A 112,760-nucleotide genomic window follows, 5' to 3' on the forward strand; every position below is an offset into this window, starting at 1 on the left:
ACTGCTCTAAAATGTTAAAATTCAAAAAGCTGCTCAAAGTAACTATTTCAATCAGCTTTTTGAGAAAGTCATTTGTATGTAATCAGCTAACAACTAATTTATCAAAAACTTTTCTACAATCAGTTAATGCTATCAACTCGTCAAACCTACTAGCCCAATCAACTAACAGTCATTTACCAAACACCCCTTAATAATTTTGCTAATATTATGTAATATTACTCTATTTAATTTAATTAAACAATTTTATGAATATGCATCATGATTCATGATGGTCATTATTTCTTCAATCCCTTCCTCTTCCATATTAATGTTATATGTTGTAGGTTATCACTTTGTATGTATATATAAAGACTTGATTAATAGAATGAATGGGGTTAACGAGTTCTTGAACTTTCTAGTTTTCCTTTATATTTACTTTTTCTCTCTTCTCTCTACTATGTTTTTGGCATACGATTACTATTGAATCATTCCGATAAATTGAGCTAATGAAGGCCAAAATTACAACAAACACAAATAAAATAAACAAGAAGAAGACAAGGATTTGAGTTTGAAATTAAAAATAATACTCCTACATTTGTTCTTATAAATTACAAAAATAATTTGTACAAAGAATATACTTGATTGATGGGGGAATGATGCATAAGTCCAGGGCAAACTTGGCCAGGAAGTGGATATCCGGGAGTTAATTGAGTTTAGATGATAATTGAAACGCATGGCATGAACAAGATTTTCGAGAGTTAAATATATTTATAAAAAATAAAAAAATAAAAAAAAAAAAGTTAGAGGTGTAAATTAGGTTGGGAAGTAGAGTTAAGGTGGCTGAGGTACAAATGTTGAAGGGATGGGGTCCAAAATGGAATAAGGACAAAAAGATTAGGGGTTAGGATGCAATATTAAAAAGATGGGGTTATAATGTAAGACATGGGCAGAAATCCAATGGGTTGGGATGCAAGTATTTTGGGTCCACATAGAGTCGTTATGTTGTGCATCTGTGTGCACTATGCATGGTGCATACGGATGCAAAAACGATGTTGTTTTGACGTCGATTTATAAAAAAAATCAGAATTGCATAACTATACATCCAGAATTGCATAACTATACATCTAGAATTGCATAACTACACATCCATAACTTCATTACTATATATCCAGAATTGCATAACTACACATCTATAACTTCATAACTATATATCCAGAATTGCATAACTTCATAACTATACATTCAGAATTGTATTACTACACATCCATAATTTCATAAGTATAAATTCAAAATTGCATAACTATACATTCAGAAATTATGCACAACATAATGTTGTTGACGAGAATCGAAACTAAATTTTTTTTTTAAAAGTTGGACTCACGTTTTTTTAGTCAAAACGACGTCGTTTTTGCATCTGTGTGCACCATGCACAGCATAATTTGTCGTCCACGTAGGACTAGGCTGGACCGCTGGAATAACGAGCTAAGAGTGAAAAAATAGGTGGGGTGGGGGTGCATTAGAGCCACGTCCAGAGATGTTATGTGCCCTGCAACATACCGTTAGAAACACTGAAAGCTAAACTTGGCCAAGAGTGGCGGCATCGTGGTTGTGCATTGTCAAAATATACAATAAAGTAGTGAGGGGGATTAGCTCGTTAGATACATGTTGAGACTCATCATGCGCCCCGGCCCGTGGATGCAGAGTAGTTAGACTTAGTCGTGCATGGCCCAGTTTGGATAAGAGTGGGGACAATGTGCCCATGCATGGCCAATGAAGGCAACAACGCGGTGGATGAGGTAATAATGAGGAGAGTTGCTACCTTATTAGGGTCGTTGGGTGCCTCACTGGCCACAACTTGAACGGACATAGCCAAGTGTGGCCGGGTAGGGTTGACAATGTCCTGGGTGTGGTTGAAAAGAAGAAGTAGCGGCAATGCTAGCCACGTGTATAATGAGGATGGCAAGGCGAAGGGAGGGGATATAGGCAATGCTTGGCTAACAAGTGTGTCGTGATGCATCTAAAAAATGCATCTCAAACTAGTATTTTTTATTGAATTATTTTTTTTTAAAGGAAAAGTTATAGCTTTAATATCATTCACCACAAATTGAAAAGGTACTAACGACCTAGCTAGCATCCAATTTATTTAATTATTGTACATGAATACTTGACAACTTAATTTCACGATGAGTTTGATCCAATAAATTATTCGAATATAATTTTAATAATATATCCTCTATCCCTTAATTTTAGGAGCAATTGTAGAGATTACAAATACCATCATATCTCTCCAATCTCTAATTTGGTAAGCCATCATTTCCTAAACTAAATACAAACTTTGTCTAATGATGCCCATTAAGAAATAACAATACAGAGTTCAAGTACTGAATATTATATCTTTAATAATATCTACCAAACATTTTTTCGAAATAATCAATAAAACATCATCCATCATTAATTAAATAATTTTGGCTTGGAATTATCAACCATATAATTCCTGTTCCCAATGGTAGGCTCATTTTGTAAGGTTATAAATTTATAATACCTTCCTGCCATGTTTTGTGTGTCTTGAATTGACTAGATAAGGTTGAAAAGAGCAAATACCAGTTTTAGTTTTATGAGTATTAGTAAAAATAATAGTTTTGATCTATATGTTTAATTCTTATCAATTTTCATCTATAAATATTGTTTTGGTATCAAATTTTATCCACGATTATTATTTTAGTGTTAAAATTCATCACGTCGGTTACCATCCGTTTAAGATATGCCGAAATCTAAAATTATAAACGATATTTTCATCTTTCTCAACTTAAGATCCCAATTTGAGCATGAATAAAGGAATTTAAGCCTTACGATCGTTCCCAATGCGCAGTTCTTCCCTCATCCTACCTTAATTTGAGGTGGAGAACTGTGAATTGAGATCGATCTTAGAGCTTAAATCTCTTTGTTCATACTCAATTGGGATACTAATTTGAAAATGATAAAAATACCCTGAATAATTTCATATTTCGGCATGTCTTAAACGAAGAGGTGACCGGCGTGATAAATTTTGACACTAAAACAACAGATGTGGATAAAAATTGATACTAAAACAATAGTCATGAATGAAAATTGATTGAAATTAAACATGTGAAGCAAAACTGTCATTTCGTTAATAATTGTGGGACCAAATTTGGTATTTACTCGGTTGAACAATATGGCTTTTACCAACAAATACTTTATATTTACATTTTAAAAAAGAAAACAATAAATGAAAGAAAAATACCAAAATACGGAAGTACTAAACTAAAACTGGTGACTGCCTGACTGGTGAGACAACATTGGGACTTACCAAATTTTGTAAAACCAGCAAAAAATACTTTAAAAAGAAAAACATCCTATTTTTAGCAATTCACGGTTCCGTAATATATGCATTTTCTTAACTACGGACTACGAGGTTGGCGATTAGTTAGTACGTAATCGCCATCAATAGGCGGCGCGTGATCACACGGTCCGGTAGCACCAGGAAGTCCCACCCACGACTCCTATAGAGCGCGTGGAAAAAGAGCCAACAAGGATCTATTTAATTCAATCATACTACGTTGCCTCTAACTCTTAGGTACCGAACCAATTACGACAGCGCACGTCATCAACTTTGACACGTCACCTTCAAGGGGTCCAACAATAGACACGTATCAGGTCCACTCTAAGAAATTAGTTAAACTTTAATGGGTGTAGAACTAAGTTAATAGATTCGACCGACTACCTTAAAATATTATTCTAACATAAGTGTGGGTTTTAATCTCATTGAAGACGTGGGAGGTTAACCGATCAAATGTAATGAAGATTCGTTTTGCGGAGTGTATAAACAGAGGTGAAAACTAGAGATTAATAGACAATTCGTGATTTATTTGAGTTTTTTGCACTTTTGGTCCCACGACTATAGTGACACTATCAGAATTGATCCACGACTTTCAGACCTTGCAATTTTAGTCCACGACTATTGTTTTTTTTTTGGCAAAAATGATCCTTCCGACCATTTTTCCGTCAAAATTCCACCGGAGTAAAATTTCTTCATTTTTAAGAGGGCTAAATTTGACATTTCCCTTAACAATTCTTCCTAGATAAAAAACAATTCTTTATTGCAAAATATGGCAGCAAACAATCAATAATACAATCCTCTTAAACATGTCAACTTTAGCCTTCTTAAAAATGAAGAAATTTTACTTCGGTGAAATTTTGACGGAAAAGTGGTCGGAAGGACCATTTTTGCCCAAAAAAAAACAATAGTTGTGGACTAAAATTGCAAGGTCTGAAAGTCGTGGATCAATTCTGATAGTGTCACTATAGTCGTGGGACCCAAAGTGCAACAAGTGACTCTTAGGCAGGAATTTTGGGGGTTCAGATTTAGAATTAGTTTAACGTAAACTGAAATGCTGCTGGAGTAAGACTTCCAAAGTGACCCTTGAACCATTGAACTAAGTTTCGCGAGGTTATCTGGAGACTCAAAACTCAACAAATTGATCAAATGTGACGATAACTCTTTATGTGCGAACTGTACAGACAAACCTTCTCAATAAACAAGAGTTTTGTGTCTTAAAATTAATCTAGCGTAAGTTATGATACCTAATGTGTGTGTGTGTATATATATATATATATATATATATATATATATATATATATATATATATATATATATATATATATATATATATATATATATGTATATATAAAAGCCCAGAGCGTAATTGGGGCATTGGCAGTGGTGTGTGGACATGCCCACGTGGCTAGTCATGTCATCATGGGACCACCATCATGGTTCGTTCATTGGCTCTCTGCCCAATTTGAGTTGCCAGCCACTCCTACTTATCCAAAATCTCCTCCGTCTCCCTCCCTCCCTCCCTCCCTCCTATTTATTCCGCCACATTCCCGCCGTCGCTCTCCGCCCATCTTTTCTGCACTTATATCAACCCCACATTTCCACTCTCTACACCCCCAAATGCTACACAGTAGTCTTAACAGAACCGCCATGGAAACCGGCAGTGGAGCCGCAGAGATGACCGTTCTTGAGCGCCACCAAGAAGAACACCAGCAGCAGCAGCAAATATTACGTTACTTGGGCGGAGGCAATGATCAACTCGTGACCGCCATGTTTTCTCCGCCACCGGAGCTTCAAGAATTTCAGAGCCTCGGCGACCTTGTGACGCGGGCTATGAAGCCGGAGAATGTATGGACTGATTTTAGCGGTTTAGGACTTGGGCAGGAAACGGCCATTGGAAGCAATTACAGAATTTCCAGAACTGCCAGCAGCCCGCCGGCGGTAGCCGACGGGAAAAGGAAAGAAGCCTCTCCGCCGGAAAACTTAAAGAGGAGGAAGGCTGAGAAGAAACAGAGCACAACGGAACAGAAGAAAGAATCATCGTCTGCTACCTCAGACGACAAAAAGCCTGACTACATTCATGTCAGAGCTCGCCGTGGCCAAGCCACTGACAGCCATAGCTTAGCTGAAAGGGTGAGTGATTTATATTCATATTCTGCTAATTTAGTTCTTTTGATTTAGTTTTGTGCTTAATTTAGTTCTGGACTTCAACCTAATTCAGTTCTCGACTGTTAAAATATAGAAAAATCACTAGTCGATGACTAAATGCGGTAAAATTACTCAGTTATCTTTAACAGATGACTCAATTAAGCATAAAAAGTTGTTTAGGACTAAATTGAGAAAAATCATTATAGTTCAGAAAACTAATGTTGCAAATATAATTTGAACAGGTAAGGAGGGAAAAGATCAGTGAAAGAATGAAATACCTGCAAGATCTTGTACCAGGGTGCAATAAGATCACAGGGAAAGCTGGAATGCTTGATGAAATAATCAACTATGTCCAATCTCTTCAACGACAAGTAGAGGTTAAAAGTTAAAACCTTTTTAATCTTGAGTTTCAACTGTATATAGTATATATGTTTTGAATACTAAAACTTTTGTTTTCGTCCCGACAGTTCTTATCCATGAAACTGGCTACTGTTAATCCAACAATTGATTTCAACATTGACAGTTTCTACACAAAAGAGGTATCGAATCAAATCCAAATCACATTCATTAGATTAAAGTTCAAAAGACCATAAATATATGTTTTGGTTAACTGTGATCTCTTGCTTTTTTGTCTCCAGGTTTATGAAGTGAGTGGATCTAATTATCCTGCAGAAATGTTGAATTCATTGCAGCAATGTTCTGGAATGGAGAATGGTGTGAACCCTTCGGCTATGGCGCTTCGGAGAACCATTAGTGCTCCCATATCACTGCTAGACACCACTGCAAATGTATTTAATTATTTCCCCCATTATACTCTTTACTATATATATAACCTGTATGTATGTTTACCACATTTTCTTACAAGCTTGTAATTATATTCATGAAACAGCAACTCCAGGCATCTTCAACTTGGGATGCAGAGATACAGAACTTGTATGCAATGGAGTTCCAACAAGGAAGATCAACAACATCCTTTCTTTCACAGCCATTTATGGGTAAGCCTGTTTTCCCAGAATTCTGTTTTATGTTCTCTGTATAAAAGAAGAATATGATTAATCTATTCAAAATGCTAAAATTCAAAAAGCTACTCCAAGCAACTGTTTCAAAAAAAGAAATTATACCAAATAGCTATCAGCTAATAGCTAATTTACCAAACATTTTTCTACAATCAGCTAAATGTTATCAACTAGTTATACCTTCTAATTAACAAAATCAGCTAAAATCAGCTAACAGCTATCAGCTATCAACTAACAGTCATTTACCAAACAGGGCCAAAGTGACTTTCCAAGACCAAATAACCATCAAGTAATGTGCATGCATTATTGAGATTTAAGTGAAAGAAAGATGACCCTACAAAGAACTTTGAAAACTAGTTATTATACTCCAAAAGTAAAATGTCAATGAAATTCTCCCAGAAGCTCTTAAACTAAGTAGCTTTTGGCTATATATTTTGCAGGTTTCATAGAAGGTGGCAACACAAGGATGGCAATCTGAACTGAAATTATAGATCAGATCATACAATTTCTTGAATAATGCTCTTCAAAAGTTACCAATCCCCCCCATTGTTTTTCTTCCCAAGTACATACCATATGTATTTGTATGTATACAGGCAGTGTAGAAATGCCATAGTGGTAATATTGCTATCAATTTGTCCCTTTCTGCTATGTCTCATCAATCAACTGAGTTCCTGTAACGTACTGAAATTTAGTACGTGAATGCCAATTATTCTATTAATTACATATTCACTATTCTTGCTGCAAGAATATCGTCAATCAATGACGTATCATATATCCCAAACGATGTTAATCTACAGAATCATCAAATTATTGGTGGGAGAAAGGGTAGAGAGAGCACAAACTCATGAATATAGATGGCTGCATTGGTTTAAAACTGAAGCATTAAGAAATGGTCCTCTTGTGTACTATGTAGATAGGGTATGAATGATAATTGAAGGGTCAAATTGGCAGAAATTGCTATTCAAATGACAAGATTGAGAAGGACAGGTTTAGGCATTTCAAAGAATTGAAGGACAGAGGACAGCAACCAACCAGTGAGCAGAAATGGCTGCTTTTTAGGACAGATTGGGACGTGTGGATCAAGACCCTAATAACAGACAATGTAAAAGTGTTTCAGAACAAAAAGTGATGTTGATAGCCACATTAGTAGCTCGGTTAGTTTCTGGGTAGCAGATTGTGAGCAAAGACAATGGATCGTGGCCTGACAGTCGCAATGTGAGAGTTTTGTTTTATTCTCTTGTGGGGTGGTTCATTGTGGGCTCCAAACACTGGTCCTTCCAGACATTGTGGGGTCCACAATCTTCTCGCGCTGGGGTGTGGGACTCAGCCCCGGGGGCGATAGATATCCCTTGTGACTATAATACCAGAAAGTGAAGCCTATCATCCATCAACAAAGAACAGCCAACACTACTTGCCTATGCTTTTCACCATTATTTCCATGTTTGGGACCTCAACAAGGTTTTGTAAACTTCAATTTCAAGCCAGAGGGGAAAAGAGGGCCCACCATATCCATAGAACAAGTGATTCTCCTACCCAGAAATGGATGGTGAAAGATACTACTTCTGCCTTGAAATCAATTGTAAATTGAATTCAGATCATTATCAACTCCACAGAGTAAAAGATTATACATAAGCACAACAAGAAGAACATCACACACTATCATTATACTATTTTCCCCTGTGCATTACAGAGACACTGAACTGTATATAGGTATACAAGAATGATATGAATCAAAGCATGATTACTCAATGAAAAAGTGGTAAGAAACTTCAAAACAGGATGGCAAGAAGGAAAACAAGGAAGATGGCAAGGATAATAACCCCAACCCAACAGAGGAGAGTCCTCCTCTTCTTCTTCATCTGCTTAGCTCGATTCAATTCCTCCACCCCATCCTTCACATAAGCCCCGGCATTCACCACATTCTGCTCTATATTGTTCATTTGCTCACCTTGGGTCTCCACCATTACAGCCATGTCAAGAAACACCTGGTGAAGCTCTGCAAGGCTTTTCTGAATCTCCTTCACTCCCTTGTTCCTTTCTTCATTCTCCTTCGCCATTTCCCCCGCCTTTCCTTCAAAAACCCTCTCCTTCCCCCCTTCCATCATTTTCTCGATGGTTTCCTCGGATGGTTGGGTCCCCGTGGCAGTATAGTAGCTCCGCTTTAAGCCTTCTTTGTGCTCCGCCACGATTTTCCCTCTCAGGCACTGGAAATCGTTCATCAAATCCCTCAGTTTCTGTCTTAGGCCGTTCGTCACCGACATCCTTGTCCGATCGATCGGGGTTCCTTCTTTGTATAAACTTCGATTCGAGAGATTTGATTTGTCGAGGAGTTCCAGTTTTGTCTTGATGATTTTGGCCTTTCGGAGAACAGTGACCATGTCAGAGTTAGTCCTGTCCCTGAGGCCATGGAGAATCTTGGCACTCTGGGCAGACTTGGTTTCTTCGTTGAGGTCGTGAAGATCAAGAAGGAGATTAGAGATCTCTTCCATGTCGGCCTTGATAGCGCCCACATCTTCAAAGAACTTGGACAGGTTCTTTTCATCACTCGGGTCGAGTTGACCCATCTCGATGTCCAGAACGGGCCCGGATTCAAGATCCTTCATCGCCTGCTTCTTCAGCTCCACGTAACTCATAAACGATTTTGTCATCAAATCGTTCATCTTCGCTCCGATTCTGCAAAACCCAGAAACCAACACGCATAAAAATTCACTCAAAGTATGGGCATCTTCATCTTGAGAATGAATAAGCAAGAAAATGACCGATAAAAGGAATTTAATAAAGAAAATGAAGAGATGATTAGTAAAGAAACGGAAAGGGAAGAGAGAGAACCTGGAAGATTAAAGATCTGTTCTTCTGAGTGGAGAATACAGAGAGAGAGAGAGAGAGAGAGAGAGAGAGAGCAGAGGAGAGTTAAAAGAGAGAGTAGTGAGGGGACGGCAATGGAGGGAGGAGTAGTCCTACTTTTATTGAGTTTGTTTTATTTTCAAATTCAAATGGGAAAAAGTGACGTTATATTCAGAGAGCCGTTACATTTTTCAATCCAATTGTTATCCGACACAAATCGCAACTGCTAGGTTTAATTAATTAATTACCAAACGACTGAACGAGTGGGGTGTGGATTATAGCTTGTAACAAAGATTATAGAGTGTTTGAATAAAGATTAAATAGGGTATGGAAGTCTACAAATTGTTGTGTAAAAGTATTTAATTACTTGCCATTTTTCTCCCTTTTGTACGTAATAGTAATAATAGAGTAAGTTAAGTGTTACGAAGTAATATGTTGTATGTAAGTAACAAAATGTCCACGTGTATCCAAAAAAAAAAAAAAAAACATAATGTAGAGGCTATAAATTGGGAATATTAATATTATTAATTATTGTAGTATTATAAGTACAATTTCAAGTAATAATCGAGTTTGGAAGTCTTTGACAAGGTTGGAACATGTACAAGGTTTTTAAATATCATATCCTCCCACAAGCTGGTGGAAGGTAGTATTTATAGACTTGGAAAAAGGGACGTGTGTTGGAGACAGACTCACAAGGTTGGCATGGCAAACATGCATCGGCAAATCAAGTTAGTCGTGACACATGTTAGACAGTGATGTGACCCCCAAGACGACAGTGACATATGTGACATTCATGCGGTCGAAAACAAACCCTAGAGGTCAGCTTCTCGATGTAGTAGGTACAAGACAACAGTGTCATGCGGTCAAACACAAACCCTAGAGGTCGGCTTCTCGATGTAGTAGGTTAGACAAGTTCTAGAAGAAGAAGTCATTCAGCTCGTTTATATTATATACGGTATGTACATATGCTCCGCATGGCATTAACAATTGTTTATATATTTACAAGTCATACATGTACAAAGAAACTGATTTTATAAATGGGTAATTTAAAACATTCATTGTTACTTCATTGCTTTCCTAAGTACATAGGTTTTCAAAACATAATCTCCTGATTGAAATTCCTTAACTTGCTGTAACCCATAAAATAAAATCATAAAATAAAATTAGATTCGAAATAAAACCCGGGCATCATATTAATTGAATTTTGAAAATGTGCATATGATTGAATAGAATGGAAAGTTTTTAGTATTATGAATTACTATAACAAGTTGAATTACATAACCTCAATCTTGAACAAAGTATAAACTTGTTCTTTTGGGGAAAACAAAAATATTTTGGCCTAGCACTGTCCTGCCCAGTCCAGTCCCTTGCAGGTCATGCCTGAAGAATCCATAGAACCAGGCGACTAGTCAATTTGCTGTGGCAGTGAGTCATAGGGGATCATCATTTCCGACTATTTGACTTGCTTCCCTTGTTGTTACCCTTTGCCTTCATAGATCCTTTTCCTTTCTGTTTTCCATTCTTCCCTTTACCCTTCTTCTTGCTCATTCCATTGTTTCTAGCATCCTTTTTCATTCGTCGATCAACAAGTACTTTACCTTTGCCAGCCCTGACTTGAACCCCCTTCTTTGCCACTACGTATTCCTTTTCTGGTTTTTTGGGACCAACCTTGTTGTAGAGTTTGTCGATCATTTTCGTCTTTGAACGATCAGAAATATCGGCCAGGTCTGATATTGAGTTGGCTTTCTTGCGTATCTTCTCTAGTTGTCTATGGGCAGCCCTCTTCTTTCGGGCTTTGGCTTCCGCCACCTTCTTTGCAGGCCGGGCATCTATTTCTTTAAATTGAGCCCTCATTGCAGCAACTTCCTCTTTAGTTATAGGCTTAATAGGCTGGCGATGCTTCTTTTCTTCATCAGCGAACCACTTTGGCAGCCCTACATCGTGAAACATATATTTGTTGTAAGCATCATCAAGCATCTCCTCTCGCTGCTTTTTTGTTAGCATCTTCTTTGCATAAGCAAGTATTTCAGCCTTATTCTCAATGTCATCTTCATCTGAATCATCTGATGAAGATGAGTCACTTGAATCTGTAGGTGGAGCTGGGACTATTTCAAAGTCTTCAGCCGCCTCACTGGAAGGGGGGACTTGAAGAACTGAACTTTTAGCCTTTCTGGTCACACCAATGGTTTGTTTCTCGGATGTATCTTTTCCCATCTGCCGCGACTTTTTGACACTTTCCCCTGGTTCATCTATTTGCATTTCATCTTCACTATCATACTTGTCCAAAATATCCTGCTCATCTGGTTCAGCAAAAACATCTTGATTGAACCACTGTGCTGCAATCTCCTCCTGAGTAGGTGCATCCTCAAGCGGTACCACTAGAGGATTCAATTCATGTTCTCTCTGATCGTTGTCCGTGTCTTGATCAGAATGAACCATAGGATCATCATTATCACCCTGATAAACAACAAAGAAACAGCTCCATCATGGCAAATAAACTATGAAAGCAGCTTTAGTGCAGAATGATTCATATTTATACATAAAGAAACTTATCCAATTCCAGGACCATGGACAAGAATATATATTTCAGGTATTATTTTCCATGGAGACTTAAAACTCGTAGTACCTCCAAGAGTTCATCATCCTTCTCATAAGCTCGTTTGGTTCGCTTTCTTTGTTTAGTTTTCCCTTCCACTCTAGCCACATAGCTCTCATATGCATCATCAAGCAGCTCTTCCACTCGCTCGTCATATCTAAGAATAGAGCAAATGATTCAGTAATGTTAGCATACAAACAGAATAATCATACTTAGAACTGGACACCTAGTAAAGAAGCAGAAATACCGTTTACGCTCTTCTTCCGAGTCCACATCACTAGATGTATCCTCTTTGGCCTCCTCATCACTTTCACTATCTTCACTATTTCCTTCACTAGGTTCAAGATATTCATCATCATTATCAACGGCTACTAGATCTTTCTTGCCCTGCATATCATCCATAGCATATTATACCAAATATAAAGCTCAACACAACATGATCTCATGGCATATAGAAATAAAGTCTCACTGATAAGTTCTCACATCTTTATTACGGAGTAGATATTTGATGAATAATCAAGATCTCACTAGTTAGCGAAGAGACCACACATTTCAGAAACAGATGCATCATTTTCATGGGAAACTAAGAAATGACTGCATTTCCACACAATAAGCAAAAATGATTCAGAAAGAAACCTTGATAGAAGATAGAGAAAACAAGTCTTGATCACCATATTCATCCCCTGTAACATCTACTTGCACACCCAGTGCCTTCCGAGCTTTTTCCTGAAATTCCAATGAAGTATGAAAATACATATCATTAGAAAATTATACCAATATTTAAAGCAATAGAATAAAGCATGAAGTGAGTTCCCGTTCATTTTCAAGCCAACTCAAGGTTATATTTTACTAGCAAACACTAGCAAAGCAATCCCTTTCTACATCCTATAACACAATGATCAAATAAGTAGAAACATGCACTCAGCCAAATTCTAGAAACCAAGCCTCCACATAGAAGAAAGACAGTATCCATGCATTTTCTAATAGGCTTCTGCCTCTGTCCAGGTTAGTCCATGGTAAATAGGTTTTAATCAATAAGAACTGTCACTGCAACTACAACTCTACAAGGGTGTCAAACAGCCATTATCCTATATAATAACTAACACAGCATACTAATCATTTCTCACCAAAATCTCAGATTTCACTATTTCCAGCCAAAAGATCGGTCAAATGAATACTACAAAGACACACGTGAATCATTGATTTGGAATCAACTAAAAGATGATTAAAATATAGCAGTTTGATGACTTGCTCACTGACAGCAGTTGTCAGCATTTGCCTTATATGACATATTACTAGACATCTAATTAATCACCTATAAAAATAATTGCATCTATTTATTGGGACAAAAGTATAAATTCTAAGCATGAGCAGCAAACCTTAGCTTGCCGTTTTGCTTGAAGCCTTTTCTCCTTTTTCTTCTTCCTCTCAATTGCAAATGTCAGTTCCTCCATTTCATTAAGAATTTTTTCATCTTCATCTTCCTTGCTCTCAGGTTCAACGGGTATGGATGGGGTAATACTTTTCTCTGAAGGAGACAATGCTTTTCTTATATGCATACGCCATCTACAAGGCAACACAATAACTTATCTTATAATATTCTGGACAGAAAAATGCACTAGGTCTAAAGATAAATTGGCACCAAGCAGTATGTTTTCAAGCATATCAAAATTAGATACATCAACATATTTTTGCACCTATACAAATGTCATACTAAGAATGCTTGCATGTTCCTTACTTTAAGATATGCTTGAAGTCTTGCTTCCCCAAAATTCGCAGATCATCACATAGGGCCTTAACCTGTTGATCATTATCCAAAAACAATGTCAGTTGGGCTAGTCAGAAGACAACTAGGGGTACTGAATGCAATTAAGGGTGATTTAACTTAACAGCATATAGGATCAGTGTATAAAAAAGTGTATACCTCCTCAGTTGTCAGAGTATGCTCTCTTATAGGCAAACAAGCAGAATCATCAAAGGATATGGAAGTAACTGAACCAAGGATGTCAAGAGGAGCTTCAGACCAAATGAAATCGACAGCAGAGCACACCTTCCTCAAAATTGAAACACCATCTTCGTACCTGCAATACTATACCTAGTTAGCAAGAATACACCTTATGTGTGTGCGTGTGTGTTGCATGGAGATAGCTGCAACATGTCACCACTAGTAAGAGAGAATAACATGCATGCCTTAACTAAGGAAAACTGAAGTAGATGGAAACATCTAAAAAGACACTATATTTCTACTTGAGCACTAGAAATCATGTTGACAGGTGTTAAGTCACCCAATATATGAAATTGAGTTTTTTTTCATGGGGTGCAATAATTAAAAATAAATAAATAAGCCTCTACAGGGACAGCAAATGGGATCTACCCATCTCGGTGTCTCTTTTGCTTTGTCACTCCGAGTACATCAATCACCTACGTACAAAGAAATACCTCAAATTAGGCATTTGCAAGCATATATCTACTTACAACATTTATGCATAGATAAAAAAGAGAAAGGAAGATGTTTTTATTTACCTTTGGGGGTTCTTTGCCTCCCTGGAAGAGGTGCTTCACATCAAGAAGGCGAGGATCAATCTTTGCAGGAGCCTTGTATTTTAAGCCAACAATATAAATTTCTGCGGATGCTGAACGACTAGCCAAAGGTTTATCCACCTCAACCTTCTCAAAAAGCTACAAAGGAATGTTAAAAGTAAGGAACCATCTCACACATTATATGTCTTAAAAGGCATTCAAGCACAGCAGAAAGAAACTAACCTGTCTCAAACAGTACAAAACAGCACTGTAGTCTTGGGACCTGAAAACCTACAGAATATAAAACAAAAAATATTTCAGCTTTATATGTTCCAAATTTATATTCTCCAATTAGACTTGCCAGTATACAAGTATATGATACTATACACAAAAATATGTTTTCAAATATTAAAACTTGACTATATAACCTGAGCAAATGATGCCTCCAAATACATTAGAAAAATAAACATGTCCTCAAAAATTCTAAATTGCCACATTATGCTTGCAAATCATTGTATAGATAAAAGAGCTTGGAAAGCCAATAGAAATCCGAGAAGTCAAAGAGAAAGACATTCCAAGCTAGATGTATGCTCAATAGAAGAAATTTTCTCTACTAACTCTAACTCGGTCTTAATTCAAAACCAAAACAAATTAAAACGCTACTTTTAAAAGTTTAGAAAAAAATTAATTAATTCCAGCACCTTGGTAACAAAAGTCCCTTTAGGGGACAGCAATTCTGCAGCGAGCTTAACGGAATCAATGACCAAAGCATTTTGACTGGTGGCTTCCTTAGCCCAGGCACCACCGACGTTGGGGGAACCATCGTGGAGGACCAAATCGAAGGTTCTGCAGCCATTCTCGGCCATAAGTTTCTTGAGTATGGCTCTGCACTTAGGTGTAGTGATATCTTCCTGGACTGCGATAGCGCCGCGGATGGGTCGAATAGGGTCCAGGTCGACGCCAACGACGAGGCTGCCGACCGGAACTCGCTCCACCGCCACCTGCATCCATCCACCAGGGGCAGCGCAGAGGTCCAGCACTGATTGAGACGAGCGGAGGAAGCTGAACTTGGAATCGAGCTGGACGAGCTTCCATGCGGCTCGAGATCGGTAGCCGTGTTCTTTAGCTAAGTGGTAATACTTATCCAAACGATGCTTACCTTTCACCTTCCCCATCTCTCTGGTTTGGAGATGAAGATGGAGCGAGAAGAGAACCGCGAAACTACGTAGTTTCCTGAGTAGGGTTTTAGAGCTCTGAAATCTGAATAACGATTTTAGGGTTTTTATTATGAATCAGTTTAATCTTACTCAAACCACACAAGTTTATACTAATTTCATTCAGACCCCGGGATGTTTTATAAATTCAATTTCTTATATGGAATTATTAATACGGAGTAATAAATTTAGGGTCCGTTTGGAAAATAGGAAAATGATTTCTGAAAAATGAGTCATTTTTTGGAAAATATTTTTCTTTTAAGTGTTTGTTGCATTTTGGAAAACTGTTTTTGTGTGTTTGGTTTATTTTCTGGAAAATGAGTAAAATTGTATAATTAAACATTTTAATTATTTTATTTAGAATATTATAAAATGTATAATAATATATAATAATATAATAATAATTTTAAATATAATACAAATAACTAATAATATATCAAAAATATTATGGTGGTGGTGGTGGTGTAGTGGTAGTGGTGTTATTTGTTATATAATAATAATAATAATAACAACTGGTGGTGGTATGACGGTAGTGGCAGTGGTGGTGGTGGTGATGGTGTGGTGACGGTGGTTGCGGTGGTATGGTTGTGGTGGTGGTGGCGGCGGTGGTTGCGGTGGTATGGTCGTGGTGGTGGCGGTGGTTGCGGTGGTATGGTGGTGGTGGCGGCGACGATGGTTGCGGTGGTATGTGGTGGTGGTAGTGATGGTGGCCGGTGTGATGGTGGTGGTGGTGGTGGCAGCGGTATTGGTGGTGGTGTGATGGTGGTGGTGTGGTGGTGGTGGTGGCGGTGACGATGGTTGCGGTGGTACGGTGGTGGTGGTGGTGGTGTGGTGGCGATGGTTACGGTGGTATAGTGGTGGTGGTGGTGGTGGTAGTGGTGGTGGTGTGATGGTGGTGGTGTGGTGGCGATGGTTGCGGTGGTATAGTGGTGGTGGCGGAGACAGTAATGGTGGTGATGGTGGTAGTGAGGTGGTATTGTGTTGATGATGTTGGTGGTGGTGTGATGTTGGTGTAAAAGTTGAAAAATGACTTTCTCCAAAAAAAAGGGGAAGTCATTTTCCTCCAAAACAAACCTATTTTTCAAAGTCAACGGAAAATGATTTTCGTTGACTTGATTTTCCAGGCACATCCAAACAATGGAAACTTGAAAAATGATTTCCAAAACTCATTTTCCAGGTTTCCAAACACACCCTTAGTTGAGTTTGTTGCACAAGATATTTTTAGTGCGATTTATTTGTGCATTCTGGAATAGTGGTTATCTATTTGGTTACATTTTAGATATACTAAGGTATTAGTGGTGCCTTTTATTTGCATTAAGGACTAATGTTGGCTGATAGATTATATTAACTCGGGGGATTATATTAACTTGGGAGTCCGAATTAATTAACTCAAATAAATAAATGAAAGTATGACAAGTATAGGATTAGATTAATGTAAGATGAATCTGAATGTAATAAAAGGACAAAATGTGTACGAACATAAGTCACGGAAACAAATATTGTATTAATTGCGCATAAAATGCTATTACAAAGATAAGAATGATGTAATATAAGACAAAGTATTGAATTAGGACAAGAGATGTCTAAACAAGATACAAATGAGGGGTTTTATCCCCTATGTTGCCCCAACAATCCCGGAGAAATTGGTGGAGGTCCCCTCAACCGCCTTGAACCACAACGCACGCCACGAGACTTGGACAACGCGAAGACCCCGCCCTTTGGCCGAGCACGGAGCTCGGCCAAGTGGCAGACCATGGGATGGTGCTTGGCCAACCCTGGCCTAGGTCCGGGTCCGATGTCCCGAGTTTGGTCTGCTCCATATTAATCCGCTCCGGGTTCATTTGTAATTATTCCATCATTGACAAAAATCAAATACATGATATTTTGATACGAAAATCATGTTTCACTTATTTGGCCACCTATTTCGGGATACTAGAATATTACTCCGTATTTGACTATTGTTTTAGCCCATAAATATATTGAACGTTACATATATTTTTATAATTATAATACTCATATTTATTTATATAATTATGTGGTCTAATGGTATCCGGGTTGGACTTCCATTTGGAAGGTTATGAGTTTGAGCCTCAGTGTGGAGGTGTTATTGGCTCATACTACAATGTAATAGAGCTAGTAGCATTCAAAAAAAAAAAATTTATTTATATAATAGAAATAGATAAAATTATATTTTTCGTCCCTAAGTTATAAAATAATTGTAAAATTCGTCCCTAAATGTTAGTCATACTCACTTTTTGTCTATAATTTTCGTCCCTAAATTATAATGTAATTGTACTCATTTTTTGTCCGTGCCCAAAAAAAACAGAACATTTCATTTTATTTTTTAATTAATAAAATAATAACGATCATACATTATTCAAAATATATTATATATGTTCTTTGGCGTTTCAAAAAAAAAAAAAAAACAAAGTTATTTGGTAAAAACATCGTCAGCAAAAATTGAAAATTATTCCTCGTAAAAGGAATGAACCAACATTATTTGAATTGTATAATTATATATTATACTTGTTTAGATATACACATTAAAATAAGTATAACATTAAGGGACAAGACAAATTTTAGTTAAAACATTTGTCAAGTTGAATATTCGTCCAACCCATACATACAATTTGCACTGCACTGGTGACTGATGGTGTTAGAACAGTAACAATATTTACACCAAATTGATACTCCAGGTGTATATGAATGTCTAAACCATACAAATTCCTGTTCATAAGCTATACACCTCCCAAAATCAAATATAAATGCAAGAATGGAAGTACATATTTGTTATATGGTGTTCAAATCCGTATTATTGCAAGTACAAATCCCACTACATAAATGTCTTTTCCCCTTTCTCCTGCCTGACTTCTTCCTCTTTCCCCCTCAACATCCCCAGTAGAAGTTCAAGCCCCTCTGGGACTGCCGCCACCTGCTGCAGTCTTCTTTCCACCGTATTTCTGTTGCAACCAAAGAAAACATAGAGTACCAAGGAATAAAAAAATAAACACAAAATAATAGCTATAAATGAGTTAGAACTAATAGGCGTGCAAAAGGAAAATGTGTGTGATATAATGATGCAAAACTGTCAAGCTCACCTGCTTTCCAATGTTAAATGGGATGTATTTATATTTGACCATGTGGCCAATTTGGCGCTTCATTGTGAGGATGAAAAGAACGATCCAGTAGAGCATTAATACTGGCCAAAAGACAGGAACATCAAATGCAGAGAAGAAAGTCGTGACAAATGCTATGCAGAAGGCCCTAGTGACCGCATACCTGAAACCACAAAAAGTAATCAACCTATTATACAAACGAGGGCTTTATAAAGCATCAGGCGTTGATCTGCCATTTTATTATTATACTACAATATTAGAACATTTAAAACAGCAAGTTCCGTAAAGTGACAGAACAAATCAGTACCAGAAAAATAAAAGTTCGGAAATGATACCTAAAAACATCAACCTGCTTACTCCCAATTATTACCATGAAAACATATCACAATTACTACACCATTTGCCCTTGTTTTCACCAGAATCCTAAATCTCACTAAATAATCAGTAAAAATTTGCTCAAACAAAGATATCATCAACAGACACAAAATTATATCCATCAAGGTTCAACAACAAAAGCTGCATAACCAACAAATGCATCTTCAGAATACCAAACTAGTGCAACATCGTCATATGGCATATAACAAGGTGATCCAGCACAATGCACCCAGAACCACCACTAAGAGATGTTTGGCATTAGAAACATCAAAAGGAAGAAGGTTTTTTTTTTTTTGTTTTTTTTGGGGATGTGCCAAATGTGACAAGAACTAAGAGCAAATAGCAAGGGAAATTACCAAAACTTGAATTCTGGGAGCCGACGAATGAAAGGTTTGAATTCATCTGAACCTTTTGTAGGCAGCACGGGACCATCTGAAGTTTCTAGGCTAGGATCAACAAGAGGTGTCAGAAAACCAATCAGCAAATTCAGTATGTAGATGCCCAAAAAATAGGTCACCATGTAGAACCCTTGAATGGAATAGACCCGGAGAGCAAAAAGAGATGCAAAGATGGATGTTCCAATCCACCGATAAAGTGCATGAGGTGTAGTTTTATCCAAATAATGCTGGAAAAGCTTTGAAATTTCATGACTCTGTTGGTTCAGTGCTGCAGCAGCTGATCGAACATCACCACCATCAACACCCTCCATAAAATTCAATTTCACAATCCTTCAAGTCTCATATAAGAAAAAACAAAATTAATCCACAACCTTTATTTTCTTAAGCATCCCAACATACAATAACAGGCATAAATTGATACACAACAAACAGATACAGTGTTACACATTTGGAAATATGCTCAACTGATTGCCATCATTCTCAGGAACACCAAATTCATAATTTTACAAAACTTCAGCGGCAATTGTTAGTTTGATGGACATGAGATCTGACACTTCCCAATGTGAAGTGCTAACATGCTTCATCAGTTGAATAAACCTCTCTTTTACATTTGAACTCTCCGTTAAAAACTAAGCTTCAAACTGCAGCTAACGATCAGCTACACATACATCTGCAGCAATCATACTGATCTGAGAGTTTTCCCTCTACATATCACGCATGAATATCCAGCCCCTTTCAATCCCTCCAAAAACAATTCGTAACACTACCAATGTTCCTTTACCTAACTACAATACACCTAACTCTTATCAACAACCACTGAAAACTTATTTTCTGACGAAATAAACTCAAAGCAAACGCAGATCTGAAACTGGCCGATACAATACACAAATTCTACATCCACTGAAATTACGATAAATACTATAATGCTACATATTAGAAATACAGAGCTATGACATCGATTAACATAAGTAAAATTAGGGTTTAGTTAACGCAAATCATGAAGAAGAAGAAGAAGAAGAAGAAGAAGAAGAAGAAGGAGGCATACCTTGGAAGATGAAGGAGTAAGAAATGCGAGGACGAAGGGATCTGTTCGGGTAAGAGTGTCTCTATGGTCGTCTCTATTCCTCGCAGTTCAACAGTTTTTCAGCTGTGCGAGGGAGAGCGGAGAAATCGTTACAGTTATCTCTAGTCTGTTGTCGTCTGCAAGTAGAATACGCTTTTGCCCTCCACCATTTTTATTTTTGGCCTATCTCCTCATCCTCGTGTCTCTTTTCCTTGTTTTGTTGACAATATTATGCTATCATTTTTTGTAGTTTTTTACTTTTTAATTTTTATAAGCTACCCAGCTTCCTTCGTAAGACAATAGGTGGAAAGTTATGTTGTGGATCCTATCGAATCATAAATAAATATTTATTTTTAATGTATTAAAATTTTATTTTTAAGTAATACAACAAATGAATATTTAATTTACTATCAATAACTTTGTGGTATAGTGGTACAAAATGATTCTTTCAAATTGAGAGTTGTAAGTTTGAGTCCATAAAGTCAATAATATTAAAAAATGATGGGCAATAATAAAACCATTTCTTAAGAGTTGAGATTTTCACCGCATGTAAAAAAGAGAGAGGAAAGGAAAAGGGAAAAACAAAAAGACAAAACAAAAATTTATTTGCTTTTTTTTTTTTTTCTTCCTGTAACAACGGACCCCATAAAAAAAAACCAACATTCGCAAAGAATACACTTTTCTTCTCTCATCTCACCTTTCATGCTCTCTCACTTCACTTCATTTATCAATTGATGTACAATCCATATTTTTTGTTAAGTATTGGAGTACAAGAATAGTACGTATATTTCCTGTTGTGCTGTACAAAGTAAAAGTCCTATTTATACATAGGCTGAAAGACTACTAGCCATCAGGGCCCTGTTCTAGTAAATAAATGTGGCCCTATAAAATCACAATTTTGAAAATCAATACATGCAAGTTTTGAACCTTTGACCTCCAAGTTAAAGTAACCAATAAATACACATTCTTTCCATCTCTTCATGAAACCTTTTTAGTTCAATTGAAACTTTTAATTTTTATTTCTAAACTAATTATGTAAAAATTATATATTGGACCTCTAAAATTTGGGGCCCCTCTAAAATTGGGGGCCATGTGCGATAGCCCAGCTTGCACAGCTTAAAATCCGGCCCTGCTAGCCATCTAATATTTTTCATGTATTTGCATTAATCTATAAGGGTGATTTTTTAAAAATCTATCCTATCGTACCGAGATATGATTGTACATTTTAAAATATCATTATTTAGAGCCTTCCCATTTGTGGTTTTGAGGAGATTTTTGCAGTCTTTTTGCCCATGCGAAAGAGAGAGAAGGTTGGGGTTGCCATGCAAGAATCAAGTTTTTTGTGGGTCCCGCAGAAAAGAGAAATGGTATAAGAGAGCTGCAGTCCTGCACGTTTGGCGCACATCCAACGCCCAATCCGAAGTGTGCAGTGCACGCGTTAGCTAGGCGCATGAACTGCTTTGTTTTTCCCTTTTTTTTTTTTTTGCTTTTTGCGTCATATTTTGCTTTTCCCTTTTTTTTTCCCTCTTTTTCTTCTACTCTTTCTCTTATCTTACCTACATAGCCTGTAAAAACCAATGCTAAAATCCAAACTAATGAGGATGCTCGTATTATCACAATCAATCAAATTTTAAAGTATTACTAAATATATAAAATAAAAAAATTTATCCGTATATTGCACGCGCACTGCACATATAATTGGACAATAATTTGCTCGAATTCAAGCAAGAATAACATCAAAAAACATAATCGATACAACTCATTTCATTAATTGCACTATACAATAATCGTTGTTATAATTTATATTTGTATATTGATTAAAATATTCAATTCTTGCAATTCCAAAGAGAGTTCAAACTCTTCCCTTCCCTACTTGCAAGAAACCAAGGTATTATATAAATATGTAATGGATTGAACACATACAAATACTGCAGTAAATTAAATGTTTCTCTGGGTAATGAAAAAGTACTGATAATCAATCCCTAGTTGAAACATGATTTCCAAGCATGCATCTCGTCGATATTATTATATGACTGTTCCATCACTAATAGACACATTTTCCATTATAACGACAATCTCTGACCTAATATAAAATCCTTCCTCTGGCCGGGCCGCTTCTTCAACACCCTGAGTGCCCATTTATCAATTACTTCGATTCAATCATTGACCTAATATCGCACGTACATTGCACGCGCACTGCATGGATAATTGGGCAATTATTTACTTGAATTCAAGCAAGGATAACATCAAAAAAACATAATCGATACAACCCATTTAATTAATTGCACTATATAATATTTGTTGTTATAATTTATATTTGTATATTAATCATAATATTCTTAAAAATTATATCAAATCTATTCCGAGTAAAAATACTAGTTTCCTATAAAACAACAACAAAATGCCAACACGGCAACACATTCAATATCCAAATATAATACAAATAATATTCATTCTTCAAAATATATATAACGGGGAAGCGGGAGGGGCGCAAAGTAGTATATCTCATTTCCTCAACAACAAATGAAATAAATTTCCTATTTCCATTCTATGAATTTTAATGAGTGTTGCTATTTACACTACCCTTTGACTAAAAATGGTATAAAGCATCTTGAAAGTGTAAAAGGGTAAAAACTTTTATTAATTAATAGGTGGTGTAAATAGCCAAATGGGGATACCTTTTTGCTATTTGCACCACCTGGTCAAACTTGCATTTAATAAATTATTAATTCAAAATTTAATTAATTAAAATATTAAAAAAAAAAAAAACTAAACATCATCTTCTCCGTCTCCGGTGAGAAGGCGACCCACTGGGCTGCCTTCTCACCGGAGAAGGCAGCCCCTCGCCCTCTCACCGGAGAAGGTGATGAGATTTTTTTTTTTTTTTTTAACTGGGCTGTCTTCTCCGGTGAGAAGGCAGCCCGTCGCCTTCCCACCGGAAAAGGTGACGGTCTTTTTTTTTTTTTTAATTAATATTTGACCATATTAATGATGGTGGACTTTTCTATTTGCACCACCTATAAAGCTATTATACATATTAAATAGGTGGTGTAAATAGCAAATTGAGTGATGCAAATAGAATTACTCATTTTAATCCATATTCTCATTTCTATCGACATTCCTAATTAAAATGGGTCATCCTTACTCTAAACATTGCTTTTATTTGAACTACTTTTACTTCAATGATAGTTTATATCTAAGTCTCAATCCCAAAAGCATTATATACACACCCAAAAAAAAAAAAAAAAAAACCTCAAAATATACTCTTGACAGTTGGCAACTACTTGGTTGACCTAGATTGACCAAGTAATATGCATATTTACTGTCAAAATATTCACTTCTTACAATTCCAAAGAGAGTTCAACCTCTTCCCTTTCCTACTTGCCCCTCTTACTTGAATGAGTCTAATAATTAATACTCACCTTCAAAATGAATTTACCATTACTATATATATGAATCAATTCACACTATTCACAATGCAATGGAGATGTGTTTCAAATCTGATGGAATTTATAACAACATTAAACATTCATTCCACTTACCATGAAACATCAAAGCAAGAAACTAAGGTATTATATAAATATGAAATGGATTGAACACACACAAATACTGCAATAAATTAAATGCTTCTCTGTGTAATGAAAAAGTACTGATAATCAATCCCTAGTTGAAACATGATTTCCAAGCATGCATCTCGTCGAGATTATATGACTGTTCCATCACTGATAGTTACGTTCTACATTATAACGACAATCCCTGACCTGATATAGAATCCTTCCTCTTGTCGGGCCACTTCTTCAACACCCTAAGTGCCCATTTATCAATTACTTTGATTGAGAAAAGAGAAAAGGATGATTAACTACTTGTGGTGTACCTAAAGATAAAACTCACATCTTTGTTCGTGATAACAACATTTTTCCTGACCCTTACGTTCTTGTCAATAATGCAGTTCCATCTGCTATAAGCCATGTTTTTTTATTATTATGATGGTACTCTTTCCCCATTGTTGAAGACCGATAAAGCTTTAATAAACCTCCCGAGGTTGGTTTAACATTAGAATTATTTATAATTTCATCTTTAATTTTATTATCTAAATATATAATAAAAAAAATGTATCTGTGCATCGCACATGCACGCGCACTGCACAGATAATTTGGCAATTATTTGCTCAACAAGGATAACATAAAAAAAAACATAATCGATACAACCCATTTAATCAATTGTACTATATAATATTCGTTGTTATAATTTATATTTGTATATTAATCAAAATATTCTTAAAGATTATAACAAATTTATTCCATGCACCAAGTGGCTTGTAGTTCATTGGTATTCGGTTGCTCCCCTAAGTGGGAGGTGTAAAGTTTGAACCTCAATTGATCAAGCAAATAATGTGTATATGTAGGGTATTCCCTTATAAAAAAAAATGCCAACACGGCAACACATTCAATATCCCAATATAATACAAATAATATTCATTCTTCAAAAAATATATATCCCAATATAATACAAATAATATTCATTCTTCAAAATATATATAACGGGGAGGGGGGAGAGGTCCAAGCCGCAAGGTAGTATATTATCTCATTTCTTCAACAACAAATGAAATAAATTTCCTATTTCCATTCTATGAATTTTAATCCATGTTCTTATTTCTATCGAGATCAAATGAAATTGTCATTCCTAATTAAAATGGTCATCCTTACTCTAAATATTACTTTTATTTAAACCACTTTTACTTTAATGATAGCTTATATCTCATCATGTAAGTCTCAATCCCAAAAGCATTATATACACACCCAAAAAAAAAAAAAAAAAAAAAAAAAAAAAAAAAAAAAAACCTCAAAATATACTCTTGCTAAAGAGTGACAGTTGGCAACTACTTGATTGACCTAAATTGACCAAGTAATATGCATATTTACTGTCAAAATATTCAATTCTTACAATTCCAAAGAGAGTTCAAACTCTTCCCTTCCCTACTTGCCCCTCTTACTTGAATGAGTCTAATAATACTCACCTTCAAAATGACTTTACCATTACTATATATATATATGAATGAATTCACACTATTCACATGCAATGGAGATATGTTTCAAATCTGATGGAATTTATATTGACAACAACATTAAACATTCCACTGATGAATACTTACCATGAAACATCAAATTAAAGCAAGAAACTAAGGCATCATATAAATATGTAATGGATTGAAGTTTGAACACACACAACTACTACGGCAGTAAATTAATTAAATGTTTCAATTCTCTGGGTAATGAAAAAAGAACTGATAATCAATCCCAAGTTGAAACATGATTTCCCAGCATGCATCTCGTCGAGATTATATGATTCTTCCATCACCGATAGTTGCGTTCTCCATTATAACGATGATCCCTGTCCTGATATAAAATCCTTCCTCTGGCCGGGCCGCTTCTTCAACACCCTGAGTGCCCATTTATCAATTACTTCAATTGGGAATAGAGAACAATAAAGATGATTAACTTGTGGTGTACGTAAAGATAAAACTCACATCTTTGTTCGTGATAAAGACATTTCTTCCAACCCTTACATTCTTGTCAAGAATGCAGTTCCTTTGAAGAAAACAATGCATTAGGTTTGGGAGTTGCAAGCTAAGAAATGGTATTACTAAAGAACACATAAAGTACAGATGAGAGATTTATGTACCTAATTTTTGTGTTTTGTCCTATGCCCATAGGCACTTTTTCACCAGCCAGAAGAAGAGCTATTTCAGATTCAGTTTCATAGTTATCTGCTCCCATCATTAAAGTATCCTGAGGAATTCAAGTAACAGAAACACAATATGAGAGCTACTATACAACAACATTTACAGTACTAGAATACTAGGCTGCAATAATTAATGAAACATAAAAACAAAACCAACCTTTAGTTCAACACCAGAATCTAATCGGGATCGTTCACCAACTATGGAATGTTGCACAATGCATTCTCGCAAAAAACACCCATGCGATATTATTGCATCCTTTATCTGCAAAACGATAATGTCTGAGCCCCGGTATATATATATATATATATATATATATATATATATATATATATATATATATATATATATATATGTATATATGCATCTTGAAGAAATGCAAATTACCAGCTTATATATTTACCTTGCAGCGATCGATTTTGCTGGGTGGTAGGAACCGAGGAGATGTGTAGATAGGTGTTTTTGGATCATAAAATTCGAACTTGGGAAACTGCAACCATTCAGTTATATATATTTAGAAGTAGCACAAATATATGTCACTTAATCTGTAAAGAGTTACTGCAAATAAAAACAAAACCTGTTCTGTAAGGGCTAAGTTTGCATCATAGAAAGATTTGATTGTTCCAATGTCCTCCCAGTAGTCTCTGAAAATGTAAGCCTGTGCAAGTGTCTTTGCCAAGTTAGTTAAGGAAGAACAAAAACAACCTAGTAACATATGTCGTTTTGTTTTCATACTTGAATGTTGTGGTCTGTGAGAGTTGCGGGGATGATTTCTGACCCGAAGTCATTGAATGCGGGATATTTCCATGTAAGAAGATTCAAGAGAAACTCTGTCCTAAATACATAAATCCCCATTGAAGCAATAAAAGGGTTTCTTCTTGCTTCTTCTGAAGACAACCCCAGAAGAGTGGTATCTACTTGCTGTGATACAACAAAAAGATTATTACAATTCGCTTTCTTTGAAACGGGAAACTCAAAAGGTGGATATGAAAAAAACCATGCAATTCAAGATGTTATTGTACCTACCATTTCTTTTAGATCAATGCCTTTAGGTTTCTCGACAAACTGGACAACTCGACCACTATGGTCCATTTTCACCAGCCCAAAGTTGGAAGCTCGACTAGGAAAAGTTTCAAACTTCAAACTATATATCTAGTTGATGATAGACAAATAAGAAGTATCGTTTTAGACAAAGAACAAATGGGAATTCTTACCTTTCATTGGTTGGCACACAAGAAATAGTAATATCAGAATTGCAGTCAATGTGGTTCTGTTTAAACAAACAACCAGAAATGTAATAGCTTAGCAGTGAGATCGATCTTCGAGTTTGAATAAGAAATTCCAAACTTAATTACTCGAAATAATGGACATATATATACCTGCACCAGGTCCATGTAGTCCATCCTGTAAAGCTGATCCCCAGACATAATAACTATATTGTCTATATCCTTGTTCTTCACATCCTGAATTAATTAGTTGTTATTTACCGGTGAAATCTCCAAATTTTAAAGAGGAACAACAGAGACACACCTCAAATACCCACGTAAATTGCCTAACAGCATCCGCAGTTCCTTGAAACCATTTCATTCCCGCTTCCCCTGGTGTCTGGGTAGCTGCCAAAACCTGCATTCAGTCACCAAACACGTTCGGTTTATGGTTGTTAAGAGTTCCACATTGATAAAATAAGAGAGAGCATATGGATTTATAAGACCATGGGTTAGTCTGCCTTGGGACTATGTAGATTTGATCAACATTATAGTACTAAGCTAGCATTTTGTTTGAAACCAATGAACATTATAGTAATGACTACTCTAGTCTATCACTATATATATATGATACCAAACTCCATACTTAACAAGCAAAGCTAAAATCTATATATATTCTTATAGTTTAGCTCGTTCCGGCCTATACTACCTCGAAAAATCCATCACCGAAGCTCACACCATTGCCAAAGTAGGTGCGAGCAATGTGGCGATTAAGAGAAGCGGAATTGAACTGTGTCAGCACAAACACCTTGCTAATTCCACTGTTGATGCAGTTGCTCATTGGGATGTCTATCATCCTATAGCATCCCCCAACCGGGACCTACACAACACATAAACTTTCAGTCACTCAACTGGGCTATAATGCACATGACTAAGCCAAACCACACTAAAAGACTGAATTCAATCAATTAGCCAGTCTAACTCATATGTTCTTACAGCAGGGGTTGCAGCTCTGCGGGTAAGAGGGAAAAGCTGGGAGCCTGCGCCGCCTCCCAGTATGATTGCAGCCACATTTTTCGAGTTTGCCCGGGCTCTAGGTGCTTCCAGATCCACACTCTAAATCACAGAAATACTCCATAACTCTCACTCATATACAACTAACACACTGTCACTACTGGAAATTATGGAATTTTCGACCACCTAAAAGTGATCTTAAATCAAGTTGAAAGCCTTGTTCCGACCACTTTTGGTATCCGGAAAAACCTTTGTTGCATTTCCGACCACTTTTTGGTATCAACTTGATTTAAGATCACTTTCAGGCGGTCGGAAATTCCATAATTTCCAATAGTGTGTAAAAAAGTAAAAAAAAAACTGAAAACTTCAACTTACAAGAGCATCATTGCCATGTTCTGATGTTGTGAGAGCAGAGAAAGCAACCCTGGGGAGTTTAATTTTCCATTCCTTTCTTTCAAGTCTCAAACTGTTTGGACTTCCTCCCATTCTCTTCCCCCAAAACTTGCTCTCTCTAGCCAAATGGGTGGTGGATTTCAAACTTGCCCAACGAGCTTCCATCACTACTGTTCAATCAAGAATCTACTAACCCCCACTTCTTAATGAGGACCTGATCAAATCAAATCAAAGAAAAACAAAAAAAAGCTTCAAGACTCAATTTTTATTATGTATAACAGCAACCGCACTTATCACGCACGTGAAAACTTACAAATTAAAGAACAACAACATACATATCAACTGATAATAACGAATTGAAGAAGATTAAGTTTAAGAATTCTGAACCTGGAATAATGATGGGATGCGATTCTCCTACAAAACCAAAGCTTCAAGACTCGATTTTTTGAAGAGCCCAGACCATGAAAGCTACCATAACTTAACCAAAGTGAAAAGCTCTAAGGAAAATATATATAATGTTGGCCGGGGTGAAAGCTAAGGTGGAGATCGAGTATTACTAGCTAGAATCGCCGCTTTCACGCTAGTTTTGTGAGTACACTCCTACACTATACTACAAGGCCAAGATCACACTTTTCCGTTTATTGTAATAGGCCAATAGTCCACGTTGCAAGAGATCTCCAAACCAGGAATACACTTGTCTATACATTCATGCAAGATACGGGTATATTCTGCCTATACATATACATATACATATCAACTGATATACGCAATGGAATTTGTATTGTTATATACTAAAAACATATACTTTCATGACAGTTCTTCACATGGCCTGCATTTACTGAACGAAAAAGAAGGAAAAAAGGCAAACAAATTGTCTTTGGACAAAATATACTAACTAACACTCTTTTCTAGCCTTTGAACACATTTCATTATGTTTTTCCATTTTCCAAATCGAACAAGTGTTAGTTTTTACAATAATACCCCTAAAACCCAATAATTAGTGCATACCCGGCGAGGCTAGCTCAAGTGGTAAACCATCTAGCATAAAGTCACCTCTTTAGTAACAAGGTAGGGTTTAACTTCCACCGCCAACGACATCTTGGAACTAAGGCTTCCCAACCTAGATTTTGGGCCATTGGTTTTCTAGATGGGAGATTATTAGACTCCCTAAGTTCGTTGGTGGAAGTGTGAAGATAGACCCCTCAGTCAGAGTCAACAATAAGGACTAAATAAGAGGCTGCTTGGGCGATTCACGATTTATCACCTCCATAGTAGGAGTATGACTCCCACCAACAATATCTTGGAGCTGAGGCTCAACTCCTAGACTAAATTTTGGGCCCTTAGGCTTCCTAGATCGGAGATTCCATTTGATATTGGGCTCTCCAAGTTGGTGAAAGTGTGAAGATGGATCCTTGAGTCATAGTCCTCAAGTTGGCAAAAGTGTGAAGATGGATCATTGAGTACTAGATTTTGGGTCATTAGGCTCTTTAAATTAGAGATTAGACTCTTAAGTTGGTGAAAGTGTGAAGATGGATCATTGAGTACTAGATTTTGGGCCATTAGGCTCTTTAAATTGGAGATTAGACCCCTAAGTTGGTGAAAGTGTGAAGAAAGATCATTGAGTACTAGATTTTGGGCCATTAGGCTCCTTAAACTGGAGATTAGACTCTTAAGTTGGTGAACGTGTGAAGATGGATTCTTGAGTCGGAATCCCCAAGTTGGTGGAAGTGTGAAGATGAATCATTGAGTCGAAGTCCTTAAGTTGGTGGAAGTGTGGAGATAAATCCTTGAGCCTGAATCAATGATAGGAATTGACTGAGACACTATTTAAGCAACTCACGATTTACCTCATTCAAATGAGAGTTTGACTACCACCAACAATATCTTGAGCTAAGGGCCTAAGGCTCCCCACTCCCTAGACTAGATTTCCAGCCCTTATTCCTTAGATTGAAGACATCCTCTAAAGATTTTTGAATAGGTTCTGGAGACTTAGGAGTTAGGTTTAGTAGCATAAGCAAACTTAATTAAAAAAAAAAAAAAAAAAAAAAAAAAAAAAAAAAAAAAGTGAAATAGAACTCAGATAATAACGGTACACATGCATGCCGGTACTTTTGTTTATCATGGATGCTAGTACTGTTCCTCGTTACTTCTGTACTCCTAGGAATGAAAAGTAACTGAAAAAATGCTAATGTATGACAGGAGGTTAACTAGGTAGTTTGATCAATGTATTTTATTATTCCTTGTCTCTCATTTTGTATGCTACATATATGATCAAATTAACTTTTCTTATCTATTTATTTATTTTTTAACAATTTCTTATAATTTTTAAATTAAACTTTTTTTAATATTTAGTATAACTTTTAATAATGTTGCTATTAAATATATAAATTTTATTATCATTAAAATTAAATTAAATATTAAAGAATTAAAATGTAAATAATAGAAGTGATGGGGATATTGGATATGGGCTAAGGACTTAGTGGGCTGAAGTTGTTGGGTTGAACAGGTCCAGGGGGTATGGTCGGGGCAGGGTGTTTGGTGGTGGGGTGGTGGCCGGCGCCGGCCGGAAGGGATCGCCGGCTGGGTGCTGGTGTAGCACCCCCGTGCAAGGACACGGGGGCCGCGGCCGGAGGAGAACGCCCCAGCCGGCAATGGCGCGCCCGGTGCGCGGCTGGGCGCCCCATCACGGGGGGGATGCCGGAGAGTGGTCTACCCGGGGTGCGCGGGAGAAGTTGCGGGGGTGTCGGTGCATGGCGAACGTACGGACTGCTGTGCGATAAACGAGGAAGTGGCATCTAAGTAGTGGGACATGTGGACAGCCAAAGGGGGAGGGGGGGCCTGCTATAAATAGGGGCCCTGGATCTTTGGCTAAGGGGCAACACAGAGACACGATAGTCACACTAGTCCAGTGGCATTGGTCTCAGACTCTCAACTATTCCAGTTAGGTTTGATTCTCGGTAGTGGCATTGTTAGCTATAGCCCGTCTTCTGGGCCTTGCTTTGTATTTGGACCGCCATTCTGGGCCTGTACCTCAGGCTTTGTAACCCCGTTCCCGTTCTGTATTTCTATACCCGATTTATGGTGGACTCAGTGGGCCAAATTGAAGTACACAACTATGTGTAACTGATTAATCCATTGACATTAACAACTAGGAAAATGTTTATTTTCTCCACCATGCCAAAAGTTTCCACTCCTACACGTTTGAGGGTAAACTTTGGGAGGAAAAAAAATTTGAGTTCCAATTGGCTGATACTCTTGATAATATAAGTTAATTGGCTAAAGCGCAATCCAGCAATCAAACCAAACAAATTCCTAGTCCGTCCCCTTGTGTCAAAGGTGAAATCGTACACCCCAGACGCCCTCACACCCTAGCCCGACAGTTTGTAGAAGGTAAATCATTGTGACTCAACTGATCAACACATATTAGACTTTTGCTCACTGTACAGAAGAAGCTTCAATTCTCTCATTTGAAAGGTTGCTTCCACATACACTACCGCTGATGAGATCGACTTGATCCTTGGTCTCGATCTTGTGACAAATTCCTAGTCCCCTCCTATAAGAACAATTCCATTCCTTTTTCTAGCAAGTCCTGTACGTGGGTTTATTGAATTGATTTCACCCCATATGCATATTTGTTTAGTATAGTTTGAGCTAGCGCATATGCTAGCTATTCATATATTTTCCCTTAGCCTTGGGGCAAGTTTGGCCGGCCATGCATGCAATGCTATGGACGTGTATATTCCTAAGGCCACCATCATATCCTTTAATTTGTTCTTCTAGTCACCATCTCCTCAGCTCGTTGACAGGCTAATTAAGTCTACATCTGGTGAGTTTTTCACTTACATTATTCTTGGAAAACAATATCTGAATTGAAACTTTTGGAGGTTGATTTTTTGCTCTGAGCTCTTGCCTGAAAATTTTCAGGCAATTAATTTAAGCTAGGACAGTACAGTTCTGGCTTGTTCAATCGAGGCTAGCTTCCGTGAGAATGATTATGTCATCCGCAAAGATGAGATCGAAAATGTGCAGTGAGGTAGACATGCATGGTCATTTTTTTTGAAAGCTAAGGGTAATACATACCTTTCAATTCCATCTAATTCCCCTTGGTTACCTCATGCCATATATATGATGATGCACTTGAACTCCGATTTCAATGAGCACAACTATTAATTTCAATCAAAATCTTCAAATAAAATGAAAGAAATACAAAATTGAAGAATAAAAATTCACAATTAAAAAAAAAAAAAAACAAAGGACCATGATTTAATCAATGACATAAAACAAGCCAGAATACAAGAATAGTTCAAGAACGACACCCGCAACATGAGTGGACAACTATGAGGAACATGATTGGGCAGTAGCAACCAGTATGACATTGGACAACGGATTCATATTGTCAGTGGCTATAAGCATGCATGCATGTATTTATAATAATGTTAAGCCATCTATGAAATTGAAACGTCCATATCGTAATGATAATAAAACTTTATCCATCTATTAAATAGATAGGTCCCCAGCAGTTTAGCAAAATACTGAATGTAAAATTGATCAGAATCAAATGCTCATAGTAGCCACATCAAAGTCTCATCAATTTAGGACAAAATAAAGTTAAACATAAAACACAATACAGTCACATGGCCTGATAACTGAACCAACATTTTTCACTCCCTAAGAAACTAAATTTGCAAAATTTAGGTATTTGTAGCCCTGGTGTATATCTGCTGGCTGGCATGTGCTGACACCATCCTGATCAAACCTCTTGCCATCAATTCACGGATTGCCCTTCTTGCAAGTGATCCGCTGATCTGTTGGACCAGTATGAACAAAATGAGATCAGTACTTAGTGCCAGCCAGTAAACAATTTAGAATCAAAGACATTCCTTGATCCGCTCATCAAGAAAAAGAAAGGTAACAAAAATGATGGGTAAACAAAAGGTAGTTTGAAGGCACAAATCTTTTCTACCACAATCATAACAGAGAATGCATCCAGCTATTGAAGGGAAAATGTCAAATAAGGCCTTAAGAGAATAGTGCAGTTGAGCGAAACTCCATTAAGACCCTATGTATTCAGCAAGTTATTGATAATGTGGCTAACACATGGCATTTTGATACTTGTGTGGATCAAAAGTGTACCCAAAAAAATAATAATAATTGTACACTTATTATTATTGTTATATATATTTTTCAGACAGCCATTAGCTGTTCAAGAGGATAATGTTGTGGCTATCCAAAAAACAATTCATACACTTTTGAAAGACAGCTACGGATATCTTAAACAAGGTCAATTTGGAACTTCAAAAGGTCACAAAGGTGGCCATGGCTCAAGGTCTAGTCTGGATCCCTAGAACTATGACATTTAAAAAAAAAGGTCCAAACTGGGCAGCCATAGCTATCTCTAAATGAAAAAAGTAGCTTTCTATACATTGGACATATGAAAGTACAATGTGTTAACCACATCAACAATAACTTGCTGAATAATAGTGTTTGAAATCAATTTCACTTTTTTGTCAGTTTAAAGGGTCTCAATAGAGTTTTCTTCTCATTTCTTTTTTCTTCAGCTAAGGGCTCGATTGCATTCTTTCTTTACTCAAATATGGGTATATTTGATATGGAGTACTTCTTTCCAATTAGACCAAGAGCAAAGAAAATGTTGCAAAAAAACATTAGTTTTCCAAAAATACTTGTACTTCAAGGCATTAGAGAAGCATATCTTAAATGTTTTCCTTCTCCTTCTTAACTTGTCTTAATCTAACAACAATATAACAGAATGCAATGGATGATATAAACATAGCTAGTATAAAGAGCACTCATCTTGACAAAATTGCATCTCACCAGAATAATATGATCTAAGACTACTTTACACATAGGAAGTTCAGCAATAATGTATTTAGCAATTATATGCTCAACCCCAAGCTTCAATAAATCCAATTTGCCAGATAACAACAGCAAAAACATTAATAACCAACAAAGCAATCTGGCTGATCATAATCTACTTTCTCAATGCTGCCTAATGTATAAACATAAATGATTGAAATTCATCAAATATGATATAATTGGCAACCTAATGGTTAAAAGGGAAAACATCAGTTATAATCACAAACAACAAAGAACCTACAAATTAGATCCATGACTAAATCACATAAAATGCCTTTGTCTATCAATCAACTTAGATGAAAAATAGACAGGGATCAGAAGATATACCCTCAAACGGTCGGAAAGTACGGAAGGGGTGATAAGCTTGTATTTGGGAGCTTCGGTTAGAAGCTTGTCGTAGGTAGCCTTGTCGAAAAGCACCATGTTGTTCACCTTCTCCTTTTGCTTTCCCTTACTCCACTTCTGCACATTCGTCAAACAAACACGCATTAATTCCTTGTCACTCGCCCACAATTCACTAAAATACGCAAAAACATGTTTCGAATTCGCACACAAAGAATCGCTTATATTAAATCAGATATAACAGGAAAGGACCTTCTTCTTCTGCTTGCCACCACCGGACTTGGCGGGCTTAGAGGATGGAGGAGGAGCCTTATCCTTCTTCGGTGCCTACGACCACAATAAACCACCATTATCGAGCTGCGTATGTAAACACAGAAAGAAATAAAATAATACAAAACTACAGATCAAGATCAGTGTCGAAGAAGCACACCATCGCAGACTGGAGAAGAAGCTGTAGAGGCTAGGGAATGAGGCAGATTACTGAGTTGCTGAGAGAGATGAGAAGAAATTAGGGTTTTAATTTGCTAGGTTCTTTTGAAGGAGGAAGTGTTGAATTCTGGGCCGAGCTTTGCTAACATCTTATATATCGGGCTACCAAAGTAGACTTTATTGGGCTTAACCCTTTAATGTGGCAAATTATGCCATGGAATCGTGTTCACCGACAATGGTGAACACAAGGCAAAACGACGTCGTTTTTAGGCAAAAAAAAAAAAATTACGGATGTGGAATTAACGGTGCGCGTTTGATCAAATTATGAATTTTATGTTATTAGATTATGAATTTTATGAAAATTCATAATCTCATAATAGAAAATTCATAATTGCATAACAGAAAATTCATAATCTCACAACTGAAAATTCATAATCTCATAACAGAAAATTCATAATCTTATAACAGAAAATTCATAATCTCATGGTTCCAAAGTGAATGTGTAGGCATGGTTCCAAAGTGAATGTGCAGGCATGGATTCATAATTTATGAATGTCCGTGATTTTCGGACGGGAATATGTAGGCATGGTTCCAAAGTGAATGTGCAGGCATGAATTCATAATTTATGAATGTCCGAAATTATGAATGTAATGAAAATTCATAATCTCATAACAGAAAATTCATAATCGCATAACAGAAAATTCATAATCTCATAAATGAAAATTCATAATCTCATAACAAAAAATTCATAATCTTATAACAGAAAATTCATAATCTTATAACAGAAAATTCATAATCTCATAGTTCCAAAGTGAATGTGTAGGCATGGTTCCAAAGTGAATGTGTAGGCATGGTTCCAAAGTGAATGTGCAGGCATGGATTCATAATTTATGAATGTCCGTGATTTCGAACGGGAATGGCTAGGCATGGTTCCAAAATGAATGTGCAGGCATGAATTCATAATTTATGAATGTCCGAAATCTTTGTTCACCTCAAATTGAAGTGAAAAAGCAAAATGTGAAAATAAAGAAGAAAAATCACGCAATTAATTAAGAAAAAAAAAAAGATAACGGTGTACTAACACGGTTCCATGGCATAACGTCCGCTTTAATGTAGCCTCGGTGTTTATCACTCCAATTCTTATGCCATGGACCCGGGTTCAAAATGACCCAACTTTGCGCGTCTCAAATAACGGTGTTGTTAGTGGCATCATTTCTTCAGTCAATAATATTTTTTGTATGAATATAGAGTTAAAAAATTGTGTTATATTGTTGATATAATTGTGAATATAGAGTTCTGTAATTGTAAATATAAAATTATGTACGTGAATATAGAGTTCAAAAATGTGTTATACTGTTGATTTACGTGTGAATATTGAGTTCTATATTTGTGAATATAAAGTTATGCAATTGTGAATATAGAGTTATGCAATTATGAATATAAAGTTCAAAAATTGTGAATATAAAATGTACTTTTTTTATATTATAAATTCAGACGACGTCACTTTGGACCTGGGTCCACAACATAATTTGCCTTTGTCACTCCTCACTCCTACGTAATATAAACCTTTTCAAATAATCCATTGTTAATTAGTATATTTAAAAATTAAAAATGTCAATTGCACTTTAGGGTATGGAAATTCAAAAAATGATTTTCGAAAATTTTTATTTTCTATTTTTCAATGTTGAGATATCAAAGCAAAATGATCACATAAAATTCTCGAGCAAATACCAATTTTAGGAGTAAATTTCAATTTTGGTCCAATGACTATTGGGGTATTGTTAATTTCAATCCACGATTTTAAAAATTAACAATTGAGTACCCTGACTATCCAATTTTTATCAATTTTGGTTCATCCGGCCAAATTACCAGCCAATCGTCGCCAGAATTTGTAATGGATAAAATTTTGGGGGCAATTTAGTCATTTGCTCTCCTCTTTTCTTCTTCTCCTGTCTCTTCTACGCCGCCTATTGCATAGCTCTGTCTTGAGCATCCCCTGGTTGTACACCTCGAACTCCAGTGCTTCCTCTTCCCTCTTTATGCCAGGAACATATACTTGTTGCTGCTTCTCAAACATATTAACAAAAACGCAGAAATTAGGGATAATTATGATAAAGAGTATACAAATTCAACAAAAATTTGAGATAATTGAGGACCGTTTTAATTTGAACATGACTGACTATGGAGATGCAGATAGAAAATCAGATAGAAAATTGATTGATTTGGACTTACCGATCCGCCAAGAGGTTGAGTATTGTGCGGTTAAATCGGAGAAAACACCCAAGATTCAACAGTTTCATGGTCAGAGATTCCTGCGGCCGCGAAGGTGGCATAAAACCATTTGAGTTTGAGCTGATTTGAGGAGAAATTTTATTTTCAGATTGTGTAGGATGAGTTTGTATTGAAAGTATCTGCTCTTTTGTTGTTTAGTTAATCTTCACTTTTATGCAGAGTATTGCTGGATTTTACTGCAACTTTTCCTTTTGTTCTGTGGGAAATTCATCTTCTTTTGGCTCACAATTGCGCCGTTCTCTGGATTCACTACTCTTTGGGAGATGAGATTTCTATCGTGTCCTTGTTCATCTCATGTTGCCGGAAAATAGGGCACCCCACCCAAACTCTGACGCTCGGTGGCATCGGCTCTAGCTCGCCTGAAGTCCAGAAGAACGGAGAAGAAAAAAAAAAGAGAGCAAATGACTAAATTACCCTCAAAATTTTATCCATTACAAGATTCCGGCGACAATTGGCCGGACAGACCAAAATTGATAAAAATTAGATAGTCAGGGTACTCAATTGTTACTTTTTAAAGTCATTGATTGAAATTAACAAGACCTCAATAGTCATTGGACCAAAATTTAAATTTTTACTATAAAATATTAGCCTGGCCCACAATTCAGGTTTTTTTAACAATTAAACTTTATTCCTTCTCAACTTGTTCATCCCGAATTCCTATCCATGTTCACCTGTATAAATAATTTTACACAAAAACAGAATGTAGACAAAAATTAGCATAAGCTAAGTAAGTTTCACTTCACCCCGTAAAATAATGGTTTGGATTTTTTATATTTTCAAAACTCATATAATTTCATACTTTTCCAAAATACCTGTGGAGTTATACATTTTTCTTGTATGGAGAATAAATAGTTATTTATGGAGAAGTAACCAAACTTTTTGAAATCCACTTTGAAACTGGACTAAAACCTATGTGCACACCCCAGAAGATTCCAAGCCAGTGGATAATATATGATCCAAGTAGTTAGGTTTTCCTACCTACTACCACTCAAACAATTTGGAAACTGAATCAGAACTTATGTGATACACTCTCATGTGATTCCAAGCCCAATGAGTAGCAAATAGTCCAAGTAAACCGTACTCACTCTTACTTGGACACCACACAATATATTATTTTCTCAAAATTTCATTATTTCTCCACAAATAAATACTTTCTCCACAAAAATACAATTTTCTCCAGAATATATAATTTTCTCCAAATATATTTTTCAAAAAAAAAAAAAAGAAATACAATTTTCTCCGCATGATTTGTCCAAAATATAATTAAAGTTCATAATCCAGTATTAATACAATTTCACAATACTACTATGTATACAACACCAAAAATTTCAAGCCAAGTATTTACATAATGCACGAGTTCTACAAATCGAAACTCATTCTCGATATTTCGAGAATCACCACTCACAATATTACCATTTATCGATAAATGTACTTGTATTCACATGAATAACATATATCATATAATATCAATACATACAGTACTCGGGAAAAATAATAATTTTGGTGAATATAAAATCTTACCCTCGAAGGCAAACTTTCTATCAACCTTAAGCATCCTAACCACCTTGATAAGAAACCTGCATGTGAATCAAATAAATCCAATAATAATAATAAGCGAAGCATATTATTCATTGATCATCATCATCAATCTCAACAAACTTAGATTTAAACAAAAGAATTTGGAGAGTAGAAACAATTACCTGAAGTAGAGATTAAGTGAATGAGTTTTGCTAGGATTGAAGAAAACGTAGGAATATATTGAAAATCATGAAGAATCAGTAGTGTGAGGGAAGATGAATGAATGCCAAAGTCTAAAAATTTATATTTATAGGTGAAAATAGTAACTCGAAAGGAAAGTATAATAATTTATTTAAAAAATATAGAAAGTAAAGTAAGTAATAAGGTAATAAAATTATTATTATTATTAGTATATATAGATATATAGATTAAATTAAATATTAATTGTATATAATGTCTATATATATATCACACAGAATATTTACTATATTTAATTATTTAATTATTCTTTTACTACCTAATTTATATATTATTACTATCAATATATACATCTAATATATATATAATATCACACGTTTATATAAATGACTATATATATAAATTTACTATCAATATATACATCTAATATATATATATAATATCACACGTTATATAAATGACTATATATATAAATTTTTATATCTATAATTATTATTTCCATAAACATAATATATATGAATTTACATAAATGGCCCTAAGTTTTGGGGGAAAAATTGGTTTGGAGGATTTTACTTTTATATATATATAGATATAGATATAGATATAGATATAGATTGTTTCTTTTTATTTTTCTTAATTTAGAGTTATTACATTTATCATTGTAAGATTAACGAGTTGAGCCAAACAATGAATTTTGACTTGACTTGACCCCGACCCAAAAATTTTAAAAGTTACAATTTATATTTATTTGTATATAAAGTTATTATATCTATCTATTTATATACATATTTTTTATTATAAAAAGTTACAAGTTAAAAATTATTTATTTAAATCTTTTCATTATAATTATTGTTAACCATTATAAAATTTATTTTATAACTTTATTTTAATATAAGTAATAATTATTATCATCATTAAAATAATAAACATTTTATAACAAATAACTTTGTAATAGATTTCTTCATTTATAAAAATAACCAAACACACACACACAGATATATATATATATATATATATATATATATATATATATATAATTTTCTGACTTTAATTAACCAAAAAAAAAAGATTTATTTTCTGATTTTCCCTAATTTTCTGGCTTTAATTAACCGAACAAAAAAAATTATTTTATGATTTTCAGTAAAATACTCGAGAGTGAAAATATTTTGTAAATAATAAGTCATTTTAAAAAAATTATTTGTCATAAAATATTTTCTGAATTTTCAAATGGATTCTTAAATTCTATAGGGCGGCATACAAAAATTGATAAAGATGGAGGAGATTTATTCCTCACCAATGACGAGGTTGAGACATGGCCCTCAAATATATATATATATATATATATATATATATATATATATATATATATATATATATATATAGTAAATACCAAATGGGTTGAGACTATTTTTTGTCTTTTTTTAAACAGACTAATTTATAAAAAGAAACAATTACTTTATTAATAAGATGAGGATGGATAAATGTTTCTTCTAAGCTCGTGGATTAGGGTGATGGTGTAGAATTATTGGAATGAAAAGCAACGAGACAAGGTTCCCCACCCGTTACAAATTAATTTAATTTGCATTTCATTGTAATTTGTAGCAAGCAACATACACCGAGAATAGAGAAAAATTGTAAAACAACTACAGTGATCTCATAGTGAATTTTTTCTTTTACTTTTTAGTCATTATTGTTTGATGGTGTAAATAGATCTCGGGGTATATGGGTTCCAATTAATACATGCCACTTAGTTATACACTTATACTAAGGCATAGTGTGAATGTAAGAGGTAGTAATTAATGGGGTCGAGTAGCTAAGGGTCCGATCATCATATGAGGTCAGGAAGCTCTGGTTGGTACAATCTAAGTTGTGACAAATCAATATATCCCCCCTCGCATTAGGTAAAATGTCCTATTTATACCAAGTAACAAGGCGACATAATGATGGCAAGTTGCTGACATAGCTAATATGGCACCCATTGATTGGGCACTCAGGTCGGTCACAACATGCATAAGTTAATGATGTGACAATTGGTGAAGTTATTACGGATCGGAGTTGACTTGTCTAGTACTTAACGTGCCTCTAATATATAATAACATCATTAAGGATCTACTTTGTAAGTGGACTATGAGTCCGCGTAATAATTTTCCATTAGACTAAATAATACAAAATATATAATCTATACTATATATAATAACAAAATCCTGAAATTTTAACTTCCCGTCCAATTCCTAAAAAAATTCTCTTCCTAATAAAATATATTGATTTCTACTTTCCCATTCGTACAATAATTCTGCGTTAAAATTATATTCTAGTATTATAAAATAGTGTAATACAATTCCTATTGTAATCAATCAATCTATACTATATATAATAATAAAATCCTGAAATTTTAACTTCCCGCCCAATTCCTAAAAAATCTCTCTTCCTAATAAAATATATTGATTTCTACTTTCTCATTCGTACAATAATTCTGCAAACTATTCCTATTCTAATCTATATCTATACTATATATCAGTGTTTCAAAAATCGCATTGCTGGCCGCGGCGATGAAGGCCGGAATTGGCCTCTTTCGTGGCCACCCCTCCGGGTGAATAGGCGATTAATTTTTTTTTTTTTTTTTTTTTTAAGTTGTAATGTGTCAAAACTTCGGCACGGCATAACTTTTGACTCGGTTGTTCGTTTTGGACAAATATTTTTTTAAAATCACGTATTTTTTCGAGATCTATCCACCGCAAACTGCCGTAGGCGGTTTGGCCCACCAATTTCTAAAAATTAAAACTGCTTTATTAAATAGTTTCTAAGAAAAAACTACGAGAACATTATATTTTATTAATGAATTTTTAAAATTTTTTATTAAAAAATTGTCTCATGCATTATTTAATAATCTTTCTTAATAATTGGTCAAATTATTTAATTATGGTAAATTAGGAAATAATTAATGATAGAAATCCTAGAAGAATATGTAATTATTGTGACTCACGAAATACAATACAAGAATATTTAATTATGGTTATATTATTATTGTGCCTCACGGCCATTATATACTAACAGAACTTGAAAAGAACTAATAATAATAATATAAGTGGTAATAATAATATCTCAAAGTAATTAAGTGTTAATAATAATAGTAAGAATATTAACTTAAGAATTATAACATAGAATAAATCGTAATAATTAATAACTATAGTCTAGGATTAAATTTAGAATTGTCAGGAAAGATAAGCGACTTCTGGTGAAATTAACTTTTAAATAATTATATATCGATTTAAATATTCTTAATATATTACAATAATTCCATTCCGTGCATTGCACGGGTGAAAATACTAGTTATCATAACACACAAATAATATGAAATAATTGCATTCAAAAAAATAATATGAAATAATTAATTGATCATTAACTTAGCATAATAACTTACTCCGTATTATATTGCGTAACATTACATAATACATTATTATATTTACTCTATAGTACTCATAATGAACATTGTTGATGAGGTACACGTACAATAATAATTAGTAACTTGTTCAAATAAATAACTTTTTAAATAAAATTACAAAAAAAAAAAAATTTACAATTTCTAGTTTTTCAGAATGCAACCAAACACTGAAAAGGAAAATATTTTTTTTGAAAAAACGAATCATTTACTCATTTTCCTGCTTTCCAAACAGATCCTAAATTATACTATATGTTGGTTCCACCCATTGGACCACAAGGTCTTTAGCCACTATGGTATATAATCATTAAAAAAATACATAGGTAAATATCAAATTATCAACTGATGGAATATAATAATAAATTATTAAGTATTTTAAAGGGAATATCTTCCCTTCAATTCCTTTTTGTGTTTCATTGTTTTATGGCGAAACCCTGAATAAAATCTAGCTAGAAAAACATTAATTATACCGGTACCTTAATAATTGTAAATTAAATATAATCTTGGCTGCAGTGTATATATACACTCTGGACATTCCCCACTATTGCTTGTTAAGGCTGAACTATCCAATTGTTTCCATCGTCTATGTCATCTAAGTGGTACATTTTGCTTTCCTCAACGGATAACACATTAGGATTATCTGCAAAATATTAATTTAATTTACTTCTCCATTTATGCCCTAATTAATTTTAAGGTACAAAAATAATAATTTAATTTGTAGTAACTCATTATGATTGAATTAGATAAATATCCTTTGACACGATGCATTTTGTTAGACATTTAACCCAATTACCTCGTATCACATTAAAAATATTTTTATCATGCGTCAAAAGAGGTGGCCAAGTGGGCGTAACGTGATTCTTGTATCGAAAGATCACAAATTTAATTTTTGCCAACACTATTTCAGTTGATATTGTCGTATAATTAAGATAATTGTAATTAGAATTGTTTTTTATTTGTATGATTTTTAATTTGAACTATATTAAACAAAAGAAGTAAAATGGTGTATAATTTATATGGACTTACGGGAGAGTAAGTCGGCTTGGGTAGGAGTGAGAGCAGCTGAAAATCCTGGTCCAACGTTCTTATAAACGTATCCTAACGCTTTTCTGGCTTTCTCCTTACTTCAACGCCATCATCAAACATAAATCACCAAATTCAAAACAAATATTAATAATTAAATGCAATCATATTTATAACAATTGAATATTTTAAAGGAAAATTATACAATGTTGAATAGTAGATGATGAATGGGGTACTAGGGCGTAGTCCACCGGTCACACCCTGACCGATCAGATTCTCCTCTTAACATGCACAACTGGTTGGAACGATAGACTTTAGCTTGGAGTACGTTGTTGGCAATCCTAGCAGGCTATTGAACTATATAGGCGAGACGGGGTTCACGGCCCATGGCCCAACACATGCAAGAGCGGGTTATCATGTACTAATTCGTGGTGTACTAGGGCTAGGGCGTCTACTCTTGATGTAACAAGATTTCCTAACGTGGAACATCTTAAGATTTAGCTTCCTTAGCTTCTAGGACTCTAAGCTCCTCTATATAAATATCCCCCTCTAGAGGGTAAAACAAATCCTATTTTCCTTTAATAAAATTCCTATTCTTTCTATTTTCTTTCTATACACGTTTTTATTAAACGGTGGTGTTGACCCGCCAACGATTACCAATTAGTCATCATAAAACCAATCATAGAAATGTTGATTACAATAAAACCAATAACATTTTTTATAAATAGTAAAAGTAAATTATTAGACTATATTTATCATTGTAATTCGCTCTAACTTTTAAAAGTGGATCATAGTACCATATCAACATATTTACAAATCATTATTATTTTCTATATGTCCTTACAATTTCAATTCACTCTTAAAATATAATATAATAATAATAATAATATTTAAATTTATTATTACAAAGATAAAGTATAAATTTTAAAACACAAACTCAACAAAACTACAAAAGACAAATGTTAGTTGCAAAATGTCATAAATACAATTATATGTCAGAATTGTGAAAGTTGCAATTCAAAAGCTGATTTAGTTTTTTTTTTTTTTAAATGAATTAAAATGTCACATTGGATTGTAATTCACTTGAATTGCATTGATATATTTGGCCTTATTTTATTATTATTATAGTAGTCCATATTAAGATAATCGGACTCAGTTAACCAGGCTTAAATCAATTTATTTACATTTCAATTTTTTGTACTATTTAATTTACTGTTAGTTTTTTTAGAAAATTATATATATTTTACAACTAAATTAAGAAAATTATTAAATACAACAATTTAAGTTTAAAAATTATAGATTTAAAAAAAATAACAAAAGTATAGTTAATTTGACAAATAAATAATAAATATGATAGATAAATGATATCAATTGGGTATTATTTGACATAGTAGAATTTGGATATATTATAAATTATATGCTATATCTTATGATCTTAAAAAAATAAATTAAAAAATCTGAAATTAAGATCAAACATCACATGCAAAATGTTTCTAACTAATAAATGTCAACAAATTAATTTTTGGGCATAAACAATTATACATACCTGCCCAAAACCGAAGTTAACATTTCAACATAGTAAGTCACAGGATTTTTATCAGGTTTGTTAGTGTAAATAATATACTCTTTTGTTTTGTCCAATGATGGTGTTGACGACGGGACTGCTACTTTTGCATTTGTACTTATGATGATAAGAGAAAATAGCAAAATTGTTAAGGTAACGTAGGACATGACTTGGGGTTTAGGCATTGTGATTGTGGCTAGCAAGGAAGAAATGAGTTAGTTGTTATGGTATTTAAGGATTAATAATTAAAGTGCGTTATTATATGGAGAAGAAATAAATGAATAATTAATTCAGAAAGCAGCGTTTCATGAAATAAATATCCTATGGGATTGATTAGTTGAAGTCTTCTTTTTGTAAAACTGTTTAAAATATTTATGAGTTCAAATGTTTTTAAGACTATCTTCCATACTTCTTGATGAGCAAAATTTCTCAAAAGGTTTTTATAAATTTGTAAAAATGAGTTTTGAGTCAAGTATTTTAAAATGTTTTTTTTTTTTTTTGTTGGTAAAATAATTTTAAAAATCCTCTTCAAAACTTTTTAAAATTTAACTTGTCTGAAAAGATCAAAATATTTCTTTATGGTATACGGTCTCACACGTTGTTAACAATATCTTGAGAACCCCATCAAAGTGAGGTAGAATACTAGACAAAATGATAGGTTGTTAATAGGATCTCAAGAACTCACTAATTCAAGTCAAAGGGAGGATATGACTAACAGGTTCTGCAACGAGCAATGCACCACTCGTCAACACTTTTGAAAAAACTAGTTGTTGAACTCATATATATATATATATATTCCTCTTTTCCAATAGTTGAATATGCTGGGAATCCATTTCCTCCAACTCTCAAACCTTCAAATCTTCATTTTTAACGTACACATTCATTCTTTGAAGGTTTGAATCAACAAGAAAAGCATATTCTTTGTTTGCATATATCTAACGAAGGTTTTCATCCATTATACTTGAAGTTTTGCTTTTAATTGAACACCAAATGTAATATCCATATTCTTAATTCTATAGAGTTTCAAATGTATACATTATTAGTATAGTCGAGCTAAAGACAAATTGCAGAAGTATATACTTTGTCATCTTTGTTATGGTGTAAACACTTAGGTCGGGTTTCAATTCCCTTACACTAAGTGTAGCTATGGTTCATAGCAGAAACCTTGGCAACAAAAGGGTTAATTATATTATTTGTTGTACCATTTTCTACGGAGAGGTGAAAGTCGTAAAAGTGTCATTAGGGTTGATGGTGTGCAAGGGACTCATGAGACATGGGTTGATATCTCGTCTCACCATAATCAATTACTCATTGACTTGCACATATGATTAAATTAAATTAGATTAATCATTATAGAAGCCACCTAGTAACAAGAAGAACACTATCCACTAGTACAGAATCAGTCCATTTGCGTCCGATGTAATGTAAAACCTGTGTCCTTGTTTGTGAAATGGTTAAATATATTTTTAGTTCATTATTGCTCATATATGATTAATTAGTTGCGTGCTAGTTGAATTTTGTTACTCAATAGTCATAATGACTCATGTTATGTTACTTGACTTAATTGTTTATAAATTTGATTAAGTGTTGATCAGTTACTCATACATGAATTTATTATTATAACTGAATTTATTTAATCACCTAAAATTGGCATCTAATATGATTAAGGAATACAATCACTTAAAAATAAATTGACACAAAATTATATTTTTTATAACCTAATAATTCACCTCATCCCATCCTCTTTACCCATTAGTATAAAGAGAAGGTTCCGTATATACTTTGAAGAGAGCTATGCTTCCAACGCTGTTGATACTGTAACTTTGCTATTTTTTGCCCAACAAAACACATATATAGCAAATCTGTAACCAAGTTTCATACCTACAATTAAGAAAGATTTTTCTTTTCTAACATATTATTATTCATTTCGTCGATATAAGAAATGATTTGGACTCAATGCTTGATTAAAAGTTACAAAAAATTTGCGTCATCTCATCCATATTTATTTTTGAAATGATATTTTTACAAATCATTATTAATACAAAAATATTGATCAATAATATATATATTTCTTTCTGTAATACGATGATACATATAAATGCCATGTTTGATCTTGGGGTCATCTCCGCCGTTGAATATAATATTTGAATGGCAATGGGGTCCAAGATTCCAATTAAGCTCCATAATCCAGTGGAGAGTGGATGAGTGAAAACGCAAAATGTGGGCCGGGGAGTTTCCCTTTAGGAAAAGAGAAAAACGGTTGCCAGTCTACACCAACGTAAAGCAATCGTTATGCCGTGGACCAGGGTTGACAGGTGTGGACCCGGTTCTAAATGATGTAATTTTGAATTTTAATTTTGACGGTGATTGTTTGTTGTTCTATTCACATTACATGTTTTTTATATTGTAAAACATGTGTATGTGTCTTGTATTATACGTTTCTGTGTCTCATGTTATGCAATTTTGTACCTTAGCGTATGGATTATGTACTTAAAATAAAGTAAATATAACATGATCTTTTGTGTCTTGTGCTATGCGTTTTTGTGTCTGATCTTGTGTTATATATTTATGGGTCTTATGTTATGCAATTCTGTAGTTTAAGAATATTGATTCTATACCTGAACTAAAGTAAATATAAAACATGTGTATGTGTCTTGTGTTATGTATTTATGTGTCTCGTGTTATGCAATTATGTATCTTAAGCATATTGATTTTGTACATGAAATAGATTAGTAGTTGTGTAACACACAACATATTGTATGTCTTATTTTATGAATTTATGTATTGTATTATGAAATTATGTGCCTATAAGACATATATTATCTACATAAATCATATTTGAAAATAAGTAAATATATAACATGTGTATGTGTCTTGTGTTGTGAGTTTTGTGTCTCATGTTATGAAATTCTGTACCTATAAGAAATTAAAATTTATGTTGAAACATGAAAAACGAAAAAACTACATCTGTCAAAGTTTAAATATTAAAATAACATTATTTCGACTCAAAGTTCACAATGCTGACCATGGTCCAGATATAAATTGCCAATGAGTAAAGTTAGAGGGCCGCCGTTGCCGTATATAAAACAAATAACTTTAATTGATGGCCACGTTGCCCTCATTATTCTCCAAATATGGAAATATTAGAAGGATCTTTTTTTTTTTTTTTTTTCTTTTGGTGAATTGGAAAGTCTAAATGTTGATACAGTCGTCAATTTCTTAGTTTCTAAGGATGCATTTGACGATCCAATGAAATTAAAGTACGTACATTTGCATGGAATTTGCATTTGGTGCAGGATGCATGCAATCATTCATCTCAGCAGAAAAAGAGGTTCACGCTTTAATTTCAACAAAAAAATAACATTATATTCTCGTAAGTATTTTAATCCAACATGACAAATCCCGTAATATGCAAACAAACATTTGTACCTTGTAAATATTGGATATAACAAAAAGTTAATACAAAATACTTTAAAGTTTGTAGAAACGGTAATTCACAAGGCAATTTCTTATATGTGTGTGTTGTGTGCACGCTCGTGTCACAAAGTATTATAATTTTATTGATTAATTAAGGTAAGACAAGTCAAGTTAAAATAGTCAAAGTTCAATTCAAAAAATTTAATCTTGAAATTGATTGAGCTTTAAACTTTGCTCAAACTCAAATTATTTGAGTTTGACTAGATCTATTGAGCTCTAATTTTATATTTTTTTTACACAAAAAATAATAATAATAAGTATATATTATAGACAAATATCATAACAAATTAACATTCAATAATATTACATCTTAATATGATCAATTTATAATAATATATAAATATATTGGCTAACTTTTTAAGATTATACTTTATATTATATATATATATATATATATATATATATATATATATATATATATATATATATATAAACGTGCAATTGGGCTAGCAAGTGGCTCAAACTGAGTATTAAAACACTTAAATTCAACTTGACACTAATTGAATTGAATTCAAATATTTGCTGAATTAAACTCATTTAGATCATGAGTAACTTGACTCAAGTACACCCCTAACCTCAGCATAATATAAATCTTACAACTAACAAAAGAACTTTAGAAACTTCAAGGACTTAAAAGCAATTAAGAGTTCAAAGTCTCTGTTCATAAGTTAACAATCTACCTTATAAACCAGGGACTTTGTGGTCCACTGATACCAAGTTGTTCTCCTATATGGGAGGTGGTGGGTTAAAATTTTGGTAAAGGTAATTATAGTGACATTTGATATAGTAATTTAACTTGTATATGTGGACTAACCATCTAACTAATTATGTTACAATATAATCAAAATATAGATCCCTAACAAGCCATAGTACCTATACTACTAGTGCATGGTGTTGGATGCTCTTAGAGTTTACATTTAGACTCCGTTTGGAAAGTAAGAAAATGATTTCCGAAAAATGAGTCATTTTCTAAAAAATATTTTAATTTTTGATATTTAACTACACAACAGAAAATTGTCTTTATGTGTTTGGTTCATTTTCCAGAAAATGAGTAAGAAAATGATAAAAATTATATACTTTAACATTTTAATTATTTGATATTTTTGATAAAAAAAAAATTCTGTGAATAACACTCATTAAGCCTTGTGGATAATTTTGAATGTCTATATATATATATGTGTGTGTGTAGCATCTAAATATATATATATATATATATATATATATATATATATATAGTATACACAGTGTATACATATAGTATACACAGTATATTTATACACCATATACAGGGACGGAGCCAGAAATTTGGTTGAGGTGGGGGGCAAACAGTACAGACGGATTCAGAAAATTTTTCCAGTAAAGGCGAAACATTAAAACAAAAGAGATAATTTAAAAATAAATAAATAAATTACTTAAGAAATATACTTGTAAATATTGTTGGATATGGACAAAAAATAAAACACATCAAAACTTTATAAAAATATTCATAACAAAATATGAAACTTAATGAATTGTAAAATTATGTTAATGCCAAGATTTGAACCCCCTACACTCACTATTGCCAAATATATGCTCTACCACCTCATCTAACTCACTCTTGTTAACATTTTATAGTTTTTTTATACTAATACTAAAATATGTAATATATATATATATATATATATATATATATATATATATATATATACATACAAAGACTATATATGGGGCATGGGTGGGGTGAGGGAGGGGGGGGGGGGGAGGGGAGGAGTGGGCAGCTACCCCCCTTTGGCTCCGTCCCAGACCATATACCCTGTATATATATACAATATACACAATATGTGTGTGTGTGTGTGTGTGTGTGTATATATATATATATATATATATATATATATATATATAGTGTATCTATATCACAACACACAAAAATTATATACTATACATACCAAGCATGAAGATTGGAAAATGACTTCCTCCAAAAAAAAAAAAGAGAAAGTTATTTTCCTCCAAAACATGCTTATTTTCCATTGACTATGACATCATTTTTCGTTGACCTCATTTTCCTCCCTCTTGCCAAACACTGAAAATCCGGAAAACATTTTTCAGAAGTCATTTTTCCGGGTTTCCAAACGCTCCCTTAATGACTATTTAAGTAGAATATGTTGAATTCATCTTGAGGGAGCTGTTCATGCATATCATGCAATGCTAAATGGAGCGTTATGCTGTGCATCGGTGCATACGGATGCAAAAACGACGTCGTTTTGGCATCTAACTTAAAAAAAATCAGAATTGCATAACTACACATCCATAATTTCATAACTATACATCCAGAATTGCATAACTACACTTCCAGAATTGCATAACTACACTTCCAGAATTGCATAACTACGCATCCAGAATTGCATAACTACACTTCCAGAATTGCATAACTATAATTCCAGAATTGCATAACACACATTCAGAATTGTATAACTACACTTCCAGAATTGCATAAATACACTTTCAAAATTTCATAACTAAAAAATTGAAAATGAATGAACTAAAAATGAATAACATAATGTTGTTACTGAGAATCGAAATTGATTTTTAAAAAAAAAAAAAGACGCGTGTTTTATGCAAAATGACGTCATTTTTGCATCCGTATGCACCATAATTTGCCATGCTAAATGCTCACCGCCTTTGGAATATATTTCGCGGATAATTTCTTATCCAGGTAATAGATCGAGCTTTTAGGACTAAGGACAATTCCTTATCCAATCCAAATCCCAAGTTCCTTAATGGCTACAAGGTTGCGCCCGACAAGGACAAAGGCGGTAGGGTCCGATACTGCTGCACTTTTTAGGAATGGTTAACAAACCACTAATCAACTAAAGTGGTCTACAGTTCTCAAAAAAAAAAAAAAAAAAAAAAACTAAAGTGGTCTACAAAAAAGAAAAAAAAAATTCTTTAATTTTTTTGACAAAAAAAAAAAAATCTTTAATTTGTATATTTAAATATTCACTAGAAAAAGTACATATTTAAAATAATATTAAAAACTATTTTTAGGTTACTGAAAGCCATCATACTATATATAAAGCTTACTATAAATACATAGCACTAGCTGCCTCCGATCCGATCCTCACTCCCTGCCATTCCAAACCCAAAACCAGAAGAACAAGAGAGCTTAGCTCGCTAATGAAATGAAGTCCTGAATTGAAGTTAGTTCTCTTTAAAGTCAGAGAGAGAGAGAGAGAGAGAGAGAGAGAGCGATTGTGAGGCATCAAAGGATAGGATGCAGAAGATGAGGGCCATGTTAGCTTTCATTCAGTTTTGCGTCTTCTTCTTCATAATAGGCTCAAGATTGCCTCTGGGTTTCTCCAAACTCGTCTCTGCAGATTACTTATTCAGGGAACTCTCTTTCTCTGTGATCATAACTCCCCGCTTCGTGTTCGTGTTAGGAAACGCCATCGTCATCATCTTAGTCCTCAAGTCCGGGAATTCATTGGATAAGGATAAGGATAATAATGGATCCGCCAGCAGCGATAACGTCGGTTTCTCCGACCACCACATGATGATGAAAGAACATGGGAGGAGGAATCAGTATGTTTCCGGTCCGGAGAATAAAATCCGTAGGAGCCAGTCGGAGAAGAATATGGCGAGGGTGCATCGCCTGAAAGAGGCGGCTGCAGGCAAGGAGCTGAGGCGGCAGGCCACGTTTACTTGCCGGAAAATAGACGTAGTGGCGGCGACCAACGAGATGAGCAACGAAGAGTTTCGTCGGAGGGTGGAGGCTTTCATTGCTCGCCAACAAAGATCTTTGAGGGAAGAAGAGTTTTCATCACTACTTGCTGTTTCATGTGAATCATAGTACAATATCAATCATATTGTGGTGTTTTTTTCTTTTTTTTCATTTTTGGCTTTCTTCTCTCTCTTCATGGAAAATTCCATGAAGATGCGGAGCAAGGTGTTATCCTCAAAAATAGCAAAATTGTTTAAATTATTAATGAGGAAATAACGCTTTTAATCCTTTAGTCATAGAGTAGATTGAGTTTTTGAATCAATGTTGCAAAGGCATGAAGGCTAGTTGAGTGTCCGGGGCGCCTAGGCGGCCTAGTAATCTAAGTATATCACCTCCACTTTTTGACTCAAGACTAGAATTGTTAGATTATTATAATCTCTAAAACTAATCAATTGCATATGTTAGAGATTAGTTGAGTACATGGCTGGAGAAATATAGAAGAAGAGTACGTAGCCGAGTAGGCAAAAAAAAAAAAATCACTCAGTCAAGTTGAGCGCCAACTTGGCCGAATTAAGCATCGAAGCAGTTGAGTTGATTAGGCGCCCAACTTGGCCGAGTTAGGCGTTCAACTCGCTTGAGTCGGCGCCTAAGGTGCCTAGTTGGCCTGTACTATTAGTCGATCAGCCAACTAAAAGTCGTCTAGAGCTGAAATCACCTCAGCTCGGCCTAAGGGATCCTAGCACCTTGGCCAGTTTTTATAATACTATTTTGAATTATTTAAGGTGTAAATTTAATCTTTAAATTCTCAGTAAAGTAACATATTTAAAGAAATCTTAATTTCAAGGACCGGATTTGTTATCCCAGAGAAATTTAAAATTATTAATGTATTTTGATTTTTTTTGGTTTATTTATTTATTTATTTATTTATTTTTGATAAAATTGTTTATAAAGATGTAGGCCGGGTAAGATATATATTCTGGTTACAAATAGTAAAAATGTTGAAAAAATTTATATTGTAGGGTGTTTCAGAGTACAATTTTCGTGTATATGTATACATGCAGAACATAAGTATAAACTATTGATCCAGCTACAGATCTTAAGATGCTATATGGTACTAAATTCTATGTTCAAACTTTAAAAGACAAGTCACAGCCAAATTAAAGTATCTTTAAACGGTCTTCAAATGAGTATACGCTCAGCTCTTAGATCCATCTTCTTCATTCTAGAAACAAAATGTTGGTTATCACTTACTTTCATAGGAAAAACAAAAAAGTTATTGTTCACTCTTGGTATTGAAATAATATGTATTTTATTTCTTAGCCTGGACTCTTGAATAAGACTGGCATAACATTCTTCTAAAATTAGACTGTCAGTTAGTATGCAAGTTTCTAAATAATAGCTCACCTGATCATTCTCATGCAGGTTTCAGTGGCAGAGCCACATTCAACTTGCAGGGGGCCTTGCCCCCCCCCCCCCTCCCCCCCTCCAACCATTTTTTTTTTATAATTAGTATTGTAGTTTTTTTTTTTTTTTTGGCCCCCCTCACTAAATATTTGTTATTTTGCCCCCCTCCAAGCAAGCTTCTAGGATAACTTTGTGGATTGCTAATTTGCTATCTAGTTTTTTTTTTTTTTTTTTTTTTTTTTTTTTTTTTTTTAATTTGTAAATGAAATACATTGCAGTTGTGTTTATTATAATAATAAATTATCATTTTGCTACCAAAATCTTTAAATTTCTGCTACTTTAATCTTTGTCTTTTTAATTTGCAAATGAAATACATTGCAATCGTGTTTATTATAATAATAAATTGTCATTTTATTACCAAAATCTTTAAATTTCTACTACTTTAACCTTTGTCTTTTTTTAATTTGCAAATGAAATACATTGCAGTTGTGTTTATTATAATAATAAATTGTCATTTTGCTAGCAAAATTTTAAAATTTCTACTACTTTAATCTTTGTCTATTTATTCTTTTTTTTTTTTTCAGTTTTAGTTAATTCAATTGATTTGTAAAAATAAATAAATAAATAAAATTACACAGTGAACATCGAAAGTTTGAGTTGAAATGAAAAAGACACAAATAATTGATCAATTGTGTTTATTATAATAATAAATTGTCATTTTACTACCAAAATCTTTAAATTTCTACTACTTTAATTTTTGTTTTTTGTTTTTAATTTACAAATGAAATACATTGTAATTGTGTTTATTATAATAATAAATTGTCATTTTGCTACCAAAATCTTTAAATTTCTACTACTTTAATCTTTGTCTATTTATTCTTTTTTTTTTTCTCAGTTTTAGTTAATTCAATTGATTTGTCAAAAAAACAAAATAACACTGTGAACATCGGAGGTTCGAGTTGAAATGAAAAAGACACAAAGAATTGATCTTTTAAAAGAAAGAATTCTGAAATTCAACATCTCAAGTAAATTCATTTACAAGTATTGAGCCATTAAATTCTGGAAGACATCTCAAATTTTAGTAGATTTGTAATATAATGATGTATTTTGAAAGATGTTAAATAAATATTAATATGTTTTATTATTCTCTCTTCAAATTGTGATTGGACCCCCGCACCCCAAAATCCTGGCTCCGCCCCTGGCAGGTTGCGTTCTCAAGTATTGCATGCCGATCTCTTAAACGACACTTTGAATCAGTGTCCATTCAATATGTCAATCGATCAGTGAATAAGCTTGCTCACGTATTGGCTAAAACTCATAGTTCTCATACTGATCATCTTAATTGGTTTTCTAATATCCCTTCTTCTATTGAAGATTTAATTGCTTGATTTTAATGAAGTATTTTCCTTTAAAAAAAAAAGTTTAAAGTAGTAATAAAAATGTATATTTATTATTTTAAACTTCACCAATTGGAAAAAAAAAAGATTAAGTGAATGTAATCTCAATTTTGTATCATCATTATACTTAACACATGAAACAGTCTCACACAAGACTTATTACTCTTATGATATTCTGATATAAAAATCATGCTCCATTTACTTGGTCACCCCTTTCAGGGCATGTTCATATATTTTATGGTAATATTTGATTGGCTTCTTTTATATTTGATTTTAAAATAATTAATTTCATTTTTGGTCATTAATTTATAGGTGAAGACAGTTCACTTTTAATCTTTATTTTTAAAAATATCTCCTTTGGTCTTACTATTATTGTGGCATGACAAATTTTTATCATCGATTTAAATAATAGCGTTAAATACAAGGGCATTTTAGTCTATTTAATTTTAAGTGTTAATTTTTATTTTTTTTTGTCCTAGATTTATTGTGTCATTTCATTCTTTGTCATTTTTTTTAGAAAATACTCGTTGGTCCTAACATTATTGTGACATGACAATTTTTCGTCATACGTCAATAAATATATTTAAATAACATTAAAAATGACGTTATTAATCATTCAAAATTTCCCTTTTTCTTCTTGGTAATAGAAGAATACAAAGGTTCAACATTTTCAAAAAACATATACACTAATCATATATTCATTGATAGCATAAATAATCAATAATTCATTCATATCATAATGATGCAAAAACTGTTATATATTCATAAGTCTACTACAAAATTTAAAAAGGTGTAATTGAGAAAACATAAGTCTACTTCATGACAAACCTACAAGTCTACTTCAAAAACATTTTAAATGAGTATTGTTAGGGTGGCTTCTGAAGTAGTGTTGTTGAATTTTTATGAAATAAACTTTTGCACTATACTTGAGGTTTGTCATGAGTAGCTAGACTTGTAATTTTTTCAATTGCATTTTTTTGGAGTTGTAGTAGACTTATGTATTAGTAACTGTTTTTGCTCCATTATGCTATGAATGAATTATGAATTATGAATTATGAATTATTTATGTTATCAATGAATGTATGATCAATGTATATGGTTTTTTGAAGATGTAGAACCTTTGTATTGTTTTATTACCAAGAAGAAAAAAAAGAGAGTTTTGAGTGGTTAATAACGTCATTTTTAATGTTATTTAAACATATTTGTTAATTTAGCTTGGACAAAAAGGTCACGCTACAATAATGCTAGGACCAACGATACATGGATGTTCGAAAAAAAAAAAGTTAAAAGTGGAATGTCACATAGTCTAGGATTAAAAAAGGAAAAGGAATTACAACTTAGAACTGAATAGATGAAATGTCTTTGTATTTAATGTCATTTAAACGGTTTTGTTAACGAATGACAAAAAATGGTTATGCGACAATAATACTAGGACCAAGGGGATAGTTTGAAAGAAAATGACTAAAAGTAGACTGACACCTATAAATCTAATACAAAAAATGGAATTAACTAATTTAGGTTGTTGGTCATCTCACAGGGCGTTTGGTTGAAGGAAATGAATTTAAATTTCCTTCCCACTTAATTCCCACATAATTCCAAAGGCCACAAAATTCCCTTGTTTGGAATTAAAATCCCATGTCTCCCCTGGGATTTTAGGAAGAAAAAAAATATAGTGATGAGTCAAAATTACCCATTCATTTTTTAACCTAAAATTAATGCCTAACAACAACAATGAACAATTTTGACTTTATACTACTTATTCCCTTTCAATTCCCATGTATACCCAACATTGGAATTGAAATTTCCAATAATTCTATTCCTGTAAACGAAACACTGAAATTTAAATTCTCACTTTATTCCTAGTAATTCATCTCCCATGGAATTACAATTCCTTTCCCAAGTAATTTCCCATCTCCAACCAAACGCCCTGTCAGCTGCTGAGCATTAATGGAGGACACACTTTTTTTTTTTAATATTCATTAATTTAAATCATTGATCTAAATTTGATCAATACCTGACATCTAATCCCAGTTTTTAGATCTGCCCCTGAGCCTAGGGGTTGATGTCTTCACGTCATGCACCTTTATATGCATGTATGTATGTATATGTATATGTATATACAAAACAATGTATTTTTTAAGTATAAACTAACTAAACTAGTCATTATTATATATCAAAAATATGTGTAACTTCACAAAGATATTTAGATATTAATAAGAACATTGTCATTATTGCCAGTTGGTTACAAGGTTGCGTTGCAGTAGTACTAGCTGCACTTATATTAGTGGAGCACCACAAAGCAATTGACATTTATTCCTCAACTGTAAAGGATAGGTTTGTTGGAATGTCTTCATCATCATATCATTCCAACGAACACATTGAGATCCAAGTAAAGATGTGCAAATTTTGCCACTTATAAAATCTTTATAAATAAATAGCATTGTTAACGTGACAAAGATTATTTATTTTAGGTTAGTCATTCATTGTAATTCCATCTCAATCAAGCATATCATAACTGATTGTCCAATCCAAGGTAAATTAAAGTTAATCCTATGCTTCATTGACCCGACCTTCATATCCTGTTTGAATACTATCATAAATGGTGTTGAAAAAAACGCTAGGCGCCCGATTTTTTATTATTTTATTATTATTTTTTTTTAAGCTGGGGTTCGGCTGCCTAGACTGCCTAGGCGGCCGGCTGTAGAGGAGGCCAATTTCGGCATTCCTCAACCCTTAATATTGTTAAGACATGAGTAGCATGTGAGATTGTAAATGTACATATATATCAAAGCTTTATACTATTTGCTCTGACAAAGATGGCAAATTAAGACAAAAGAGAACAGGAATATTTTGAACCAAACACTTTCCTTGTACTCATGTGACTTGTGACTTTGCTTCTGCTCCCTTCTACTGTACTACTGTTACAGTTATGGAGAAATGCAGTTATGGTTTGAATAGTTGCATGAAATAAGAAGATAATGGAGGCCCTGAAATGTATCCATCTGGCAATGAAAGAAATAGAATAATAATATGTAAAAACAGGAAATAATATATAAAAGCATTATATTGAGACCGCAGCGCAATTTGGTGAGGGGAATGAATAATGGTAATGGGGATTTAAAGGAGAAATATTCCCCATTTCTCAGAGTCCTTCACGTTCATGTCACCGGTAATAACTTCCCTATTTCCAGCTCTCTCTTTTGTCTTCTTTCATCAAACCTTCATTCCCATGATTCAATTCACGTAATTTTCAATCTATCTTGTTTAATTTATTTCGTTTTCCCATTTTTTGTTTTTGTTTTCTGCGTATGATTTCTTGGATAGATGTTTTTTTGTTGTTTCCCACATGGAGTTTAATTTTTGTGCATTTTAAGGAACTTCCTTCATGTGATTGGCGGCCACCATTGTCGGAAGAATAATTATTAAAAAAAAACAAAAAAAGGAGCTTGTGATTGAAGACATGATTGCAGAAATCATTCAAAAATGTTTTCTCTGTCTGATTATTGATTGTTTTGAAAAGTGCAGGCAATTTCCGAGAGAATTTAAGAATTGAGGGCCACAATATTGATCCAGTGGCATGTCAGGACCTCCATCCAAGCCAAGTAACAATTCTCCTTTCTATTTGGTTTAGATTGTTGATAATATTTACGAGCTCAGAGTTTTAGTTGAGATGGAACACATGTTTCAATTTGGTATCAGAACCAGATATAGTATTGATAGATGGGAGAATTGAATAAGAAGAGATTGATTTGTGTGGTTGCAGATATGGAGAAGATGGAGTTAGAAACTTCGGAGGAGAAACAGACGAGGCTGAGGTCGATCAAGAAGAAGGCCATTAATGCTTCCAACAAGTTCAGGCATTCATTTGTGAAAAAGGGGAGGAGAAACAGCAGAGTGATATCAGTTGTGTTGGAGGACGTACACGATGCCCAGGAAGTCAAGGCAGTTGATGCCTTTCGTCAAGCCCTTATTCTCGAAGAATTGCTCCCTGCAAAACACGACGATTATCATATGATGCTAAGGTTATTATATCCATCCATGTTCTGATCTTTCACATTAGCCTCGATGAATGTTCTTCGTTTTAATGATATCATATGTCCAGGTTTTTGAGGGCTAGGAAATTCGACATTGAGAAAACCAAGCAAATGTGGACTGATATGCTCAAGTGGAGGAAGGATTTTGGTTCTGACACAATAGAAGAGGTATTTCTACTGAAAGTCTAAGCTGATAGTTGGATTGCACATTTATGTTTATATATTACATATATGCTCAACCAAATTGCACACTTTTTTTTTTGGGTATTAGGATTTTGATTTCAAGGAGAAGGACGAAGTGCTTCAATACTATCCTCAAGGGCATCATGGGGTTGACAAGGATGGAAGGCCCGTGTACATCGAGAGGCTCGGCCAAGTCGATGCTGCAAAGATCCTGCAAGTCACAACGATGGAGCGCTATCTCAAATACCATGTCCAGGAGTTCGAGAGGGCCAGCAATGACAAAATGCCAGCTTGTTCTATCGCGGCCAAAAGGCATATTGATCAGAGCACAACTATTCTGGATGTGCAAGGAGTGGTATGTTTAACGTAATTGCAACTTGCCAATTTTCATTCCCAAGTGAAAATCGTCGTTCTAGTTTCATGCCTGCCTATAATGCTTCATTCAGGGATTGAAGAACCTCACCAAGTCAGCAAGGGAACTAATCCAGGCCATTCAGAAGATCGATGGTGACAATTACCCTGAGGTATACATATACATACTTGGCTTTCTTAATGTTTAAGGTTTCTGGATCTCCTATGTTTACTATAATGTTCTGTTTTGGTGTGTAGACGTTGTGCCGTATGTTCATCATCAATGCTGGATCTGGATTTAGGCTTCTGTGGAATACTATCAAGTCATTCCTTGACCCCAAGACCACTGCTAAGATTAATGTAAGCTGATATAATCTGCATTTCCCAGACAAAGTTTGTTTTTTGAGCTCATTTTGTCAGGCGGAGGCCTAAAGGGTCAAGTCCAACACCAGGTGACTAGGGGATTGTTGGGCAGAGACCCTACCCTTACCCTTAAAGGGTCAAGTCCAACACAAGGTGTCAGGTGACTAGGAGATTGTGGGCAGAGACCCTACCCTTAAAGGGTCAAGTCCAACACCAGGTGTCAGGTGACTAGGGGTTTGTTGGGCGGAGACCCTACCCTTAAAGGGTCAAGTCCAACACCAGGTGTCAGGTGTCAGGTGACTAGGGGATTGTTGGGCAGAGACCCTACCCTTAAAGGGCCAAGTCTAGCACTCTGCTTTTTGAAAATAAAGTTGCGAGCTTTTGGCATAGTGATAAGCGCTTGATCCTAACAAGTGGTATCAATGCACAAGTGTTGGGCGGAGGCCTGAAGGGCCAAGTCTAGCACCAGGTCGCTAGGGAATTGTTGGGTAGAAGCCCTTAAAAGGGCCAAGTCCAACACCTTACCTTTCGAAAATGTACCAGAGCACAAGTGATGTTACAAGCTATCGCTTTTGACGTAGTGGTTAGTGGTTGATCTTAACACATTTAATTGAATCTTTCGTTCTTTCTTAAGGTTCTTGGCAACAAGTACCAGAGCAAACTGCTAGAAATCATTGATGCGAGGCAAGTAAAACTACTTGTACCATTCTGTTCCTTTGTGTAACAGTTTAAATTCGAGCAGGTTCCGTAAAACTGTTTGTACGAATTTATTTTGTGTATAATCAGTGAATTGCCAGACTTCTTGGGGGGCACCTGTACTTGTGCAGATATGGGAGGATGTATGAGATCTGATAAGGGCCCATGGAATGACCCGGAAATCATGAAGGTACCATATACATATAGAGTCTCGTTTCGTAACGAAATGGAATTGGTTTGAACTGAAGGATGCGTTGGGTCTCGACTGAAAAAAGTTAAGCTGATAGTGAGACTACACATTTACGTTTTTTTATATATTATACGCTCAACAGTTTGGACTTTCAGATGGTTCGCAATGGCGAGCACATGTGCTCACACAAGGTGCTCGTTCAAGCTGACGAGAAAACAATCTCGGAGGAAGAGGGAAGTGCGAATTCGAAGAAAACTGTTTCGTTCCAGTTGGAGAATTCCAACAAGCTTTCCACGGTTCGGGAGGAAGTAAGTTAGTTGCTTCTATATTGCTGTGTTGAAGCCACAGGAACTGGAAATGATCGTATTTCGATCTTTTTTTGTGGAGTATATAGTTTACTTGTTTAACTGGTTTGTGTGAAATTGGGAAGCAGATGAGCCAGCCTAATAAGGCACAGGGCAAGGCTCTTGATGCAGATTGGCCTAAGGCAAAAGATTGCAACTTTGATGGTGCAGAAGGTATATAAAAAGTATTAATTTTGCTTAAAGTGGTGTCAAGAATTGTTGGAATGAATTACTTTTTTGTTTTTTGGGCACCATTAGGGTGTTACCCTGCCCATTATCCTAGCAGGGTGGAAGAAAGAACAAGCACGAATTTTTTCTCGGGAATGATGGCCTTGGTGATGAGCATCGTCACCATGGTTCGAATGACGCGAAACCTGCCAAGGCAGCTGATGACAGACGCCGCCATGTCCATGTACTCCCCGGGCCCGGGTGCTTATCAGCTGCCGGAGCCTGGCATCTCTGCGTCGGAGTATATGAGCATGATGAAGCGGCTGAGTGAGCTGGAGGAGAAGGTGGTTGTTCTCAGCAAGAAGATGCCCTCCCTCCCACCCGAGAAGGAGGAAATGCTGAACAATGCAATGAGCCGCGTTGATTGCTTGGAGCAAGAGCTTTCTGCTACCCGAAAGGTACGGTCTACGTTCTTGTTCATTGGTGGCGCGACGATTATTAGTGATTAACCTGTCGTTTTTTTTCACGTTTGAAGGCTCTGGAGGATGCTCTTGACCATCAAAAAGAGCTTTTGGCGTACGTCGAGAAGAAGAAGAAGAAGAAAAGGAAGTTCTTTGGTTGCAGGCTCTAGAGGGATATATATGATGCTCTTAACCAGAAGAAAAGGAAGTTCTTTGCATTCTGAAATATATGAATCCTCCAGGGAAACTGAAACACATCTAGTAGACATTATAAGTATATAGGAAGCAGATGACTCCATGCTCTCTCTCTCTCTCTCTCTCTCTCTCTCTCAGCCCCAGCAAGGCAGCAACAATTGATCAACTTTGTCGATTTTGTAACCAACAACCTTAATAACGCTGGGCTGTTCCTCGAACACTGTTGTTGTATCATGTATGTAGCTTTGGTTTGAACCAGTTTTGGTTTCACATGGACCAAATATGCTGTTTATATATATATATGATATGAGATTCGTCTTCTGTGTGCAAATGACATTTTGTATAAATAACATACATATATATACAGTAATTAGTTTTATTTTGATTTTCCATGTTGAAACAAAACTCCCCTAAACGACAAGAACATGAAACTCAGAATCCAATCAGTTGAGACTTGCGATTTAATTGCATTCATTTTAAGAACCCAACAAAAATGTCTTCAGTACAATTTCCTTTTCCCTTGTTTTGTTTTGCACTAGTATTTTGATTCTTACATAAACGAAAGGTACACACTATTGACAGAAAAATCCTCGGCATCCAGGATTGGTTCACGGAACATTTACGTGTGATAAAACGATGAATCTCAATCGAGCTGAGCTAGCGTGATGGAATCTCAGCACCCGAGCAGGATCTTACATGCAGAACTTCTTTTTCTGCACAAGGAAAACAAATATGTCAACACACAAAAATTTAAGCAATATGTATAGACAATTCAAGAACAATCTCGTGTCCATGATATGCATATCTACATCTGTGCACCCTCGACGAGGAAATAAATTAATAAAGAAAGTTATAGGGGAATGATCAAACATACGCGAAACCTGGCTTCTTCTTGTCGGTCAATGTATGCAAGAAGTTCCTCTTGCCTCATCAAAGCTTCATGTAGAGCCTGCTCAAAACAAAACAAAACAAAAAAAGATAGGATCTTATTACTTCAAATATAAGATTGATTGGTTGACAGCAAATATTTCAATTATCACAATTGAATTGAGATGAGATGCCATGCTCACTAACTGTTTACCTTCTTGGTTGCAATTAACTCAGCTTCCAGGGCATCCACTCGGCAAACAGCAGCATTTAACAATTCCTCTTTTTCGTAAGGCATCTCCGATGGCTTTTCTTGAAGTGTGTTGACTCTCTCTTCAAGTTCACCCAACCTCTTCAGTACAGTGGAGAGTAGTTCAGGTTCTGTAAAGGTTGGTGTTGGTGAAGGGGGGCGAAACTCTTCATTTGGAATCGTGTCAGAAGCATCAGCTCGGTGTGGCACAGAGCGAAGTTTTTTGGTTGTGCGAAAGGCAAATGAATGCAAAAGCATGAAGACAGTTGTGAAGAACGCCAATAGAGCACCTAATATCCGAGCAGAAAGCCCTTCTGGACTCTTTGGAGAACCCGGTGGTGGAAGCATCCCTGAGCCTGAGTTAGGGAAAATTACCAAAAACCATTACAAAAATATAAAATAACAGTATAACATAAACCAAGAACCACGCCAAGCACCTTGTGCTCATATGGCACATCTGTGGCTCCCCTTGAGGGAAGGTCACAGGATCGAACCCCGGTGTAGGGTATTGACTCTTTGAGCTGCAGTAGTTAGAGAAAGTATAGAACAGATACTACCCTCTAATAGAGTCAATAGTATTCAAAAAAATAAACCAAAACCACAAAATGCTCAACACAGGAAGGATGTATTTAGAATACACGTTTGAAGATGAAATAACTAGATTATATGTGAAAATTTCACTCGTTTTATTGAGCTTGTTGAGTTGCCAAGAAAGATAAGTAAGCAGTATGTTGTATATTCAAACCTTTAGGAGTGCCGGGCTTTTGAAAAGGTTCTTGCTTCTTCCATCCAGAATCAACAGCCTTGTCAACCATGGGAACATATTCATCATATGCGGAAAAATTGTTAGGATAGCTTGTTGCCCCAATGATCTTTGCCTGTTTCTTAACATAAGTACAATAACAAGACATAGAGGAATCATCAGATGAGGCAAAGTAAGAAACATACATTCTACTCGGTCAAAGGACAAAATAGAATAATACCTCTTCACGAACAGGAGTTAGGCGAAGATGTGAATAACTCCTTGTAGCTTTTGGTGAAGCAATGTCTTCAGCCTCGGACCCCGATTCAGCAGTAGATGTGTCACTGAATTTTACCTGGTCGGAAATGGGAAACACATGGTAAATCTGACTGAAATCTGATATATGACGCACCATAAATACAGTAAGAGAATAGGTGCCATACCATTGGGTAGCGAGGTTTGGCATAAACTACCTTTCCTTCACTGTTTAAAACTTTAACAACCTGTTTGCAACGACGTGCTTCACCAACCATCTGATCATATAAGAAGCAATGTTATGTTCTCATGACCATAAAAATATAAATGGGGAATGAAGAAAGCTTTCAACACAATTGTGAAACCTTCAGTATCTGTGGATTCTTCCATGGCCCTTTATCAGATCGAAGGCACCCTCCCTGATCTGCACACGTGCAGTTTCCACCCAGAAAATCTGGCAGCTCACTGTGAAACAGTTTGGCATATTAACACTATCTTTAAGGAGAATCCAAGAACTGCCTCATGAAAGCAAGAAGCAAAAACAATTAAAGCTACATTTGAAGTAGAAAAGAACTGATCAGATTTACCTAGCATCTATTAATTCAAGCAGCTTGTTCTGGTACTTGTTACCAAGAACCTGAAAAGGGAGAAAAGATAACATGCATTATATATTGTAAATATAAAACCAAATTAATATAGAACTTTTCCAGTGTCGAACAGCGACACTGAAGAATATTGATCAACATACATGAATCTTTGAAGTAGTCTTGGGATCCAGAAAGCTCTTTACAGTATTCCATAGCATCCTAAATCCAGGACCAGCATTGATAATAAACATTTGATGGAGTGTCTGCCAAGGACAAAAACAAAATCATTATGATACCCAAAATTATCAGAGCCTGATATTACTAGCCAATTAAGGAATAGGGACATACTTCAGGATAATTGTCCCCATCAATCTTCTGAAGACGCATGATGAGCTCTCTTGCGCTCTTAGTAAAGTTTTTCAACCCCTGTAAAATTAACAAGAAAGAATGTAAAAATTTATAACAAAAGGGGAGGGGAGCAAAAAATAGAAATATAATGCAACCTACCACTCCTTGAACATCCAAAATTGTTGTGCTTGAATCAATGTGCCTCTTTGCAGCAATTGTGCAAGCAGGAAACTTTATGGCAAAGCACTTCTCAAACTCTCTTACATGATATCTTACATAGCGGTCCATCGTTGTGACTTGCATGAGCTTGTTAGGATCAACTTTCCCTAATCTTTCAATGTATATCGGCCTTCCCTCCTTATCAAGACCATGGTATCCATGAGGGTAATAGTTCAAAACTTCATTCAGCTCTTGGAAGTCAAACTCCTGATGAATATCAGTAAAATAATATTCAGACTGAAACTAAGAGTTGATGGAAAAGCTACTAGTGCGGACTCAAAAAACACACAGGGATAACTACCTGTATGATTCTATCAGCACCGAAGTCCTTCCTCCACTGAATCATATCAGCCCACATGCTTTTTGCTTTCTCAATGTCAAATTTCCTTGCTTTCAAAAACCTGCAGAAACAAATCAAAATTAGAGAATCACCTCACTGTAGACTGATTGTTGATTCCAAAAAAACGTATGTGTACATCTCTGCTCTCCCTTTGCATTGTGTCCTACATTTATAGCCCAGGTCCCAAGTAGCATATCTGCTACTTCAGAATTAATACCACTTTGGTCCTTCAAATATATTGACATTTCCCAAGGTCATCCACTTTTGGTCTCTTGACTTTTCCAAATCAACAAAAATCAATCCAACAAGTCTGAAATCCCCTCACTTTCACTAAAATTTATCCTTCTTCAAATTGATAGTTGAGGACTAAAAGTGGAATTAATTCTACTACTCCGTATTCATACAAGTTTTGTTACTTTTGGCAAACTGTAATAGATAAACAAGAGCTATTATATGAAGCTGGAATTTATATATATATATATATATATATATATATATATATATATATATATATATATATATATATATATATCAAAGAACAAAACTGTATGCATTTACATAAGTTAGTTAAAGGGTAATGGCATATCACCTCAACATCATGTAATAATCATCATGTTGCTCTGGCAGCAATTCATCCAAAATTAGTGTTTGCCTAAATGAATCAACTGCCTGTAGTTCCTCAGCATCTCGAATGTCTTCAATTGAGACAGAGCTGACTCGCCCATCACTCTTTCTTCTGCTGCTTTTTTTCTTGAGAGAGTGCTTGAATTTTGTTGATGCATTCAGTGCTTTCTTTTTCAAAGAACCAATTCTTGTCTTCCTCTCATCCTCTGAGTTCTCAAAATCAGATTTTCTTTCTCTTCTCTCATCACTGCCAGAAGAGCCCTCAAAACCTATCACAAGTAGTAAATGTTATATTTTACCTCTCCAATATTTATTTACAAAAACATTTTTGAAGTCCAGTATATTTTCACATCAGCACAGAACCCTAGAGGTAAAAATAAGCATTAATCTTCCATATAGGCACAGCTTATGCATAAATGTCCATGAACTGAAGTAGAAATCAAAGAATATGAGCCATTTCTTTAAACACATGGAATTAATTCTTACTCTGACTCTGTTCATTTTGTAAATACAATGCTTTCTACTAGTAACCCATTAACCTTCACCCCACCCCCATTCTTATGGGGTAAGCTATAGTAATAAATGAGCTCGGCATTTACAAATCATAATCGGTCATGGTCAGCAAAAGTGAAAAAAATAAGAAAAATAAATAGCTAGGTCCTATGATTCCCCAGCAGCTATGGAGCATGATTCCCGAGAAAAACAATGATTTATCACTGATAGATCCACAATTCCAGAAGAAATCCATCCACATTCAAGAAAGAACGCCTCAAAATCGAAACTTTCAACACCCCACACCCCGACGCGCTGAAACTACTCGTTCCGAGCTCAAACAACCCTAATTTCAGCACAGCAAAATTTTCTCCGGCAAATACACCGTACTACCAAGAATGCAACACAAAATTGGCAACAAAAAAAGGAAAAAAAAATTGAAGCAAAGTGAACTCACAAGGCCTTGCAAACCGATCTAGAGGTCCAGACATGGCAGCCGCGGATCACGAAAAACGGAGAAGAAAAAATCTGAATTTAAGGAGTCCAGTCCAAAGAGCATCACAATTCCACAAAGCCAAAACGTAAAACTGGAAGAGAGAAGAAAACAAAACTTGAGGAGAGATTAAAAAAGGGGCTTAAAGATTCAGGGAAGGTGGAAAGGCAAGAGGCCAGGGAGGGTTGATCTAAGAGCGCTACCGTTGGGAGTATCGATGTTGATCCAACGGCAATAAATGAATCGATGAAAACGCAAACAAAAAAGGAGTAGAAATTGATGCGTGAAAAAAAGGGTACGCGTGGTGTTAGACTAGAGCGGTAGTAGAGGGTAAAATACGGTGCAAAAAGCGTAGGTCTCGCCGGACGGAGTGTCGGCGCATCATAGGGGAGGAGACAACATCATCTTTAGCTGTCCACCGTAGGGCCTAGATAGGGGGTGTGGGTCCGCCATGTGTCTCATTTTTTTTTTTTTTGGGTATATCCAAAATTTTTACGGTCAAACATAGTGACTAATCTTATCGCTGAATTGTATGCACATCTTTTAGATGGGATAACTAATTTAAAGATTTAAAGTTGTTCCATTTTCAAACGTCATGTGTCTCATTAAACAAGGGAAAACACTTCATGACTTTAGGTCGAAAAAAAATTTGATGTACCCTCAAAATCTTACTCTTAATTTTTACTCTCAATTTGAATTTAAATTTAATTGGAGGACGAAAAAAATTAATAGATAAATATCATGGCCCCTTATTAAATTGAGCAATCAAAACATACTAAATCATAAAGAGTACAAATTGAGAGTACATATATAATTACTCATTTAGGTCAGATAGTCTACCACTTAAATTAGTCATGCGGAACAAGAGAAAACACTTTTGTCCAACAGGATAATTGAGTAGACAAAACATTATTTTTGTATCAGAATATCACAAATTTTACTATTTGCACAATAGTAAACTTTAGTCGATGTATCATCGAGTATATTTTTGTCAGTATAGGTACTTGTTAGTTGTTATATACGGAGTATATATTTTTAAACTAATTTAAACAAATTAGTTTTTGACGTTGTATATAAAAATATAAAAACTCTAACCTGTTTGGTTTGCGGAAAATATTTGAGGAGAAATGAAATTGAAATTCCATGGAAAAGAAATTACTGGGAAGATTAATTACATTGTTTGGTTGGTGAAAAATAAATTACTGAGAGTATTGATTCCATTGTTTAGTTTGGTTTGGAATTGTAAGAAATAATTAGTATAAAAACAATTATTTTTGTATCAGAATATCACAAATTTTACTATTTGCACAATAGTAAACTTTAGTCGATGTATCATCGAGTATATTTTTGTTAGTATAGGTACTTGTTAGTTGTTATATATATATTTTTAAAACTAATTTAAACAAATTAGTTTTTGACGTTGTATATAAAAATATAAAAACTCTAACCCCGTTTGGTTTGCGGAAAATATTTGAGGAGAAATGAAATTGAAATTCCATGGAAAAGAAATTACCGGGAAGATTAATTACATTGTTTGGTTGGTGAAAAATAAATTACTGGGAGTATTAATTCCATTGTTTAGTTTGGTTTGGAATTGTAAGAAATAGTTAGTATAAAAACAATTATATTCCTACACAATAATAACAACAACAATAATAATGGTAATTAAGAAAAGTTGGTGAGAACATAATTGTCCTATTTATTTTTCATGGAAAACAAAATACCAAGCGGGGCCATGAAAAATGTTTTTCTCATTCTTGAAAAAAATATTTTCCATGAACCAAACAAAGGAAAATCCAATTTTCATCAAATTCAAAAAAAAAAAAAAAAAAATCCAGCAAACCAAACACCTTTTAATGGGAATGAATTATTTAATGACATTTATGTGTTTTGTATTTAATAAAATATAATACAATGGGACAATCTCTTATCGAGCTGGTCGGATAGCTATTTTTGTAACCACAAGATTTTAAGTTTGATTTCTCGTAAGAATTATATGATTTACCTCCTTATAATTTTTTGTGTTATTTAAGGTTACAATACATACTTCAAGCTATAATTTTGATAGGAAATCATTTGAGAAATTTGGGGGAAAAATCGGAGTTAAATTATAAGCATAAAAAATAAAATTCCTAAGATATAAATACGTAAAACTTTTCAAACCAAGTGAAATTTTCTGCCGAAAATAGCTTTAAGAAAAATCAAATAGGAGTACTTTTTTTCAAAACTGACCGAATTTTCCTTAGAAAAAGTTAAAATAAATATATAAAAGCCACACAAAAAAAAAAAAAAAAACCAATTTTTAAAGCAAAGCGTGGGATCCGCAGGGGGGAAAGGAATATGCACGCCGTACTTTCGCTTAAAATACCAAACTCTATTCTTTAATTTAATCCAGTCAATACCTTGCACAGGAATATGCGTTTTCATAATTAAGAAAAACCGGTCAAATATTGTGTACTCCGTATTAGAATATCCTTAACAATTGTGATTTTTGAAGAGTTTTTTAGATGTGACTAGAAAAGAGAAGATGGGGAAAAGACAAGGGAGAGAGAAAACAAAAAGAAAAAACAAATCTGACAACAACAACAAAAAGTATAATGTCTTTACACGCCCGCTGGACGCGCAAATTGCGTTGAACGTGTGTAATTTGTGCAGCTTTTTCTCCACACGGCTCCACATTTTTAGACCAAAAATCCCTCCTCCTGCAAACATCTCATTTATTCTCTCTCATCACCCGCTCTCTTCCATATCATCTTTGTTTTCTAAAAAATCCACGAAAAACTACATGCTCTTACATACTTACACGATTAAATGAATATGAAAAAGTTAAATTAAAATTAATTTATAAATATAGAAAACTTAAATAATTGTAAAAATTATTATTGCTACGGTTTACACAAACATAATTTCTGTTCTTATTTAGATCTGAGCATCAAAAAATTATTTTGATCCTAATTTTCATGTGATGGAGGCCGTTAGGGAGTTGGTGCATCGTGATTGGGAATGAAATATTTAACACATTCATCGACAAACCATATTGCCTCACCTGGTTTGACAATCAGCGATTAGCATTTTGTATTAGCAGATAAAAGATAGCGGATTGTGTTAGCGAGTTTGACCAACGTATTATATTAGCGGTTTATAAAAAAATGTTTAGTAAAATTAACTTTTTAATGTTAAAAGACACAAAAAGACATTCTTAATAATAATAATAATAATAATAATAATAATAATAATATTTTTTTTTTTTAAAGTGATGTGGAATCAAATTTCTGATCCCACATCAAAAACAAACTAAGGAGAGGGCGTTGAGCTCCTCATTAAAAGGGGAACTCAACGCCCCCTTATGCATCCCAGCCCATTGATTCCCACATCGGATGTGATAAAGCCTAAGGCTTCTCTTTGAAACAACGGTTAAAAAAAAAAAAAATAGAAGTATTAAGGCGTTTTGGGCAAATGCTTAAAACGCTAGATTTTTTTATCCTCCGTCTCAACGGTCAACACACTAAGTGGTAGGGGATTAGCCCGAACTCTCAACCTCATGCTTAAGTGACGAGATGCTAAATCACCATGCCAACCATGTTGGTTACTCAAAACGCTAGATAGAAACGCTGCTACATGCAGCGTTTCCAAAATTAGCGGGTTTGGAGCAATCCGTTGCTCCAAACTGCTGTACTAAACAGTGACTTTGGTGTTTTGATCACGGTCAAAACGCCAAAGTCATCAAATCCGTCAAAATTTTGACGGATTCGCTAATAACCAAACATGGCCTATAATGAAATTCACAATCTTCTCTTTCTATATGAAATTGAAGCGACTTGGTGATAAATCAACAAACGATATTTTAATATACACATAATTTATTTTTTTACTTTTAAAATTAAAACCAATTTAATTTATAAGTATCCATGCACAATATGCTGACCGAATTGAATGTACATATTATGTATATTTTTTTTTAATGTTACTGACTCTATTACAATATAGTATCTTTTATATATTTGTTATGTATACATATTCTATTACTTTATGCATGATAATAACAACACCGAAAGCTACGTTTGGCATGCCATTAATTTTGGTTAACAATAAGTATGACTCTTTAGCTCTTTATCCCTCTAGATCTGAACAAAAGACAAACAACCATCATTCCGATAGAAGCTTTTGCTTTATTAATAATGTTTTTTTTTATAGAGGGAATAATAATGACGTAATTATCACTTTATTGCAGGTAGATGGTCAATTTAGGTAGAAGGCGAGACTCGAGAGCCTCTTTTGACTTTGGCTTTTTCTTTGAGCAATCATTTGAGAATGGACAAAAGAAAAGAAAAAAAAAAAAAAAAAAAGAAACACTAACAAAATTAAATATGAAATTTCAGATTATATTTTACTACTCCGTACTTAACACCACATGTTGTATTGTTGTATCACTCCAAACAAAACTACAAAATGATGCAAAACATTATGAGTATGTATTATCATGAAAACCAAAAGGTTAACCCATTTTTATTAATAAAACAATTATTTTCACTTTTAATTTTTGATGCACAACTTTTAATTTAATTTAATTTTTTGTTACCACATTTGATTGTTTTGACCAAATCCCAAAGTTCATCATATCTCCAATTTGAGACCACACTTTTTATCTACAAAAGTTTTGAGATATTTATAACGGATGCAAAAACGACGTCGTTTTATTAAAAAACGTGCATCCCACTTTTAAAAAAATCCAGTTTCGATTCCCTTCAATAGCATTATGTTGTTCATTCATTCTGGAATTTTAATTCATAGATTCTGAAATTTTAGTTCATAGATTCTGGATTTTTAGTTCATTGATTCTGGATTTTTAGTTCATCGATTCTGGAATTTTAGTTCATCGATTTGGAATTTTAGTTCATCGATTCTGGAATTTTAGTTCATTCATTCTGGAATTTTAGTTCAAATTATGCACAATATAATGTTGTTGCTGGGAATCGAAACTGAATTTCTTTTTTAAGTGAGACGCGCATTTTTAATAAAACGACGTCATTTTTGCATCCGTATGCACCATGTACGGATGCAGAGCATAATTTGCCATTCATCAAGTTAACAGGCCGGAAAATTCATATTTGGGGGCGGGCCAAGTTATTAAGAAAAGTTAGAATATCAACCGGCATCAATACTAAGCGTACATCATATCATTGCTCCCCTACGTGGGAGGTTTAGGTTTCGAGCCTCAGTGTAGGCATAGATTGTATGGGTATTCCCCTTCCTTTGTAATAAAAGTATATAAATACAAGATAATATATGAGATATTGATTATATTGTCACTAAAATATTACAGCTTTGTAATAACGTTAGTCTAAATAAATATTATTTTTTGTTTAAATTTCTCTAATTCTTCTTAATTCTTTTTTGGGTAGCATTGTCATTCTCTTCATCTTCCGTACATGTCATTTTTTTTTTTGTAGTGTGTCATGTGCAATTGGGTTACTGGTGGTAGCATAGATGGATTCATCGTGCAATGAGATTATGGTGTAGGAAGCTTTAGATTTGCCTTGACGTGTATATGATTGGATCCTAGTTATACTATTAACTCTTTATCTTACAAGCACCTATTGATATTTGGTAGTGGTAATTTTTCCCCTACATGTTTCATGCGTTGTGAAATGTGTGTCGTAGGTTATCATGTGAAAGTATTGAACACATTAAAATATTAATATTTATTATATTTGTATAAATACTTGGTAAATAAATATATATAACATATTTCGTATTATAACTTTGATATTTAATTACAAGATAATGTAAAAAGAAGACAATGGACAATGTAGTGGATATAATAAATTAATAAATTTGAAGGTAATGAATCTTTGAATTGTAGAAAATAAAGATAATATAACTAATGAAATGATATCTCTTTTTAATTTTTTTATAATGAATATTTTTTTTTTAAATAAATGCATTATAGACATCTAATTCTAAATTAATTAAATGCATATGTATTATTTTTTGTTGTAACTACTAATTTATTTATTAATTTAATAAGAGCAATAAAGTGGCGTACATACTTTTCATCAACAATAATGAAATCATTGTTTTTTTTTTTTTAATTTACATTCGTTGTTGAGAAAATTTGTGTTGAGAGTTTGTCCATGACAATTGTTACAATTTATGTCAATAGAGGATGATAATAAATAATTCAAAATATATAGTTACAATAGATATTGTTATAATGATATAGTAAAAGTTATTTACAAAATTTTTTAGAAGTTTTCATGCATTGATAAAATTCTGATGTGTAAACTTGTTCAATTGGAGCCAGTGGGATGTCAACATTATCAATTCATTGGAAAATGGTCCTATTGTTTTAGAGTCGAGGCGTAATTGTATTTATGATCAACAACTTTGTAGTTAGGTCGCGCAGGTCTGATAATGATGTATATATATCTTCTTCTATGCTAATTTGTGCCCCAAGGTGATAAGATGTTAACTAGATTGCTATCCTTATCTGCAGTTTGCTAAAATATTTATAGCTCTAGGTAACTTAGTTACAAGTGTATTTGCAGTACTATAAAATTAAGTTTTTTATTTCATTTTGTAAGTTATATGTTGAATGTTATGTTATTTCTTGATGCCATCTAGGTTGATGTTAATCTCTGCCGGTTTTTAATGAATATATGAAGCTTCAATTTGATAGTTGCATTATTTATCTTCACTCTTGTTATTTAATCTTGAAAAAAAAAGTTACATGTCTTGTTATAATGTATTGTGCAGATCCGCTAGTGATTGCAATATGAATAACATTATCATCTTTGTTCTTTTTTTTTTTTTTTTTTTTTTAATTCTTTTCTTTTCTTTTACTGATTGATCAACTCTGAACCTTATTTTTCTGTTTAAGAGACACTTCAAGTAGTTTCCTTCTTCCATTGCCTTTCAGGTCAATATTCTTCTTGCTTCTTGAAAGGAACACTTGAGAATTTGGCTGAGATACAAAAGTTACTTGATGAAGATTTACATGATTTTCCACTTCTTTCATTGCTCATTAATTTTATGTCATTTGGGGAGGGCTGAATTTCGCAAGTTGAACCCAACCCTAAGGGCCCACACACTCCGACCCGACAGAGCATTTGGGAGAATGTAAATCATAGTAACTCAACTAAACATGAACCACAGAGGCTAGACCGCTCACTGCGCACAAAGAACCCCCCTCACTTTGAGAGGTAGCTCCCGCACTGCCGCTGGTGAAACTCGATCTTTAGTCATTCTTCCAAAGTTTCAACTCTATGACTAGTTGAGCTGCCCAGGCGGGTGGTGAACAGATATTCTTATTACAATAAAATGTTGATCACATTTATTATCTAGTTGGCCACATTTACTTTATGAAGCAAGTATTTTAGCTAGACTAGATATGTTAATTTTCATATCCACTACGCTTTATTGTAGAAGGAAAAGAAGATCTGTCTAACAGCGGGATGAGAGCATCCACAATGGTTGGGGAGAATTGGGGGATAATGTAAGAGTGATTAGGAGAGAATGTGAGAAGGGAGAAAAAAAAAACAAAAAAAACAAAAAACAAAAAGAAAAAATAAAAAAATAAATAAAAAAGAAGAAGGGTCAGGCGCGACGTTCGGCGCGCCTGACGCGCAGTGCACGCGCCCGGCTGTGGACTTGCTGTGCGCCAAACGCGCACAGCAAGTCAGATATGCTTTCTCTCTTTTTTTTCTTGGTTTTCGCAATATTTCTACCATTGCAGATGAATTCTCCTTGAATTAATTCTCCCCTACATTAGCTTTGCTCCCCACTAAAAAAAATGAATTCTGAAATCTTCCCATATTATCCACAAGTGTGGATGCTCTGAGCATTCACAAGAAGCGAGCAATTGCTCGTTACAACTCACAAGTTGCAGCTGATATTTTGAATGCTTTAAGGTTCTCTGCTTGTGAATTGTTATCTATTCTTTTTGGAGCCTTCTTGAAATCTTTGACATCTGCAGGTATCTTTTTAATTATATCTTCTCATTTATTCTTCTATTTTGGATAAATTTCTCTCCCCTTTTATTTTGTATTCATTTCAAACAAAAACTAAAATGAGTTATATAGGCAAAATCCAAAATAGTTATTGGTTGTAAATATAAAAAAACAGTTTATTATGCAATGTATTATTGTATTAAAGTATGAGGATTTTAAGTATTATCGTGTTTTGATGATATTATTTGCATTGTGTTAAAAATATCGTGTTTAATTTGATGATAGTGTTGTTGATAGATAAATTGTATTATGGAGTACTATTGATATGGATTTTAAGATGTAACAGGTACAGGATTATTAAAAAAAAAAAATAGAGCTTTTAATTAAAATAAATTAAACATTAAAAATTAGGACTTTGTGGTCTAATGGTATCTGGGTTGGACTTTCATTTGGAAGGTTGTGAGTTCGAGCCTCATTAAAGGTGTTATTGACTCTTTGTGTTTTAATAAGTTGAGAAAGTATATGAACAGATACCCGCGACCATTTCTAGGTGCGACGGTAGCTTTCCGCGAGCATGTACTAGTGACCGGCAAAAAGGTATAAACATTTTTCAATTAAATTATTTGTTTTATATAGTTCAATTTATAAATATCAACATCGGTAATAAATTTACCAAAGTTTTACATTGTGTCCATTAAAATCACAACAAGCCATATAAAAAGATGTACGCAACTAACAATCTAACAACAAGCAATCACATGAGTATTTAACAATATATATATATATATATATATATATATATATATATATATATATATATATATATACACTAGTATTTGCCCCGTGCGCTGCACGGTATGTAAATTAAAAAGTATTAATTGTGTGGTTGTTATATTATAAATTGTGTGAAATAATGCGGTTATAATTTATAACATATAAATGAAATATGTGTGGGAATTCAACAAAAATAATATATAAATGGTATATTACAAATAGTTGCAATTAATGTTATGGTATTAAAAAAAAAAAAAAAAAAAACTTATCAAAATTACAAATTATTGAAAACATCATGATATACAACATTAGTAATGTATCTAATTACATGATTTCAATAAATATTAGAACGAACTTAATTTTGTATACAATATAACTTATAAAATATAATGTCATAAGGATTTTAAGTACATAATTAAACAATTGAATGTTTATTATGTAATTTATTAATTTATTATTTGGAACTACATTCGATGATCCTTATGTAAATAAATACTATGTATACATATAATTTAACTATATATATAATTTTTTTTTACCATATTTCGAAGTTGGGTAACTATATATATACATAAAATATACGGAGTATAATATTATATATTATATATTACATATAATACATACATATATTGTGGTTGGAAGGAGTTGGACTGCGATTCTAGAAACCACGCCACCTCTGCTCTCATTCTTTTGTATTTTTACTTGCAAGCAAGTTGACTTCTCAGACACATTTATGGGTCGGAGAAGTTCTATTCGAAGCTCTGTCGCGCAAGAAATTGATATTCTATTTCTTCGATTTTGAACATCTATCTTTGTTCATATAGGTTTAAGGAGAAATTTCTGGGCGATTCAAGGTGTTTCAAAATAGTTTTGATTATGGGATTCATCTTTCAACTCCATTTCTACGAAATCCTAAAGTTTGTTGAAATTCATTTCTATATTATATGTCCTGTATTTCTTATAGGCAAGAATGAACCCATGCATGTCGGATCTGAGTACAGATCTGGGTTTTTGAACTGCAAAGGTACCCGTGCGATACACGGTCAATAAATTATATATTAATTTTATATGTTGTTATTGAAGTAAAGTAAATAATTGTGCAATATGTTATGTAATAAAATACACATATTACATGTTAAACACTATTCAAGTATATTGCAATTTACACATAAAGAAATGATTAAATTGTAAATTGGTATTTTATTTACAAATTATTGAAAATTCCATGGTACACAACATTAGTTGTTGAAGTACAACTCTTGTTAAGCTCATTACAAATTATAATCTTTAGACCTTTAAGAGTGTTAACTCTAGATGCAACAACATACAATTGGTTATGTACAAACACTGATTTCTTCAAGAGCAACCCAATATGAGATAGTGTTTGACCTTGACTTTTATTTATTGTCATTGCATATGACAATATTAATGGGAATTGTCTCCTTTGAAATTTGAAAGGCAATCTTGTATCCGATGGAGTCATGACATTCTTGGTATCAACATGAACTCCCAACATTGTCACCCGTCATTATTTTAGCCTCAATAACATGCTCGGACAATCTTGTAATGACTAATCTCGTACCATTACATAAACTCAATGAGTGATCTATATTGCGTAACAAAATATATTGCAAATTTGGTGGCCAAAAATTAGAACTCGATTTGCTATAAAATTAATTGAGATTTAACTTTCTATATATGTTATTAGCAATAAGAACTTACCAATCGTATAATTTGTTATTTGAAAAATATTTGATCTGCCAATAATACCTTGCGATTAGATTTTCTTATACTTGTGTGATATGATGTGTAATTAAATTGATATAATATCACATTCATATCAACTTAGATAATTTAAACAATTAAAACAATGAGCATATACAATAGATATTCGTTTATAAAAATTTGACAAAATACAATAAAATGACAAACTCATATTCAATACTAATGTTAGTAAGTAGTAAAAATATATTATATCCTAAATATTATAAATTAAAAATATTATCCATAAATAGGAATTAATAATCTCTAATCTCTAATAATAATAATAATAATAATAATAATAATAATAATAATAATAATAATAATAATAATAGTAAATAATATGAATAATAATAATAATAATAATAATAATAATAATAACCCTAATAATCGGATTTCTATTACTATGGTTGCCTAATCAACGTTGTTGACTTCATCGTCCTCTACCTCTGTCTCTATCGCTCTCGGTTTCCAGCAGCTTCCACCGGTGGATTCTAGCGAATCCACCAGTTATTCTTCTACATCTCCATCTCTGCTCTATCACTCGCTCTACCTACACCTCTGCACTGTGAGCCTAGATCTTTTATATAGAAAGCTTAGAAATCCGAGAGGCCATCTGGGAATCTGAGTGTAATTTATACCTCTTAAAGTCCATTTTTTTGGTTATTTCATTTCGGAAAAAGGCTTTCTATGGTTCTTTCTTTCATCTTTTTATGGGAGTTTTGAACACACCTAGAAACACCTTCACGATGAAGATGATGAAGTTTTGATCACAAAATTTCGACATGCAATACTGTACGATTCCAACTTCAATCTGAGTGTAGGGTTACAGTGAGATCAAATCGCCGAGGTCCGATTCTTGACTGAGATCTACCAGAGGTTGGCGATAAGCATGGTAGAAGGTGGAATCGTAGATTTGATCTCAAATCAGTTCACTTTTTCCCCAAATTTTGAGCTAAGTATTCAAACTACTTATTTTATTATTGTTTTATACAGATTTGTATCCATGTCTCCTACTATTTTTGTATTTAATTACAAATCGCAGGGTTTAGGGTTAGTGTTGATATCATTTTTGTTGTTGTTATTGCAGTCTAAGAAATCTGGAGGCCACTGTTCCGAATAAACTCAATTTTGGCATAGTCCAGACTAAATTTTGGCCCAAGATAAGTTGTTTCTAACCCTAAACTTTGATGTAATCAGTGTATTTAAGCATTTTGACATGAGAAATACCTTTGTTTTGATGATAATGCTTCCTCTTTGCTCCAATGGTGCATGAAGATGTAATCTTCCTCACTGTCTGTAACCCAAATGCTTGCCCTTCTGTGGTTTTGATAGAAAGATTTCTTTGTCTTCAGAAAAATAGGTGTAAATTCAATCCTGTTGTTAAGGTTGTGCTATTTATTGAGAAATTCCTTTGGCTTGTCTTGTAGAACACATCTGATGCACTTAATTATTCATGTTTCCAATTACCTCGAGAAGTTGAAAGGTTTACTTGTGTTCCTTGAACCTAATCATAAAATAGGTTACACCTAGAACAAATTCTGATATACCTTTTTGTGGTTAATATGTCCTCAAATATTTTGGTAGACTAAATTTTGGTATACCCTAAACCACTACTACACCTCATTTGCTAACCATTCTGTTTGTTATTACATGATCAACACTGCTAGTTAAGCTCTGTTAGTGTAAATTGGTTACTTGAATTGAATTTTAATTACTTGAAATTAAGTTTAGCATAGATAACCTCTTTGAGCCGGTGTTTAACTAACTGTAATTTATTTTTGCAAGACAACTTGGATATTTATACTCAAGCTTAATATGAAATTCCTTTGTAAGGATTACCCTTCTTTGGATTAAGCTTGAGAAACTTATAATATTACTTATAACTAAATTATTTTTTATTTTGCAGCAAATAATAGGTTCTTGAAGATTTGTTTTTCATCTCAAATCTACCTATCCTTAAGGGTATGTATTTAATTTCAGTGTGTGACATTACAACTGATTTTTGATTACTTGTATTACAACTGATACTGTGTCCAATCTACCATTGCTAAGAGGAATACATTTACATTTTAAACTTCATTGCAGTTCACACAATTATTATTAGACAATAAAATTCATCCCTTACACTATTCTATAGAATATGAACTTTTTTTTTTTATCACATGGCCTACACTATTCTATAGAAAAATAGAAACTACCAATTAGCACTTGCTTATATTTTATTGGCCTATGAATTTAACTGATACTATATATTAAACTGTGATATTAAATACTAATTAAACTGTGGTATTAAAACTGTTTTTTTATTTGTTTTGAAATTCAGATGGATTTAACTGATACTATATATTAAACTGTGATATTAAAACTGTTATTTTTATTTGTTTTGAAATTCAGATATTTGGATAGACATAGGAATACACACTTGGAAACATATACTATGAGGATGATGCCCAACTGTCTAAGCAGAAGGAAAGCGACATGCTTATTTTAAAAGACAAATTAAGGTAACAATTCCATTTCAGGAGAGGAAAGCGACATGCTTATTTTAAAAGACAAATTAAGGTAACAATTCCATTTCAGGAGAGATTTTTGGAGTATTAAGGAGATGGTTGCATTCTTATGATTACTTTATAAACTGATGTGATGTGTTTTTTTTTTCTGTGCTAAGGGTATTACATTTTCAAAACTTATATACTTGCGTCATGTGTTTTACATGTTATATGAATAGAAAGTATTTTATAAAAACAACTTTTTTACATGTATTTTTACATTTTAAAGAAACAAAAGTATAATTCGGTTTACATGCACTAAACTACTCTCTAGAAAAAAATACAATCTTTTATATCTTCGTTCATGATATATGTTGCTTATGCTTGGTTGATTCAATATGTTTGCAATGCTACTATTATTTGTGTTGTATGATTACTTCTTATATGTATAGGCCAAATCCCTGAAAAATAGAAAAAAAAAATACAAAGTTAAGGGAATCTGAGTAGCCCTCTAATTTAATTTGCAGCAGAATAGGCATAGTCTGATGCCTTATTCTTTGTATATATCTGAGTATGTAAGAGGAGAATTTTCAGGGTGTCACCTGCAATTTTTGTAGACTCTTTACGTCAAATTGATTCATCCAAATGTTTGCAATGCTTCTATCATTTCTGCTGTGTGATTACTCATTATATTTGTAGGCCAAAAATATTTGTAGGCTAAATATCTTACAGAAATTTTTTTTTTAGGCCAAATATCTTACAGAATTTTTTTTTTTTTTTTTAAAAAGGACTGATATTTCAAAATAGGAAATTAGGATTACCAATAATTTGGAGCTGCTATATCTGTTCTGAAGCCCTCTGATTTACTAAAGAATAGACAAATGATGATGATGCCTTGTTAGGTGAATTTTCGTAGGGTCACCTGTAAATTATTCACAAAATACCATAGAAAGTAGTAATAAAAACCAAAACCGGCATTAAATTTGTCTAATCACATTTCATCCACACAAGTTAGAAAACCCGCATCAAACCATTCGATTGTTTAAATTAGCTAACACACCATCAGCTCTTTAGCAATTCCAAGTTAGAAAACCCGCATCAAACCATTCGATTGTTTAAATTAGCTAACACACCAACCACCTCCTTGCTCTTTTTGAAACTTTTGAGTACTTGAGAATTCCCTCTTGACTGCACTGCTTCATATCCATCACCAGTAAGATTTACTATGCATTTAGGAGTTCTGGGCAGTGTTCCATCACCAGGTTTTGAAAATGATTAAACTGCTCTTTCCTTGCTGCAATCCTGAATATTATAGACATTGCATGCAATGCTAAATCCTTTTGTACATATAAAAGTATGCAATGACAAAAAAAATCTTGACACAATAAACATTTTGCTCTTGGGAATAAACGATCAAACTATAGGACTTAAATATATGATAAATCTGGTTTTGTGTTTCACAGTCTGTGAATACCAATTAAGAAATACACTGACTAAAGCTTGATTGTGAGATAATACTCCTCTTGGAGTGTGCTCATGACATAGACTGTGAGACAAAGAATAAAAACACAGATTATGGAGTAATTTAGAAAACTTAGAAATAATTTAGTTAACAAATAGATGATTTAAAATATACCTTTCTCTGAATTCAAAGAATTCAGGAGTTTCGTGGTTGGAAAGAAGTTGTGGGGCATCATAGGAACTACAAATCTTGATCTCCCCAGCTTCAAAAGGTCACGCTTTGTTGGTATAAGAATACAGACCATAGAATACAGACGATTGGTGATTATTATAGATGGTGATAGGCAGTGTTACAACTACAGTTTAGGTGTGATTGGTGCGTGCAAGAAGGTGCCATGTATATGTAAGAATATGAGATATAGTATACGATCCAATACCAAAATAGTAGAGTAGTATTTATTCATGAAACTCACCTCCTGGTCATGAAACGACCTATTTAGATTTGATTTGCGATGAAGCTTTTTTTGTTTGATTTGCGATGAAGCTTTTTCTGTCAGGTATGTCGTATGCTTGTGTTCATTGGAGAAATCCGAGTGGCAAGAATGAGCATTGTTCTTCAGTATACGCAGGGCTTTAATCTTGGCAGAGTTTGTATTGAATACTGAGACTTGTTAGTGTTTGTATTGAAGAGAATGTGATGTATATATAGGACTTTAGATCTGATTTCTGCCCTTTCGTTTACTAACAAAAGGTTTCAAACGATTAGTTGCAATTAATTATCTTGGAAAAAAGAATCCGGCTAATGGGTTTAATTATGTAAATAAATTTCGTATTGGAAAGTGAAGAGTATAATAGGTTTAATAAAATGCTTTAATATCATTGGCTTAGAAATAAAAAAGATTGGCTAAAATCTAGGGAACTGATAAGGTAACATGTTTTTTAACACAAAGCCTAATAAATTTTCGGCCATCTATGGAACGGCGTCGTTGGGTTTGGGCGGGAAGTTTTTGCTCCCTTTATTTTGCTTTAATATATATAGAGATATATATATAAAGGAAGTATGTAGAAATTAGTAATAATCATATTTAATTCATTACATTGCTTCACACCCAAAAGTCATAAAATACTAAATAGAACAATAATGTTCTTGTATTGTTAACTAGCAAAAATATTTGATGGTGTAACTTCTTGCAGTTTGAAATGCCAAAAAAAAAAAACATAGTACGTTAACTATTTTAACTTGTAAAATATGTATTTAGAGTGGATACATGATGGTGCTTAATAGCGAAAGAAAAATTTAGTACAAGAAGCATGTTTTTTCATTTTGTTACCATTGGTATCAACTAATGGTAATGTTGGGGTTCCAAATCCTCAACTGCCCATCTTTACAATAAATCATAACATCAAAATTCATGCCTCCAGCATGCAATGCTTAACAAAAAGTTAATCACCAATACAAAGACCGGTTTGCTTATAAAGCAACTGAGGCTGAAGTGAAGCATGAAGTGGATGCAATGTCTCAAACAAACATTTCTTGCCGCCTCCATGTCATTTCAGGCCCGGCGTTTAACCGTACCCCCGATCAAAGGGTGAAGGATTTTAGTTTGGTAAAAGGAATTTGATCGATGATGTATACTGGCAGAGAGGTGTTGCTTCTCCTCCCTCCCTACCATTCAAATTGCTGCATCTTTTTCTTATAAAAAAAAACATAAAAGTACATTATTCATCCAAATGTTTGAAGTTGATATTTAGCAGTTGCTCAACTATTATGTGATTCATCATGTTTGCTTTTCTTTGAGATCAGATCAGTAGTAGTAGGTTTCGTTTAATTTCATGATGGATCATGGATGCAATCTTTTTCTGTTTATCATTACTTTTTCTTACCATTTGATCTGTTCATTTGTTGATTTAAGTATATGACTTGAGTGATTATAGCATGAATGGGATTTTATGCATTTTTAGAGTATATTTTGGTTTGCTAATATTAGTTTAACTGTAGTTGGTTCTGATTAATTTGGAATCGAATAAACTCAGTTCGAATTTAGTTGACTATCTCTTTCGGAGTTAATCACTTAAATTTGGACAATAATATGTCTAATTATCATCAACATTTATATTCTATATATATGATTACAATTTATGTTAATTTAAAATTTATCAAAGTTATATAAAAAAATTAACAATCAATATTTTATTTTGAATACTATTGACTCTATTAGAGGGTAACCTTCTCTGGTGCACACGGTACTTGGCAACATAAATAATTTAGTTGAATGATCAAAAAATAACTCTTCTTATTATCTTATCAGGTGAAAAAATTTCCGTACTCAATGCTGACTTTCAAATCAAACTCCCATCGAATCAATTTGTTAAGAGTTAATACTCAATATAGTTCTCGATTATAATGGTTTTACTTGATTTAGTTCTAAGACTTTAATGATTTTACACAATTTAATCATCTGTTAAAATTTTTGTTACAGCTCGTTTGGTTCGCTAGAAAATATTTGAAGGGAAATGGAATTGAAATTTCATGGAAAATAAATTCCAAGAAAATAGATTCCATTGTTTGTTTAAATGAAAAGAAATTACTAGGAATATGAATTCCATTGTTTGGTTGAGTTTGAAATGGTAAGGAACAATGAGTATAATTACAAATATAACTCTACACAATAATAATAATAATAATAATAATAATAATAATAATAATAATAATAATAATAATAATAATAATAATAATAATAATAATAATAATAATAAGAGTAATTAATAAAGAATTGTGAGGGTAAAATTGTCATATTAGTTTTTCATGAAAAACTTTTTTAATGAAAAACAAAATACCTAGGATGAACTAGGAATTGATTTTCCTCATTCTTAAGGAAATTTTTTTCCAATAAAAAATATTTTCCATCCAACCAAACAACATAAAACATCATTTTTCTTCACTTTTAAGAAAACATTTTCCATGGAAACCATCCAACCAAACACCCCTTAGTGTGCTGTTAGAAATAAAGTTAAAGATGATAATTTCTCACCCTTATCCCATTTGGTTAGATTACTATTTCCTCTTCCCCTTATCTTCCCTAACTTTCCCTCCCTCTCCTTCATTCACAGTAAATTCCCCAAATCCCCTCTCTTCCTTCCTTAAGCCTTAGAAATCCTAAAGTGTACACAACTCAACCATTGTTGACAAATTGGCAAAGATTATCAACGGGGGATGTGAGATGAAGAACTAAAAGCAAACGCACACCAAAATACGGTATACACAAAGAAACCATACTTGAATTGATTGTTTGTCGATATTCTGTGGTTCATGTTCATCATCAGCAGTGTTGAATGGACATTGGGATGGAAGAAATTTAACCGTATGACTTATATATAGACATTTTTAAGGCAACATACATCATATAAAAACCATGGGAAATGGTAAAAACCGTAGAGCCTTATAAGAAATGAAAGAATTGGATACATTTAATATATACTTACTACAAGAAAAATAATTTAGTTCCAGTATGGTTAAAAAATAATAATAATAATAATAAAAAGCTTAGTTCCTGTATATAAACTCTTCCGGTATGTTAATATTTTTGCTCTTGTAAACTCTTCCAGTTTGTTTAGACTTATACATGCAATTTTTATTAAGGTGTTTTTGCATTTGGTGTAAATATTTATTTATTTATTTAGGATTGAAGTTGATTTGGGGATGAAGATCTGCATTTTTGCGTGAAGCTTAATAAGAGGAAAAAGGAAGAATCATTCCAAATGGGATGAGGAATGTAAATTATCATTATGACCCTATTTTTAATAGTCAACTAACAGAATTTTTAATAAATAACTAAATTTCATAAAACTATCAAAGTTCAGGACTAAATTGAGCATGAAAAATCACTTAGAACTAAATTAAGTAAAACCACTATAGTCGAGAACTATATTGAATATGAGTTAATTCCATCAAAGGTCCCTTGTCTTTGATGACAATTTCAAATTTAATCTCAGACTATCGTTTTTGTCATTTAACATCCCAAACTATTGTTTTTTAGACACTTTTAAATCATTTTCATGACTTTTTCTATATTTAGTAAGGGTATTTTGTCTTTTCATATTTTTCTTTTGTTATATTTTTGGTTTTAACCAGTTTAATTGGTTTATGACTTTAGGTAATATCTGATTTTTAGTAATCATATTTTTCAACCGGTTGTTGGTAAAGTCCTAAACCAATTATACCGGTTGAAACAAGAAAAATAACAAAAATAAAAAATAAAAAGACAAAAATGCTCCCACTAAAAATAGAAAAAATCATATGAAGGATTAAAAATGTCCAAAAAATAATAGTCTGGGATGTTAAATGTCAAAAACAATAATATAAGATTAAATTTGAAATTGACAGCAAAGATAAGAGATCTTAGGTGGAATTAACTTTATTGAATATTAACTCAACTAGTATTTACACCCGTGCGATGCACGGTCATAGATAATAATAATAATAATAATTAAACAATATAACATAATAATAAAAAAAAAAAAAAAGAAAATATGTATAGAGAAAAATAATTAAATAATAATTAACATTGAAATTGTATTACACATTTTTGAAAATTTCTTTGTATACGAAATTTTTAGTCGTACTCATAAATTTTTATTATCTCCACAGATTATTATTTTTTTTTTGTTTCGTTTTTTGAAAACAACAAAAATCAAAATTTCTAATCCCCTTAGATTACTTATTCTAAAAAGTGTTGCGTACATTTGACCATGATTAAAAACAAACTTTTTCAAAAACAAATTCACATGCGATATAGAAAAAATGTTGTATGTAGTATAAAAAGTATATGAATTTAATTCAAAAAAGTTTATACAATAATGCTAAATCTATCATTATAATAAAGCAGTAAGTTTCTACCCTATTCATTTTCCCGCCCACTCAAAACGGTGTCACTTTAGGTAAGTAAATATCTGTGTAGAATTTATTGTTTTTACATGACTTTTCGGCTTCCAATGCCCTATTTCCGGCTACTTTGTTCAGTTACCAAGTAAAATGATTAGACTTCTAATATTGAAAGACTTCTAATGATAAGCTACACCTAAATCTAAATTCAAATTTATTTACATAAATACATATACAAATATACAAATAGACCCATAAAGATTAAATGTTCCCTACTTCCAACAGTCTCTTGTGGTCTTGGAAAATGAAAGGTCTCCAGCAGCCTTCCTACTTCCCAGATAATATTCAAATTTGGCAATCAAATTTCGGAGTCTATATAAACCTCTGTGATAGACAGATGCACTCCAAAGTTCACCATCTCTTCTGTGTATCTGTCTAGCAAAATTATTTTATATGCCAACATAACATAATAAAAATAAATAAAAAAAAAAAAAATATATATATATATATAATAATAAGGGAAAATGACACTTTTTCCCCCTGAGTTATATACTTATAGCACTTTTTCCCCTGAATTATTTATGTAAGCACATTAGCCCCCTCAATTATTTTAAAAGTGGTGGTTTTTCCCCCTAATATATTTTATTGACATTTCTACCCTTAAAGTAAACATTTTATTTATTTTTCCTTTTCAATAAATTATTGCGTATACATAGGGATGACCACGGTTCGAATCGAATTGAACCAGACACTATAGCAATCGAATTAAAAGTTTCTAGTTATGATTCAGATCCAGAACCCAATATTTTAATTTCAATTCATTAAAATTATGAATCGAAAAAACTGGATCCTGAACCGTGAACCGGCGGTTCTAGATCCGGTTAGCGATTTTAAACCGTCTTTATTTTTAAAATTTTAATTTTTTATTTTAAAATAGTCTAAATTCAACAATAAATGTATTTTATTTTTTTCAGTTTGGACCATGAACCGGCCGTCCCGGTTCACGATTTTAATAAAATCTAAATATCGTGTTTCGATTCTAAATTGTAATTAGAATATTTCGATTTGATTTCTGTAGTGTCTGTTTGGTTTGAACCAACTTGTGGTCATAATTTGTTAGAGAAAAAAATAGTTGAAATATTTATTTTAAGGGTAAATATGTCCATTTAACATTTCAGGGGGAAAAACAGCCACTTGAATAATTTAGGGGGGAAAAGTGCTATATGTATATAACTTAGGGGGAAAAAGTGCCATTTTCCCTAATAATAATAATAATAAACTAACATAACCAAGGTTATCTTACATTATCTAAGATTTTAAATCACATTCCCTTCAAAATCCTATGTGGAGGGAATGCGACATTCCTTGGGAATGTTGGATTCCCTATGATAATATGAACCAAACATCGGAATGTGAGCTTTGGAATGTCACATTCCCTTAGTTATGTTATATAATCTGAACCAAACGCCCCCTTAGGGGTCGTTTGGTTCACGGAATGTCAGATTACCTTAGGAATGTTAGATTGCTGGGAATGTTAGATTACTGGGAATGTTAGATTCTTGGTTAAAATTGGGGTATGTAATATAATGATGTTTGGTTTAGGGTTATCTTTTATACACACTATAATATCATTAACATATTTTCATATATTTTAATAAATTTAAAAATTAAAATAAATAAATAAGATAACGGTATCATATATAATTACATAATTTTAAAATATTAACTAAAATCTTATACTTGAGAAACAAAATTATTTTATATGCTAACATAACATAATAAAAATAAAAAATATATATAATTACAAAAATAATTATATTATATATATATATATATATATAATAATAATAATAATAATAATAATAATAATAATAATAATAAACTAACATAACCAAGGTTATCTTACATTACCTAAGATTTTGAAGGGAATTTTGAAGGGAATCACATTCCCTTCAAAATCCTATGTGGAGGGAATGTGACATTCCCTGGGAATGTTAGATTCCCTAAGATAATATGAACCAAACATCGGAATGTGAGCTTTGGAATGTCACATTCCCTTGGTTATGTTATATAACCTGAACCAAACGCCCCTTAGGTTTTGTTGCCGGAATTAAAATGACCTGTAATAACATGTCATTTACCAATTTTTGGGTTTATTGACCCAATTTAACATGTTTGAGGGTTTAATTACACTTTTGTAAAATTTAGGGGGGCTAATTGACCTTTAGGGTAAAGTTTAGGGGTCTATTTGACCCTTTTCTCTTAAAAATATGAGTAGCAAACATTTGGCAAGCTCAATGTATGTACATAACAATGTAAATCAAGTATCAAAGTTGTAATGGATACAAAAAGAACGGCAATAAATTTAAGTAATATTATTGAAAGAAAGACTAAATTACAAATTATTAAAACTGAAGGTGTAATCAAGTATCAAAGCTGTAATGTAGTCTAAATTAATTTATCTGTGAATTATTTCAATCAAGAGAATTTGCTAACTTCTTACATACAATCTTCAATAAATCAATAAAAAAAATGCATGAAAACATAGTTAGATTGCACTGTAAGTTTCCTTAATTATTATCAGAATCAAGTATCAAAGCTGTAATCAAGTGTCAAAGCTGTAATGTAGTCTAAATTAATTCATCTGTGAATTATTTCAGTCAAGAGAATTTGCTAACTGCTTACATACATTCTTCAATAAAAATGCATGAAAAAATAGTTAGATTGCACTGTAATTTTTAAAAAAACTTAAGCTTTGACTGATACTCAAACATAAAAAGAAAATAGCCTTTGATGTTAAAAATAAAAATCAAATATATATACTTTATAGAAAAAATACTTTTGGGAAAGCTAATCACTTAGGCACTATACTTTTATTTTTTTAAAAGAATAAAAATCTAAACAAATTAACGGAAAATGACTATTTTACTAAAACTGTTGCATATAAAATTAAAGATTCTATGAACTGAAACTTATAAATTTACTCAAACTTAAAAAAAAAAAAAATTTGAGGTAAGAAATTCCTATCAAATGTACTATACATACTTTAAAAAGAAATAATTTTGTGACAGATGCTAATATAGTATCTATCCTTTTAAGTTAAAAATAAACAATATAGAAAAATTTGTGGAAAGTTGTAAATCTACTAAAACTTTAATATAAAATCAGAGTTTGATGGCAGAAATTCCATGTTAAATATACTATACTTAATTTATAATATCTTAAATAAGATAAATTTTCAACTCTCCTTTTAATCTAATAAAAAAAAATTAAATTGTAGTCCTAATAATGAAAGAAAACTTATAGATCTGCTAATCAGGGACGGAGCCCGGAATTCTGTTAAGGGGGGCGAAATAAGGATGAATTCATTAAAACATTAAAACAAAAGAGATTTAAAAAATAAATAAATAAATTACCTAAGAAATATATGTGTAAATATTATTGGATATGAGCGAAAAATAAAACACAGAAACTTTATAAAACGTGATTGTGTTATTATTGGAAAGATTATTTTTGGAAAGATTCTGAATTAACAACTATTAAGGGTCAAATAGGCCATAGGACTGCACACAATAATACAATTAGACCACTGAACCTAAAAAAACAACAATTAGATCCCTAAACTAACCATTTTTTTTCAATTAGTCTAATTTGTAAGTTTTCTAGGTTGCTAGCAGGTCACTTTTAATTTAAAATATTTTTTAAAATATTTATTATTTAAAACTAAAAAAAAAAAAAAAAAAAACAGATCATCTCCGGCCATGGATTCGTCTCCATGGCCGGAGACGTCTTCGTCTCTGGCCGGCCGGAGACGAAGAGTCTCTTCGTCTCCACTGCCGGAGACAAAGAAGTTATCTTCATCTCCGGCCATGGAGACGAAGATAACTTCTTCGTCTCCGGCTACAGAGACGAAGAGTCTCTTCGTCTCTGGCAGTGGAGACAAAGAGGCTCTTCGTCTCCATGGCCGGAGACGAAGATACTCTTCGTCTCCGGCCATGGAGACGAATCCATGGCCGGAGACGATCTGTTTCTCGTTTTTTTTTTTTTAAGTTTTAAATAATTATTTTAAATAATAAATATTTTTTAAAAATATTTTAAAATAAAAAATATTTTTTAAATTAAAAGTGACCTGTTAGCAACCTAGAAAACTTACAAATTAGATTAATTGTAGAAAAATAGTTAGTTTAGGGATCTAATTGTTACTTTTTTAGATTCAGTGGCCTAATTGAATTACTGTGTGCAGTTCGATGGCCTATTTGACCCTTATTCCCTTATAATTTAGAAGAAAAACCAACATGAAGATCACGGTAATACTGATATTTATAGAGCTTAAATCGAAATCGCTTCGAAGATCTGAGGCCATCTTGGGTTGAATTTCAGCGAATGAACCAAGATTTTAGCGTAGAAGTTAGGACAATGATTGAGAGTGTTTGGTTTACAGGAATAAAATAACTGTAATAAAATTACACCCTTAAATTTCAGTGTTTGGTTTACAGGAATAAAATTATTGGGAATTTCAATTCCAATGTTCAATATGCATGGGAATTGAAAAGGAATAAGTAGTATAAGGTCCAAAATGTCCATTGTTGTCAGATATCAATTTTAGGTTAAAAAAAAGGGACGGATAATTTTGTTTTATCATTATCTTTTTTTTTCTTCCTAAAATCCATGGAATTAAAATTTCAAAGGGGGCATGAGATTTTTAATTCTATGAAAATGAGGGAATTGCAATTCCATGGAATTGCAATTACTTCCAACCAAACTAAGGAATTAAGCGACCTTTGGAATTAAGTGGGAATGGAATTTAAATTCACTCCAACCAAACACCCTATAAATACATTAAATGAGCAAATACCAATTTCGATTCCACGAGTATTAGCAAAATATCAATTTCGGTCTACATATTTAATTCTTACCAATTTTCATTCACGACTATTGTTTTAGTACCAATTTTCATCCACAATTATTGTTTTAGTGCCAAAATTCATCACGCCGATCACCCCTCGATTTAATACATGCCGAAATCTAAAAATCTTAAGAGTATTTTCATCATTTTTCAACATAAGATTCCAATTTGAGCATGAATAATAGATTTAAGCCTTACGATTGATCTCAATTAGCAGTTCTCCTCCCCCATCATACCTTAACGTAAGGAGGAGAACTACAAATTGATATTGATCTTAGGGTTTAAATCATTTTATTCATGCTCAAATTGGGATCTTAACTTAAAAATGACGAAAATATCCTTAATAATTTCATATTTCAACATGTCTTAAACGAAATAGTGGTCGGCATGATGAATTTTGGTACTAAAATAATAATTGTGAATGAAAATTGGTAAAAATTAAACATGTAGACTAAAATTGTCATTTTACAAATAATTTATCAAAATTGGTATTTACAGTGAATGTAATCTTGAGGATATAAATAGTTGAGAAAATTCAATTTAGTGTAAATGCTCTTAGAGATGGTGTATGTTTTTTTAGTTGTTGTCAAGCCATGTGGAAAATGTCAAATTGGTCCCCTAAGTCAAACAGAAAGTGCAGTTTGATTCCCTAAATGAAAAAAAAAAAAAAAACTTCATTTAAATCCCTTAAACTTGTTAAAATGTTCAATTGGGTCTAAAATTACCTGATTAGTGTGTAATAAAATGTTATGTACAAAAAAATCTTCAACAATGTGTAATAAAATTACAGAGTTTATTATTTCAAATTTATTACATTTTCAAGAACTATATTCTATATTGTGTATTCCATATACTATACATATAGCCGTGCATCACACGGGTACAACTATTAGTATTTAATAATAATAATATAATATAATATAAGATAATATATAATATAATATTATAATAATAATAATATTTTAAAAAATAAAAATAAAAAATAATGGGGAGCCGCTGTGCGACTCCCCTTTTGTAATTTTGTTTCCCCACTTATCCCACATCGGTGGGATAAGTGGGGGATGGAGCCTTGAGGCTCTATAAAAGGAGCCTCAAGGCTCCGTGTTTTTCTACGGCAATGCCTATGCCCATCAGCATGTGGATGGGCAGGCATCAACAAGTTAGATTTTTTTTTTCTTTTTATATAATTAAAATTAAATAATTAAATAATAAACAATGGCGGTGTTCTAGGCAATCTGCTGTACCAAGCCACCATTTAACCAAATGATTTTTTCAATGTTTTGACTTTGGTTAAAATGTTGAAATGATGAATTCGCCAAATTTTGATCTGTCGTTTACTTACTATTTTCGCAGGATGCAGGGTAGAGTGACTTGTCTATTCCAACAGACGGGTCAGGTCGAAGCCCTCTCTCTCAAGTTTCCTCTCAACTCTGTGTCACCTATAGTTGTTTATAATTTTGTAGCTTCTCCATTGTTGAAGGGAGATCACAGAGCAAAGATGACGGAAACAATGATAAGGAAGAAGCCAGGCATGACCAGCGTGAAGGACATGCTGTTGGAAAAAATAGCTTAAAATGGCATAAAATGGCATGTTAAGTGGCTATTTTGTAGTACAATTATCAGTGGGGTCCACTTCCGATTTGGGTCGGGTCAAAGTGGATTCGGATTCTTCGTAGTGAGACGAAGAGATCGATATATTGTACGCTCAAAACGGATAATGGGTGAATGAGATATTGATTCTCAAAGTAGACCCATTTGAGTTGGAAAATGAAGGGAAAAAATGTGCTTTTGTCACGAGAGAGCACGAGAGGTTGTGGTGCACCGAGAGCACAACTCTCGTGCAACAGAGTCCACGAAAGGTGCAAGGGCCGAAATTGGATGAGGTCGAAAGTTGAGACCGAACCCTGTACGCTAACGGTCAGGAACCCGAAAGTTCTGACTGTTGAGGGGATTGAATTCATCTGTTACGGAATTAATTGTCTATTAATTCCAATTTTGAATTCTGAATTCAATTCCCAGGTAGTGGCCTGCTGTTATAGCTGTTGGAAGGCAGCTTTAATGTCATTTTTAATTGCCATAATAAAGGCTATTAGCTCCTTCAACCCTATATAAGAGAGGGTAGAGGCAGTAGAGTTTAACACACACAGCTTTACACAGCACGAAAGTATACTTTTCCAGCTTCAAAAATCTCTGCTTCTACTCTTTCTTTAGCTATACTGTGTTCATAGCCATTGTCTTGCTCGCCGGATCCTTTGTTTGAATGCTCAAACATTGGATCATAGCAAGTTTTATCCTGGGAAGCCTAGGCCACAACGCTCCTAGCATCTACGGGAGGTGGCAAATAAGGTTTTAAGGAAAGAGTGCTCACTCGACTCTTGCAAAAACCCAACACCAAACACTAGCCAAATTTCTTCATCTTTTCTTCCCTTCTTTCCAAGGAAAATAATAGTCAATTTTATTTGATTATTATTTGTTTTCTACCAACGGGACCAACAGTCTTAAAACCTTATTTATATATTTGTTTTCCCGTTGGTGGTCTTCTCCGAATTTCCTTGAAGAAAATGGAGCATCCCGGACTGCCAATTGATGGGGAGGATAATGTTGTTGCGGACAACAATGGAAGAAACAACAACAATAATGTGGTTGCGGATAACAGTGGAGGGAATGGCAACAATGTTTCTAATTCCCAAGCTACACCAGTGAACGTTGGTTCACAAGATGGTGGGAGCACTGAGGGATATATTCCCATGTCTCGGGTACCTTCGGTACCGAGTGGTTCGGCTGAAAAGCCGGAGAAGTTCACCGGTGTTGGTTCGAACTTCAAGAGGTGGCAACAGAAGATGTTGTTCTACCTAGCAACTCTCGGCCTGGCAAGGTTCTTGTCCGAGAGTGTTCCCGAGTTGAAGGAACAAGATGCACAATCCGTGATGGCGGTTGGCTATTGGAAGGATTCGGACTTCCTTTGCCGAAACTACATCCTGAATGGATTGTGTGACACGCTATATGATGTATATCGAAAGATAAGCACATCAAAAGCGTTGTGGGAAGATTTGGATCATAAATACCGAAGTGAGGATGCCGGCTCAAAGAAATTTGTAGTTGGCCGATTCCTCGACTTCAAAATGGTTGATTCAAAGACCGTGCTAAGTCAGGTAGAAGATTTGCAATTAATCTTTGACGAGATCCGTGACGAAGGCATAGTGCTAAGTGAAGCCTTCCAAGTGGGATCTGTGATCCATTCGTTGCCTCCAGGTTGGAAGGACTTCAAGAACTACCTTAAGCATAAGCAAAAGGAGATGAATCTGGAGGACCTGATCCAGCGACTCAGGATTGAGGAAGGGAACAGGACGAATGATAGGAAGGCTCCTATCGTTGTTGGTGCTAAGGCCAACATTGTGGAGCACGGTAAGAACTCCAGGAGGAACAAGAAGGACAAGCGAAAGCTAGGTCCGAAAGGTGGCGTTACCAAGAACAAGTTTCCTGGTGAATGCTACAATTGTGGCAAGCATGGCCACAGAGCATCTGAATGCAAGGCTCCAAGGAAGAAGAACAAGAGCTCTGAAGCCAATGTTGTTGGAGATAGCAATCAGAAAGAGGTCGAGATTAGCCTTTCGGCTATGGTGACTGAGGTGAACCTCGTGGGCTCAAACCCTCGTGAGTGGTTCATTGATACCGGTGCAACCAGGCACTTGTGTTGCAACCGAGAGATGTTCAACACCTTTGAGACCGTTGAAGGTGAGAAGGTGTGGATGGGAAACTCGGCTCAGTCTGCTGTGGAAGGCATGGGCAAGGTGGTTCTGAAGATGACTTCCGGGAAGGAACTAACGTTGAACAACGTGCTGTATGTTCCTGAGCTGAGGAAGAATCTTGTGTCTGGCTCTCTGTTGAACAAGCATGGCTTTCGCATGGTGTTCGAGTCAGACAAAGTAGTTTTGTCCAAGTTAGGAATGTTTGTTGGTAAAGGATATGTAACTAATGGGCTGTTTAAGCTCAGTGTAATTCCTGTTATCAATAAAAGCAAAGTTAATTCTGTTTACTTGCTTGAGTCTTCCAATTTATGGCATGGTAGACTAGGTCATGTTAATTTTAATTCTATGCGTAGATTAATTAGCATGGACCATATTCCTAACTTTCAAATTGACACAAATAACAAGTGTGAAATTTGTGTTGAGGCAAAACTAACGAAAGTACCTTTCAAGTCGGTTGAAAGGGAAACTGAACCACTAGAATTAATCCATAGTGATTTGTGCGATTTTAGATCGATACAAACGAGAGGTGGTAATAAGTATTTTATCACATTTATCGACGATAGCACACGATACTGCTATGTGTATTTGCTTAAGAGCAAAGATGAAGCCGTTGATAAATTCGTTCTTTATAAGAATGAAGTGGAAAACCAACTTAATCGGAGAATTAAGAAGGTTAGAAGCGATAGAGGTGGTGAGTACGAAGCACCTATTGGTGACTTCTGTGCGAGTGTAGGTATAATACACGAGCGTACTGCACCTTACTCACCTCAATCGAACGGTGTTGCCGAACGAAAGAATCGTACATTGAAAGATATGATGAATGCGATGCTTATAAGTTCGGGCCTACCTCAAGATGCTTGGGGTGAGGCGATCTTGACAAGTAATTACCTTTTGAATAAGGTACCCCGAAAGAAGCTCGATAAGACTCCTTATGAGCTGTGGAACGGTAGGAAACCTTCCTACCAGTACCTGAAAGTGTGGGGGTGTCTTGCCAAAGTTTTGGTGCCAACACCTAAGAAAGTAAAGATAGGTCATAAGACGGTGGACTGTATCTTTATTGGGTATGCACATAATAGTAGTGCTTATCGGTTCTTAGTACATGAGTCCAATAATCCGGATGTACACGAGAACACGATAATAGAATCAAGGAATGCATATTTTTTCGAAAATATATTTCCTTGTAGGTCCAACGAGGGACCAAGTACGTCAAAACGAACGTTTGACGAAACTATGGATAATGATAGTGGGGAATCCGAGAGAGAACCCGAGCTCGAGCCGAGACGCAGTAAGCGGGCGAGAGTTGGAAAATCATTCGGTCCTGATTTTCTAACTTACTTGTTAGAGTACGATTCGGGTACTCTAACTTGTTTATTAGAAAATGAACCCGATTTTCTATCTTGTTTGATAGAGAACGAGCCTCGAACGTATGTAGAAGCCGTGACTTCTACGGAAGGACCAATGTGGAAAGAGGCTATAAAAAGTGAAGTGGATTCTATTTTACAGAATCACACTTGGGAACTGGTTGATCTTCCTCCGGGTAGTAAACCCTTAGGATCCAAGTGGGTCTTTAAAAGGAAGATGAAACCGGACGGTTCCATCGAGAAGTATAAGGCTAGGCTTGTAATCAAGGGTTACAGGCAACGCGAGGGCCTCGATTACTTCGACACGTATTCTCCCGTGACGAGAATAAACTCCATAAGGATGGTACTTGCCATAGCCGCACTGCGGAACTTGGAAGTCCATCAAATGGATGTGAAAACCGCTTTCCTAAATGGCGAATTAGATGAGGAAATCTATATGGAACAACCCGAAGGGTTCGTGGTTCCGGGCCAAGAGAGGAAAGTGTGTAAGTTGGTTAAATCGCTCTATGGTTTAAAACAAGCGCCTAAGCAGTGACACGAGAAGTTTGACCATGCGATGTTAACGAACGGGTTTAAAATAAACGAAGGTGACAAATGCGTCTACGTTAAGGAAACGATAGATGGCTACGTCATTCTTTGTTTATATGTCGATGATATTCTCATCGTTGGTAGTAATGATCGGATGATCAAGTCTACCAAAAACATGTTAAATGCAAGATTTGACATGAAGGATATGGGTTTGGCCAATTTAATCCTCGGGATTAGAATCATTAGAAGGCCTGATGGTCTCGTGTTAAGCCAATCACATTATATTGACAAAATCCTTGAGAAATTTAACAAGGATGATAGTCAAGTGGCTAGGACACCATTTGATACAAATATTCACCTAACCAAGAACCACGGAGAAGGTATTTCACAAGTGGAATATGCTCGGGTCATTGGTAGTTTGATGTATCTTATGAGCTGTACTAGGCCGGATATTGCCTATGCGGTTAGTAAACTCAGTAGATATACGAGTAACCCCGGTGCCATGCACTGGAAGGCAATAGTAAAGGTTATGAGATACTTGAGGTATACTCGTGATCTTGGACTGCACTATGGGAGATATCCCGCCGTACTTGAAGGGTATAGCGACGCGAACTGGATATCTGATATTAAGGACTCTAAGTCCACGAGTGGCTACGTGTTTACACTAGCCGGTGCAGCCGTTGCATGGAAATCCTCTAAGCAAACTGTGATAGCTAGATCCACGATGGAATCTGAGCTGATAGCCTTGGACAAAGGTTGTGAAGAGGCTGAATGGCTACGCCATTTTATAGAGGATATTCCTAATTGGGAAAGACCGGTACCTCCAATATGTGTGCATTGCGATAGTCAAGCCACAATTGGGAGAGTACAGAGTCATATGTATAATGGTAAGTCTAGACATGTGCGTCGTAGACATAATACCATTAGACAACTACTCACAACTGGAGTTGTCTCGATTGACTACGTAAAGTCAAAAGACAATATAGCGGATCCGCTGACCAAAGGGTTAGGAAGAGAAGTTGTGGAGAAGTTGACACGAGGAATGGGTCTACTGCCCTTGGACTAAAAAGTTCCATAGTGGATACCCAACCTAGCTAGCACCTAGGTTCAATGGGACAACTAAATTATGGAACGGAGCGCGTCACTGTGGGGGTCTCGGACTCCCTACCACTCCTCGTTAAAACAGTGACTCCCGCAAGAGGCTAGCATATTAATGCTTTAATGATTCTTGAGTATGCGGGATACTCGAGAAAGAATCACCTATGTTAGAGAGAAGTGAGGGTCGCTTCAAAGGAGAATTGTTGGGCACAATTCTTTAGAAACTCTCGCAGAACCAGGAACGGTGACCCACGACCAAAACGGGCACACTCATGAGAGCAAGAGCATGGTTGGGAGATTCCTGTGTGAGATATGTCATCGTTTACACAAACGGCAGTCGGTTCAAAGACATCGCGTTCTACCGTACAGCCAGTAGAGTAAACATGTCTTTACGAGGGAAGGTTCAAAGGGTATAGTGACTCCCTACCTATCCTATGCAGGGATCGACCGTTTGAACACAGTTGTTTCCGATTTCAAAATACCCCAAAAATCAATTTTTCATTCATGTGGGGGATTGTTGGAAAAAATAGCTTAAAATGGCATAAAATGGCATGTTAAGTGGCTATTTTGTGGTACAATTATCAGTGGGGTCCACTTCCGATTTGGGTCGGGTCAAAGTGGATTCGGATTCTTCGTAGTGAGACGAAGAGATCGATATATTGTACGCTCAAAACGGATAATGGGTGAATGAGATATTGATTCTCAAAGTAGACCCATTTGAGTTGGAAAATGAAGGGAAAAAATGTGCTTTTGTCACGAGAGAGCACGAGAGGTTGTGGTGCACCGAGAGCACAACTCTCGTGCAACAGAGTCCACGAAAGGTGCAAGGGCCGAAATTGGATGAGGTCGAAAGTTGAGACCGAACCCTGTACGCTAACGGTCAGGAACCCGAAAGTTCTGACTGTTGAGGGGATTGAATTCATCTGTTACGGAATTAATTGTCTATTAATTCCAATTTTGAATTCTGAATTCAATTCCCAGGTAGTGGCCTGCTGTTATAGCTGTTGGAAGGCAGCTTTAATGTCATTTTTAATTGCCATAATAAAGGCTATTAGCTCCTTCAACCCTATATAAGAGAGGGTAGAGGCAGTAGAGTTTAACACACACAGCTTTACACACCACGAAAGTATACTTTTCCAGCTTCAAAAATCTCTGCTTCTACTCTTTCTTTAGCTATACTGTGTTCATAGCCATTGTCTTGCTCGCCGGATCCTTTGTTTGAATGCTCAAACATTGGATCATAGCAAGTTTTATCCTGGGAAGCCTAGGCCACAACGCTCCTAGCATCTACGGGAGGTGGCAAATAAGGTTTTAAGGAAAGAGTGCTCACTCGACTCTTGCAAAAACCCAACACCAAACACTAGCCAAATTTCTTCATCTTTTCTTCCCTTCTTTCCAAGGAAAATAATAGTCAATTTTATTTGATTATTATTTGTTTTCTACCAACGGGACCAACACATGCCACTTCTACAAGACAGTTTTGTAGCTCCTCCATTGTTGATTATTGAGGGAGACCACGGAGCAAAGATGACGGAAACAATGATAAGGATTGTTGAGTAATTTGCATTGTGCTTTTAAGTAACAAAAAGTTAAATTGATATTAGATGATAGACAAAACTTAAATTTTAAGGGAATAGCTTTGATTATTATGGGTACTAGTAGTTGCCCCCGTGCGTTGCACGACCATGATATTATGATGCAATATATAAAGATTGTTATATTAAAGATATAGGACCAATAAGGTTTTAGATGTAATAAATAGACAAAATATAATTTATCAGTTCCATAAACAAAACAGTTATACATTATTAAAGATTTCTTTGTAAATTAATTTCAATATGACACTTACTTACCAAGTAAGCTTTACTACGAAAGTTTATGCGAAAAAAATGATAGAAGGATGATTTTACATACTTTTAATTATAATCTTAATACAAAACATATATAACTAAAATTATTAAGAAAATAATAATTTAGCATGATTGGTAGGGAATATCCCGACCGACATAGCTTCACCACGACCGAGAAGCCTTTGTCCTTTTCTCTTTGTCTTTGCAGGTAACAGGTCGGGCTCCTTGAAAAGAACCCGGTCGGGGGGCCGACCGGGAATTGCCCGAGTGACGGTGTCAACTGCCGAGCGGTAGCCCTTTGGCGAGAGAGCTGACGAAAGACACGTGGCGATTCTCTACGACGACAGACAGGGCACCCGGGAGGGCGACACGTGGTGGCTACGTGGAGGACATGCCGAACGGCTGGAATCCTGTCCCCGGCATAGCGGCTATAAATACCCACAGTAGCTACAGTGTAAAGGACTTTTTGGACGATCGATAGGTTGTTGTTAGAGAATCCCGACCGCAGTCAGTCGGTACTCAGAGCAACCAAGTAGATTGTACTTAGGGCCTTTACCGGGATCAATAAAGATATTTACTTGCTTTAATTGGTCTCGGGTTGTTATATATTGCTTACGTATAATTAGCAGTATCATTTTGGCGCGTCTGTGGGGACCCGTGCAAGAAACCAACGTCTTGACGAGCACCCGATCATTACATCGACATGTATCCGTGGGCACACAACAACTTTGCCGACGACCAGGCGGATGCGGCGAGCTCCTCCGACCACTACGCTACCCAACAGCAGGGTCAGACGATGGACCTCAACCTCAACCTCTCACCACCGCATCCATCAAATGCATACCCGGCCGCCCAGCAGCCGGTGAATTATATACAACCGGGATACCCAACACCCGGTCTGCCATACCAGCAGCAGCCCATGATGTATCCCGCCCAGTATCCGTACCCGGTCCCACCTCCGCCATATGGGTACTGGCCAGGCCAACCAATGTGCTACACTTCCCCGGTTGGTTATCCACCGTATACGCCAGCTTATACAGCTCCAGCCGCCGCCCCTCCAGTACAACCGACCGCCCAAGTGGAGCCGCAGCGTCAGTCCGCATCCCGGGCTCGACGCTCGGCTCATTCGCGGTTGGGGTCGGGGGGTGCTGATGCGATGGAGGCACCAGCTCAGGCCGTTCAAGCGGAGGACCCTGAAGAAGTTGCCCGAGCGGTAGCTTTTGATCGTCTTCGACCGGAGATGCGCCAGCGTTTGGGACCCCAAGACCTGAACCGCGGGCAAGAAGACGTACAAATGCAGGAAGCTAGCCACGAGGCTTCATCCGGGTATAGCGGGTCGAGATCTCACCGACGACGACGCGCTCGAGACACAGCCCAAGCCGCTCAAGCCGCCGAGCTCAACGAAACCCGAGGATTACTCTATAACCTCCAGGCGGAAGTTGCGCAGCTCAGGAATGCGTACCCTGGAACGCCCCCGGTCAACCAATCAACCCTGCACCAGACGCCTTTCACAGCAGCGGTAATGGCCCAGCCTTACCCGCTTGACTTAAAGGTCTCTGGAGAGAAGAGTTATGACGGGCGAGCAGATCCTGAGGCCCACGTGAATGATTTTTTCAGCAACATGATGCTGAAGGGCGTTTCGGACGCCGTGATGTGCAGAGCCTTTTACTCGACCCTCACCGGTCGCGCAGCAGAGTGGTTCCGTACCCTGCCACCGGGGTCAATCGATAAATTTGAGACCCTGGCGATCAAATTTGTGAGGAAGTTCATCACTTCCAAAGTGGTGAGGAAGTCCTACATGTATCTCGAGAAGGCCAAGCAATTAGAAGGGGAAAGCTTGACCGATTTCCTCATCAAATGGAAAGCGGCGGTCGGGGAGGTCGAGCCTATGGACGATGCGACCGCCACCCACATGCTTCACATATCTCTCCGGGCGGGACATTTGTATCAGGACTTCATCCTACACCCCCCGACCACTTACGAGGAGGCCCTTCGGAGGGTCACAGACTATGCCAACGCCGGCGAGGCGAATGCCGTCAAGCGCTTGCAGGAGGTCGGCTCTTCGTCCCATAAACCGGCCGGCCGGGCGGAACATAGGTCGGGAGATGACAACCCCCGATCCCGCACCAGGCCTGGAGAATTTACGGCCTTGAACCGATCCGCAGCGGAGGCCATGCAATACGCCCAGTCCTGCAATCTCATCAAACTCCCCCATCCCGATCGAGACGGCCCTGACAAGAGTAAGCACTGTGCTTACCATCGATGTGCTGGGCATGACACGAAGGAGTGTACCCACTTGCGCCAATTGTTGGAAGATCTGCTTAACAGGGGAAAATTGGACAAGTGTGTGGGGAAGAGAGAGGAAAACAAAAGGAACACCGATCGGAGGGATCATAGACGTTCCCATCACCGCTCCGATCGATCTGGACAAGACAGAAGGGATGATCGCCATGATGACCGACGAGACCCCGACCCTCCGTCCGGTAGCCGCCCGTCCGGAAAGCCTACCATCCACGTCATTTTTGGTGGGCTGGAAGATGCTTCCCGACCGCGGACTAATTGCCCGGTCGCAATAGTGGATTCCCGAGGAACCGGGAAGAGGCAGAAGATGGAACCCATAACCTTCACCCTCGAGGACCAACCTACCAGCAGCGACCACGGCATGGAGGCGCTCGTGGTCACGATTGACGTCAAGGGGACGGACGTCCAGAGGGTTATGGTTGACACGGGCAGCAGCGTGAACGTCCTATACTTGGACGTGTTTGAGAAGCTTGGCCTTGACAGGAAGGAGCTGACTCCGGTCGGTGTACCACTGTCAGGATTTACCGGGGCTCTTATTTACCCCGAGGGAAAAATAACGCTCCCGGTCGAGATCGGCACACCTCCAAAGGCGATCCAAACGGAGCTAGAATTTGTTGTGGTCAACCTCCATTGCGTCCACAACATTATCTTGGGCCGACCCGCCATTATGAAGATCGGTGGGATAATTTCTATGCCCCACCTGTGCATGAAATTCCCCACCCCTCATGGGGTCGGCGTGGTCTGTGGCGATGTTCAATCCGCCCGGAAGTGTTACACCCGAGCGGTCAATAGACGTGACTCCGGTCCATCTTCCCGGGTGAACACTATAGCCAAAGAGGAGGCTAAAGAACGGAAGGAGCAGCCTGAGCCTTCCGAAGAAATTGAAGAAGTTCCCCTGTCCGAGGACCGCCCGGACAGGAAGATAAAGATTGGACGAGCCCTCACCCCCGAGATCCGAGCGGAAGTTCTGACCGTGCTCCGGGAGTATGCTGATATCTTTGCATGGGGGCCCGAAGATATGCCCGGGATCGATCGGTCGGTCATCTGTCACAAATTGGCCGTCGATCCCGCAGCTAAGCTGGTCGTGCAAAAAACACGACACCTTTCCACCGATCGCCGCGAGTTTGTAAGAGAAGAAGTCAAAAAGATGGCGGCGATCGTGCACATCCGTCCGGTGGTCTATCCTGAGTGGGTGGCAAATATCGTTCTTGTTCCTAAGCCCCCAGCATGGAGGATGTGCATCGACTTCACGGACCTCAACAAAGCCTGTCCGCTCGACCCGTATCCTCTACCGAGCATTCATCAGATGGTCGACGAGACGGCCGGGGCCGAGTTAATGAGCTTCATGGATGCCTTTAAGGGATACCATCAGATCATGATGCACCATGAAGACGAAAGCAAGACAGCCTTCGTGACCCCGGATGGGCTGTATTGTTACCGAGTGATGCCGTTCGGCCTCCGAAATGCAGGAGCGACCTACCAAAGGATGGTCAACATGCTCTTTGCTGATCTGTTGGGCCGAACGATGGAAGCTTACATCGATGACATGCTGGTCAAGAGTCGGGACCGATCCGACCACCCTCGGGACCTCCGGGAGTGCTTCCAGATCATGAGGAAGTACCAGTTGCGGCTGAACCCGACCAAGTGCACATTCGCGGTTCAGACCGGCAAGTTCCTCGGCTATATGATGACCAAGAGAGGAATCGAGCCTAACCCGGCCAAAGTAAAAGCGATTCTGGACATGCAGCCACCTTCCACCGTTTGGGAAGTCCAGCAATTGACCGGTCGGTTGGCAGCCCTCAGCCGGTTCCTCTCCAAGCTAGCCGAGCGCGCTTTACCTTTCTTCAAGGTATTGCGGAAGGTGAATGGATTCGTCTGGGACGAAGAATGCCGAGCGGCTTTTGATGAGCTGAAGGAGTATCTCATGTCACCGATCGTGCTCTCAAAGCCTGAGCTCGGAGAAGAGTTAGACGTGTACCTCGCCGTGTCCGATCGTGCAGTAAGCGCAGTGTTGTGCCAAACCGATCCGGAAGGGGTCCAGCGACCGGTGTACTATGTAAGCCACGCGCTACATGGTCCCGAGCTCCGGTACTCCCGGCTAGAGAAGGTCGTCTACGCCTTGTACATTGCCGCGAAGAAGTTGGCTCCCTACTTCCAAGGTCGAGCAATTCGCGTGTTGACCGATCAGCCGATCGGGCCAGTCCTCCGAACTGCTTCGTCATCAGGTCGCCTAGTCAAATGGGCGTTAATGTTGACCCAGTACGTGATCGAGTACCGACCAAGACCGGCTATTAAAGGTCAAGCTCTTGCGGACTTCTTGGTTGAGTGCACCGCCCGGGATACCCGGCCCCCTGAGGTTGCGGATCCCGAGGCTGAGTGGTGGTCGCTGGCTACAGATGGGTCGAGTAGCAAGAAAGGAGCAGGAGGAGGAGTGGTGGTCACGAGCCCGGAAGGATTCAAGGTCTACTTTGCTCTCATGTACCAGTTCCACCCAACCAACAACGAAGCCGAGTACGAAGCGTTCGTTAACGGCTTACAGTGCGCTCGGGACTTGGGGGCTGAGTACATCCGAGCTCAGACAGATTCCGCGCTCGTGGTCGGGCAAGTTCTCGGGGATTATGAAATCAATGGAGAACGTCTGCAGCTTTACCGAGATCTTGCCATGGAGAAGCTTGCTCAGTTCCGGGGGTATACCGTCCGACACATACCCCGATTGGATAACGCCGATGCAGATATCTTATCCAAATTAGCTCAAGACGCCCCAGAACACATGTCGAAGATAGCTCGGATCTTGGTGATCCCAAGACATAGTATTCACCGTCTACCGGTCAATCCCATCCAACCGGTAGATGACAATTGGATCACCGATCTGAAGGAGTACCTCGAGCATGATCGCCTCCCAGACGACCCGCAGCGTGCTCGGAAGACCAAGCTAAGAGCCCCAAGGTTCCAAATCTTGGACGGTCGTCTATATAGGCGATCGTATGGAGGCCCCCTCATGCGTTGCTTGACCGCATTTGAGGCTGAGTTAGTCATGAAGGAACTGCACTCGGGAATTTGCTCTTCACATCAAGGAGGCCGATCCCTGGCCCGTCGTATCATGCTGATCGGGTACTATTGGCCGTTCCTCCAGCTAGACTGTGAAAAGTTAGCTCGGGAATGTGAGACGTGCCAACTGTACGCCCGGATGCCTGGACGACCGACAACCTTTTATCAGCCGGTCACGACCGCAATTCCTTTCGCTAGGTGGGGAGTAGACATCTTGGGCCCCTTCCCTCAGCTCTCTGGTCGGAGAAAGTTCGTGATCGTCGCCATTGATTACTTCTCCAAGTGGATAGAAGCCGAGCCCTTAGCCACGATCACCTCCCAGCAATGTGCTCGTTTCCTTTGGCGAAATGTGATTTCCCGCTTTGGTGTGCCCGTGCATCTCATCAGCGACAACGGCCGCCAATTCGTAAGCCAATATTTCCAGAACTTCTTGGCCACGATCGGGACGACTCACGTCCGGTCGTCGGTGGCTTACCCTCAGGGAAACGGTCAAGTGGAGAACGCGAACCGGACGATTTTGGAAGGTCTGAAAAAGAAGTTACACTCGGCTGGTCGTAGTTGGGCCGATGAGTTGCCATATGTCTTATGGACTTATCGGACGACCCCGAGGGAAGCTACTTTGGAGACCCCTTTCGCCTTGGTTTATGGAGCAGAAGCCCGACTCCCGATCGAGGCTTGGATCCCGACCGATCGAGAGAGAACTTACAATGCCGAGGAGAATGAACATGCCATGGCGGTGGATCTCGACGGGGTCGAAGAAAAAAGAGAGCTAGCCGCTCGGCGTATAGCCAAGTATCAGAAGCGCGTCAAGAGTTCTAAAGATGTTCGGGTCAACCCTCGTTATTTTCAGGTCGGAGACTACGTTCTACGACGAAGGGAGGCCAGTCAACCTCTAGAGGGCGGAAAGCTAGCTCAGAACTGGGAGGGGCCGTATATCATCAGTGCGATCATACGGCCGGGTACATACCGACTGGAGACGACAACTGGTCGGGTAATCGAGGGGACTTGGAATTCCGAGCACCTCGTTATGTTTAGGCATTAAGCCTCTTTTTTGTAATCTTTGGACGAAGAGGGGGCTTGACCTGCGTGTAAGTCCCGGTCGTCGTTGTAATTAAATTCCTACGTTTGTAAATATTTGCTTAACCGCCTGCGAGCGGGAAGGATTAATGTATATACGATCGGTGATTGCACGACCGTTTGCGTACGGCGGCCCGATCGGTTATTTTCTACACCTTCAGTGCGTGCAGATCAATTTATCTTAAGCTACACCGACCGGGCGAATCTATCAACCGATCAGATGCGCTCCACATCGGCGGACATTCGAGTCACGCCATTGATCGGGGAAGCCAGGAGCCCTCAGCATAATTCCCCGATCCGTTCAACTTCTGTCCACTATCGCACCCACTCGTGCCTCGAGGGCACAATAGTGTGGGGGCTGGGATAAATGAAGTGTTGTTAGGCCCATATCGCTCGGTATATCCCGACCGTGGGGCTTGTTTTTCCGAAAAATTCGTCAAGACCTGGAGACCGGGTAAACTTGGTCGGGTAGGTCAATATTAGGACGAATCTATTTTCAAGAATTTTGACAAGGCCTGAAGACCGGGTAAACCTGATCAGGCTGGCCAGTTTGATGTCGAAATCTCGGACGCACGACCGGGCTATAAAGCCATAAGGTCGGACGTCGAACGGATCGAGCAGTACAAGGCCGGGCCAAAAGGCCACGAGGTCGAGCATTAAGGATCAGCATTTGCGCGACTAAAGAAAAATGCGAAAAGAAAGAACGAACAGCATAAGTTAAACAAAAGAAATTTTATTTATCATCAGAAGGTGCCCGGTACAAAATCGGGACCGGGCTCCCGATCGGTTGTCCTTTACAAAAGAAAAAGAAAAGAAGCCTACTCTACTTCTTCGCTTCCCGAGCTCCAGCAGCCGTCTCCTTCCCGCTCGGGGTAGCCGTAGATGTTCCACCGGGCTCAGCCGCTCTTTCTTTCGGAGCAAAGGGAGAGGGACCAGGGTCAGCTAGGTCGGGTGGAAGGGCAGACAGTACGAGTTGGAGGTCGTCGCCTTCGAGGGCTTCCCCCAACCGTTTCTGGGCCTTCTCTAACATCTTCCTTTAGCCGGCCTTGAAGGCCCACCGACCAAAGGAGAGAATCAGGTCCTCCCCGACCTTGGTCCTCCGAGCAGCTGTGAGGAAGGTCGAGCCGATCTGGTCGTCCTTGAAGGCCGAATGGGCCAGCTCCTCCGGGCTTTCCAGGCGGGTCTTCAGTTCCTTATTCTCGCCGATCGCCCGCTGGGCCACCTTCTCCGCCAAGGCCCGGTCCTCGTCGCTCTTCTTCAAGGCCTTTTGAGCCTTCTCGAGCTCGGCTTGAAGCTCTTTAATCTCCAGAAGGCGGCGGGCGGCCGTCTTCTTGTGGTGGTCGGCCTCCTCAGCCAGCATGGCCCGACCCTGCAGTAGTTGGGCCGCTCGGGAGATCTGCAAAGGCAAAACAGTCGGGGTTAGCCCGGTCGAAGGCACTTGCATAAAAAATGGATAGCTAAAAAGGCTTACCTCGGCCAGATCATAGCCGATCCTCTCGGCTACCTGTGTGGGGGTCATCTTCCCCAGATCTTCTTTGGCCCGCCCCGCATTGCCAATCCGGGCCAATATGGACGAGCCGTCCCTATCTCGCCCGACCGAAGGGCTCGGGCTACGTTGCTCCCGGCGGCGTTTCATGCCGCCCACCTCCTTCACGCCCTGCTCGGGCACCTGCTCTTTTCCCCGGGCGACTTCCACCCGGGTGATCAGGACGTCGGAGGGCTCGACGATGAAGCCCTCGCCCGTCGTCACGGTCGAGGTACTTAATGGTCGGGCCGAGGGGATCTCCTTCTCCCCGGCCGGCTTCGCCTTGGTTTTCTTCTTGCCGCCAAGGGAGATCTTGGCGGGCGGGGGAAGGGGGGCCTCTTCATCACCGAAGTCTGCCATAGCTGCAAAACAAAGAGATCGTTAGTGTGATCGAGGCATAAAGATAAGTCGGGAGGGTTAGCTCGAGTTAAACCTTTCTTCGTTCGCCTCGAGGGTTTGGCGACCGTCACACCCATCGGCACGGGCAGATACTTCTCCTGTAGCTCGTATGTGGGGGGCGGGAGTTTAGCCGCCTCGAGACTTTCAGCCGTCCGGAAGATTGTGTACTCATGCAGCTCGCTCGAGATCCGACTGACCGTCTCCCTCAGCGCTTGCGTCTCGACCGGCACCACTTGTTTCCGAAAGTGGGTGCTCCAAGCACGGTCAACCGGGAGGATCCAGGGGTCGTATTTGAGGGAGAAGATCCTATTCTTCCACCCCCTGTTGTTCCCGGGCAGGCCTTTGATTGCGCACATGTCAGCTCGGGACTGTAGCATCAAGAACCCGCCTCCATAGTTGCCCGGGAGGACTTTGACCTGGTAGATGAAGTTGAACAACTCCATCATACAGGCGGCTTCATGCCGAGCGCATATCTGCGGAAAGCAGGCGATGATCCGGTGCGCGTTGGGGCAAATCTGAGCCGGGACGACCCGGTAGTAGGCCAAGAAGGCGTTCAGGAGGGGGGTGAAGGGAATGGCGATCGGGGCCATCAGGGAGTCGTAATGCATCCCGATCCATTTGCCCCGATGCCGGTCGATGACATTCCCTAATTTCCGGCTCGTGTCGAACTCTACCCGACCCCCGAGCTTCTCCGCAATCCTGGCCGCTTCACCTTTGGTCAACTGACTCATTTGTTGTTCGACATTCTCGCTGTTCAAGAATTCGAACTCCGCTGCGGCTGGGGCGGCCGGCCCGGCCGTGTCTTCTTCGGCCGGCTCGGGAGCAGGACTCGGGTGGTCCCCAACCACCCGGGTGGGCGTTTCCCTAACGCCTTCGGTCGGAGATCCTTGTCTCCCCGATGTGGTTCCTTCTTCTTCTTCGTCGGAGCTCCCCGATCCGCTTGAGCTAGAGCTCGACGACCCGGATGAGCTGGACGACGTGTCTTGTGCCGCGGCTTGCTCGGGGGCTGGCGCCGGTCGGTAGGTAGCTTCGGGGGAGTAGGACATGATGTCCACCTCCTCATCGCTGAGATGCTCGACCTCTTCGTCGTAATCCGCGATCGAGGCGTTCTGACTGTCAGAGTCCGTCATTTCGATCTACCTAAGGGTCGGTCGGGGTTAGTAAAGGACTTAAAGTGTCCGGGACAGTTAGTTAACCTAGCAGTTCTACCTAAGATGGAGGTGTAAAGAAAAGAGAAGGGTTGAGAGCTTACCGAATGGGGGAACTTTTGCGGATGAAAGCTCGAAGGTCCTTGCTCGATTGTCTTGCTGATCTGCTGCTCAGGACTCTCTGAGGGTACCGACTGGAGCAAAAGAGTGAGGAAAGTTCAAATGAGGGCCTCAAGGGCCTACTTATAGGAGGGCATTTAGGCGGGAAAGTCGTCCACTTGCGCGACACGACCAGCGCTGATTCCGAGGCAACGGTTGCAGTCGCCGAGGCCGGCAGTGGCCGACACGTGGCGGAGAAGGGAATGACAGCTGGCCGGTCGGTTTAGCAGCCGACGGTTGGGTTTCTTCATCCCGGCCCATTTTTTCCCGGATGATCAAAAAGGCCCGGGCTGGGGGGCTCTTGGTAGGGAATATCCCGACCGACATAGCTTCACCACGACCGAGAAGCCTTTGTCCTTTTCTCTTTGTCTTTGCAGGTAACAGGTCGGGCTCCTTGAAAAGAACCCGGTCGGGGGGCCGACCGGGAATTGCCCGAGCGACGGTGTCGACTGCCGAGCGGTAGCCCTTTGGCGAGAGAGCTGACGAAAGACACGTGGCGATTCTCTACGACGACAGACAGGGCACCCGGGAGGGCGACACGTGGTGGCTACGTGGAGGACATGCCGAACGGCTGGAATCCTGTCCCCGGCATAGCGGCTATAAATACCCACAGTAGCTACAGTGTAAAGGACTTTTTGGACGATCGATAGGTTGTTGTTAGAGAATCCCGACCACAGTCAGTCGGTACTCAGAGCAACCAAGTAGATTGTACTTAGGGCCTTTACCGGGATCAATAAAGATATTTACTTGCTTTAATTGGTCTCGGGTTGTTATATATTGCTTACGTATAATTAGCAGTATCAATGATCTTACAGAAGTTAATCATTATTACATTAACTAAAGATACATATATTTGTGAACCATGAATAAAGTATACACTATTAATACTGAATTTACATTATTGCTATAATAAAAGTTTATTATGGTATTTATTTATATTATAAAATAATGCATTTTTAGTAAATTTAAAACTATAGTCCACAAAACATAAGTAATTAGACCAATATACAACTTAAATTTGTAAGTAAAAAATAATAATTTTACTAAAAATAATGCACTTTTAGTAAATTTAAAACTATAGTCCACAGAACATAAGTAATTAGACCAATAATGCATTTTTAGTAAATTTAAAACTATAATCCACAAAACATAAGTAATTATTAGACCAATATACAATTTAAGATTGAGTAGAGCTTGTAAAAAAAAAAAAAAAAAACTTCTAAATTCTAAATTCTAAATTCCTAACCTATAGTAAAGCTTCTAAATTCTAAATTCCTAACCAAGCTTGTAAAAAAAAAAAAACTTCTAAATTCCTAACCTCATAGAATTTAAAGACAACATCTAATGTTTGGAGCCAAAATAGCTCTACTCACTAGTTGTCTTGTATCCATGTTTCCAGTACGGTATTTAGGAAAGTGCTGTCAACAATTTGTCTAATGGGATCGCCCTCATTTTCCAATACAAAGGAAGACGGTATAATTATATTGCAATCAACACCATTGTCTTCACCAAGTTTTCCATAACCTAAATCTGCAATCCACTTGAAAAAACTATCTAACTTCTCAACCTCATCTTCATTAGTAATACTTCGCAATCTTAAATTATTCTCTGTGACCGTCTTATTCAACTATCTATCTAACTTCCTTATGTCACCCATGCGATGCACAACAATATTATTATGGTGCAAGCTATAACACTTGTATAGGTTGAACATATAGTAAATAAAATGTTGAACATATAATAAATAGACAAAATATAATTAGGTAATTAGAATAATTTAGATTACTATTGAATCATTCTCGTTTTAAGTTATTTTGAATGACCATACTAACCCCAACGCACTTAGTCAATTGTTGATCTCATTCTTCGTGTCATAAATATATAATTGAGCAAATTTTGGTTTAGCGTCAGATTCTGGTAACAAACTCCCCATTTAGTGAAAAATTTGACCATGTAGTCTAAAAATTGGTGGTGCACTCCTATTGTTAATTGTTCCATCAATCTAGTACTGTATTCGTGCGATGCACGGCTATGTTGTTATGTTGCAATTATAAGACATGTAATATTGAACACATATTAAAGTCTTACGAAAGATAAGTCACCCGTGCGATGCACGGAGCTGAAATTGTAAATCCTTTAGTTAAGTTTATTTTTCAATAAAACTTAGTAGGGACGAATTTGAAGTAATTATTCGTTAAAATTTTGTATGTTATTAAAAATTAATAGTGTTATTAAATTTTATATATACAAAGGGAATATGAAATTTATTATTTTATAAATTTTGGTTATTTAATAATTATGTTGATTAGCTATAATAAAATTATAAAATTATAAATTTTGGTTATTTAATAATTATGTTGATTAGCTATAATAAAATTATAAAATTATTATGATCATAAATATTTACTCTGAAAAAATACATTAGTGAGTTTGGTTGTCCATAGTATGTGGACTATCTCA

At 35.9% G+C, this 112,760-nt stretch overlaps 9 protein-coding genes and 1 long non-coding RNA gene across 22 annotated transcripts; 4 read left to right on the forward strand and 6 right to left on the reverse strand.

Moving 5' to 3' along the window:
* The first annotated feature begins 4,850 nt into the window (after nt 1-4,850).
* Nucleotides 4,851-7,242, forward strand: LOC109161919 (transcription factor bHLH63). The gene is made up of 6 exons (XM_019310489.1): nt 4,851-5,467; nt 5,725-5,859; nt 5,950-6,021; nt 6,121-6,270; nt 6,372-6,477; nt 6,939-7,242. The coding sequence occupies exons 1-6, from the start codon at nt 4,955-4,957 to the stop codon at nt 6,974-6,976; spliced, it is 1,014 nt and encodes a 337-aa protein (XP_019166034.1). The 5' UTR covers nt 4,851-4,954; the 3' UTR covers nt 6,977-7,242.
* An 869-nt stretch (nt 7,243-8,111) lies between these two features.
* LOC109161920 (syntaxin-112-like) lies at nt 8,112-9,418 on the reverse strand. Its single transcript, XM_019310490.1, has 2 exons — nt 9,328-9,418; nt 8,112-9,171 (listed from the first exon to the last, which is right to left on the reverse strand). The coding sequence occupies exon 2, from the start codon at nt 9,156-9,158 to the stop codon at nt 8,268-8,270; it is 891 nt and encodes a 296-aa protein (XP_019166035.1). The 5' UTR covers nt 9,159-9,171; nt 9,328-9,418; the 3' UTR covers nt 8,112-8,267.
* Nucleotides 9,419-10,514: 1,096 nt separating this feature from the next.
* Nucleotides 10,515-15,716, reverse strand: LOC109161916 (putative rRNA methyltransferase). The gene is made up of 11 exons (XM_019310483.1): nt 15,160-15,716; nt 14,702-14,749; nt 14,462-14,617; nt 14,313-14,359; nt 13,863-14,019; nt 13,677-13,738; nt 13,318-13,504; nt 12,575-12,664; nt 12,186-12,325; nt 11,969-12,095; nt 10,515-11,799 (listed from the first exon to the last, which is right to left on the reverse strand). The coding sequence occupies exons 1-11, from the start codon at nt 15,631-15,633 to the stop codon at nt 10,786-10,788; spliced, it is 2,502 nt and encodes an 833-aa protein (XP_019166028.1). The 5' UTR covers nt 15,634-15,716; the 3' UTR covers nt 10,515-10,785.
* A 2,533-nt stretch (nt 15,717-18,249) lies between these two features.
* On the reverse strand, nt 18,250-20,827 carry LOC109161921 (protein RER1B-like). 2 transcript variants are annotated; one of them, XM_019310492.1, is made up of 4 exons: nt 20,607-20,827; nt 19,520-19,891; nt 18,771-18,951; nt 18,250-18,632 (listed from the first exon to the last, which is right to left on the reverse strand). In XM_019310492.1, exons 2-4 carry the CDS (start codon nt 19,870-19,872, stop codon nt 18,579-18,581), a joined length of 588 nt encoding a protein of 195 aa, XP_019166037.1. In that variant the 5' UTR covers nt 19,873-19,891; nt 20,607-20,827; the 3' UTR covers nt 18,250-18,578. The 2 variants fall into 2 exon arrangements, with proteins under 2 accessions (XP_019166037.1, XP_019166038.1); XM_019310493.1 differs by having other exon boundaries at nt 19,520-19,899; nt 20,607-20,813.
* Nucleotides 20,828-22,649: 1,822 nt separating this feature from the next.
* Nucleotides 22,650-29,485, reverse strand: LOC109161917 (glucose-1-phosphate adenylyltransferase large subunit 1-like). 5 transcript variants are annotated; one of them, XM_019310485.1, is made up of 15 exons: nt 29,364-29,485; nt 28,959-29,190; nt 28,566-28,685; nt 28,279-28,449; nt 27,895-27,987; nt 27,744-27,827; nt 27,579-27,634; nt 27,391-27,484; nt 27,100-27,285; nt 26,942-27,022; nt 26,768-26,854; nt 26,524-26,628; nt 26,307-26,413; nt 24,516-24,576; nt 22,650-22,751 (listed from the first exon to the last, which is right to left on the reverse strand). In XM_019310485.1, exons 2-15 carry the CDS (start codon nt 29,139-29,141, stop codon nt 22,650-22,652), a joined length of 1,530 nt encoding a protein of 509 aa, XP_019166030.1. In that variant the 5' UTR covers nt 29,142-29,190; nt 29,364-29,485. The 5 variants fall into 5 exon arrangements, with proteins under 5 accessions (XP_019166030.1, XP_019166029.1, XP_019166033.1 ...); XM_019310484.1 differs by lacking the exon at nt 29,364-29,485 and having other exon boundaries at nt 28,959-29,243; XM_019310487.1 differs by lacking the exons at nt 22,650-22,751; nt 29,364-29,485 and adding an exon at nt 24,243-24,429 and having other exon boundaries at nt 28,959-29,243.
* LOC109161923 lies at nt 23,746-38,470 on the forward strand. The gene is made up of 3 exons (XR_002050975.1): nt 23,746-23,758; nt 38,002-38,004; nt 38,352-38,470. It is a non-coding gene; the product is annotated as an uncharacterized LOC109161923 (long non-coding RNA).
* Nucleotides 33,447-35,735, reverse strand: LOC109161922 (40S ribosomal protein S25-2). The gene is made up of 4 exons (XM_019310494.1): nt 35,623-35,735; nt 35,445-35,519; nt 35,178-35,312; nt 33,447-33,781 (listed from the first exon to the last, which is right to left on the reverse strand). The coding sequence occupies exons 1-4, from the start codon at nt 35,623-35,625 to the stop codon at nt 33,668-33,670; spliced, it is 327 nt and encodes a 108-aa protein (XP_019166039.1). The 5' UTR covers nt 35,626-35,735; the 3' UTR covers nt 33,447-33,667.
* A 13,782-nt stretch (nt 38,471-52,252) lies between the features above and the next one.
* Nucleotides 52,253-52,969, forward strand: LOC109162076. Its single transcript, XM_019310744.1, has 2 exons — nt 52,253-52,641; nt 52,672-52,969. The coding sequence occupies exons 1-2, from the start codon at nt 52,383-52,385 to the stop codon at nt 52,956-52,958; spliced, it is 546 nt and encodes a 181-aa protein (XP_019166289.1). The 5' UTR covers nt 52,253-52,382; the 3' UTR covers nt 52,959-52,969.
* A 5,497-nt stretch (nt 52,970-58,466) lies between these two features.
* Nucleotides 58,467-62,915, forward strand: LOC109162075 (phosphatidylinositol/phosphatidylcholine transfer protein SFH3-like). 5 transcript variants are annotated; one of them, XM_019310740.1, is made up of 13 exons: nt 58,467-58,799; nt 59,151-59,232; nt 59,394-59,652; nt 59,733-59,832; nt 59,936-60,202; nt 60,294-60,371; nt 60,457-60,558; nt 61,196-61,245; nt 61,348-61,447; nt 61,603-61,755; nt 61,878-61,965; nt 62,050-62,417; nt 62,495-62,915. In XM_019310740.1, exons 2-13 carry the CDS (start codon nt 59,208-59,210, stop codon nt 62,588-62,590), a joined length of 1,686 nt encoding a protein of 561 aa, XP_019166285.1. In that variant the 5' UTR covers nt 58,467-58,799; nt 59,151-59,207; the 3' UTR covers nt 62,591-62,915. The 5 variants fall into 5 exon arrangements, with proteins under 5 accessions (XP_019166285.1, XP_019166287.1, XP_019166288.1 ...); XM_019310742.1 differs by having other exon boundaries at nt 59,157-59,232; XM_019310743.1 differs by having other exon boundaries at nt 58,469-58,799; nt 59,156-59,232; nt 61,881-61,965.
* Nucleotides 62,916-63,058: 143 nt separating this feature from the next.
* On the reverse strand, nt 63,059-68,205 carry LOC109162074 (phosphatidylinositol/phosphatidylcholine transfer protein SFH8-like). 4 transcript variants are annotated; one of them, XM_019310734.1, is made up of 15 exons: nt 68,036-68,195; nt 67,797-67,926; nt 66,813-67,116; nt 66,185-66,284; nt 65,824-66,090; nt 65,665-65,742; nt 65,478-65,579; nt 65,317-65,366; nt 65,095-65,194; nt 64,918-65,007; nt 64,716-64,829; nt 64,478-64,616; nt 63,697-64,088; nt 63,490-63,564; nt 63,059-63,328 (listed from the first exon to the last, which is right to left on the reverse strand). In XM_019310734.1, the coding sequence occupies exons 2-15, from the start codon at nt 67,828-67,830 to the stop codon at nt 63,308-63,310; spliced, it is 1,866 nt and encodes a 621-aa protein (XP_019166279.1). In that variant the 5' UTR covers nt 67,831-67,926; nt 68,036-68,195; the 3' UTR covers nt 63,059-63,307. The 4 variants fall into 4 exon arrangements, with proteins under 4 accessions (XP_019166279.1, XP_019166282.1, XP_019166280.1 ...); XM_019310737.1 differs by having other exon boundaries at nt 64,478-64,610; nt 67,797-68,205; XM_019310735.1 differs by having other exon boundaries at nt 63,697-64,082; nt 67,797-68,205.
* Nucleotides 68,206-112,760: the final 44,555 nt, after the last annotated feature.

Source organism: Ipomoea nil, unplaced genomic scaffold (genome assembly GCF_001879475.1).
Source record: "Ipomoea nil cultivar Tokyo-kokei standard unplaced genomic scaffold, Asagao_1.1 scaffold2926, whole genome shotgun sequence".
Taxonomy (NCBI): Eukaryota; Viridiplantae; Streptophyta; class Magnoliopsida; order Solanales; family Convolvulaceae; genus Ipomoea; species Ipomoea nil.

Excerpts from the sequence above, each read along its gene's own strand:
- LOC109162074 (XM_019310734.1), bottom strand. The coding sequence starts at position 67,830 with ATGTCTGGACCTCTAGATCGGTTTGCAAGGCCTT. Across the intron at positions 67,117-67,796 it reads AGATCGGTTTGCAAGGCCTT|GTTTTGAGGGCTCTTCTGGC; the intron begins GTGAGTTCACTT and ends TACTTGTGATAG. Across the intron at positions 65,580-65,664 it reads ATGGGGACAATTATCCTGAA|ACACTCCATCAAATGTTTAT; the intron begins GTATGTCCCTAT and ends TGTCCTTGGCAG.
- LOC109161921 (XM_019310492.1), bottom strand. The coding sequence starts at position 19,872 with ATGGAGGGTGTTGATGGTGGTGATGTTCGATCAGCTGCTGCAGCACTG. Across the intron at positions 18,952-19,519 it reads CTCCCAGAATTCAAGTTTTG|GTATGCGGTCACTAGGGCCT; the intron begins GTAATTTCCCTT and ends TTGTGGTTTCAG. Across the intron at positions 18,633-18,770 it reads CATTTAACATTGGAAAGCAG|AAATACGGTGGAAAGAAGAC; the intron begins GTGAGCTTGACA and ends TGGTTGCAACAG.
- LOC109161917 (XM_019310485.1), bottom strand. The coding sequence starts at position 29,141 with ATGGAAGCTCGTTGGGCAAGTTTGAAATCCACCACCCATTTGGCTAGA. Across the intron at positions 24,577-26,306 it reads GGACAAAACACAAAAATTAG|GAACTGCATTATTGACAAGA; the intron begins GTACATAAATCT and ends TTATAGCAGATG. Across the intron at positions 22,752-24,515 it reads TTGTTATCACGAACAAAGAT|GGTGTTGAAGAAGCGGCCCG; the intron begins GTGAGTTTTATC and ends ATGGGCACTCAG.
- LOC109161916 (XM_019310483.1), bottom strand. The coding sequence starts at position 15,633 with ATGGGGAAGGTGAAAGGTAAGCATCGTTTGGATAAGTATTACCACTTA. Across the intron at positions 14,618-14,701 it reads TTTTGTACTGTTTGAGACAG|CTTTTTGAGAAGGTTGAGGT; the intron begins GTTAGTTTCTTT and ends ATTCCTTTGTAG. Across the intron at positions 12,665-13,317 it reads AAGCAAAACGGCAAGCTAAG|GAAAAAGCTCGGAAGGCACT; the intron begins GTTTGCTGCTCA and ends TTGGAATTTCAG.
- LOC109162076 (XM_019310744.1), top strand. The coding sequence starts at position 52,383 with ATGCAGAAGATGAGGGCCATGTTAGCTTTCATTCAGTTTTGCGTCTTC. Across the intron at positions 52,642-52,671 it reads CGCCAGCAGCGATAACGTCG|AACATGGGAGGAGGAATCAG; the intron begins GTTTCTCCGACC and ends TGATGATGAAAG.
- LOC109162075 (XM_019310740.1), top strand. The coding sequence starts at position 59,208 with ATGTCAGGACCTCCATCCAAGCCAA. Across the intron at positions 59,233-59,393 it reads AGGACCTCCATCCAAGCCAA|ATATGGAGAAGATGGAGTTA; the intron begins GTAACAATTCTC and ends GTGTGGTTGCAG. Across the intron at positions 61,966-62,049 it reads CAACTTTGATGGTGCAGAAG|GGTGTTACCCTGCCCATTAT; the intron begins GTATATAAAAAG and ends GGGCACCATTAG.
- LOC109161922 (XM_019310494.1), bottom strand. Across the intron at positions 35,313-35,444 it reads GTGGCAAGCAGAAGAAGAAG|AAGTGGAGTAAGGGAAAGCA; the intron begins GTCCTTTCCTGT and ends ACGAATGTGCAG. Across the intron at positions 33,782-35,177 it reads TACTTTCCGACCGTTTGAGG|ATCAGCGGATCACTTGCAAG; the intron begins GTATATCTTCTG and ends CTGGTCCAACAG.
- LOC109161919 (XM_019310489.1), top strand. The coding sequence starts at position 4,955 with ATGCTACACAGTAGTCTTAACAGAACCGCCATGGAAACCGGCAGTGGA. Across the intron at positions 6,022-6,120 it reads ACAGTTTCTACACAAAAGAG|GTTTATGAAGTGAGTGGATC; the intron begins GTATCGAATCAA and ends TTTTGTCTCCAG. Across the intron at positions 6,478-6,938 it reads TCTTTCACAGCCATTTATGG|GTTTCATAGAAGGTGGCAAC; the intron begins GTAAGCCTGTTT and ends TATATTTTGCAG.
- LOC109161920 (XM_019310490.1), bottom strand. The coding sequence starts at position 9,158 with ATGAACGATTTGATGACAAAATCGTTTATGAGTTACGTGGAGCTGAAG.